The sequence below is a fragment of the Aplidium turbinatum genome, chromosome 4, assembly GCF_918807975.1.
Source record: "Aplidium turbinatum chromosome 4, kaAplTurb1.1, whole genome shotgun sequence".
Taxonomy (NCBI): Eukaryota; Metazoa; Chordata; class Ascidiacea; order Aplousobranchia; family Polyclinidae; genus Aplidium; species Aplidium turbinatum.
In genome coordinates, this window is record NC_137475.1 from 25,495,741 (window position 1) to 25,639,919 (window position 144,179).

At 39.2% G+C, this 144,179-nt stretch overlaps 1 protein-coding gene across 2 annotated transcripts; it reads right to left on the bottom strand.

Annotated features, from left to right (window-relative positions):
* Nucleotides 1-252: 252 nt before the first annotated feature.
* LOC145768519 (DCC-interacting protein 13-alpha-like) lies at nt 253-70,721 on the bottom strand. Of its 2 annotated transcripts, XM_082580028.1 has the most exons (17): nt 70,582-70,721; nt 68,737-68,835; nt 48,429-48,488; nt 39,971-40,042; nt 28,917-28,981; nt 27,371-27,494; nt 26,794-26,847; nt 26,381-26,473; nt 25,964-26,046; nt 19,410-19,580; nt 14,774-14,936; nt 11,658-11,850; nt 5,544-5,965; nt 4,915-5,046; nt 4,255-4,404; nt 976-1,167; nt 253-828 (listed from the first exon to the last, which is right to left on the bottom strand). In XM_082580028.1, exons 1-17 carry the CDS (start codon nt 70,630-70,632, stop codon nt 628-630), a joined length of 2,325 nt encoding a protein of 774 aa, XP_082436154.1. In that variant the 5' UTR covers nt 70,633-70,721; the 3' UTR covers nt 253-627. The 2 variants fall into 2 exon arrangements, with proteins under 2 accessions (XP_082436154.1, XP_082436155.1); XM_082580029.1 differs by lacking the exons at nt 28,917-28,981; nt 39,971-40,042; nt 48,429-48,488; nt 68,737-68,835; nt 70,582-70,721 and adding an exon at nt 28,758-28,870.
* Nucleotides 70,722-144,179: the final 73,458 nt, after the last annotated feature.

Sequence of the window (144,179 nt, forward strand, 5' to 3'; positions counted from 1 at the left end):
CATTTTTTCCCCAAAAGATTTTCACGGAGATTTTTTTTTGGTCAATATGCACACTGAACAGAACCAATGTGCAAAATTTCAGCTTTACACCAATTAAGTCAAGGTTCGGCCCATTTTTTCGCTTCAACGACTGGACTACACCTCTAACACAAATTAATAGACATCTAAGACGTTTTACAATACATACTGAAGATATATACTATAGCCTACTGTGTAATTCATAGCCGATCAAATGCACAGCAAACCTTTTCCATAGATCTAAGTTGAGTTGTATTTCAATGCATATTAAATATGAACAGATGCAATATACTATGCACATTGCACAGTATAACCAATAACCATGTTTCTTAGGCCTACACGGAAATAAAATTATAGGTGAGGTCTTACATCGTTAGCATGTAGGTGACTGATAGCCTAGGTTGGCTGTAGTGGTGACTAATGGAATATATAGTACATTACATAAGCGCAGGCTATTAAAGAGTACGAGAAACCCACACAAGAAAGTTTGCATTTGGAAAAGATACAACATTTCAATGGTTGAAGTCAATGTAACACTGTGCTTGTCAAATTAACAGGAAATGTTTCGTTTATTTCATGAAAACTAATCTTCAGTGTCCACACCAGTGACTACTCTGTCACATTTGCGTTATCCACTTCCCCATCCATAGTGGCTGGAGGATTGTCCGTCATAAGAGTATCCAAGGTAGCTGGTGGAGCTCCAGCATCTTCTTCCTGGAGAAGAACGGAGGAGGATGCAATTATCATCTTGCTCTGCTCTTCAAGGTTCATCTCCATCTCACGTTGTTTCCTATCTTCTTCATGTTCCACCTTGAAGAATTTGCAATTTAAAATCGCCTGATGGTAGTTTAAGGGATGTTGTCAATACCACTGAATTTTTATTAATGCGTGAGCGCGGTTTAGTTGCTTAAGTGGGCAACTACAGCATTGTAAATACTCACAAAAAGTGAATCCTACCTTGCTCTGTTCCATGACTCTGGCGGTATTAATAGAACAGCATACGTCATCGCCATCAGCGTTGCTTTCGAAGGTATAACATAGAAGCTGGCTGCTGTTCTTATGGTGTGCGACAAAGCCAAGCAGTCTCGGGTTGTCTATGTGAGTTTTGATTCGTAGAACTGCTGCCACGGAAAACGACTCACGGTTCAACTGCAATGAGCATGGTAAAAGACGTTACATTCCACAGGCTACAATGATCAAGTTGCCTGGAAGCACTGATTCATTAAGGCAGGGGTGTCCGAAGTCCGGCTCGCGATACGTTTTTGTGTGGCCGTGTGCAAAACAGGATTATCAAAGATTGGCTACTTTAGATTGGTACCCTTGGTTACTTCCGCATTATCAAATCTGACTCACCTGGGAAAAAGTTTGAACATCCTTGCTTTAAAGGCCTACTAAATGAAAATTTCAAACGGGAATTAAGCATTAAAATGCGTAAACTGAACATTCAAGAATCATGGCCACCTGGAAATGCGGCCTGATTTGTCACATTTTGCAGATTTTGATTTCAGCTACTGCTAGTGGTTGACTGACATTTTTTGAGATGATTTTACTTTTTGCGATTTCCTAATGACAAAAAACTTTTTTGTTGCTTTGGGGAAGCAGTAGCAAATGAGAAAAAGTAAGTTGAAAAACGCAAAATCAGACTGTTATTGAAAATTAACAGTCTGACTAAAATCTACAAAATAAAATTTTCTTTGTTTTTCAACATGTGAGGATGTTAAAACCTATTGTGTCATCTGGGGAAAAGAATAAAGAAAGCGTAAAAATCTAATTTTTAGAAAAATTTATTTAAACGTTCGCCCAAAGTTAGAAAAATCTGGGAATTTCTGCAAAATGTGACAAATCAGGCCGTGTCTTTAGGTGGCCATGCAAGAATACATTTCAAGCAAAATTACCGAAAAAACATTGTTTTCAATGACACTGGCAAGGCCCGAAGTCCAATGTTTCATTTATTTTCATTTTTTTTAAAATAACCAAAAGTGCAAACACTGCTCGAGAATACGTCACAAAAGACAGCAATAACAAAAGCCACGTTACCACATCTGATGTTTTGATGTACATACATACATAGCCTACAGTCAAATCGCTCGCAGTAACAATTATTGCGAGATCAGCTGATTGCTAGTCTCCAGTGACGCAGACTGTACAGTCGCACGCTTTGCTGCTGAAGTCCAATCTCGTTTTGAAAGCTCTGACAAAAGCACGCGCGCAATGGTGGTCAGACCGCAATGGGGCAAAATTTTATTGAAAATCGTTTTATGGTAGCATGTTAAACAGAAAGAACGTGGAAAATCGTCAAGCCAGGTTTTTCCTTTAGTATCCCTTTAAGGTAAACAAATTTAAAAATGAAAATCATATTAAAAATTATTCTTATTGGTTAGATTGCTACTAAGCAATGATCACAACATATCCTACATTGCCTCGCTTCTTTTACTACAGAAGGCATAAGTCCAATGTCAAATGTATAAGGATTTAGATAGCGTAAAAGTGTAATGACCATTCCCACAACTACTTTTATTGCTTTGTTTTACAGGACACCTATTCTATCAATTAGGGATTGACAAGTGACAGTATAAGAGTTGGGGATGAATTAATAAAGTTATAAAACTCTAGTAATGCTTTTGGGGTGAGAAAGTGTTTCAACTTTGAAAGTATACCAACAGATGGTGAAAGTTTAGACAAAATCGTGTTAATACGATTTCAAAATATTTGTTGCCAACAATAATTTCAAGATACTTAGCCGAATCAATTAGTTTAATCATGATGTTTTTGCAAACAACATCAATAACTCAAGATTGTCAACAACATCAATAACTTTTCCAAATCTCCAATCTCCATGTCTGTAAATATGCCCTATAAATTCCATCTGGCGCCTTCTAACTGTTGTTATTAATCTCCTTCCTGTTTTTGCCAATTCCAGGACTTTGTCAATGCTCTTCTTTTCAGTCCAAAAGATCTTCAACATTCTTCTGAGAAACCACATCTCAGCAGCCTCTAATCTTTTCCTCATTTCGTTACTTATCGTCTAGCTCTAGCCTTATGAATGAGTGATTAAAAATTCAATACAATGACTTAATAAATTGGGTGTCAATACAAGGGGAGTGGCAGCAAGATTGGCGAAGTGTTTTGTTTGTGGTAAATGTGATAAAGAGAAGGATTTAGTTGAGGATCACAATGAAGGTTTTTGGTCATGACATTGAAACAGCGACTGACTTCTGTTATCTGGATGATCCGATAAATGGAAGCGGTGGAAGGTAAGCAATGGTGAAGGGAAAAAAAATAGGGCAAAGATTATGGCACATGGAAAATGTTATAGGGAAGAAAATTTTTGTAAAATTAAATCAAAAAGTCTATCAGAGTTGTGTGCGGCCAGGAATACTGTATGGTACAGGAAAATTTACATGGAAAATACATGTATGATCCATGGAAAGTACACTAACAATTCTGAGAACGGACAGAGCAATGTATAAGATGGTATAGTCATATACTAAAGAGGAAATAAGTTTTCTTCAAAAAGCATTGACTTTGAAGATCATGGTAAGAGGACACGAGGGACCTCCGAAAAGAAAAAAAAATTAGACATACAAGGTTTGTCAGAAGAAGGAAGATGTGATGGACAAAATGAGATGGTGAAAAGTGGGAAAGACAATTACTGCAAGGAAAGAATCGGCCAACCCCACTAGGAGGGACAAAACCGAATTGGGATAACGATGATTTAGAGCAGTGGTTCTTTACCGCCCGTTCGCGGTCCAACACCGGTCTGAGGCAACTTTCGGGCTGGTTTGCCGAAAACTTGGCAGCAATAGGTCAGTTTTCTAGATGAATTACTTTTCGTTTCGTTGTTTTGGCATTTTTCTTATATACACATAAATTTATGCTATTCCTAATGTTCTCCTGTGAGGCTGGGTTTATTTCAATCTTATTTCTTCCAGTGGTGCTGTTCAAATTGATCGTAGGCTACAAACGGTAAAGGATCAAGGGAGGGCACCTGATCAAATGACGCAACTAAAATTGAGAAAAAAACATGTAATTTTTCTCCGTTTTTACAAAATTTTCTGAAGATTTTTACGTTAATACTCATGCTTTCAACAAAAATAATTGCACAGAGGAAAATATTCTCAGTGACATGGAAGAATCACGATTCCAACAGGGTGAGCGGAACACGATTAATGTTTGATATTAAAATGACACGACGTCATTATGAAGTGTTGACGGTGTTGTTGATGTGCTACTCGCCTGAGTAGTGGGATCCACTAGTCGTATGTCATGGTCGGATATTATCAGATGCAGCTCGTTCATCTTGAACATTTTATGGAAGGCACGAGCAGTCATCACCTGCCAGATGGTATCCGCAATCGAAGCATCCAGATCAGATCCTGGATGAATCTAAGATCAAAGAGGAGCATAAATCAAGAGTAACAGGACCTCAATAATGGCAGGAGAACTTGTATCTTATGTGTAGTAATTTTCTTAGACGAAACGAGGTCCAACTTTTCAAAATTACTAAAACAAAACAGGTTGGAGAATCCAAATAAAATCGAAAACACCACATCGTATGTAGAAAAACCTATAAATTATAACACTACGTCAACAAACAAAACGGTAGCAAACAAAACGTATGTGAACTTTTCTTAAGCAAACAAGGCTTAAAACATATGAAACAAACTACCGATAACACTACAGAGTTTAAGATAGTGAAATGTGAAACCCTATTGTTTGTGCTGCTTAGTTTTGTATATTTTTAGGACAACAACGTAAGCTCTCTACCGAAGCTCACCAACAGTTATATGTTGACGTCTGTGGTTAATTTTATCGTTTATCACGATGCTAACCGAAATGCAATGTCCAATTCCAAATGCGAATCAAATGACAAGCACTGATCGGTCTACTACCAACCTTCTTGCAGCCTAGGAAGCGAACTATGAACATCGCTTTAAATCCGAGCTCATCACTACCTGGTGACGAGAATGGGTTCTGCCTCTCCTGCAGGCTCGTGACATTTTCACTTGCAGTCAAGTCATCTTTGTTCTGGTGAAAGTGACAAGAAAAAACTTTATAGTGACGCAATGCAAAAATGCACCTAAAACAATTAGTAACATAGACTTTACTACGCTGATGTCAGAATTCAACAAGCTTACTTGGCAAAAAATTTGTATGAACGTATGAATTTTAGTGAAAATTGTTGATTTAAATGTTATCATGTCTTGTAGTTCATGCTAGGCAAATGGGTGATCAATGTAGTTTCAGAAAACCCTCACCTGGTCACTTCGCATTTCTTTCGTGCTTTACAGATTGTTGACAGCAAACGTCAAGTAATATTGTAATTTTACTCCGATTCAATAAACCATCTATATCCAATATCCGTATTGATAACAGTCAAAATACTGTGCGGTTGCTTTGTATCGTAATATAGAATAATATCAGAGACAATGCTTATATTCTTGTAAGTAAAACCCATTGAAAAAGCAAGATAAAAATCTTAAAAAGTTAGAGCTGGTTGAAATATGTCTAACAAGCATTCCCACCTGTGGAGTAGAATGTTGCTCTGGAACAGGAGAAGGTAAATCAAAAAGTATTGGCTCAGTAGAATCTAGGACCATGTTCAGATTGGTATCGCCACTGCCATTATCTGCTTGGTTGCCAGGGTTAAGGAGTAGTTCTCCAGCAGCTTGAGATGATGTTTTAATCAGTGGCTGAGCAGGCGATGACGTTGTACCTGAAGGAGGATTTTGAGATGGAGCTTTTGTTGGCTGTAATTTTTTGGGCTCTGGGTGTTGGGATGTTTCTTCCTTAGTATGTTTTTCTTCGGGAGTTATGAAATTGGTAGCAGCTTGCTTGAGGCGACTGAACATAGAAGAGGGTTTGTGTGTCTCAGACTTAGGTTCAAGTGAGGAAGAGCGAGACTTCTCAAGGACCCGATGGGGTGCCTCACTAGGTGAGGGCTTTTCTGAACAATAAAATTTACAGTTATTGCTTTGTGAGTTTGCCAAACCATAGCAATCTACATTCACAGGCCTTGCTAACGTGCAAACTGGAGGTTAATGTAACTTCGCTTTTCAACTTTAAGCTAAATTTACTTTATATCCTTTTGAAATAATAGTTTTGAGATTCCAAATTGCCTAAGTGTGATCACTGAATCTCAAATCACTGCAACACTTTCAATTTTACATTAAAACATTGACATATTTTTCCCATACCAGTGTTACCACATACGTCTCCAGGGCGGGATAAGATCTGCCCTAAACTTGTACTTCACGCGGGCCCTGCCCTCAAGTTCTGGATATTGTGGATTCCTTTCTTTCTGCTTGTACCACCTCACAATTCCAAAAATCTGGAGAAGAGCTTTAGTGGTTGCGATCCCTAAGTCTCACAACTCACAAGCCACCAGAGGACCCAAGGAGTTATCGCCCAATATCCCTCTTCTGTGTTCCTTTCAAAATCCTCGAAAAAATGATCTATGCTCGCATCAACCCAATCATTGACCCGCTTCTTCCAAAGGAGCAAGCTGGGTTTCGACGCGGAATGTCCACTGTAGATCAGGTCAGACTCTTGACCCAAAACATCAAGGCAAACAGAAGGCAGGCACTGTCTCTCTAGATCTTGCCATCATATGTTTCAGATGATAATCCTCATTTATTCCAACATTTCGTCAATCAGACAACACTGGCTTCTTTAGGGGCTTGGTCAGGTAATCACTACTTGTGTCTAGCATGGCAGAAAACAGAACCATGTTGCTGAAAAGAAATTTTGTCTTTTTAGTTGTTGAACTGCTCAATCATAACCTATGTTTGCGAGTGCCTTGAGAAAATTTTAGCCCTCATCATCATCATCATAATCCATCGTCGGTTTGTTCCCCACTAGTGGGGGTGGCCGATTGTTTCCGCGCAGCAATTGTCTTAATCCCTTTTCTCCATTTCACCCTGTCCCTTGCATCTTCCTCCTTCAGTCCAACGTTTTTTTTAAACTCATCCTTCACTTGTTGTTTCCACGTTCTTCTTGGACGACCGCGTTTCCTCTTCCCATCTACCTTTAGATCTAGTGCCTTTCTAAGAAAACTTCCTTCCTCCCTCCTTATCACATGTCCATACCATCTTACTCCATTTGCCCTTGCCAGTTGGTCTATGGCAGTGGTTCCCAACCTTTTTTTGGCTGTTACCCTAATCTCCACCCTGAAGTGAGTCAATTACCCCCACAATCAATTTTCAAAAACAAAGGTGTTTATTGCTATGTATTACAAAGGGCTAGCTATGACAATCAAAATGCAATACAATACTGAATACAAGATAACAATGCATGGTAAACATTCAATGTGAAGGTTGAGCCTGGATGTCAGCCGCCAGCTTTGTTATCCTGGGCTTTGTTTTACTGAGGGCGATTCTTGCATCGCTTTCGACATCCAGGCGATTGCGCTTCTTTGTCTTCATTCCCACGACAGTTGAAAACCTTTGTTCAGAGCGATACGTTGTTGAAAAGATGTCAGGATATTTAATGCCCGTGTCGCTGATGTTGGTTCGTCCTGGAGTCTGCCAATCCCGAACGGTTCCAAGCTTTTCCCCTTGAAATCAATTTTCAACGCTTCGTTCATTCGGAGAGTGATAAATTCTTCTTTGGCCGGAAAGTCGTCATCATGCAACTGGCTCTCATCACATGTGAAGGGCTCAGCGCACCATTGGAGATTAGCCGTGTCCAAATTCGGAAAGTAGTTGTCTATCTTCTTGAATGGCTGGCCTAAGTGGTCAGCTATGTCCTCCTTCAACGCTGCTGTCAACTCAAGTCCATTGCCTTCGAGGTACATGCCAAGCGTCTGAAACAGTGCCACTGTGCCTCTTCCAACTCTCTTGTTCTACAATTTAACCTTCGCGATAAATGCTGCTATGGCTACTTTGGTGTCGATCACAGTTACATTCGTGCCTTGAATTAAAAGATTGCCTTTCTTAATCCACTGTTGGTTGGAGAGTATTCAACCAAGTCGGACTTCTTTTCTATCAGAAGACCATGGACAGCCTCACGAAGTTCGACCAGACGGATTATCACTTTTCCACCAGACAGCCATCGTACTGTGTGGTACAGTAATGCTTCGTATCTTTCTCTCATCTCCTTGCACAGTTCCTTGAAAAGACGGCTGTTCAATTCATTCACTTTTATAAAGTTTACAACCTTTAGTTATTTCCAAATCGGGTGTCGTTACCCCCCAAAAATAGGCAAATTACCCCCGGGGGGTAATTTACCCCCAGGTTGGGAAACACTGGTCTATGGTCTCTCTCATCTCTAGCATATCCAACAATTCTTCAGTCCTTTTTTCCCTTCTCGTTTTCACCCCACACATTGCTCTCACCATTGACCTTTCCGTTCTTCTCAGGATTGCCAGTTCACTCTCTCTCAATACCCATGTCTCGCTACCATATAGCATTGCAGGCCGCACACAGCTCCGATATACTTTTCCTTTCATCCTTAGTGAAAATTTTCTGCCATGCAACATTTCCCCACATTCCCTGAACTTTGCCCAGCCCAATCTTGCCCTTGTTGTCACCGCTGCTTCACATCCACCACTTTCATTTATCCGATCACCCAGATAACAGAAGTCTGTCACTGTTTCGATGCCATGGAAGAACTCATCATCATGGCCTTCCACTTCATTCCTTCCTTTACTGCATTTCCCACAAACAAAACACTTCGCCAATCTTGTTGCGGCTCTCTTGACATTAGCACATCTTGCATGTACCCACTTTCCACATTCCTTGCATTGCATTGAATTTCTCATCACTCTCTTGCCACATATTCCACAGGAATCTACTTTGCTCTCAACAACTGTTCCTTCTGCTCCACTCACCATCACTTTTGTTTTTTCAAGATTCACCTTCATACCCTTGGTTTCAAATGCTTCTTTCCATTTCTCAAACTTTCTCTCCATTCCCTCCATACTATTACTTGTCAAGACCAGGTCGTCTGCATACAAAATTTCACTCAATAAGCCCTCCCTCACTCCTTCAGTTACAACGTCAACCACAATAGCAAATATCAGAGGTGACAAAACTGATCCCTGGTGTACACCAACCTTCACAGAAAACTTGTTTGAATAATTTGATCCAACTCTCACTTTTGTTCTTGCATCCTCATACATAGACATCACAGCTCTCACTAATACCTCCGGTATACCTCTTTTCCTCATTGCCCATTCCATCACTTTCCTTGGTACTCTGTCAAATGCCTTCTCTAAGTCGACGAAACACATATATAGTTTTCTCTGCTTCTCTCGGTATTCCTCCTGCATTCTTCTCAATATAAACAGAGCATCCACTGTACCTTTTCCTGGCATAAATCCAAACTGCATATCATTTAATTTCACCAATGTTCTTAACCTCTTTTCTAGTATTCGCTCCACAATTTTCATTCCATGCTCTAGTAGTTTTACACCTCTATATGCACTGCAACTTCTCACATCCCCTTTTCTCTTGAACAGTGGAACAACAATACTATGCTTCCACTCCTCCGGCATTCCCTCTCCATCTAATACCCTTTGGCTAAGTTGTAGCATTACTTCAATTCCCAACTCTCCACTTGCTTTTATCATCTCTACGCTCACTTCTGATGGACCAGCTGCTTCATGCAGTTTCATTAGTCCCATTGCCTCCTCCCATTGCCTCCAAGTAGCCAATTTATATCTACTGACTCTACTCCACTGTCTGATATAAAGTTGGCAGTGATGTACGCGCATACAAAAAATATTGACGCCGTCAGCGTAAACGTTTGAAAAACCATACGCCGTATGCGTCAACGTAACTTGTAAAAAAAAGTTGTCAGCGTCAGCGCATACACTAACGTAAACTCATTTTGTTTGCTAGGTGCCAAACATTCACACGGTATAAACCACTCGAAACAAACAAGTTTTATTTTGAATTTCCACGAAGAAACACAAGCATCTGAAAGTGTTCATCTGACATTTTGCTGCGTTTTGGTTTCACTATGTCTTTGCCCATTGAAAACATTCTTTCAACTGCAGCGCTGGAAGGTATCGGCGTGTTGTAGCAAAAAAACATTTCGCAGTTTGATAAAAAAAATGCAAACAACAGCTAAGACATTAAAAAGTATACGTTGACGCTATACGCTAAAAAATGCAAAAACTTTACGGCGCAGCCTCAAGCAACAACTTTCCAAAAAAAATGTGGCCGTAAGCGTTAGCGTAAACAAAAAGTCTATGCCGCAAGTCTACGGCGTAGAATTTGCGGCGTATACGTACATCTTGGGTTTGTTGGGTAATCTTGGAAAGTTGGGTAATCGATTCATGTGTTATTCTCATACAAGGCTATATCTTTTAGAAGTTTTCCATCCCAATGAACAATCAAGGACTTCTCAGTCGGAAAACATTTTTCAGGGGTGTAATCAGAAATCATTCATTCATCAGAAATCATTCATTAATCAGAAATCAGAAAACATTTTTCAGGGGTGTAATCGATTCATGTGTTATTCTCATACAAGGCTATATCTTTTAGAAGTTTTCCATCCCAATGAACAATCAAGGACTTCTCAGTCGGAAAACATTTTTCAGGGGTGTAATCAGAAAGATTTCGGTGTATCCAGAGTCAGAGTCATCAAAAAAGGCTGACTCTGACTCCGGCTTGATACAAAACGATGAACAATAGTTTTGTTTTTGCAATCTTATTTCAAAATACTGTTTTTTGTTCTCCGCTCTAAAACTTTACCAGAAATGAGAAATGTTTGTGCTTGTTAGTTTTTGTGATAGTTGCTGTTTCAATTTCGATCACAATTTCAGTGAAATTAAATTAAAAAAACATAAAAAGGACAAAAATTTAAAAAATCTGGCAACACTGAAGTCGGAGTTGACCAGTTATAAACCGAGGAGTCGGATATTTTTCGCCCAACGCAACAGCCCTTGTATTTTTCATAAATATGTCTGTAATAGAGGAAGAACATATAATATGATAGTTAGCCGATTTGGAATGGAATAAAGCAAGCATCAATGGTAGGTCCAGGAAAATTGTCACCACATTGTTACTCCACGCCACCTTTAAATACTATTTTTTACTCAAAAAGTTTTGTATGATGTTTTTATATCAAAACAATTATTTGAGATAATATCTCGATTGATTTTTGAATGTTAGTTTTTTTTGTATCACTCCAGCATTCTGCTGTTGTAAAAATAATATGACAAGCAGTTATTTCGTTCACTAAATGCATCATGTATCACAAAAACATTTTTTTTAAATTTCAGATGGCAACTTGCTTCACGCTAAAACCATTCTTTTTGTTTGTAATTGGAATGCTCTCTAATCTGTTTTTACTAAATGAAACTGTAACTCGTCAGTTGGCGCATGGGAAACTTCACGCTAACTCAGATGAACTATTTACACGATAAACCTAATAGATTACTAAAACGATCTGCTGTTGGTATATCCAGCCTTAAAACTATTTAAAACTGATGAATAGGAAGCATGACGTAACTTGACATGGTTTTTCCTATACATCAAAAAACGAGATACAGAAAATCTACGTTGAGTTCGCCATTGTTACAGCTAAGGGATAAACTTTCAAGCTGAAATGAAAACAAAGTATCAATTGTAAAACATAAACAGTGACCACAGTAAACATTACCAAACGCAAAATCAACTAATAAAACATACTGATCTCCGGTGGTGGGTCGGATGCAGTGTTTTCCACCTGCGAAGATTTCCTGGCCTGTTGGATGGCCTCTCGAGGATCGTCCTCCAAATAGAGGCCCGCTGATATATTCCTGATAGTCGATATCCACTCTTGGCACTGTTGCTTGCTCTCTCCCTGCAGCATCGATGCGTGCTTTCCATCGGCAGATATTACCTGAAGGAAGCAGATTGAGGTCAGCCTTCACATAAGTTTCCCAAACTCAAACAAAATAGCTTACTTCCAAAATCAGGTTTATGCAAATAACTGTGTTAATAAATGTTGGAGAATCTTATGTTCCATAGAATAAGTGTACAGTAGTGCGTTCAAAAAGCAGAAGACTTGCAGACTGTTATGGAAATTCACTACTTCAAGTTAGTTGTCAAATTTAAATAATTATGGTGCTATGTTTTTCATGTTGATTGTAGTAGTACCATTAACACAAGGAACGAAGTAAAGCTTCTCTCTTTCATAACTTACAAAATACTACTTTCAACTTGGTGGTTTGAGCCCACAAATCCTACAGGCAAATCCTGAAGAAGTCAGTCGTGTCTGACTGACGAAACGTCGGAATAAAAGCAGATTGTCACTTTATACATCGTGTGATAGTTTAGCTTAATTTGCACCAGTAGAACGCATCATGTTATTTAACTAAATGCCTGGTGAACAGCTTCATGCAATTTTAGTCGTTCAGCGGTTCGCCGTTAGCTGATTTTATTTCCAGTTTAGTAAATACTTTGTCCGTCTACCATTTTTCACTGTTACTTGAACATTCCAAATTTCCTAATTAATCGGCAGTGCGACTGTCGATGTGGGTTCATCTAATCATTAAATAAAGAAGTCAAAATGTCGAAATGGAGCTCATGTTCAGCAAACGTTTCTAAAACTAAACTGTTGTTACATTCAGTGCTAATCTGCATTAAATTATAGGGAATAATGAAATACTATTGAATTGGTCTCACACTGGTATGTCTATTAAAATATAACCAATATCTTTGGCACATCAGCACTGGCTTACTGTGCAATCGAACATTGAAAGATTAATTGAAGCCGTACAAGCACAATTTTTTAGCCAAGAATGCGTTCATTTTTGCCATTGTCTCGCCGGTACACCTTGTTATTTGTGTTGCATTAATGCTATATCTACTTAGTTATAGTCATATTGCATTGCCATTTTGCTGTGTTGCTTGACGTACGTAAATTAATAAAAAACATTTGCAGGTAACTCTGTGCTATGTTCAACATAATGCACACCTAAAAACTACACTGTGATGTTGTTTGTTCAGGTAATTGCTGTTTTAGTTGCATCGGTCCACTAACAATACAGATATTTTAAACGTACGGTACATGACCAGGCGTAAGCCTGGGTACGATCAAAATTAACTAACTAGTGCTAAATGTCGCTGTCTTTTAGAACATTTTTTATCCATGTCTGGATTGTGTGCGGCTTAAGTACAAACTCGCTATGGTCTACCAGTGAGCCATACCATGCCCCAAAGTTTGACAAAAGCAGTATAAAAAGTTGCATTTTTTTGGAATTTTAGACCATGTAAAGCAGGGGTTCTTAAACTTTTTGAGCCGCGCCCCCCTTTGACGTGCCATCCAAACTTGCGCCCCACCAAACTACAAATTAGCAAACATTAAAGTGTAATGACTACAGGAATTTATATTTAGCTTTCATCAATGTGAGGGATGTAATTGGTTTTCGGAAACCAAAAGTTTAATTCGAGGCTTTGTAGCTGATAATGCACACCTCAGATCGGCTTCACAATCAATAAGTTTGTTTCGATGTTTTGTTTTTATGTTCAAAAGTGTAGAAAAGCCACTTTCGCAGATAAGTGGACGAAAACGGAAGAAGTGTGCGTATCGCCACGCTACCCACTCCCTTGTATACGTGCAAAATATTTAACCCAAAAATCAGTTAGTGGCATTGCTTCATAATCGTCTTAGTTACACTTTATTTCCAAGAATTCCTCTTGCAAACCGTCGGGAAGAATGTCCTCGTTAACACGAAGAGGATTTCTTGTCATCTTCCATTCTGGAAGGTCGGTGTCACCCAAATCTGGGAAATAGCATTCGAATTCTTGTTTCAAAAGCTGAAGGTGAGCCTCCACTTCAGCCTTAAGCTCACCTTCCAGTTCAAGTTGCTTTTTGTCAAGTGCAGTATCTAGGTTGGGAAATGAAGCTGCATCTCCTATTTGTATTCGGCGGTGCCACAACCCCAGCTTTGCCACAAATGCTCGAATGGAATCATAGTTATTAATCCGGTTAGTATTTCTGCCCTGCAAGAGCAGCAAACTTAGTCTAGGTTCCTTCAGAAACTAGTTGCTAAGCTACTTTGAAATCATACTACGAGCGGTAAGGTTACTTTGGGTCAGCACGTTACAGCAATGATAGCGTAACAATGCATCAATTGTTACGATTGGTTATATTTTATCGTTCGACATTTCATACCGACGGTTGCGGTCAATTGACATCATGGCAAGACTACAACCTACCGGCACTAGACTAAATTAAACTATTTCATTACGACTCCAAAATTTCATTACGCGACGTTTAGTCACATGCGTTTAGTCACATAGTTTGACATCACTCGCGCCCCCCTTGTGAACCTTTCGCGCCCCCCAGTTTAAGAACCGCTGATGTAAGGATTTCAGGCCTCTAAACTCCTTTATTTTTCAGGCGACCAAGCATAGTTTAACATATGCTTCTTCCCGGCAGCCAAAACAATAAATTTCAACTGTTTATGGGGTGCATCTATCCCCCAAAAATTAAAGTTGGTGGGGGACCCACCAATCATAAAAATTGAAAAATAGTTTTGGATGTCTGGAAGCCATACAACATAAATAGGTAACCAAAATCCTTAGATAAGAAAAGTTAACAGCTTACCATGCATGGTACGGCGCAGTATATACCTTTCATGATTTAAAAAATTAATTGTTTTACATTTCTGAAAATCGTACATCACCAATTTATCATGCAGTGCAATAGGTGATGTGATTGATAAAGAACCATACACTTCTCATATAACATATCTAATACGGTACAAAAAATAATAAACCCAGCAAATAATATAAACTGACTAAGTGACTAAGCGAACCTGGAACACATTACGACGATCATCCACATCAACATTGCCGGCAGAGCATCCGTCAAGGTCCATGAACAGTCGGCCAGCCACTTCCTTCTTGGACTGCTGCATCAGATTGCCACCCTGTGTAAAGAAATAGGTCCGGTGCCATTGAGTGAGAAGTCCGCTTCGACTGCAAGACATGAAAAGGCCATGTTATTTTCTTAGGTTATGTTGCAGTATTTAAGCCTTCTTGATTAGTTTTGTTACAAAACATACCTCGAATTGCAAGCCATTTTGTTTCATTTTCCATTTGAAATGAAACAAAAGACAAACATTAATTGTCTTGACAAATTTTCTTTGTGAAAAATTTGTTTTGGCAAAAAAGGGTTTGTTTAAAACAGCCCTAGCTTACGGTGCATCATTTTCCTCTTATTTTGGAATTTCAACTTGTGCGATTGAGAAATGTTGACCATTTCAGGTCAGATTCAACCAAAAACATATATAGAAATCACTAGGCTTCTCTTACCACTACCTTCTCACCCCCTAAATTTGTTTAAGTAAAATCGCTAAAACGTAACAGCTAAACATCATAACCACATAATGTTTAGCACCGTCAACCAGGGCTACTTTGATACCCGGGGTAACTTTGATCATTGCTCAAAATCGCCTGATTTTTTTTGTACTTAGATAGATTCTTCATGGATATTATAATAACCACATAACGTTTGGTACTGAATTTATTGCAACTACTAGATTTAGTTTAAATATACAAAGATAATAATGTTTCATTTTTTTTACATACTTTATAGATAAACGGTATGAGGAAAGCTATAGAAAGCAGGGGCAAATAACAAAATTGAAACTTAGCCATACTAAAATAATAAGCGAAGATAACTGCAAAGTGCATTAACAACAAAGTACGTGAATTTTTTTAACTTGAGCAATGAGACATGTCACATTTGCTTTTTTTAATTACCTGAAAAGTATTTTTCAAGTCTTTCTGTGTATATTGATAGACTGATAGTTAATAGTCAAATTTATTCTTCGCTCAAAACAGATACAAACAATAATAAAAATTTTAGTTTTTCTTGTTTTATCTATATATTGTTAATTTAATTCTATATTTCTTTTTTGTTTTTACTAAATGTTTACATTCCTTGGTGGTGCTGGTCCTTTCCTTGCAGGGATTATTTTCAATCCTTTTACGTCGCATACTACCTTTGGCCTATCTTGACTGCCTCATTTTTCACCTGTTTTTCATGTTGTTTTTGGATGTCCAGTTTCCTCTTCCCATCCGCCTACAAATATCAAGCATTTCTGAGAAAATGGCAGAAACCTTAATCGTGAATCTCTACTAAATCAAGTTCTATATTACATTCCCACTAACAAAATACTTGTCAATCTTGTTGTAACTCTTCTTACATCTTCCATGTGTCCACTTTTTGCACTCCACATCACTGTTTTATCACATGTTTTCTGAACAAGTGTTTCTTGCGGAATGGCCCGTTTCGGCTAGTTTCCTATTCGGCTACAGTTTTGAATTGTATTTTGTATTTTATTCCACAATATCGTTTCTTTTGCATTCCGACAAAGAAAAATAAATTTAAATGAAATTTAGCGCAAAATGTTTGAACTATTAAATTGAAATGTTTGCTCACATAAAATCGACATGTATCCTACGTCACCGTCTGTATGCAAACTTAGAATATATTAGAATCCTCAACTATTACAAAATTCTAAATCCAACGACGCCTTCTGTTTATTTAGAGAATGTTGTATTTTATTCCACAATATCGTTGCTTTTATAGTTGAAATTATCGAAGCTTTAGATGAGTGGGGTTTAGACCTAACCACTGAGATCTTAAAACTAAAAAGCGAATTAAATTTATTTTTAAACTATTAATGTTTGCTCAGATAAAATTGACATGTAGCTATCCTGCGTCGCCGTCTGTTTCTTGTGCTCCCCTTTCTATCGCTTTTGGGTGGTTTTTCAAGAATTACTTCCATATCCTCGATCCCGTATGCTTCCTTCTATTTCCTACACTTGTTTCCAGTCCCTTCATTCTACACTTGTCAAGGCAAGATCATCTGCATATAAAATTTCACTCAGTATGCTATCCTATACTCCTTCAGTCAAAACATCACTAACTATAGAAAATATGAAAGATCACAGTTCTTATCCTTGGTACACTCCGGCTTGGATTTCACAAAAGTCTGAAGAATCTGATCCTACTCTCACTTTCATTCGTGCACCCTAATCCATCGACATCACCACTAGCTCTTACAAGCACTTCTGGTATGGGCGATCTCTTTTCTTTACTGCCCACTCTATCACTTTTCTTAAAACCCGGAAAAAAGATTTTCTAAATCCACAAAACAAACATACATAACTAAAATCTTGTTAGTAACGACTGTTCTTAGCGAGGAAAAAAGTTGGCTACAGACTATCATCATCAAGTTGTACACAGAAAAACGTGTAAAATACACTTCAATAGATGAAATAAAAAAAATGTAACATGCTCAATTGTGCAAGTTAAAAAAAAATTCACGTACTCAGTTGTTAATGCACTTTGCAGTCATCTTAGTTTATTATTTTGGTATGGCAAGGTTACAATTTCGTTATTTATCCTTGTTTTCTATAGCTTTTTTACATCGTTTGTCTATAAAATATGTAAATAATAATTTGAAACATTATTTTCTTTGCATATTTGAAGTAATTATAGCAGTGAAATAAATTTAGCATCAAACACTATGTGGTTATTTTGTTTACTTTTTAAGTCGAAGCAATTTAACTAAACCAAATTTGGTGGTGAGAAGGTGCCGATAGGAGGGGTCCTGTGACCCCCATATTTTTTTGGTTGCAACAGACCTGGAATGGTCACCGTTTCTCAATGGTACAAGTTAAAAGCACTACCTATGACTCTCCCAAATCCACTTTGATATTCATACAATCTCTGACATAGGCGCCGACTTTTCAAAAAACCTTGGGGGGCGAGAAAGGTGATGACGTCATAACCATAAACGCTATTTTACTCAATTAAAATAGTCTTTGATCAAGCTTGCTGTCTTGTTTAGGCTATATTGGCACCGAGGTTGCAAACCGAATTTATTAGAACCGCTGCTTGAAACGATTAGTTTTACGCATGCAGTACGCATAGGCGCCGACTTTTCAAAAACCTTGGGGGGCGAGAAAGGTGATGACGTCATAACCGTAACGCTATTTTACTCAATTAAAATAGTCTTTGATTAAGTTTAGTGTCTTGTTTATATTGACAAATAGGTCGCAAACCGAATTTATTAGAACCGCTGCTTGAAACGATTAGTTTTACGCATGCAGTACGCCTGGTCGTAAAAATTTTGATATTGTTAGCTCATAATTGGAACAGTTGGAAAACAAGACGATTCGTTTCCTTTTCGATTCGTTTCCTTTTTCGTTCCCTTTTGAATAACAACGATCAAGACAGTGAAGTTATCGAAATAAAACGTAAAAAATCATGATTTCAAGCAGAGTGAAAACCCGCTACCGTATCAGATTTATTAACCTCGTTTCGCTAATTACTTACTTTCAAAGCGTTGTCAACGGCGAAGTGTTTTCTCTTCTGTTTTTTTATCGAAAGTCTTTGTAATCTTTTATTGAATACAGTAGGCTATATACTCGAGTAAAGGTCGAGATGTTCGCAAGTGATTTTCACCTCAAAAAGGCAAGTTCAACTACGTGTTGTTGTCTCCAGCTCGGCAGTTTTTAAAATGAACGCACTAAAAATGATTGTCGACGTAGATTACGGAGTGTGAAATCGCGTCGGCCTAAGTAAAAGTTTTGAATACGTTTATTTGCAGTATTTCAAACTTAATTTTCAAATTCAATGATTTCTTGTCAATTCTAAACTTTATGCACTTGTTGAGCAATATGCAAAGCTCACAAGACAAAACAGAAAGAGCTGTTTTAAGAGATCATTTTTTTATTTTTGCGTGTAGGATATAATCGTTCTTATTATTACGTAACATTCCATGATCGTTAAAGTCGATGTCAAACCTTAGCGGCCGCATAAAACAATGATGTCAGATTAGCTAGGTGATAATAGCGGTAAGAGACGCCGTTAATGCAGGCAATATCTGCGACCAAGACCATTAAACACCTTTTCTTTTATCGGTTTTCGATTTAATTCTAAACACATAACGAAGAAAACAATGCGTTCTGTTGAATCATAATTGTCTCACAACTGGAAGACCTCGTTGAAAATAGCGCGTCTAATTTAGCTGATTTACTGAATATTGCCGTGAATAGTTACGTGACTATTCCAGCAGCGTAAGTTACTCTACCATCTACTTTGAAATTTCCATACCGTATGAGAAAGCCATGCGATCAGCTGCTGTTTCGCGGGCAAGAGCAACGTAGGCTTTTCTTGCTTTCGGCATTCTTTAAGTCCGTTTAAATTATCTAAATCTCTTTCGCAAAGTGTTTTATCTTTAAAACACCACTTGTAATCACCATTTTTGTTGCCCCTCAACCATAAATTTACGGGGGGCGCCGCCCCCCGGAAGTCGGCGCGTGTGATCTCTGATGTTGTTTAACAATGGTACATTTGGTCGGCATCACATTTTTTTCCAGCAGTTGTCAACATGAAAACAATGTACTACTAAAAATACTTAATAGAATGCATACTTCCTTGAGAACAGGTAGCCGCTAATTTGCGTTTTTCCAATATCTACAGGAAGATCAGGAAAATCCATAGAAGCTGGTGGATCAGGAATGTATGCTCTTGTGCTCTCAGCATCCAACCTGTCCATGCGTTCCACAGAAAGATCGCGATTCTCAGTCACTTCCTTTTCAATTCTTTAAAACCAAAAAGTTAATCAGAGAAGCCCATTCAGGATGCTGAAATTTGACAGGTTATACTTATCAAGGTTAAGAGATAAAAAGGTTATTCAGTGCAGCAGACTTCATTGGCCACCTTTTCAATTGACTTCTATAAGGTAAATATGAAAACAAAAACATAAATAAGACTTGAAAAAACGAGTCTTTTTGTTCATCAATGTGCTGCTCTATTTTGACCTTTTTCCGAATAGATTAATTACCCTTTTAAATAGACTAACAGCAAACTATAAGAAGTTGTTTTAAAAAGCCAGCTGCAGCCCTAACAAAGTGTGCATGATCAGCGCTCTTTAACGGAACCCCTGATTACTTTCGCGTTTTTCACGACACCTCCACAAACAAAAATTTAATAATCACAAATTGTACGAAAATCAAATCTTTTGTTATACAAGTGACCATTGTCAATGTTTCTTTTTCAGCTGTTAACTGCATTCAACGGCTTGTTTAACTTTGCTAACTGGTGTACTTAAGAGTGTGAATGCCGCATGGGCATGGTAATCTAAAAATTAATCACACATCAATAATTAATATACTAAAATAAGAAATCAATTCCCCTGAAAAAAAATAACCCTCAAGGAACCCCAGCGCATATTCCATGGAGCCCCTGTTGAAGAGCACTGATGCCGATTGAATAACAGCGAGAATTGAATCAAAGATTTCTTTTGAGGCTTTAGTGTTTCAAAACGTTGACTTTTCGTCTATTAATCGTAATTTAAATGCTGCTCTAATTTTCTGATAGCTTGTGGAAACAATTATGACATGACAAACACCCTCCCCTACATTTGCCAAGCTAAATACAATAATAATATCAGTAATCAAATGGACAATGCGCACTCGTCTCGCGTACTTGCATGTTTGTATAGTAATTTGTAATATGAATATACTTTTTGCTGAAGTTATAAAAAGTCACGACACACAGTTTGAGAAACACTGTCCTAGGCACTGTACAGTGTACAGCGTACATGGCAGCGATGAGAAAGCAATTTGTTTAATGACAATGTTCAGTAAAGATTTCAGGCGAGTTTTGAACACAACATTTTGAGTTCTATTAAATAGAGGTTCTATGATAGTCCATTTCAACAGTCACAGCTGGGCCATTCCGTGTCAATTCACACAGTCAAGAAAATCAACCTCTTCGATTTTCCTTAAAGTTTACACACCCTTTCGCTATCCTATATAATGAACAACTGCAAAAATTTGAGTGAAATTTATTGAGAAACACGAGAGTTATGAAGCATTTAGTTTGGGGGGGTCTGCCGAGGGGGCACATTTTTTTATTTTTGGCCATGTTTGAGGCCGTATTACTGCTAAACTAAATTAGGTAAGAACCCAAATTTTTTACATGTGATAATACTTCTGCCAAATATTGAAAAAACAACATCGCTCACATTGTCACTCTAAAAGGTCAAAGGTTATAGACATCCAAAGTTGACCGTTTCCAGCTCTCGGCTAAAATTTACCAAAACTTTAAAACCTTGCCAAGACCCTATTTTTGATTGGTTTTGGCTGAAATTTAGTAGAAATGTTGTTTATAGGATTCTCTATAAACAGATAAAATTTTAGTATAAAATATTAAAGGGGTTGGGAGGTATTTAATGTGAAACATGGGTCGAAATGAAAAAAAGAAAAAGTGGGGTCCTTTTAATACCCCGGTTACCCATGACCCCAGTGAGAATTTGCACTAAAATTTTTTTCACATATTCACTACAAGATATGACAAGTCTACCATGCAAAATTGATCCATGGTTCTCAATGTTTTCTTATAGAAACTATTCGTCAAAGTTTGGACAAAAACGCTAAAAATTAGAAATGAAAAATTCAAGGGGAGTAGGGGTGATCATTATTTCATCTTGCTATTGGCTATATAAAGTGTTCTTGATGACAGTAGCAATATTATGTGCTTGACAAATGACAATGTAGACCTATGAATAATTTTTGCAAGACGTTTTATGCATAAAGTTTAAGACATTATTATCTTTATATATGAGTTTTGGTTACACTGTCCGATATCGTTTTGTTCGATCTTTTGGTATTAAATTTTCTTTAATTGCATGAAGAAGAAGAAGAAGTATATAACATCAGAATGCCACGTTAATGCAAGCTGTAGTACCTGATAAGCTGACATACACAGACTATTCGGAAAATTGGTGTGTTCTATAATTCTAACAAAGAATGCATGATGAGTTTGTGCAATAATTGCTCTTGCAGAGAATGTTTGAAGAGCTATTTGATACATTCAGCAACGAATACGATCTTGATGATACTATAAGGGACAAGCAATGGGCTCATACTGATAGAACGACAATTAAACATTACAACTCCGAAGAGCTGAGTTGTAATGTACCTACAGCTTTGAAGACCCATCACTTCATTAGTAAATCACAATCAAGTTACTTGAAACAAAATTTAGCTGATGATGAAGTCGTAGTACTACTTGATTTTGCTGAGAACTACTCATTTATTGTCCAAGATGCCGTGCAAGGGTTCCATTGGGACAACACTCCGGCAACCCTTCACCCTTTTGTAATATACTACAAAAAAGATGGAGCTTTAACATTAAAAAGTTTGGTTGCAATATCAGATCACTTGGAACATTCAACAAGCACAGAGCATGCATTCATTAACCAAATAATTCCAATTATCAAATCACTTGGTAATGTGAAAAAAATACTTTATTTCAGCGATGGTGGAATTGATGATTTTGGAATTGATGGAATTGGAATTGATTTTGGAATTGATGCTGAGTGGCATTTCTTTGCTACATCTCATGGCAAAAGTCCATGTGATGGAGTTGGTAAAACCACCAAAAGATTAGCTGCACGTGCAGTCGTGCAAGTCTTCACGCAGCAACCAACAACCAAATTCTCACACCACAAGATCTTTTCCAATGGGAGCAAGATCACATTTCTGGGTTTGAATATATTTGGCTTTCTTAAATTGAAATTCAAGACCTCAACACAAAATTTGAATTGGAAAAGCGATATGCATTGTGTAAAACAATAACAGGCACGAGATCACATCATAGTTTTACTCCACAATCATTTCAGTCTTTGAAATGCGTCGACTGTCAAATGATATTTCACATACCCTTGTGGATGTGGCACGAGGTCAATCACAACTCCAAGAAGATGATGCAAGTATAGGCCAATGTGTAGCTTGCAGATATGATTCTGATTGGTACATTGGCATTATTAGTGAAAAAATCTATGAAAAGCAAGACTTCAATGTTCAGTTTATGATGCTTAACAAAAGCAACAAATGTTTAAACTGGCTCAGACATCAACAAACATGCTGGATTCCATTTCATGACATTATTTGTTCAATTGCTGTGCCGAGTATCCATGGTTCTTCTGGACAACAGTACAAACTGAGCAATGAAGATTATGACAAAATTTGCCATTTTGTCCACTGACAATGAGGACCACGTCCACATGGTACATTACAGTTGTCAAATGTATAACAATTGCTTTGTGAACAATTTTTATCTAAACACAATCAAAAATACACTTCAAATGTTTTCTAGTATATCATATATAGTTCAATATTGTTACATTTTTTTTTTTTTTTCATTTGTAACTTTTAACGTTTTTCTCCAAACTTTGACGCATACTTTCTGTAAGAAAACACTGAGAACCATGGATCAATTTTGCATGGTAGACTTGTCACATCTCAGTGAATTTGTGAACAAAGCTTTGGTTGCTGTGTATGTCAGCTTATCAGGTACTACAGCTTGCATTAACTTGGCATTCTGATATAATATACTTCTTCTTCATGCAATAAAATTTAATACCAAAAGATCGAACAAAACGATATCGGACAGTGTAACCAAAACACATATATAAAGATACTTATATCTTAAACTTTATGCATAAAACGTCTTGCAAAAATTAATCATAGGTCTACAATTGTCATTTGTCAAGCACATAATATTGCTACTGTCATCAAGAACATCTTATATAGCCAATAACAAGATGAAATAATGATCACTCCTACTCCCCTTGAATTTTTCATTTCTAATTTTTAGCGTTTTTGTCCAAACTTTGACGAATACTTTCTATAAGAAAACATTGAGAACCATGGATCAATTTTGCATGGTCGACTTGTCATATCTTAGTAAATATGTGAAAAAAATTTCAGTGCAAATTTTCACTGGGGTCATGGGTAACCGGGGTATTAAAAGGACCCCACTTTTTCTTTTTTTCATTTCGACCCATGTTTCACATTAAATACCTCTTAAACCCTTTAATATTTTATACTAAAATTTTTTCTGTTCATAGAGAATCCTGTAAACAACATTTCTACTAAATTTCAGCCAAAAACAATCAAAAATAGGGTCTTGGCAAGGTTTTAAAGTTTTGGTAAATTTTAGCCGAGAGCTGGAAACGGTCAACTTTGGATGTCTATAACCTTTGACCTTTTAGAGTGAAAATGTGAACGATGTTATTTTTTTCAATATTTGGCAGAAGTACTATCACATGTAAAAAATCTGGGTTCTTACCTAATTTAGTTTAGCAGAAATAGGGCCTCAAACATGGCCAAAAGTAAAAAAAGTGCCCCCTCGGCAGACTCCCCCAAACTAAATGCTTCATAACTCTCGTGTTTCTCAATAAATTTCACTCAAATTTCCCAGGTGTTCATCATATAGGATAGTGAAAGGGTGTGTAAACTTTAAGAAAAATCGAAGAGGTTGATTTTCTTGACTGTGTGAATTGACACGGAATGGCACCTGGAAAGCTGCGGTTGTCATCTTGCATTAAAGTGAAGCAATGCCACTTGCGAGTGAGCATGAAAAATTCAAAAGTCTTGTCACCAAAGTCATCTGCACTCTTTTGAGAGATGCAAAAGGCATGCACATCAAGCTGTGAACTGTGGTAAAATCGGTAACCATCGCAGTTGTAGTTGCATTAACGTACCTAATGAACCTACCAATAGCGGCAAAATAGCAATAAGCAAACAACTTTTTCTAACTGCTGCCACCTCTCAACTCCAGTCTCTAAATAAAGTAACATAAACAGTAGATGATTTAAATTTTTTAAATAATCTCTGGTTTAAGGATAATTGAAAACAAGGGCAAAAATTACTCATGCGCAGAGGTATCATTCCTTTTGTCCGAAACGAAAAGCAGCAGCAATGAGATTCCATGTGAAAAAAATATTTTTTAAGGCGTTTTAAAATTTTATTGCGGTCCTTTTTGTTTTGCCTCTCATGTAAACAAAGCCTAAAAACACGACTTGAAATAATCCATGCATCGCCTACCCACACTTCTATGTATTGTGTATGAATAATTAAATAGTTACACAGCCAATAGACTCACAACTTTCTGACACGATAATAATAATTTAAATATTATTACGGCTTTACAATTTAAGTTAATGAAGATGAGCCAATAATAGTTCAAAGTCTTTAGTCGGAACATTGGCGACACAGCTTTACACCAAACAAACTGAACCTTGTAAGACAGGTGTGGGCAACCTGCGGCCCGTGAGCCGAATCCGGCCAGCGTGCAGTTTTTGTGCGGCCGTTCCATGTATCCGGTCCATGACTGCATTGAAAATTGGTATTTTTTCCTGGTCGGCCAGATGAAATTTATGGTTTATATTTCTTATATGTACCAACATGTTTTCTAGGCTACGAAAACACTTTTTAAGCCAACCACTCATACAGATAGATCTACGGACGTAGCGGTTAGTTCTACAAACGTGTTATGTATATTATAAATCCATATTGTAAAATTATTGTGCGTGTATGTGTGTGCATTAGAAGTGTGTCATAGAGTTGTGCTGAGTGGGCAAAAGATCAGAAAAGATAACGTTTGTAGACTCTCAAAAACTTCGCAGCAACAGCCTTTATTCTTTGCAACGATTGGCACTGAAGGTGAAAGAAATATTCAAGCGAGTTACACAATGTCAATGGTGACAGTAGAATACATATGTGGATTGTGAAGGGAGAATTTATGAAGGTATGCTTGGATGGCAGTTGCAGAGATTGTTTGTCCAAAAATCAGATATTTTCAACCATCAGAATTTCCAAGGGCAGTTACAAGACGATTACAAAATATCTCTGTGAATGTGAGGGAACAAAGGACGCTGAAAGGACTCTCAAAGATGCTAAAAACACAATACGTACGAGAAGACGTTTCATATTGAAAAAATATGAGTTAAAAGACTTGAAGTAAAGTTTGTCTACCGTTGTGTTATTAAATGAGTATCATTGTGGCCTGCCTCCGCATCATCACTACTTCATTTGGTCTGCGCATGCAAAAAGGTTGCCCACCCCTGTTGTAAGGGGAAGAAATAAGTATAAAATAGCAGGGGGTGATTTCAAGTTACTCAGCCTGAACATACTTCGTAAAATCTTCGGAAAGTTTTATGAGTTTCTCTTCAAGACCACCTTTTCCAAGCTCTGTGCCCATTTTAAAAAATCCAATCTAAAGAGTAACATATGACAGTATATGATACTATGAATCACTGCGATGAGTCACAATGGAGTAATTGCTACATGAATCTGAAATGTTAAACAATTGAATCGGCAGCATTATAAGAAATGTTAAACAAAATGAGCAGCTGGACGTGAACGGGTCAATTATGCAAAATGATAAATTAGCTACACTCCATTATTTTAACTCATTTTAAGAAGACCAAACTAATCCATCACGACAGTCGTCGTGCTGCAAGTGTATCATCGACCAACCCGTCAGCGTAAATCATTCGGGTGGACTTACAAAACAGCATATTGTTTAAAACTTATTGTGAAACAATAACCTGGGATTGAAGAAAACTAATGATCGGCTTCAGTATCCCAACTTTCTTCTTTGCTTGCAAGTCGTTCAAGCAGCAGCAGTACAACATGGAGGTCTGAAACATGTCAGTTATTCTAAAATGTGTAGCAATAGTTTTAACAAAAAATGAATATCTCAACTTAAATGTAATAATCTTACTAGACGTTAAATCAGACAGAGAAATAAACAGAGTCTTATAAACAACCTTTTCTTTGAGCAAACTTTTCAAAAGGTTGCTCCATTTCGGTGTACGGTAAATGAAAGCACAGGCATAATTGCTATACAACAAGACAATAAATGCATATTTTTCTTATGAATTTCAATCAAAAAAGTTAAAAATCGCATCAAGTGTTGGTACAAAATAAGGTAAACTAACAAAGCACATGCGTGACGCACATTATGAAAGGCCTTTCTTGTGGCGTACAGTTGATCAGTGGCTTCTTGCCAGCCCTGGAAAAACAACAAATAGGTTTGCAGAAAAATATATATACATGGCGATTGGCAAAATAACATTTCTGAATAGTTCTGCATTTCTCTTTAATAAACTACAAATAAAGTGTAACCGGCCATGGGTGCAACATATGCCATCAGTGCCAGAGTAAGACTGAAAAGAGATTCGATGCACATTGCACAGCCCTGGCTTGGTCACGACAGTATAAGGAAAGATGAACCTGTTGGAACTTTAAATAAAAAACATTATCAAATATTTTGTTGTAAAACAAAAGTGCTTTGCCTAGTGATAATTTCTGGTTCGCACTCGTAATTTCGTAAACAAGTGTTCCCTTTAATTCGGCCATTTGGCTATAATATTATTGTGCAATGCAACGCTTGTTGAACGATAAACATACAGTACTTTGTATGCCTTCGATTTTTATATGAATAAAACAATAATATTACAACTTCAAGGAGTAACCGCCTGGATTGATCTTCGACGTTCTATTGACTGTAAACAAACCAGGATCCAGAAACCTACTCGTTCACTTTTATTTTTCTTAGAAATGCGAGCTAGCTTCAATGCAGCCTCCTCATGTGCCTTGTCGCTGTCCTGGAAGCTTGCCTTCAGACGCAGGTATTCAGTCATCTCTTTGTTCAAAAACCTTGGAAAAAGAAACAATTTGAACGGGAGTCTATGTCAGGTCGGTTATTCAATTGGAAAAATCCTTTACAAAACTCACAAACAATCATTCATGATTGATTTCTCAATTTCAACCTCTATGTGTTTTTACAGAACGCAAAAAATGTAAATTTCAAATTGCACAAGTGTAGGTACAAAGAACTTGCTTTAGCCTGACGCTGCGGGTTCGCTGTGGTGGTAGCGGTTTGTCGCTAGCTAGACATTTGCAGTGACAAGTAATAATAATGTTTTGGTTTTATTTATTGTCGCTCTACAACAGGAAAGGTCTTTTAGTGACGGGCTCATTGTTAATTTCATATCAGGTTTACATATGACGTTATCATATTATTACCCGACTTATTCTCACTGCGTTATGCAAGAAAGAACACAATCGGTACCGCTTTTAAAGTCTTCTATTTGATCTGAACTAGAATCGATCTCAGATCTATCAGCACTAGAGCCCCGAAGGAGAAACCTCTCGACCACTGAGCTAGTCGTGTGCAATGACGAGTGGTGCTGGAGTCAAAGTCTATTGTTTCATAAGGATCTTTTCTTTGGCTTGAGGCTGCTGTCGTGATAGCGGTATGTTTTCAGGAGAGATTACTGTAACTTGTCGAAGCAGTTGATTGATAGATTAGGTGTCGTAATTCCTCCCTCCCGGCACGGTTGTTGAATGTTGATTTTTGGTCCTTGTTTAGTTATGAGAACGACCACTTTGAAGCGTAACTGTACGACGTCGTTCTCTCTGGCAATGATTGTGGATACGAAGGCAACAGTGCCGCACCAACTTCGAATTCACAATCAATGCTAGAGATAAAGATAACAATATTTTATTTAAAAACGAGTTTTCATTGCAGAAACAAACTATGATGCCATGTCTGCCAAAACTCGATTTCTTTTCATTTTTTCACTAAATGGAGAGCATACACTCCAAGAGTTGAACATTGGTTGCTCAATCTTGCTATTTCTTTGATTCACAGTCACTCAGTCAGTTGCTTAACCGAATGAGCTACCTATCTAGGCGCACTTTTTCACTTCCTGGTGGACTTCATTTTTCCAAACATTTTTTACGCTTGTAATTGTATTTGTTGTGTATTATTGTGAAGCATAAACAAGTATGTGGCCATAGTCGCAACTCAAGTTTGCTAGACTATCAGACGACATATTGCCAAAAGTTGTAGCAGACAATCTCGTGACTCAACGTTAAATAGAAGAGCTAAAATTGCCAAAAATTTATCCAACTCACCATGTTTGCTACAAGACCTTGTCGAAGCCGACTGTTTGGACTTTAAACAAGGGTAGCTTGCACATTCGCGTAAACAGCACAAAATGTCTGTTTTCGGATAAAGTCGAAGCAAAATTTTATGTTGCAGCACTGTTACTGTGGTGAGTTATAAGTTCTTACTGTGAAGAATGATACTCCATGTTTTCGGACAGCTCTGAGTAGAGGACTGCATTGAAGCTAGAAATCTGAAAGTTCATAAAAAGTTTTTTTTTGATATTTCAAAAAGGCAGTCGCTAAACTAAGACAAACACATACTTTCACATAAGTTAGAACAATCTTATTCACCTCAACAAATGCATTTAATGAGCTACATGAGTGGTTCTCAACCAAGGTGACCTGCATAGGTGCCGACTCCTGGGGGGGGGGGGGGCGGAGGGGAGGCGCCCCCTCGTGAATTTAGCTCGGGGTGGCTGCCCCCCGCAAATTATTTTAAAAAAAAATCCTAAATCAAATGTTTGTAAGTTCAGATTTGCGTTAGTTTGACCTTCATTGCGAATCGATCTCAATTAAAAGTTCTACTTGTTGCAACAAGAGCGCTGCTCCTAAAATAACAAAAGAAACAGAAGTACGGTAGCTGATAAACGCCAGCATGGTGCCGTTGAAGCATAGTAACAATGATTGAAAAACGTTTTTCTTGATTTCTTCCGCTTTGTTTTTTCTTGGGAGTGTCAATAACGAGGTGCGGTTTGCTGTTTGCTCAGTTTAGTATCTACGCGTATTAAGCGCTAAAGTTCAAAGTGACCAGCATATAATTCGAAGTAGCCTACAGGCCTCGAAATTCGTTTTTGTTGACGGCGGACAAACGTGTCCGGTCTGAGCAGCTATCTTGGCGGACAAATTAAGTCTCACGGCGGACACACCAGCTTTAGCCGTCGATCGTCATGCTTAATCACTTTATCTTGATTATTCTTCGCCATTTCAGAACTACTGTATAACTACGGTTTTAGAAGGCTTTTTAAAAAATCAGTAGTCACTCTGAAAGGCTTTCATCAGACCAACGACTTGCGCTTGAAGAGTCAAAGCGCCGTGTAGCTGGTCAATACGTCACATAACTGATTAACTTCCACCGAACGAGGTCGTGTGGCTTGTTGCGTCACAATGCTCTGGGCAGGAGTCGGAAAATTTCTACACCAACGCTACTATTTTCTGCTGTGCAAAGTTTCACAGGCTTTTTTCTTTAAGTTTATTTTTGCGTGTCATGTAAGCAAAAGTGAATTTTCCTTGGTCTTTTCTTTCTTACTGTAATACCAAAACTTAACAAATTTTGTTGCATCTTGCTGTAATAGCCTACTCGTATAATCTTATTTAGTAACCAACCTTGCCTTATCATTATTACTCGGAGATCAAAGCCAGACATTGTGACGTAAAACGTGAACGAAATTGCGCGTGATTAGTGTACTGTAGAAGTACCTGTAGCCTACTCCAATCGATTCTTAGCAAAGAATTCACCTTTGTTACGCTGATTCAATGTCATCAATCGTTAAAGCAACGTAAAAATCGAAAGTTTTCCTCCTTGAATGGAAGCTAAGGCATGGACTTCTATATAGTAGAATCTGGACAGGACACGAAGCTGTAATTTTGAGCAACGCTGTACAAGATGAGGCCTGCATTGCTAAATGGCGTTTTCGTCACCTTCTATAAACAAAAGAGAAAAAAGCGAGTCGGCGAAAAACCTCGTGCAGATGTGTGTGCAATCAAATACGGCAATAACGCGTTGCAAAAATAAACAATTAAGTGCGCGTGTTTGCAACGCTTTTTTAAAGCCAGATTTTGAGAATCTGGCTGTTTTTCAACTCCCTAGGCTTATATTTTTTTAAATAAAAAAAAGCCAGAAAAGTTGGGCTATTTTTCATGTTTCATCAATTTTTTTGTCAAATTAATAAAAAGCCAACATAATTTTGGCGTTTTTTGGCTTAATTTTTTCTTTCCCGATTTAAATTCAGTCAGCGTCAATCGGAGCAGTAATTTCTACCTTATATTTGGTTGTAGTGTCCGACCGAATGTCGTTTTGAAGCCGAAACTAGAAAATTTTCTAGTTGTTTGTCTTTTCATTAACTATGTTTCTCCGTTGTCGCTGAAGTCAAAGTTTGGTGGGACACTATTTGGTTGTGCACTTTGTATATGTGTATGTTTAATGAATACTAATTGGCTTTTTCTTGGCTTTTTCAGGTACGGTATTTTCTTCTGGCTTTTTTTGTGGCTAGGTCTGGCTTTTTTTGGTGAAGTCAGGTTGGCAACCCTGTTGTACAGTTAGAATTAAAACAGCTAGATTAGTTACAATGACAGAACAAGTAACTGTAAGACTCAGTTGTTCGGTTTGAAGACAGTTAACCGTGAAAAAGCCTGCTTTTCAGCGCTTGATATTATTGAAATTTAATGCAACAAGCATAGACCGGAATGCAGCTGTAAGTAGGTTAACTTTGAAGTAACAACAGTCAACACTGAGCAGTTGAAGCAATGGAAATATTGCCAGCAGTCAGAGATGGGCAAGATCACCAGTATTGGTGATCTTGAAGATCAAGATCACTTTTTGTTTACTTGAAAAAAAATGAAGTTTTTGATCAATGATGTTGCAAAAAATAATTACTATAAGCAACCTGGGTAAAGGTATATAGTTGTTATTGCTAACTAGTCTTTTACTTTTAACTACTCGATCACTGGCCTAAGAATTGTAATAAGTTAGTGACTGTTGCTATTAGGCCTATCAATTGCTGATGTAGTTTGCGTAGAACCGCAACGTCACACCCAAGGCCGACGTTAATTACAGTAGTACGGTACTGAAAAAGTCGTAAAATTTGCAATTAGTTTTATACTTTTTATTTATAATAAATAAACTTTAAACTGCATCATTTTTTACCAAATTTTTGTCTGCTTCATGTGGGAGTTTTTATTCGTGTTACTAAGTAGTTTTAAGTTTCACTGCATTATGTCAATGTTTATTGCACTATTTACCCATCTGGCAACCTTGATACTGTTGTCTGCTTTTAAAAACGTTCAGAGGTTTGCGGTCAGACAAACCACTCCATACTCAGATCTTAAATAAGTCTTGGTCTTGTTGATTTGCTTTAAATCTTTAAATCGTCTTTTGTTGGACACATATTGTATTAACAGTGGCTTAATGTTAGCAGTTGCCACTAACTACTTTGTAGGCTACAGTATGAGTTCTAAAAAAAATGCCTCTATCTAGTAAGTAGCCTAAACTTCAATTTTAAAGTGATCTTGATCTTATTGTTTTTTAAGATCAAGATCACACAAAAAAAAGTGATCTTAGATCAAGATCACCAAAAAAAAGATGATCTTGAAGATCAAGATCACGCCCATCTCTGCCAGCAGTAAAGTAGCCTAGCTTGTTTAATCAACTTTTCGCATGGTTGCATTGATAAGTTTGGTCTAGTAGTGCAAAGACGTCCGTAAGAAATAATTTCTAATCCCTTTCTTTCCCAACTCAACAGCCTAAAATGCAAGGAAAAAGTGAACTGCCTCTTGGAGAAAACTTTCCCCTACATTTTAGGCTATTGCATTGGGCAGGAAAAGGATCAGGGAATAGAAATTATTGCTTACGGACGTCTCTGCACTAGACCCGATAAGTTTATCTATTAGAATTAGCCTATTGATTCACTCATAATCACAAGCTATGTTTGTGGTTGAAGAAACTTGGCTATTTGCATCAATGATCACCTTTATTATTTTTGCAGTCTTCTATTTTTGAGGTATATATCAACATTGCTATTTTTGTTCTTTTCTGTTTTGTTGTTTGATGCTTATAACCCCAATGGTCAACAAGTGCAGTGCAATTAACTGCAGGGCAGGTTACAAAGGAGAAAACAAGGATCCGAATGTTACTTTCCACTCGTTTCCTCTTGATAACAAACAGCTTCTTCAAGTTTGGTTAAAACGCATTGCTAAAAAAGATTTTCGTCCAACAAACTACTCCAGATTATGTTCGCTTCACTTTAAAGAAGAAGACTTCATCTTGTATTCGGCTGACCAAAACACAAAGCATAAACGAAAGAGAGCAGATGCAGTACTTTGCAAAAAACGACTGAGAACATGAGGACTGAGGACATGCTTGGAATATTTCCTGTAAAAAATCTCAAAGCAAATGTACAGAAACAATGCTTTGATAAAATCATGGGTATGCTCCATGAAGTTGGCTTTAACGTCATTGCCATTTCAGTAGACAATGCAGCTGCCAATCGGAAATTTTACGAAGACTTTCTTTGTGGTGGAGATTTGCAAGAGTGCATTGACAATAGGTTCACTGGTGGAAAACTTTTCCTACTTTTTGACCCTACCCATGTGATTAAGAATGTCTATAACAATTTTTTGTCACGGAAAATATTTAAAATGCCAAGCATGCTCCCACTTGTTCCTGACACCATTATTGCCCGCTTTTCTGATGTGGAAGCTGTGTACTCCAATGAGTGCCACAAACCTTTAAAACTGGCTCCCAAACTAATAGACACTGTGCTTAAGCCTAATTCTATTGAGAAAGTAAATGTCAAGCTTGCCATGTGGCTTTGCTGCATGAATCAACAATCAATGCTTTGAGAGCATATGGGTTTACTGAAACTGCCAAGGCACTACAGTTGTTTGCTAAATTGTGGTCAATTTTAAATGTTGGAACACCAAACATTGGCAAACATAAACGGGACATAACAAGACACCCAATCAGATCTACCGATGATTGGAAGTTGCAATTTCTCCTGAATTTTGAAAAATATGCCGGTTTTTGGAAAAACTCGATGGTAAGTGTTGATATACAATGAGTGAATAATTTGTGCTTAGCCTATGTTTCGACTACCGTTTCAAAATGGAAGCTTCATGTCCATAGCCAATCTTTGGAGCTATGGTACACTGCATGTTTTTTGCTGTGGTAACACATAAACTGTACATTGAAAATAATAAAGATTGAAAAAGTGTTAAACCTAAAAGAGAACTATGTTTAACTGTGTCTGAAATATTAAGCTTTATTAGTATTTGTTTATTGATCTTGTTAAGATCTCACTTGAATTATATCAAAGCTTTGATGTATATATGGTAAAGTCAATATGGGTTGGTAATGTATATGGGTTTTTAATGTATGTATGGGTTTGTAAATTTACTGTCAAAAGTGTATTTCCAATAAAAGTTGCTAATTTTTTTTTCATTACCGTAACTGATTCGTTGTTATATAGCCATGATAAGAAATGATTTCTTGACATTGTCAGTCATAAATACCAATTTTTTTTTGTTATTGTTGCAGTTACCTGGCTTGACGAAAGATACATTTTTGGCTCTCTGCCAATCTTACCGAGCAATGGTAGGACTAAGCAAATACTTGCTTAACAATTGCCAATTCAACTACGTCTTGCTCGGTAAAATACAATCCGACACCATTGAAGGAAGATTTGGCCATTTCCGGCAACTCAGTGGAGCGAACTATTTCATATCTATGAGACAGTTGTACGAAAGTGACAGAAAACTGCGTGCACTGTCACTTGTTAAATACTCGAAAGTATCACTTAAAGACATTGACAATGCTGCTAAGGCAGTAACGTCAGATCGAGCTGCACAAGAAGTGATTGCAAAAGCAGATTCGATTGCAGCTGATCTGCAGTTAACTATTTGCCCCGATGTAAACAATGCTTCTGTTATATTTTATGTATCGGGCTATTGCTGCCGTTCACTTGCGAAAGTGAACAAGTGTGAATCTTGTAAAGAGACAACAGTTGCTGATGTTAAAAGTGAAAATCATCCACACGCAGGAATTCCTGCAAACGCTCTCGATTTCTTTCAGGACATAAATCGTGGTGGGCTTTGGAAGCCAAACTTAGAAACCTTTAAGATTGGAACACTCTGCTGGCGTGTATTTGCTGAGGTTTCACAGCATGACGAGCTGCGAAAGCAGTTTTTAACTTGGTCTAACCAGCGCAATGTTTTCAAAGAAATTATAAACATTGTATTTTATGAAAATTGGGCTAATGAAGCTTGGTCAATTACTACCATGTGTGCCAAGGGCCATAACATTTTGGAAGGCATGGCTAGCCGGTTTTTCAATTGTATGGTCAAAAATTTTATGCGTGACTTACGTGAAGATGATGCCCACAAATCTTCTAGAAAAATTCGCAAGCTTACTAGTTGTTAAATTTTGAATAATTCTGTTTTAATTTGGCTTTGTTACTAGCGAAAACGCAGTAGCGATTTACGTGTTTTGGTTTAATTTCTATTCTCTGTACAGATCCGTTACCAAATCAGTCATTTCTCTTCTTGTTATTTCTTCACTTGGAATTTTTGTTTATTGCGTTACTCGCATGGTTACTCGCCATTTGCTTGCGTGTGCTTTTTAATTATTATTATTATTTTTTGCTGATGTAGGTATGTATCTTCATGGCCATGGTAGAATAAATAATTGAAAAGTGTTGTTTATAATATCATGATGATATTCTAACTAAAAAGGAGAATATTTCAGCTTAGTATAGTACAGTAGGTTAGTTTGGCACGGCTCAAGTTACGGTACGTAACTAGGATGAGATTCGAACTCTAGATTTCTGCATTAAATACAAAACTAGTCCGAAATTCATTTTAATTTAATCGTGTCAAGATCCTAGCGCAATTTTGTCATTTTGCGGTTTCGACATTATAGGCCTCATAGTGTACACAACTCATTAGTTGTGTCCTGTCTAGATTCTACTATTTAGAAGTCCATGGCTAAAGGATACAGTATTCACATTTTCTAGATGAGCGCTAGAATGCGCTGGAAAATATATTATAGCAACAATTGTTCATGCTATGCAATGACGATTTGTATCGCTAGTTCCTGTGTTATTTCTCAGCGGACAAATATGACCGATTTAGATGGTACTTCCCGCGGACATCACATGCTGTGACGGCGATGTCCGCCGCGAATTTCGAGGCCTGAGCCTACATTATAAAGCTTGGTGATATACAATGGCAGATAGACGCAAACAAACATCAATGCTGACAAACAAACATCAGCATTTTGAATGTAAGCAATCAGTCCACTAGAAAGTTTGCCTCACCGGCAATTTTCAAAACCCGGCGCCTATGGTGACCTGTACTCCTGTAGTGACAGGCAATGACATAATGCCAGCTTTTAAATGACCTTCGTACAATGTGTGTCGCCCAGTATCATCCTAATGAGTTGCGTTTATTCACCAATACCTAGCTTTGTTTTGTTTGTACAGCAGAATTCGCCTATAACGGCACCTCTAGGGGATTTGCAAAAACTGACGTTATAGCCGAATTGACGTTATAAACAAACTACCGCAAACTATTCCACAACTGTCTTTTGATTAAAGAAAGAGGTGTGTAATCCAGTCAGGTTTACTGTGTACAGGGTTGTCGGTATTTTACCCGACCCAAAAAAACCCGGGTGGTTTTTTTTTAAAAAACCCACTTAAAAAAACCTAAAAAAAACCCAAAGCATCATATTTGTCCAATTTTTATTAGAAAATCGAAAAAATGAGCGAAAACACAACAAGGCACTTAAAACAAACTTCAAATTGGGACTTAAAGATGTGATTTTGAAGTAAATTTCCAAGGATAAAGTGAAAACGCAGTGGATATTTCTGTACAGTACACAAAAATCAAGTAATGCCACTTTACAGTACACTAAAACTCATTATGCAAGAAGGCCTCATAGCTGAACAGCCCTAGTGTATTATTTTATTGAGTTATGCCAGCATGTACTGTGAGTGAGCAGTCTGAGCACTTCATTGATAAAAAGCAGTTTTGAGGTGAAATAAGCATGAATCTACCTTTTTTGCATGGTTTTTTTAAAAAACCCAAAAAAACCCGGGTTTTTTTTAAAAAAAAACGGGCGGGTTGGGCTTTTTTTAAAAAAAAACGGGTTTTTCTCAACCCTGACTGTGTACCACCAAACTGACAAAATACACGCAGAAAATACAGTGAACAAAGAAATTGTTTAAAAAAAAATAACCTACAGCGAAAGGTACAGGAAATTTGCGCAATACAGCTCGTTACATACAGCAGGGGTCCGCAAATACTGGGTCGCGACCCAAGTTTGGGTCGCGAGACCATTCACAGTGGGTCGCAAAACGGTTTAAAATTACTATAAATATAACTTGTATGGCAAAAATAAATACAATCATATAGTCTTTGATGTGCCGAGTTTCGTACAATTTGGTAGGCTACAAGAAAATTTATACTTTCGATTGTAGTACAGTAGTTAAGCTCACGGTTATATATATAGCCTGGAAGACAGCTTGAGCCAGGGCATGAAAACTCTCTCAGCTTATCTCCAGAACTGGCGACTGAAACTTAGCGAAAACAAAACTTTGGCGGCAGCTTTCCACCTATACAATCGGGAAGCTGATCGTGAGCTACATGTTCAGAACAATGGAAAACCTCTCACCTTCTGCCCCGAACCAGAATATCTTGGGGTGACACTAGACCAGTGATGAGCAACCTTTTTGTGACTGTGGACCATAAATTTTTTTTTGAAATCTCTGTGGACCATAGCCTTTTTTGTATATCACATTTATAATTGTTTATAACTATTTTTGCTTTTTTATGAACAGGAGGAGCCATTTTAAGAACAACTTAAAACCTAAAAAAAGCCAGGTAGCACACTGGTTAGCAACCTTACTCAGGCAATGCACACTGAATATACTTCAACGGCTGCTCTATTACTCAGTCAGTTAGTTTTACCAATATCGTTATGTTATCCGCTAACTGGTAACTATTCAGCACTTTCAGCTCATCTCAGTAGCGCGGAAAAAAAATAGCAAAACAGCTGATCGTGAACAAAGGCGAAACATAGGGATTACCCAAGAAATCGTAAACACATATTTATAATATTGTTCGGGGGCCAATGATATGTCAGAAGCACAGTGAATACGGAGTTAAATTGCTAATAACTTAGCATTGGTACAATACCATAACAATATGGAAATAACTTTACCCAAAGTGTGTGTGTCTTGAATTATTTTATCTGTGGACCACCGAAAATTCTCTGTGGACCACTTGTGGTCCACCTGGACCACGTTGCTCTTCACTGCACTAGACAGATCGTACACATACCGCCACCATTTGGTGTCACTGCGCAAGAAAATAACATCCCACGCTGCACTACTCAAGCGCCTGGCAGGCCACAGCTGGGGGGCGAGGGCTGACACTTTGCGTATAGCAGCCTTAGTCCTTGTTTACTCTTCAGCAGAGTACTGTGCACCTGTTTGGTGCTGCAATGCACACGTAACATCGGCACTGCCATAAACAGCGCCCTGCGCACAGTTACCGGATGCCTGCGTCCCACACCATTGGATAATTTTGCCATTCTCGCTGGCATCCAACCTTCTGAGCTTCGTCGCGAAGAAGCCACTCTGTTTCTTGGCCGACGGGCACTAAAGCTTAACCATCTTCTCCACCACAAGATCTCTGCTTCCCCAAACCAGCACTCCAGTCGAGTGAAGTCAAGACAACCATTCGTGCCAGCCACTCAACTTCTGATCAACGCAGCAGATGAACTTCATCTCTGCAGCTACTTAGGCAGACTATAAATGGAATTCTGAAAGGAAGTCAAGTACCACCGGACTTCATTCGTTCATCCCCAACGCCGACACATGCCCCATCGGCCTGACACTACAAAGACAAGCATGGGTGCGCCTCAACCGTCCTCGTACGGGCGTCGGGCTTTTCCGGTCAACCATGCGCCATTGGAGAATTGGCCTCTTCCTCCTCCTGTGAATGTGGTGCCGAGGAACTGCAGACCACATCATCAATAACTGTACCATCTTCAAGCCACCTAACGAGTGGAAGGTCTGCGTGTCATGGATGATGAAACTAAATACTGGCTGCTCTCTAGTAGCCTTCCAGTGTAGTCCGGGAACATCTTGAGTCTGGGCTGGTAAAAGGATAAAGTAGACCCTCGGCCGCAGAGGCTTGCACGACGACGAAGTGCACGGTTAATAGGTCCACCCGCTTATTAAGCCCAATTTGGTCCATTCCGGAATTACTGAAGGTATAGGAGTGGTAGAAAATTGTCTCCCGCAGCCAAAATTGTCCGGTCCCGATGTGGCCTTAATAAGTGGGGACGACCGTATTGGAATTGATATTAATTTGCAAAGTGTTTTGCGCAAAATTATATGCTTCCGAAACGTTTGGGTCGCGAAGACTTCGAACAATTGCTTTTTGGGTCGCACCAAAAAGTATTTGCGGACCCCTGACATACAGTAGGCCTAGTAGAGAAGTCTATTAGCAAAAAAGGCATTGATTTTGAGCTGTTTCGGTTTTGACACGGATTTGACACAGCTGTAGAGCTGCTTTTTATACGTGATAGTTTATCACGCGAGAAAAAAGTTAATTCAGTTAAAGTCCCTGCTGAGAACGACGTAGCAAAGTAAAGGGAAGACATTTTGCAAGCAGCAGCGCTAACTGGATTAAAAGACTGATCGTTCGTGGTGAAGGTGATGGCTTAAAGTGACGTTATAAACGAACAAAATACGTCTGGGGACCAATAAAGGGTGCTGTTACATGCGAATTGACGTTATAGGCGATGCTGTTGTAGCCGAACTACAATGTACGTAAAAGATAGGAAATTCTGCCGGGACCAAGCGAAATGTGACGTAATAGGCGAATTGACGTTATAAACGAAGCCGTTATAGGCGAATTCTACTGTATTCGTTTAATGTCTATGAGCTTCAGCAAAATAATTTATGCATTCAGTAGGTAACTAGTAGGCTACCGTACTTAATTAGTCTGGTACTGTTGAAATCAACGAGCAAATAAACGCACGTTCACTATTCTTCATCCTGCATCCTCAGATTAATTTCATACCATCTTTGGAGTGTTACTAGGCCAGTACACTGCTTGTTAGGTTGTAATCAAGTTGATAAGTAACAAATAGCTATGCCTGGGATAGCCTCCAGTTATGTTCATGTCATTAACAATATGACGTTTAGTCTATGGGCATTGGGCACTCGCAATTGCAAACAAAATAATTCTATTGTATGATATCTTAAAAACTAAAAACAATTCGAAAACAACAAGTGCAATTTCGAAATCAGGGGCCTCGAAATATACTAAACGACTCTCACATCCCATGTCTTAAAAAAATTGTTGACCAGTGTAATGAGTGCACAATCAAGGTAGTCTATTTTAAACATTACATACCGGTACATGAAAGATAAATGTTAAGTGGAAAAAACGTTTACCTCATCAAGACCCGTAGCTAATTGTTGGACGGCTGAACCAGGTAATCTCTCATCAGAACTTTCGCTTTCATCCTGTATTACAAATCATAATTGGGTAATTCCATGCCAAATGAACAAATTTTTTGGAAAAATTACACCACATGTCATAGATTTTATTGAAATTTGGCATTCTTGAAGATGTCAAAGAAATATGAAAAATGCAAAAAAAAATTTGAAAAACTTTAAACATTGGTGGAGTTATGGGCATTAGAAAAATCACCCTTTTTGCCTGTTCCGCTGCAGTGATTTTGGCCAATTTCTTGTCATATTTCTAATTTCTTAACCTACGATCATACATGGCTTAAAATTGCTAGACAGACATTTTTAGACCCAAGGAATCAAAAAATATAAATTAAAAAGTCACCAGAGAAATGCTTGATATGATTATAGAGGTTTCAATTTCATACATGCATTTTTCGGAGGCCAAACTTTAGGGGCCTATAAAAAAATGGGTATAAAAATTAAGAATTGAAATTCACATGTTTTATACTTATACCAATACTTTTTCATGTCAAATAAAAAATATGAATTAATTTTGATAACTACTATGATAAAAACTAAATTTTCTAACTTGCAAATTTTGCACTTTTTTACACTGACTGTTCAAGATTTTTGTCTGTGACATCACAATTTACATTATTGCTTGGTGATGATATCACAATTTACATATTGTTTGTCATGACAATTGTTATGTAGCTCATGAATGCATTGAATACTGGTAGTGATAACTTGTAGAGTTCGTTACTCTTTTAACTGTGATTTCAATTTTAGGTTGTCCTATTAGTAATGTATTATTCCTAACATGCTCGAGCTCGACAGATCTTGCAACAACGAAGAATACTTTTCCCACTGTTCAAGTGTTCTTGAAGCAGAGAGATGTCAATGTTCATAATAAACATGTTGTTCATCTGTTTCTGCAAGTCCACTAATGTCCACAAACCTAATGCCTCTAGCAAAGTGAATTTTATGGCACAATTCCTCCATTTTTTTCCAATGTTGCATTGCTGTGATGAATCCATAACAATTGTGTTATTGTAAAACTAATGTAGTACTAATAAGACAGTGCAGACAGTGACATATACTTAGACAGTGCAGACAGACCAATAACCAGTATTCAATTCATTCATGAGCTACATAACAATTGTCATGACAAACAATATGTCAATTGTGATGTGACTGATGTCATGACCAAGCAATAATGTAAATTGTGATGTCATAGACAAAAATCTTGAACAATGAGTGTAAAAAAGTACAAAATTTGCAAGTCAAAAAATCTAGCTTTTATCATAGTAGTTATCAAAATTAATTCATATTTCTTATTTGACATGAAAGAGTATTGGTATAAATATAAAACATGTGAATTTCAGTTCTTAATTTTGATATATATATATACTTATTTTTTTATAGGCCCCCAAAGTTTGTGAAAAAAATTTGAATGCAGTAATATTGACGACCTTTTAAAGTACATGTAGTTCAAACAGAAATAGAAAATGTTGGGTGGAAATTCCATGTTCATGACAAAGTCCAATTGATATTCATCTGTTGCAGATCGCAATTTCGGGTATTAAACCCTCTTCAGTACAACTTATTAGCTCATAGTATCAGTAAAATTTACAGCAGTTCACTTTAGAAAATTATTAAAAATGTTATGTGGTTGCTAAGGAACAAATTAGTCTGCGAGATTAGTCTGCGAGCAGTAATAATGACAATTTCTATGCAAATTATGAAGATTATTAGGTAATACAACCAACAGTTGCAACAATAAAAAGCACGGAAATATTAAACATTCAAGCGAAGTATTTAAATTCTAACAACAAACAAAGGGGTCAGTCAAGCTGACATACACCTAAGCCTGGGACCAGTCAAGCCGGCCTCCTGTAGAATGATCCATATGAAAGGATGCGAGATACTTCTAAAATAAACGAAAAAAAGAGAGAATTTCGACACTTTAAACCCTGATTAACGTAAAGTCAATAGAAGTTTACCCCAAAGTTTGGCCTCCGAAAAATACATGTAACAAATTGAAACCTTTATAATCATATCAAGAAGTTCTCTGTCAACTTTTTAATTTGCATTTTTGGATTCCTTGGGTCTTAAAATGTCTGTATTTTGTTTGATTATAGGTTAAGAAATTAGAAATATAATAAGAAATTGGACAAAATCACCGAAGCGGAACAGGCAAAAATGGAGATTTTTCTATTGACCATAACTCTACTAATATTTAAAATTTTCCAAAAATGTGTATTTGCGTTCTTCATATTTCTTTGACATCTACAAGTATGCCAAATTTCAATAAAATCTATGACATGTGGTGTAACCCATTTGCTCATTTGGCATGGAATGACCCAATTAGCAATTGTGAGTTTGTGAATAAACATGGTATCAACTAAATTGGGTCTGCTACTATTCGGTGAGTCCGATTCGAAGAGTTCCCTTTTCGGAGACAGCCTTTTTTGGAGAGTTCCCTATTCGGAGATTTTTGGAAATTTTTTTTGAAAATTTTTGGGTACCGTAGCCTAATTATCATTGCCGCTTTTACATCGCTTTAACGTCGCTAAACGTTGAAATCGTGCAGAAAAAATAGAAATAAAATGTTTGAACAATTAAATGAAAATTTGTCATGTCAGTTCGGTTGAATTGTTTTTATTTGTGACCATCATATCAAAAACAATACACGTCAACAACTCAACATAGCAAAGGTAGAAACGACAAAACGCAAACGTTAAAACGTGCTTGTGACCGAAGTAAGTTATTGAGTTGAAAGAAATTTGGCACGGCCGCAACACCTTCAGAAAAAATTAAGATATGAAAGGAAAATAAAAAAAAGAAGATGTTACAAAAAAAAATCATGCTTATGTCTATAAGTTAGTACTTTTGAATAGTTAAAATGATTACCGGTAGTTTGGATCAACAAATGTGTGGCCTACAGCTTGGATTGAAAGGAAATTATCGGGTATCGTAGCCTAGTTATCCCGACCAGCAAACTTTGTTCCAAGAACCCAGTTAGTCTAACAGTTCATTTTTACATTGTAGTAACAGATATCCAAATGCGTGGCCTATCGTTTTAACGTCGCTAAACGTTGAAATCGTGTATAAAAGAAAACTTTTGCTGACTAGGATACGTTGAAACTGGGAAACATTCACAGAAGCCCTTCGATTTGTTCCAAAAACCCAGTTAGCCTAACAGTTCATTTTTACGTTGTAGTAACAGATAACCAAATGCGTGGCCTATCGTTTTAACGTCGCTAAAAGTTAAAGTCGTGTATAAAAGAAAACTTTTGCTGACTAGGATACGTTGAAACTGGAAAACATTCACAGAAGCCCTTCGATTTGTTCCAAGAACCCAGTTAGCCTAACAGTTCATTTTTACATTGTAGTAACAACCAAATGTGTGGCCTATCGTTTTAACGTCGCTAAACGTTGAAATACCGTAGCCTAGTTATCCCAACCAGCAGAAATTGCCGTTTCTACATCGTTTTAACGTCGCTAAACGTTGAAATCGTGTAGAAAAGAGAACTTTTGCTGACTAGGATATTCCACAATATCGTTTCTTTTATAATATAGTTGAAATTATCGCTTATCGAAGCTTTAGATGAGTGGGGTTTAGACCTAACCACTGAGATCTTAAATCATATTTATGACACCGGAAACATCCTTGTGATATGGTATGTTCTATATTCATAACTTTACCAAAGAAAACTGGAGCAGCAGAATGCTCACTCCACAGAACAATTAGCCTTGTGAATCACCTAACAAACATCTTACTCCGAATCATGATGATGAGATTGAGACCCGCCACGGATTGAGACCAAAACTACAATCGGAAATTTCAACAGCACAGTTTTTATTTGTTCCAGACAATGGGACCACAAAAGCAATTTTTCCATTAAAAATGATAACAGAGAGATGTGTCCGATCTCCAGATCTTTTCAATGCTTACAGTGGGATGGTTTTGAGAGACATCGAACATATGAATGGAGTAAAGGTTGGGGGACAAAATGTAACAAACTTGAGATACGCTGATAAATGATGATACAGTCTTGATAGCAGAATCTGCAAACGATCTACAGGACTTATTAAATTGTGCTGTCAATAACAGTACACCAATAAGTTTGCATGCAGAAGGCGACGCAGGATACATGTCAATTTTATCTGAGCAAACATTAATAGTTCAAAAATAAATTTCATTCGCTTTTTGGTCTTAAGATCTCAATGGTTAGGTCTAAACCTCACTCATCTAAAGCTTCGATAATTTCAACCATAAAAGAAACGATATTGTGGAATATCCTAGGCAGCTAAAGTTTTCTTTTCTACACTATTTTAACGTTTAGCGACGTTAAAACGATGTAGAAACAACAATTTCTGCTGGTGCCACAGGCGCCCCTCAAAAATTAAAATTGCATCCAATACACCTGAACTTTTTTTTATATGTGACACTTGGTAAAAAAAGCATATGTGAAAAATTTCAATAAGTTTTGATAAAATTTGGACGTGCAGATTAAGTTTAAAGTTTTTAAAGGTAAATTTTCACAATTTCAATACTAAAATCCTCTCTAAATCATCAAAACTCAGACATTTCTTCTCAGTTACGGAGTATTTGAACTTCTAATACTTTCTGGTGAACTTACTCACTAATTTACAATCGTACAGACCATGTGTCAATTGTATATGTTCAACAATTTATGAAAAATGCCTAAAAATATGAGGTTTCATGCATTAGACAATTCTTCCCGTTTGCTGGCAAGCAGATCAATTTCCTCGTGCGATTTTGATGTATGAAAACAACCCGATGCGCTATCAGAAAGAGTTTGAAAATTGCTTTTAAAGCGTTGAAATATGGAAATGTTGGGTCCACTGCTGCTTTCTATTTTGAGTTCTTCCCAAACATGCGTCAGTATTATCTCCCCAATATGATGCCTGCATGCTGCCCAAAGTAGGTCTTTTCCAAGATGATCTTGTGTTTGGATACAGGCCGCAGTTTTGTGGCCCGTATTGCTACTTGTGGTGTCAAACACCATTGCAGCAAGACATGCAGTACAGTTCTAATTGTTTAACAATTCCATGCTTGCATTGGCTATTTGCTTTCCTTTTGGATCGGATGTTTGTGCAGGCAAATAAGGAACACCAAGCAGTTTTGAGCCTCCAATACCTGATAGTAATATCGGAAGCTTATCATCTTGCTTATTAGGGTTTGTTAGTGACTCCATCATTTTACCATCTCAATGAATGGTTCCAACTTCAGGAGGTATCCAACCTTTTTTAACCGCTTCAGAAATATTGAAAATCGTTTCAACTCTACCTTTGAGCCGTCATGTGGTTTAAGTTTACGCGAATAGTTTCACCAGAACAACTCTTGATTAACGAGTGTAGTGTTGCAGATAATGCAGTTGGTGTTATTCTGTTTAGTAAACTTGTGGCCACTAAACCAGGTAATCGTAAAATGCCGTGTGGTACAAATATTGCGGTACCGGTTTTACAACTCGACGGTGACTTCTTTTACTTCCTGTGGATGTAGAAGGCTCGGCTTCTGCTTCTTTTCCAGAATGTTTTCGTTTCAACATCTTACGCAAAGCATTGTCTCTCCCTGCCATTGACGCCTCTCTGGTAGTTTGCATGCTCCACAAAAATTCTTTATCTTCCTCAATTGACATCTTCTTCATTACATCGCGAGGCCAGAAAGGAAAGGTCAATTGAATTTCTTTTTAAATTCCTTAATCCTTTCCGATTGCTTTCCATCACTCCTATGGAAGCATTCGATCTGAATTTTGAAGATAAGACTCATTTCATCTCAAAAAGATTGAATTTTTTTGAGCCATTTTTTTTGGATGAATTGTTGGAATATTAGCTTTGTAGTAAAACGATGTCCTTCACTGTCTCGTTTGCTGCATCTACTGATATTTGGATTTTCCTTTTTGTGGGATTTTGAGATTCAAGCTCCTGCAGGCAAGAAAGCTTAAAATCACTTGATGATAAGTTGGCAGTTTACTTCCCTTGATTTTCTGATCATCTTTCGTTAGAATAGTAGAAAGAAAAAGATACTGTTTCTCAGCATTCTGAGACTGGCTGTTCATTATTGTAATACTAACCAGACCGATTTGTAAAAGCACTACCGTATCAATTATCATTAGTAGAATAACCTAAAAAACAATACAACCATAGGTTTTGCAACATTATTAGCCTTTCCTGCAAGAAGCGAAGGTAACATAACCCTTTCTTACAGTAGGCTACCTGCCTTATCTTTGCTGTCTGCTATATTCTCCCAGATTAAGTCACAACTTGCATGGGTTTAATACTAAGCTTTCCTGGGCACTGCAATACTGATTCAACAAAAGAAGAAATACTAAAGCCATTATTCCAAGACCCTGAGTGAGGTCAAGCCAGCTATGTTGATTCAATGTTGCAAGATGGTGAATCAATGTAACAGGCGCGGAGCTGTCATGCTTGACCTCAATTGAGATCTTGACATACTGGCACTGGTCTCTTAACCTAATTCTTGAATTTACCTTGTTTCAATGTTGAGAAAAAAATGAGAAATAGCAAAAAAACTGATGTTCAAACTAGGGAAATCCCCTAATTTTACTGTATTTCAGTTTAGACTTTCGTTTTCAATCTGCACATCCAATTTTTGTCCAATCTCAATCAAATTTTGCAAAGTGCCTTAATATGTGAAATGTCACATCAGAAAAACAGTTCAGGTGATTTCGGCCACATGAGGGCGCCTGTGGCACCCTACTGGTCAGGATAACTACGCTACGATATTTGAACGTTTAGCGACGTTAAAACGATAGGCCACACATTTGGTTATCTGTTACTACAATGTAAAAATAAACTGTTAGGCTAACTGGGTTCTTGGGACAAATTTTTACTGGTCGGGATAACTAGGCTACGGTACCCGATAATTTCCTTTCAATCCAAGCTGTAGGCCACACATTTGTTGATCCAAACTACCGGTAATCATTTTAACTATTCAAAAGTACTAACTTATAGACATAAACATGATTTTTTTTGTAACATCTTCTTTTTTTATTTTCCCTTTGTATCTTAAATTTTTCTGAAGGTGTTGGGGCCGTGCCAAATTTCTTTCAACTCAATCACTTACTTCGGTCACAAGCACGTTTTAACGTTTGCGTTTTGTCGCTTCTATACTTTTGCTATGTTGACGTGTATTGTTTTTGATGGCTCGGGTTCCAAATAGCGACTGTCAGAACAGCGACTGTCAATAGAGCGACCACACGACAGCAATTAATTAAAAACAGCGACTGTCAATAGAGCGACTACACGACAGCGATTCATCAAGAACTCGATTAATTAAAAACAGCGACCTCGAAATTTGGCCTCCAAGTCAAAACCTGCTGACTGGCATGATATAAATCCAAAAATTATGAAGTCGCTATTATGAAGTCGCTATTATGAAGTCGCCATTATGACAGTCGCTGTTTTGACAGTCGCTATCCGGCCTGGATGCCGTTTTTGATATGATGGTCACAAATAAAAACAATTCAATTGAACTGACATGACGAATTTTCATTTAATTGTTCAACCATTTTATTTCTATTTTTTTCTGCACGATTTGAACGTTTAGCGACATTAAAACGATGTAAAAGTGGCAATGATAATTAGGCTACGGTACCCGATAATTTTCAAAAAAAATTTCCAAAAATCTCCGAATAGGGAACTCTCCGAAAAAGGCTGTCTCCGAAAAGGGAACTCTCCGAATCGGACTCTCCGAATCGGACTCACCGAAACGGGCCATTCCGAACTAAATTACTAATCATTAGTTACAATACAATGTTCAGTTTTCCGCCGTTCACTTTATTGCTAATTTTCGCATACTATCCGCAAGTGGCAAAATATATGTCACCCAATCACTGAAGTAAAAGTAAGAGTCAACAATAATATAACAAATATTTACCACGTCTTATTCAATTAATGTGTCAGTGTTTTTTTAAATATTGATTTTCTCTAACTTTTTGATCAAATCTACCACGTTGAACAAATTATACACAATAGAAGCTGATTCAACAACAAAGAATTTTTCTGCTATTTGCAACTGGCAACTAAAACTAATAAACTATATCAACTAAAATGTGGATAAAAATTCAAATATGGTATAAAACAATGTATGGTCAGATTGGTAATGAGCCCCCACCCCATGGACTTCTTAATAGTAGAATTATTTCTACTATTTAGAAGTCCATGCCCCACCCCTACTTCCAACAGACAAAACATGGAATGTGCTGAAACCAAAACTTCCTTCTATATCACATAGTATAAATGTGAATCAAAGTGAAATTAAGTGTGACAGAAAAAACAAGTATATATGCAGTGCCCCCTAATAATGTTTGACTATGGTACTTAACAAACTTAAACAAAATTTTCATTAACGACATAGACCTAAAACATTGATAACCAAACTTACAGTCTCATGAAAATCCCTTAACTTTTGTGTGAATGCTTGAGTTGCTAATGCCAGCTCATTCTGCAAAGATATAATGTAGCTTTTAATTCAAATGTCATTAGCTGGATCAAGGCGGTTCAAACCCTGGCACATGGCACGCCGGATTTTCAAGTGCAAAATCCACAAATGTTATAATACACCTCAGGGATATCTAGAGAAGGGGATATGAAGGCTTTTAATACGTCTGACAATAGAAGAGCTTCTGTTTATCGTAAATAATCTCTGTTTACCGTAAACTGACAATCGGCACTGTTAGTAGTTTAATAACTCTTGTTATGATAACCTGCATTGCGCTATCAGTATCAAGCCTGGATACTCACTGCACGCTCATGGTTACTTGTTAATTCAACTACCCGTTTATTTGCTTTAAATCTGGCCTACTGCAAAGACTTTGTTAAAAAAAGCAGCTAACTTGTAACTTTTCAACTGTCTTTCCAAACAAGTATTCTTTAAATATGCTCTATGTAACATTTACTAACTGTCATCTGTAGCTGACTGTACCAGTTGCACAACAAAACTTTCTGCAATTGTGAAAAGAACTGCATGTTTTACGCACTACAAACTACCGCCCTGGTAGTGTCATAAGAATAAGGCAATCGCTGGGAGCCTTCGCATCCCCTTCTTTAGATATCCCTGATACACCTACTGTCACAATCAAGGTGCAAATGCCTCGCGATGGCTTGCTTTGTATCTTCAACAAGCGTGTTGTTTTCATTATGGAATTCTGGTGCGTTGTGTTATTGTCGGTTATGACCTGAAGTAACCTCTGATGACGAAATCTGTATTATGTAACGTGTTTTCTGGAATCATTTTCCCTACGTGACCTTCTATAGACTTCGGTTGTTTACATTTAAATGCTACGTGACCGAACGATGGTTCTTTATGATGTAACCTTCTCGAAGTTATTGGACTGAACAGCCAACTATAAATAGTGGTGTAGTTTGTGTAATGTTTATTCGGAGATTCTAAGATTATTATGAGTTGATTATGGGAGTTGTATTATGAAGAGTTGGTGATGAGAGTTCATTATTGTAGTAGTAGCAGTTGTTAATAGACGCAAAGATTATTGTTGATCGAGAGTGGAAGTATTGAATACGAGTACTGTAAAGCAAAGTTGATGCTAATATAATTTCTGATTGAAATTAGAATCGTATGAGAAGCTGTGAGTGGATCACGTTAAACTCGATCAATAGTCGCAAGCATTGGAATCTATTGCTGTTTACTATTACTTTGATTAATTGTTGGAAGTGGTGAACCATTCGTTGGAGTCCTTCAAGCGTTTTTATATATCATTTCACCAGTAGAACTATCCGTGAATTTAATTGACTGCTTTTCGGTTTGACCCATTAAACTACGTCATTGAATCTTTCCAAGTCTTTTTCCTGGTAAGAGATAGAAGGAAATCGTGACATTCTGGGGGCTCGTCCGGGAATAACCGAAAAGATTTAACCGAAAAGCCGAAGAATACCAAAGATTTATTGAAAGAATAATAAATTAATGTCAAGATGGCGGATACTGTCAAACATGAGATGATTGAAGACTTAGGGAGCATGGCTGAACGAATGGGGCTGACTGGTAATGAAAAGTCTCAGTTTGTGATGGAAGAGTATCACAAGATAATGGACCAAAAAGCTCAGCGAGAAGCTGACGAAAGAGAAGATAGAAGAGCTGCTCGTGAAATAAGGAAAGCAGAACTTGAAGCTGAAGCAGAGGAGAAGCGGGCGCAGCGCGAAGCTGAAGAAAAACAAGCTCAACGAGAAGCTGAAGAGAAACAAGCGCAGCGCGAAGCTGAAGAAAAACAAGCTCAACGAGAAGCTGAAGAGAAACAAGCGCAGCGCGAAGCTGAAGAAAAACGTGCTCAATGGCAGTACGAAACAGAAGCTGAAGAAAGAAGAGCGCAATATGAATTGGAAAAGTTAAAACTTGAATTAGAAAGACAAAAGCTGGACATTGGTGAGCGATCTAATTCTACTAATGATAATGCTCGAGATGTTATTGTGGCGCAAGTTAGACGTCCAGATTTGCCATCATTTGTTGAAGAAAAAGATGAGTTGGATAGTTATTTGTTAAGATTTGAAAGATATGCTACAATAGCCAAATTGGAGAAGTCGACGTGGGCTACCCAGCTAAGCATGTTATTATCGGGACAAGCTCTTGATGTATATTCAAGACTTTCGCAAGAAGAAGCCATGAACTACGACAGATTGAAGTTAGCTCTGTTAAAACGATACAATTTTACCGAGCATGGATACCGTCAAAGATTCCGTGAGGCAAAGCCTGAAAAACACGAAAGCCCAGGTCAATTTATTGAACGTTTAAGAAACCTTTTGTTAAAATGGTTTGAACTTTCGGGGGCCGAACAATCATTGGACGGATTGGCAAACCTTATAGTTAAGGAACAATTCACAGATTCATGTTCAAAAGATTTGTCTGTTTATCTAATGGAGAGAAGTCCAAAGAATCTAGAAGAAATAGCCAGTGTGGCAGAACAGTATTTAGTTGCTCATGATGAGAAGTTGTCGACTGAAGAAACGTTGTCATGCGATAATGACGAAGAGCAAACAAATAATTTTAAAGGAGGTGCGGTTTCAAGAGAAGTACGTTGTTTTAATTGTAATGGCTTAGGTCATAAATCTGTTAACTGCCGGAGGAAGACTAACAGAAATCACCAGGAATCGAGGAAGTGGTGCAATCGTTGCAATAGGCAAGGACACGAAGCGAAGGAATGCAAGGACAAGTCGTTTTCCTTACCTAATCAGTCTGGAAAAGATAAAGACACGGACGTTTATCGATGCGGTTGTGCGTTAATGATTCCTGAACCCACGCTTGACGAGGAGAATCCGGATGAAGATGTTTGCGGAAAAATAATACCTGAAGATCACCTGCCAGTAGTGGATGGGAAAGTTGGAGACAAAAAGGTAAAAGTTTTACGTGATTCTGGTTCTACTGGTATAATAGTGAGGAGAGATTTGGTTAAAGACAGTCAATTAACGGGAAAAACTGGCCATGTGACAAAAATAGATACCACTTCAATCCAAGGACCGTTAGCGATGATATCTATCGAAACTCCGTATTGTAGTGGGACTGTGAAAGCGTTATGTTTACAAAACTCTTTAGTTGATCTGATAATCGGAAATGTTTTTGAGAGAGATTCTGAAGTTACTTGTTATTCTTGTGGCAAGAATGGTCACTTTGCTCAAGATTGTTCTGCAGATAATCAGCAACGATCTCACGATGATGGATATTACGAGCGCGAAGAACCGAGGAGAAGAGGCAGGCGACGACCATTTGGAGTTTGCTATAGATGCGGTAGACGCGGACACTTCGCCAGGGAGTGCGTTGCTGACGGCGGACATTCGGAAAATAGACGTTGCCGTGACAACCACTGCTACCGATGTGGGGAGATTGGACACATAGCCAGGAGCTGCCCTTTTGATGAAAAGGCTTGCTATAATTGTCATAAAGAAGGTCATCTCGCCAAGGACTGTCCGGAGAGGAGATGTTTCCGATGTAGGAAGATGGGTCATCTCGCTCGCCGATGCACTGAAGATGTTGAGGACGTTGGAGACTTTCGCAGAAAACGTGACTATTGTTTTAAGAAAAGCTATCGTTGGTAGATCATGCAACGATAGACTTATGAGAACTGATTATTGAGTAATTAATTGTTTTATGGTGTGTTTTGTATTGATTGTGTTGTTATATTGTTTGCAACAATATTCTAAGGGGGGGCGTATGTCACAATCAAGGTGCAAATGCCTCGCGATGGCTTGCTTTGTATCTTCAACAAGCGTGTTGTTTTCATTATGGAATTCTGGTGCGTTGTGTTATTGTCGGTTATGACCTGAAGTAACCTCTGATGACGAAATCTGTATTATGTAACGTGTTTTCTGGAATCATTTTCCCTACGTGACCTTCTATAGACTTCGGTTGTTTACATTTAAATGCTACGTGACCGAACGATGGTTCTTTATGATGTAACCTTCTCGAAGTTATTGGACTGAACAGCCAACTATAAATAGTGGTGTAGTTTGTGTAATGTTTATTCGGAGATTCTAAGATTATTATGAGTTGATTATGGGAGTTGTATTATGAAGAGTTGGTGATGAGAGTTCATTATTGTAGTAGTAGCAGTTGTTAATAGACGCAAAGATTATTGTTGATCGAGAGTGGAAGTATTGAATACGAGTACTGTAAAGCAAAGTTGATGCTAATATAATTTCTGATTGAAATTAGAATCGTATGAGAAGCTGTGAGTGGATCACGTTAAACTCGATCAATAGTCGCAAGCATTGGAATCTATTGCTGTTTACTATTACTTTGATTAATTGTTGGAAGTGGTGAACCATTCGTTGGAGTCCTTCAAGCGTTTTTATATATCATTTCACCAGTAGAACTATCCGTGAATTTAATTGACTGCTTTTCGGTTTGACCCATTAAACTACGTCATTGAATCTTTCCAAGTCTTTTTCCTGGTAAGAGATAGAAAGAAATCGTGACACCTACCCATGTTTTACATAAATGTAGCATTACATTAGCAGTCAAAGGAAACAGTGAGTTCAATTCTATTTGGGGGAAAGGTCTTTTTTTGCAACTAGCAATGCTAAACCACAATTTAAAAAACTTTACACTGAAGAGTGAAGATGCGCCCCATGTTCAGTAGCACAATTTGTGGAAGCACTTTCTCAATTATGAAGCGATTGCGGAGTGACATATTGAACAAATGACTGAAACCCTGGATACCTGCTTACCTTAGTCGATCACCGAATTTAAAGAAGAAATTGACACAATAACTAAATGCAAGAAACGATAAATTGTTTTGGATCGCTATTATGTTGATGTGTTTTGTATTTCTTTACTAGCTGAAAATCACTTCTTTGAATCGCAGACAAGCTGAAAATGACTTTTGTGCGTGCTTCTGTGTGTAAGGTTTTCCTTAAAGCTTAATGTGGCTCTCTATGCTCGTAGTTTTTGACCATCCTAAGCTGGATCATGTACATGGGCATGTCATCCTCTTGCTCAATGCTAACATTTTGGTTAATTGACACTAATGTACCGGTACCTTGGCAACAGGCACAAGCTTAACAAGCACCTAAAGGTGCACGTTTAAACCAAAGATATCGTCACAATGTGCCATCTCCGAACCAAAGTTTGGCTGTCAACTGTCTCTTTGATACTCGACAAGTCAGCCCACTGTTGTCCATCAGCTCCAAAAGTTCTTCTCCTTCCCTGGAATCGCTTTCCATTCAACATGCCTTCACCAACCAATTAGTGTGGCTGGCACGTCAATCCTCTCAAAAAATTTTCTGCAAATTTTGTTGTTGCAAAACTGGGAAACTAAAAGTATAAAATTATATGGTGCAACTTCACCGTTTTTGTAGGGCGAAACAGGGCGTGTTGTCACAATTTTTACAAATCAGCATAAATATCTCGTTCTGCACCAATAGTATCGAGATGTTAAATGGTACAATTGAAAGAGGTATCACTCGACCTCTTTTAGCAACAGATAAAGTTTTTCCAGGTTATTTCGTTTTTTCATAAATGCATGTTTAATGCAGGTGGATGATGGGCTGTGACAATACGCCCCACACTTCTGTACCTGATTAATGATTAAAATATGACAGAAACCAACAAAAAATGGTTTAATACAAGCTTAACAGAAAAGAATATGCAAAACGCAAAAAAATTAATTTAGAACATATTGGTAAAGAGTTTATGCTCATTGTCAAACGCAACAAAAATGTCATCTTGAGAAGTAGGCTATGTGTCGCTATCGAATATAATATGTATGTGCCTATCGCTATTTAATACGAATTTTTATTTCTTAAAAAAGCGCTGTATATTAACAAATACACATATCACCTTGTTGTATCAGCATAAAAAAAAAATTATGTTTCTAAATAGTAAAAATGTATATCCTTGAAGACCAACTCCACTTCCTCGCAGTAAGGATCGGGAAACGCTGGGGCAAAGTCCTAGTAGGCCAACGGAGCTCTGGCACTAGCAATGGCCTGTGCTAGTCAAATCATGGCTCAACATACCTCATGAATATTACAAAGATAAAGTATAACAAGAACAGCGTAAAGGGAACAATCCCTTTGGGAGGTTCCTCGCTCGGTAGGACTCCAGTTTGTGGGCAGGCTGGACCAGATTGTCACAATGCTACTGCCCCACAAACAACACAGCAACAAATGAAAAAGAAACTCAGAAAAAAATGGAAAAACAAAACATTGAAAATTGGAACATGGAACGTTAGAACACTTTACCAAAAAGGAAAACTTGATAATATCATTGAAGAAATTGAGAGATTGAAGATCAGCATTCTTGGTTTGGCTGAAATGCGTTGGAACGATAGTGGGCAAATAAAGAAGAATGGTTACAATGTAATTTACTCAGGAAATCAAAAACACTCTAATGGAGTTGGAATAATACTACATCCCAAAGTTTGTGCTAATTTGTCTGGGTTCTGGGCAATTTCAGACCGCGTTCTTCTCGTAAAACTAAAGAACTTACAACAAGACATTAGTCTAATACAAGTATATGCGCCAACAAGTACTGCTTGTGATGAAGAAATTACCACATTTTACGGCGACATTGAAAGAGCTCTACAAAACTGTAAACACAACGAAATACCAATTATAATGGGTGACTTCAATGCTAAGGTCGGAAATATTGCTCATGGAAAAACAACTGGAAACAACGGTTTAAGATCCATGAATGAAAGAGGCACAACATTGATTGAATGGTGTCACGAACAAAACTTGTACATTGCCAACACCTGGTTTATGAAAAACCCTGAAAAACTTTGGACTTGGAAGAGTCCTGATAATCACACGAGAAATCAAATTGACTATATTCTGACATTTCAAAAATTTCGAAATACTATCACAGATGCTTCCACAATTCCTACAGCCGACTGCGACAGCGATCACAACCTATTGGTTGCCAAGTTTAGACTCAGACTACAAAAAGTTAAAAAACTTAAAAAGAAACAAAAAATTGATTGGAACTTCTGCAAGGATATTAGCCTAAGAAATGAATATCAACAAAAATTCCAAAATGAAATGATCAGCTCAAAAATCAACAACAAAAACGCAACATCAACAGAGGAAGACTTCAACGTGATTAAACATTCTCTAATCAAAGCAGCTGAAGTTTTTCCTACGGTTGAAGCTTCAAAGCATAAGAACTGGATGAAACCCGAAATTTTAGATATGATCAAAGAGAGAAGAAAATATAAAAACAAGAATGACTTGGAATATAAACGCTTAAACAACAAAATAAAGAAGGCTTGCAACGAATCAAAAGAAGACTTTCTCAATAACGAATGTGCTACTATTGAAAAAATCTACAATTTCACACCAGGTGAAGCACACCAAAAGATTAAAGCAATAACAAGAAAATTCCAATCAATACACAAATCTGGGTGTTTAAAGTCTAAATCAGGTGAAATACTTTTGGAAGAAGACAAGATCCTTAACAGATGGAAAGAATACATTGAAGAGTTATATGGGGACCCAGAAAGAACAACAAAACCGTTTAAATTCTCTGAGCCACTTTCAGGACCAACCATCTTAAAAAGTGAAATAACATTTGCTTTAAGTAAAACAAAAACAAACAAAGCATTAGGCCCAGATGAAATAAGCACAGAAATGATAAAAGTACTAGATGACATTGGCATTGACGTACTCCACGCACTCTTCAACAAAATATATGACACCAGTGAAATTCCAACTGATATGACAAAATCTATTTTCATTACAATCCCGAAGAAACCAGGCACAAGAGAATGCGAAGAACATCGCACAATTAGTCTGATGTCCCATATTATTAAACTACTGCTGAGAGTCATCATGAACAGAGTTAGAAACAAATTACACCCAGAAATAAATGAATGCCAATATGGGTTTATGCCTGATAAAGGAACAAGGAATGCGGTCTTCATTCTGAAAAACCTCGCTCAAAGATCAATCGAAATGCAAAAAGACCTGTACTTGTGCTTCATCGACTATAAAAAAGCTTTTGATAGAGTTCAACATAATGAAATGTTATGCATGCTCGACAGAATTGGAATAGACGACAAAGATCTAAGAATCATTCAAAATTTATATTACGAACAATCAGCTGCTATCAGGATAAATGATGACTGCAGTGACTACACGCCCATTCAGAAAGGAGTAAGACAAGGTTGTGTGCTATCACCTGACCTTTTCTCATTATACAGCGAAATAATTTTAAGACATATTGAAGATGAAAGAGGTATTAGTATTGGAGGAAACAACATTAACCACATACGATATGCTGACGACCTGGGTTTTTTTTTTCGGTCATTTATCGGTCATTGACCGATTTTTTAGAAAAATGTCCGAAAAAAATATAGTCAATTCGGTCAAAATGTCCGAAAAAATACGTACGCGCTCAAATCGATTTCAGTGATTGCAAAGAAGCTTCTTGCGCCACTGTACGATTTCTTGTCAATCGGAAATACAAGACGTAGACTTAGTGTTTAAACGTTGATCCAATGTCTTATTATATGAATATATGTGATAACTAGGGCAACCAAAAGTCAATAAAGTCAAAATTTTTCTGCCTTGTTCAAAGTTTATAAAACGTCCACAAACTAAATTTCAGGCTGAAACGAAGAGAGGTTTCAAAGTTATTAAGTAAAAAAAAAGTCAAAATTCATGGTTAGGTCAAAATTTTCTTTTAATGTAGTTTTTCTTCTCTCTATTGATATTTTATTAAAGCTACACAGATACTGATTTTTTGTTGCAGTTTCTGTTGCTATTCTGACGTAGCCTAATAATCGATTTGTTGCAATTTCTGAGGTAATAATCTTGTTTTGCCCACTACTGACGATTGAATATTAGCCAACTACCCTGCTGTTGATGAGTTGGTTGACAGGGTTAAAGCAGTGACCATTAAAAACAGGTCAAGAAGAGCTAGTTTTACTTCCTTTGGCCAACCTCCACAGCCAAATGTAACTAGATGGGCCCTTGGTTGAAAGCTGCTTTCTATTATTCAAGAAGTCTACCGGAAGTAAGAAATATTGTGGAAGGCTTCCATGATGGTGGTGTCTTGCTGCGGCGTGCTCAAGATGCTGTAAAAGCTCCCAATTTAGCTACTCACCTTGTAAAAATAGAGGAGCAGTACAGCGCACTGTTCGATTCAATTCAGAAGATGGAAGACAGCCGATACACCATTCAATAAGCTTACCAGAAAATGAGGTCCCTTAACTTTGGTGTTGATGGCTGCCGAATTGGAAAATATATTCAAGCAAGAATCTCAAGGAATGACATCAAGTGCATTGTGAAAATGGGACGAGATGATATTTCACCACATTTTTATAGCCTGCTGAGGAACTTCCAAGCAAGTTCTGTTTTTCTCTATTTTAGGAAAAAATTTGGCGAGAGACAGGAATTTCAAAGGCGATAATGTGAAACATTACTTGATGTTGAAGTATAACAGTGCAGAACCCTCTCAGTAATTTCGGGACATTTAAAAACTCTCCATATTTATCTTTTGCAGTTTTTCGAGTGACTTTCATTATACCTGTTCGCTGTTCGTTAGATGTGGTGTCCTTGAGTCTTCCACATTTTTCTCATATTTCATTAGAAAAGAAGATATCCTTACCTAACGGTTTGATTTCTAATATGCTTTGTATTTCGCACTTGGGTTGCAAACGCAGAAAGCTATTGGTCAAAATTAGGTCAAAATTTGTAACTTATAAAGTCAAAATTTCAAGTTTTTAGGTAAAAAAATTGGTTGCCCTAGTGATAACGCAAATACAGAAGTCAGTCTTCGAAATTAGCGTGGGCAATCGGCACTTGCCGAGGTGATTGCCGACGCAGATGCGTGAATGGCGCATTAGCGTTGGCAATAAAAATGCTGAGGCCACAGGAGCGCTTGTAAGGACCAAAAGATTACAAAAAAAAAATAATTTTCTTGGACTACACCAGACTCTTATTATTGCTGGACGTTTTATTTGGGTTACTTCCTACTTCGCCGGCGCTTAGACACTTGCCCAGCTGAGAGAATTGAATCTTTCATAAAAATATCATCCTATTTGCATTGATTCAACGATGGTAGACGTCAAATTAGTCTAAGCATCTACTCCTTATCTCGCCTCGCGACTTTGTGTTGCTCGCAGTATCTCAATTGTGCCGAAATTATGTTAGTGTAAACGTAAATCGAGGCAATCTTTTCGCAGGGAGCTATTAATTTGTTACTGGTACCTGGTTGAGCAATTAACGTTATTTTATGATAATTCAACGCCACTAGATGTCGAATTAATGTAAAACAAGCGTAAATTTCTTATTGGGTACTGTTGTTACGCAATATAACCCGCCGGGAAAATTAAATCGATTTGTGTTGCCTCGAACATTGAATCAACAAAAAATTAACTTACTTTCCCCCCCCCCCCCCCCCCCCGTCAGTTATATAACGTTTATTACTTAACAGCGTGCGTATCGCGTTGCTCGCTTTATCGCTAGTTTTTGGTATTATTACATCACAACAAATCAAACAGTGCGGTCGTGATAGACTACTCTAGTATATATTTTTCTTTTTGCTTTACATGTTTTGGTACAATTTTTTCGTAATAAACGTTCACATGCAATTGCCGAGGCAATTTCAACTTTTGCCGTTTGGCCTTGACAATGTTTTTGCAAAAATAAAAATATGTTAATTTCGAAGACTGAAAGTAACGTTTGTCTGTTCTAACTTTTCTCAAATAAAACACGACAACGTTTCTCAGCGAAACTCAATGTTGTAACTAGTCAGGAAGTGCAAATTTTCGTTTGTATTAGCTACTTCAAAGGAAATATTTTTATCAGAAAAAATGACCGAAATAAATAAAAAATGACCGAATTTTTTCAAGTCATTTCGGACAAATGACCGAAAAGTCTCAGCGAAAAAAAAAACCCAGCTGACGACACCGTTTTGATAGCCGACTCGGACGTAAAACTGCAGAACATATTAGATATTGTGTGTACGAAAAGCAAGATATTTGGCATGGAATTAAATAAAAAGAAAACAGAAACAATGGTCATAACAAAGAAAAAAGCAACCGAAACTCCTATTTGTAATTTATCAGTTAATGGAACAATTCTTAAACAGGTCCAAAAATTCAAATACCTCGGTACTATGGTGAATTGGGATGCAAGAGACGAAACAGAGCTCAACATAAGAACAGCCCAGGCAAAAGCAAGCTTTCAACAAATGAAACCAATTCTTTGCAATAAAAATATCTCTTTCAAAACAAGATCTAGAGTTTTAAAATGCTATATTTATCCTGTTTTTCATTACAACTCTGAAACCTGGAATATTTCAACAAAAATGGCAGAAAAGATTAATGCTTTTGAAATGTGGTGTTTCCGTAGAATGCAACGTATTTCATGGCTGGCAAAGAAAACAAATAAAGAAATTCTACACCAAGTGAACCAAACCAGAACTCTGTTAAAAAGTATGAAAACCAGACAATATAAATTTCTCGGCCATGTAATAAGAAAGCAAAAACTGGAGCATCTCTCTTTAACTGGTAAAATTTTTGGAAAGCGGGCACCTGGCAGACAAAGACAAACACATCTGGAACAATTTAACGACAAAACAGAAACAATTATCCATGCAACATATAATAGGAACATTTGGTCTAATTATTCATCTGAGGCCGTCGATGCCTGGTTCAGGCAAGGCAATTGAAGAAGAAGAAGAAGTATACCACGGGGCGTATTGTCACAGCTGTGGTATGAGGTATTACATGGTGTAAAACAGGGGCGTGCAACTGTTTATCGCAATGGGCCACAACGTACAATTATAATGATGCTGAGGGCCAGTCCACCGAATAACACATGAATTTATATGAACAATTTATTTAATGGAAAAGTACACACAATCAAGTTACACATTGAGTGAGTGATCAATGAGATGTCTGATATCTTCTTTGTCCAGAGATCTTGTCAATGTCAGCTAACAGCTTTGACGGGTCTGCTACTATTCGGTGAGTCCGATTCGGTGAGTCCGATTCGGTGAGTCTGATTCGGTGAGTTCCTAACCTCTAACCCCTAACCCTAACCCCAAACCCCTAACCCTAAAACGGCAATGATAATTAGGCTACAGCACCCAATAATTAAAAAAAAAAATTGAAAAAATCCCCCGTTAAGGGATCGGACTCACCGAATCGGACTCACCGAATCGGACTCACCGAATCGGACTCACCGAAACGGGCCATTCCGAGCTTTGACGGAAGAAGTGACAACTCGAAGTTGACTGGACAAGTGCTCATCTGTAAGCTGATTCCTGCATTTTGTCTTGAACAGCTTCATTTTTGAAAAGAACTGTTCACAGCAGTATGTGCTTCCGAAAAGACAGATCATTTTTCTCGCGTGATTTTCTAGATTTGTGTAATTTCTATACACGTAGCTTCAGTAAAAAGTAAGCAAATCATTTTCATTGTAGGCTCATTTGAGATCGACGTTTGCTTGCAAATCTAGTAATTCTATTTGAATGCTGGATGGAATATTCCCCACAACCAGGTCAAATAGATGAGCAAAAAGTTGAAAGTCGGCATTGTGTTTTCGAAAATCTTCAAAGTGAGTTTCAAATGCCGAAGTTAACTTTTCAACCATTCCAACATATTTTTCACAGTCTTGAATTTGAACGCTTCTACTTTCCAGACAAGGAAAGTGAGTCAGGGATGCTTTGCTCAACTGAGATCGAAAGAGTTGTACTTTTGCTTGAAATGAGGAAATATGTTAACAAATAACATCCTCCGATCTAACAGTGTAAAGTATTTCAAAATAATGGGCTACTTGATGAAGAATGTGCGGGCCATGTAAATGGGCACCGCGGGCCGTGCTCTGGCCCGCGGGCCGTATGTTGCACGCCTCTGGTGTAAAACCACGTAGTTTCAACAACCATGTATACATCTGTACTTGCATGTATGATCTGTTTGGTGGGATGAAAAGAGCAGGCTTAAGATAACAAATAGCATCTTTCCTGATCAGTTATGACCTTACCTTGTAGTTTGCCAGATCATATTTTAGTTTAGTTAGAAAACCTGATTTCGCCTAAAATTCAATGGTAGGCCTGTGACACCTCATAATTTCTGCTATGGTGACACATTTATTAACCTTCACTGTTTGTACGAAAGAGAACTGAAAAATATGCCTTCCACTGAAAACTAGTGGTTATACGTTTACGTTATCACGTGGAAATCATGCTGTGACAACACGCGCCGGTTTGTCGTATGTCACACATCCACATTAGGGTGTTGCAGGCGCCCCGACCCTCCGGACTTTGCTTACCTTTTTTGTGGTACTGTGTTTAGATCAGTAGACCACAAATATGAAGTTTCATAAATTTTCATCGACGTTTACCTCCACCGCCAAGGCCATTTTGAGGCCCACTTTTTGAATTTTTGCATGTTTTTTGCCACTAGAGGGCAATGTATAAATTTTGAAATATTGGGAGTATATTTAAAAGATGCTCTATGATGTTCTGAATTGTTAAAAAAAAAATTGTAGAAATGGGATAAGTATATTCAAAAATATTCAAGTTTTGTCACTAATTTTTTGCACAATACTGCCCCTAGTGGTGAAAAGAAAAATTAAAATATCTTAAAAACTACTTATCATATTGTTATGGAACTTGCATGCACCCCCCCCCATTTTTGTGGGTAAGGAATTTGATTTTAGCAATATTTTTGCATAATATTACCACTAGAGGGCGGTAATGCTAATTTTGAACTATTTTTCTGTAAAAAGACGATATTGTTGCATTTCTTGAGCTGTGCTATCTGAAGAATACAATTTCATGGCTTATGCACAACAAAATTTATTCTATTGTAAAGAAACTACATGCATGCATGTACTATAATACAGACAAAATCGGTTAATAGTATACTGCTTAAACGTATCAATCGTTTATTTGAATCAAAACCTGAAATCCCAAACCAAATCCAATCTGATGTTAAGTAAAAACATCGGTTAAGCGCATACCGCTTAAAAGAATAAGTCGGATAACAGCATCAGGATTTGCTTCTAGTTTGCATACTTCATTCATTTAATCGTATAATTATACCCGTTAGCGAAAAGAGAATGTCTCTTTTTTGCTTCGCATTATTGTCTGCAATGTTCAAAGGCGAAATGAAGCAAAGGTGAGACAGACGCATGCGCTCAAAACAAAGACAAGTGTCTGTAATCCCAGGCCATAATCTTATCTAGACATCGCACTACAAAGAACCAACTTTCGCACAGCTGGGCTTCATTAAAACAGAAGAGCACACAAAAGGAATAATCACACTAAAGAAGTTTAAATGCTTTGATGTCATCCGTCGGCGACTGGCCTTCCAAGGAATGGACATGGACAAATTATTTCGGCTTAAGAGGGAAGTGTTGGAAAGCATGTCCAAAAGTTTTTACCAGAAAACTTTGGAGAATTTTTTTTAAATAGCTGAAAAAAAGTAGCCTACTGTTGTGAAATGCAGTGCACAATTTCATTTGTGCAGTTTCGTTCAGTTGAAGAACATTGCAAATTAATTATTTTACCAGACAGCGCAAAAGACTTGAAAAAAAAACTTTGCAATTTCAAAACAATGTGTGTGAGCCGTGTTTTTCTACCATACGGTACCACTATTTTCGTAGGCCACGTTCCATACTCAAAACTACACAGCTGGTACAGAGCTAAAAATAGCACGCTTGAATCAAAAACGTCAACGTCACAGAGATCGGTGAGATTAAAAGAAGTCCGATTGCCACAGTTTGCAGAAAAATGCTTTGATCATACCTGCTCAGCCAAGTCAGCAAAGCTGTTCTTTTTTACATTGTTTCAACGTCTGCAGATGATAAATCAATGTAAAAAGGACCAGTTTTGCTGGCTGGAACATACAGCATAGTGTTATGTAACACAGAACTAGTAAACTCTTTAAAGTTTAACCAGAATTGTAAACAGTTGTAGGGAGCATCAGTTGTAATGTGCGTTGCAGCCTAGTCAGCACCGGAATGGCCCGTTTCGGCTAGTCCGATTCGGCTGGTCTGATTCGGCTGGTCCGATTCGGCTAGTCCGATTCGGCTGGTCCGATTCGGCGACTCCGATTAGGCTAGTTCCCTATTCGGGTACAGTCTTTCTCGGCTAGTTCCCTATTTGCCAAATTTTTGAAAATCCAACCATAATCCTTCTGTAATCCAACAAAATCCTTCCGTAATCTAACAAACCAGCCGAAAAAGACTGCAGCCGAATCGGACTAGCCGAATCGGACCAGCCGAATCGGACCAGCCGAATCGGACTAGCCGAATATTAGCAGACCCAGTCAGCACAGACATCTTCCCAACAATTACGCCCATTCACAATAAACCTTTTTTTTTAGTAAATTGGTTAAACGAATCAATCGTATAATCGTATCAAAACGTCTGGCAAATAGGTGATTCGATTAACCGATTTCGTCTGTATATCAATAAATCCAAACAGGCAATGTGAGTTTAAGTTAACACAATTTCCGCAAAGGCAGTTGTGCATCTTCATTGTGTTGATAAACAACGTTTTCTAAGATTTGGTATCTTTCTTTGATCCTCCGCCACCACTTGAATATAGTTTTGCAGATTTTTTTCTTGTTTTGCTAGATGAAGAAAGTCGGATACCAGTTTTATCCTTATCTCTGCTGAATCATTACAGACTCTGAGTGCACTTATGATATATACCATTAGCAGAAGCATAGCCATCATCTATTTCCCACTCTTTCGGATGTTAGATAAGAAAAGTTGTTGAAATGTGCAAAAGTTCAAAAAACATTTTGCTGCTGGCATTTGCATAGGAGCACAATAACAATGAGTTATCATTAACAATGTCTGGCAGCTCTGGCTTACTGTACCCATTGCCAAACCTGTTTGTAACCTGGCCATGGAAACTTGCATTTAAACGCAGCAGTGTTCCAGCCAAAGCTTCCTTTTCATCTATAGTGACTTGTTTGTCCCATAGAACTAAGGGGATCAGCTCCTCAGTTACGTACCATGTGTGCCTTCCTAAAGCTTTTAAAGCAGCAACACTGATAGTTTTGTCTACTGCAGCATAGCTTTTGATGTCACTTACCAGTTGCAAATCTTCTCAGGGTGCTGATACAGCAATTGGACAGTTGAACCACCATCCATTAAATTAATACAAAAGTGCAAAAGTCAACAAATCGCTCTATTTTTTTGTATTTGTGACTTGGAAATGATTCCTTGTGGTAGAAAGTCTCGCAGCATTACTATCTTGTAGCAAAATAGCTGCTTTCCTATCCACCTTGCTCGATGCACCACATTCTCCAATATGTTCTCTGCATGCTACGCAGAGAAGTGGTTTGTCTAGCTTTAATTGAAAAGAAATGCATGCAGCAGAGAGATGGCCTGAAAAAAAAAGAAAAATTTAAAACAACAACACCCAAAACTTTTTTCAAGCCATCTCTCTGCTGCATGTATATTTCTTCAAATAAAGCTAGACAAACCACTTTTCTGCCTAGCATGCAATAAACATATTGGAGAAGTTATACTTTCTCATGTGTGGGAAGCCCTGAAAGTCAAAACGTCAAGATCTCCAGGCATTGAACTAATCGAAAGATTCTGGAACAAAGGATTCGATGCAACCCCCCATGCTGCAGCTGTCCTGCACACCAAAGATTCTCAAGAGTTGGGAGAATTTGTAACAACTCAAAGCAGAAAAGTTAAAGCACTTATAAATTTTGAGAGAGATATTCAAAATTATCAGAGGGGTGATTACAAAGAACTTTTAGACCTGATGGTGGTGTACATTGGAATCAACAGTGAACAGTACAACTTCATGAAATGTGGTGCAGTCCATCGAGCAAGGTGGATGGGAAAGCAGCTCCATTGCTATTAGATGGTAATGCTGCAAGACTTTCTACCACAAGGAATCATTTCCAAGTCACAAATACAAAAATTAGAGCGATTTGTTGACTTTTGCACTTTTGTATTTAATGGATGATGGTTCAACTGTCTAATTGCTGCATCAGCAGTTCAGCACCCTGAGAAGATTTGTAACTGGTAAGTAATATCAAAAGCTATAATGCAGTAGACAAAACTATCAGTGTTGCTGCTTTAAAAGCTTTAGGTTGGCACACATGGTATGTAACTGAGGAGCTGATCCCCTTAGTTCTATGGGACAAACAAGTCACTATGGATGAAAAGGAAGCTTTGGCTGGAACTCTGCTGCGTTTAAATGCAAGTTTCCATGGCCAGGTTACAAACAGGTTTGGTAAGCCAGAGCTGCAAGACATTGTTAATGATAACTCATTGTTATTGTATTCCTACTGTATGCAAATGCCAGCAGCAAAATGATTTTTGAACTTTTGCACATTTCAACAACTTTTCTTGTCTAACATCCGAAAGAGTGGGAAATAGATGATGGCTCTGCAATGATTCAGCAGAGAGAAGGGTAAAACTGGTATCCGACTTTCTTCATCTAGCAAAACAAGAAAAAAATCTGCAAAACTATACTCGAGCGATGGAAAAGGATCAAAGAAAGATACCAAATCTTTGAAAGCGTCGTTTATCAACACAATGAAGATGCACAACTGCCTTTGCAGAATTGTGTTAACTAAGACTCACATTGCCTGTTTGGATTTATTAATATAATACATGCATGCGTGCAGTTTCTTTACGATTGAATCAATTTTGTTGTGCATAAGCAATGAAATTGTATTCTTTAAATAGCACAGTTCAAGAAATGCAACAATATCGTCTTTTTACAGAAAAATAGTTCAAAATTACAATTACCGCCCTCTAGTGGTAATATTATGCAAAAATATTGCTAAAATCAAATTCCTTACCCACATTCTTGAAAATTCTTGAAAATGGGGGGGTACATGCAAGTTCCATAACAATATGATGAGTAGTTTTTAAGATGTTTTAATTTTTCTTTTCACCACTGGGGGCAGTATTGTGCAAAAAATTAGTGACAAAACTTGAATATTTTTGGATATACTTATCCCATTTCTCCAATTTTTTTTTTTAACAATTCAGAACATCATAGAGCATCTTTTAAATATGCCCCCAATATTTCAAAACTTATATACTGCCCTCTAGTGGCAAAAAACATGCAAAAATTCAAAAAGTGGGCCTCAAAATGGCCTTGGCGGTGGAGGTAAACGTCGATGAAATTTATGAAACTTCATATTTGTGGTCTACTGATCTAAACACAGTACCACAAAAAAGGTAAGCATGATGAAACCAAGATTTAAATTTCATGGAGCGCCTGCAACACCCTAATCCACATTCAAGTTATTAATATTGCTTCATCAGCAAAACAGAAGCCTTTCCTTTTTCTTGCCAATCTAGTCGATCTTGCGTCTTTGTAAACCAGCTGGCAGCCTCTGATGGTCACCCTAGTAAACAGTGGTGTCATGAAGCATGGTGTGAAAAATGGTCAAGCAGCTCATCTCATTCTCAACTTTGTCAAGTATTCGGTTCTATATCTGGAAACCAGTTGGGTCACGGCCTCTCCAAACGTACCTCATCAAGGCGTAATCGTTTATTCACTGGTGTTGGATGTCATGGTATATATTAAAAACCTTGGCATTAAGTAGAATGTAAATTCATCTCTCCGGTAGCAATGAAAGATGAATACATAGGGGAATTAGGCAAAAAGTATGCACAATAAAGTGACCTAACAAATGAAAAGTAACCTAAAAACAGAAAAACTGACTTTTGGTAACTTTATATTCGTGACAGGAAGATTGCCCGTCGGATAATTGCCCGCCGCAAACTTGCCCGTGTGGGAAGATTGCTGTCGAGAAAATTGTCACCCGGAAAATTGCCCATCTTGGAGTAAGAAAATGCTGCGAAAAAAATCCAGCTGTGAGTCTGTATTGAACCATTGTTCCTGAAATAGTCTAAACTTAGCAACCAGATTGGTGCGACGAGATTTAATTATCACGTTTTGACACTGATCTTGTAATGCAAACTTGGAAATGTACATTAGGTAATTCGCAGTAATAAAGGCACATCACATCATAAATAAATCATTTAGACATTGAAAGTAGCAACAACTTTCATGTGGAAATGACAAGTATGGGGAAGGTTTAATTGATATCAGAAATTAACATGATTGCTATTGTTGCTCATGTGTTAACCAAAGCAATCATACAAACTAAGGCAAATAATGAGAATACATCCATCAAAACACCCGGACGATTCCATGATAATATACAAAGTGAAAAACAATTAAAAAGGGTGGCAACATAACAGTTCGTGTCATGTGTGTTGTGCATGTCAGATCAGCAAGTGTTTACTAATGTACTGCAAACGCGAAATTGTACACTCGGCAATGATGGGGCGACTTCCTGGTCAGAGGCACCGGGGGCGTCCACGTTTGGAAATCTTCAAAAATCTTTCAACATGGACAAACCAAAATTTTGAAAGCCTAACTAGAACTATGGATCGATCGTTGTGAAGACTCAGGGTAGTCGATGCCTTATTCGGGCATGGCCGATGATGATGAGTTAACAATAACAACATCAATTACAGGGATTTACAAAGGCATGTCGGATTGTCGGTGAAGCCTAATGGGGGCTACTTTAAAAATTTAAAATATATGCATATTACAGGCCACATTTCTTAAATATGACATTTTATGACATAGAGATGAAACACACTCAGAAACTAAGGCACGACATGATTGGTGAGAAGAAACTACCTCATCTTTCAAAGCTTGTTTTGCTTCCACAATATCTTTATCTGATGAATGTGTATGTTCATTTACTTTCTTTAAAATTTGAATATTGTCAATATGCGAATTTGTGTGAAATCTTGCTTTGCAACAAAGTTTGTAGATTTTCTTTCACTGCACTCCCAATAAATCGTAGTACCACTTTTATTCGTCTTATTCCGATGATACATAAATTGCAATTCATCTAAAAGAATGTCTTTTCCGCGCTCACTTTTTATGACGATCACCATTTTGGGGTGACAAAATTGGAGACAATAGCGAAAAACGTGATAATTAAACCTCGTCGCACCAATCTGGTTGCAAGGGTGCTAACTTTAAACTATTAGAGGAACAATGGTTCAATACAGACTCACAGCTGGACTTTTTTTCGCAGCTATTTCTTACTCAAAGATAGGCAATTTTCCAGGTGGCAATCTTCCCACACGGGCAATTTTCCTAGTGCCCTTTTATTATACAGTATTAATACTACAAAAAAATGCTCAATGCCAAGCAGAGCGAATAAGTATTACATATATGTTATACCCCACTCAAAGTTAGCAACTAAATTAGCCATTACCTGAGCTTGTGCCACTCTCCGGCATGCAGCATTGATGTCTTGAGAAAATGACAGTAATCGATCAGAATCACGTTCGTAAACTCCAAGCAAAGCTCTAGTCTATAATAATCACACCACAAAGTTCAAACATGGGGACTTCAATATAAAATTTGTTAAAATGTGATTCAATGCAAAAGCTCATGATGCTCTGCTGCTATGAAACATGAAAGTGCACATCAAATCAAGTTAAAAATTTTATCTAGTAAATTTGGTAAATTACTACATTATTGAACCATAGACAAACAAAAAAAAGGAACTTTAGCTGATTTACTGATATTACAAAGAAAAAAACATAGTTTAAAAAAATTAACTCGAATGTTTTCGACACGTACGTGTGTCCTCACCAGGAATTACTAAAATCTGCAATATACATAAAATGAAAACTCTTTGACTCTGCACTATAACTGTAATCATAGGCGCCTAACTATTTTTTTGGCAGTGGGGGGAAAGCGTGTTTCATCAGCAGCAACGTAAAATGTCACGTAAATTCAGCAACACGTCACGCAGATGGATGACGTAATTATGTCGTCACACTAGCATTGCTTTTATTGCCACACTTGGAGTTATCGCAACGTTTGACCGATCCTTAATTACATAGGCACCTAGTTTTGAAAATTGCCGGTGGGGCTAACTTTCTAGCCGACTGATTGCTTACATTCAAAATGCTAATGTTTGTTTGCGTCTATCTGCCATTGTATATCGCCAAGCTTTATAATGTAGGCTCAGGCCTCGAAATTCACGGCGGTCAGCGGACATGTCCGCCGTCACAGCATGTGATGTCCGCGGGAAGTACTATCTAGATCGGTCATATTTGTCCGTCGAGAAATAACACAGGAACTAGCGATACAAATTGTCATTGCATAGACGAACAATTGTTGCGAGAATATAATTTCCAGCGCATTCTAGCGCGCATCTAGAAAATGTGAATACTGTAACTGTATCCTTTAGCTTCCATTCAAGGAGGAAAACTTTCAATTTTTACATTGCTTCAACGATTGATGACGTTGAACAAAGGTGAATTTTTCGCTATAAACGATAGGAGTACAGGCACTTCTACACAAATCACGCGCAATTTAGTTCAACTCTTACGTCACAATGTCTGGCTTTGATCTGCGAGTAATAATGATACGGCAAGGTTGGTTACTAAATTAGATTATACGAGTAGGCTATTACAGCAAGATGCAACAAAATTTGTTAAGTTTTGGTATTACAGTAAGAAAGAAAAGACCCAAGGAAAATTCACTTTCGCTCACATGACACGCAAAAATAAACTTAAAGAAAAAGACCTGTGAAACTTTGCACAGCAGAAAATAGTAGCATTGGTGTAGAAATTTTCCGACTCCTGCCCAGAGCATTGTGACGCAATAATGATTTGATCATATAGGCCTATAGTCAATTGACTAATGCACATAATTAGCACAGATATAGTCAATTGACTATTAATTTTTTCGGACGTTTTGACCGAATTGACTATATTTTTTTTCGGACATTTTGCTAAAAAATTGGTCAATGACCAATAAATGACCAAAAAAAAAAACCAGTCTAGCAATAGTAAAATTGAATCAACATCCTCGTCTGGTGTAGTCTAAAAAAATTATTATTTTTTTGTAATCTTGTGGTCCTTACAAGCGCTCGTGTGGCGTTGGCATTTTTATTGACAACGCTGATGTGCCATTCATGCATCTGCGTCGGCGATCACCTCGGTAATTGCCGATTGCCGACGCTAATTTCGAAGACTGTATGTCACTGAAAAAATGTTACATTCAGACATTTGCAATACTGGCCTGCATATTGCATTTTACACACCTGTGGGCTGTCATCCAAGCAATCTTCCAAATGCAGCATATTCCTTCTCATGCTAGCAATCTTATTCAAGCAATATGTATATGCGTACGTAAAAATATTAAAAATCCATTAACGAAACATAAAAATTAATAAAACAAAATCTAACAACAGCAAACAGGTTATCCAAAGCTTACAAAGTTGCAGACAATCTGTCCAGTGTCCAATTGTAAAATAAACTACCGTCATTCTGGCAGAATAATTCTGCGCGATCCGCCTAAAAAAATGATCCGTAAAAATTTGCGCGATAAACAATGCGATGAAAGTAGCAACACTCGGAAGCTGATAAAATCACTTCTCGTTACCACATCAAAGCAAATCTTATATTTTTTCCATCAGAAAATGAACAGTGAACACAGAAATTTCAATAAAACAGTCGGCTTGTCAAAGATAAAGCAAGTGCAACTGCGAAAAGTAAAACAAAAACTTAAAAAAAAAAAAAAAACTTTTCTGTATTAGTGTGTGTTGTATCAGTATAAATCAATTTAATTAAACCAGCGCAAGAGTTTTTAATGATAAATTACTTAGTTTTTGACATAAAAATCGAACGTTGGCCAGCAATCAAGCCTAGTCAGTTTTTAAGCAGGGCTGCCAGACAAGTTTGGATCCATCGCACATAGCCTAAATCGACAAAAGTGCTTTTTTTTCTTGTTTTTATTTGAATGCAAAGTGTTTGATTTTTTTTTAATTGATTTTAAATTTTGTTGCTTTATGTCAGTGGAAAAGTGACAAAAATTGTCATAAATTGTTATTTTGGGCTCAAACTTTGTAATGATACGTCGCCTGGATTTGATGTGTTAAATTTCGTCTGAAGAAAACATTATTGACCTATTGTGTTGTTCGGTTACACTCAAATATTTCTCATTTACTAGTTTCAGGATTGTTCGCTAGTTTCATGCAGCCTAACAGGTCACTCTGAGAGTCACTCAGCCATTTCTTTTATGACAGAACAATAGGCCTATACCTTTTTTTTAAATTTTGATTATTTTTGTATTGTAATACTGTTACTAAAAATGTTTTTACTCGTATAGTCTTGTACTATTTATTGGCTTGAACTTTTCTCTGTTGCACTGAAGTTTAAACGCCCTTGCTACAAGAGTTTATTGATTTTAAAAGTTTTTCCTATTTTTAATCACCCGGAATAAAGTTTATATTTGAATAAAAAACCACAGGACTTCACTTGAGGATCGCAGCAGCACATGATTTTTTTTTTCTTTCATTAATATTACTCAACATCAGCCTATCTTGTTTCAACGTAATTTGCCGATGCTTGACATTTGTCACATTAAGAACTGGGAAGCAGCTGACTCGATGACTGATACAGTCTTTCGCTGCTTCCTGTCTGTTGTGCTATTTAGATAGCTATTTTATTCGTATTGTCGCAACAGACAAAAGAAAAGGTTTCTCTCTCTCTCTTGTAGGCTAAGCTTAGTTTAAATGGCAAAATCGTCATTTCCGTAGGGTGGCAATTGACTTGTAGACCGTATGGTCGTTTCGTTGTCTCAGGGCCTGATTAAGGCTCACGGGGGCCCGAGGCACAGCTAAGTTTAGGGGCCCCTGTTGGCAATCGCTTTCAAAGCAATGCCATGTAGTCTCAGCGAAGCTCAATTGGTTAGCGCGTCACTTCTGGAACAAAGAAGCTTCAAGATCAAGCGGCGCTGGTTCGACTCTCGGGGTGTGCGCTTGAGCAACGCACATTAAGGACTGCTCTCCATTCAGCGGCATTTAATGGATGGAATAGCTCCCCGGCAACAAGACTTCAACAATCGGAAACTTCACTCTGTCAATCTCGGTGACCGGGCCTGCGTCAGTGATCCAAAAGCCTCTACAAGTATGCGAAACTGCCAGGATTAAGCTCTGCAAGAAGCTTTCCCAGTCCGAGGATAAAGATTCAATCAATCAATCAGCGAATGATGAAGTATGGGCTAAAAAATAGTTCAAGCAAAACTATAACTTCATAAATATTAATTTAGCCAATTCACCTACAACTTTCTAACAGTATGAACACTTTCATACTGATTACAAAAATTATTGGATGAAAAATCTCTCTAACAGATTGGCAATTGAGCTCATTTCAATTTCATACAGGAAGCACTAGCAAAATATAGGCTACATTTGAATTTGAACTAGCAGAGTTTATTAATGGTCCTTGAAACCAGTGCTGTGTTAAACCCTTTGTGGGCCCCGGGGCCAGAATAATTTTGGGCCCTCCATCGTCAAGCAGACCTATAATATTGTGTATATTTTCACTGCATCGACATGGAAATGTGGTTCATTTCAATAGACTTTCTCACCAGTTTGGAAATTATAAAACAACACAAGTGTAAGAAACCGCAAACACAGGTCTATCATTTCTTAGCTACATCTTTGCTCGGAATGAAAGCCAAAAGTATTAACAATTTCTAATAAAAAAAAATACTGGGGAGCTGGTATACAAGTCCCCCCCCCACCCTTGGCAACTCATGATAAAGAGGAATTGACCAAAACATGTGAATTGAACTTGAAGTGTGTGAACAGTAAAGCAAAGGCAGGGATATCTAGCGAAGGGGATATGACGGCTCGCAGCGATTGCCTTATTCTCATGACACTACCAGGGCGGTAGTTTGTAGCGCGTGAAACATGTGGTTCTTTTTAAAATCGTAGAAAGTTTTGTAGTGCAGCTGGTACAATAAGCTACAGAAGACAGTTAGCAAATGTTACGTAGAGCATATTTAAAGAATACTTGTTTGGAAAGACAGTTGAAAAGTTACCAGTAGGCCTAAGCTGTTTTTCTTAACAAAGCCTTTGCAGTAGGCTAAATGTAAAGCAAGTATATGGGTAGTTGAATTAACAAGCAACCATGAGCATGCAGTGAATATCCAGGCCTGATGCTAATAGCGCAATGAGTTATCATAACAAGATTTATTAAACTATTATCGGTGCCAATTGTCATCTTGCGATAAACACAGATTATTTACAATAAACAAAAGCCCTTCTATTGTCAGACGTAATAAAAGCCTTCGTATCTCCTTCTTTAGATATCCCTGAGCAAAGGTAAAGTAGTTTCACCCTATATGTTTGGTTGAGTCCTGTCTTTGTCATGAGTTGCCAAGGGGGGTAGGGGGGACTTGTATACCAGCTCCAATACTGGCAATGGAACATTATCGGTCACGACGCGGTCATACCATCGTACCACACAAAATTTTGACTGTTTTAACTTTGCCCTGCTTTGCCGCCCGGTACCGCGCAGATAAAATCTGAGGATAAAACCAAAACTGTAGAAATTATTAATTTCCATTCAGATTTGGTCATCTGGTAACATTATTGTTTTTCACTATTTTTATGTTTTATCTGGCAACATTACTTGTTCTGTCAACCAAAGTGAAAACATTGTGATTGTACGTTAATTTGGAAACAAAAGCAGTGAAAAGCGTTTTGAGGATCAGGTGTTCAATTATTTTTATTCAACATTATTTCATTCCAAGGCAAAGCTTTCATAATTTTATGTAGGTATTCAAGTTAATTAAAGTGTTTAGGGTATGGTAGCCTAGGTTAGTGGCAAGAATAAACAGGTCCCTTGTGTTAAGAATGATTTTTGTTTTGTACCGTACAACATGTGATATGCCAGGCTTATAAGGTATTTGAAGATAAGAGCAATTTCATGTGCATATAGCCTATTCAGAAAAAGTAAATACAGAAGAACGTTTCTGCTAAAAGTACAGGACAGGTTTTTCCTGCTCGCAATATCACTAGTCAAGGATATTTATAATTATGGTAGGCTATAGGCTATATTGTAAATGTTAAAATTGAAATGATAATTAAACTATAAAATCCGAAATGCTATTTTGCTTACAGCTAACAATTTTTTAACACAAAACACTTTTATTGATGAAAATAAATTAAATATGTGAATTCACAAAGGGCCCAACCCCATTTTTTTATTTTACTTTTTGTGCTTTCCGATTTCTTTCAATGAAAAGAAATTGAATATGTGAATTCAAAAAGGGCCCTCCAGTTGTCTTTTTTTTATTTCACTATTTGTGCTTTCCAATTTCTTTCTATGTCTTCTAAATGATACTTAAAAAAAAACAGCCAGATTTTCCAAACATATCGGTAAACACATAAAAAATACCCTATCAATTTTTCCATTGATTTTGAAATGGGCCCAACTACAGCAATTGCACTTCAACTTCTCTATAGTTTCTCCACAGAATCCTCACTGAATGAACTTTGTAGGTATGATGCTTCTTACCAGTATGTTTAAGCATAGAATCATTATCGAAGTTTCACCACAAAAGTAAATGACCAAAATAATTAAAACAGTTGTGCCAAAAACACTTTGTGGCAATTGGGCCCTTTTTGAATTCATATATTCAATTGCATCCAACCTGTTATAATATATGTTAAATACATTTCTGCAGATCATGTTACTAACGTTATCGTATTTTAACTTTGTTTTTAGGTAGTAATGGTGTTTTTAGAGATGTTTCAGTGTAGTTAGGGCCCAAATTTGTATAATAGGCCCCAAATTTGAGAAGTTTTAGTATAATAAGGGCCTAAATCATATTCTTAATGGACAAGTACATGCAGTGAACTTTAGCAACTCAAAAAACACTTTTCTGAAATGCAAAAATGTATTATTTGTGGGCCCCTTGAGATGGTGGGCCTGGGATCTGGGCCCCCCTTGACACGGCACTGCTTGAAACCTATAAAAGTATTGACGCCTACGGTACTAATGTAAAAAAAATTGGGGGTCCCCAAAACCAGGGGGCCTGAGGCCTGTGCCTCGTGTGCCTCATGGTTAATCGGGCCCTGCGTTGTCTCCCTGTCGGTATGGGAACTTGTGTAACTTTGCATTGTGTACATTAATTGCATATTTCAAACATCTACCTATGTTCCTGTTACTGACAAATAAAACATTGATTGATTGATTGATTGATTGAACATAAAATCGTATATTAAGACTGCTAAATGAAATTTGGCAAGAAAAGTAAGCATCACAAAAACGTCTATAAAAGTACTTTCCCGAAATAATTTTCGGAATTTTATTTTTGAATTGTGTTTAGAATTAAATTTACTTTCCAGGGGTGGCTATCTCGTGGTGCGGCAGACGAAGGAAACGCGAGCAGAATGGTTTGAAAATGGGGTAAATATCTTATGTATTTAAAATTAATAGAGATTTTGACGTTGATGGACGCCTTCAATTAAGCGTCTATAAAAACATTTTCCCAAAATATTTTTCGGAATTTTATTTTTGAATCGTGTTCAGAATTAAATTTATTTTCCAGGGGTGGCTATCTCGCGGTGCAGCAGACTAGGGACAGTAGAATATCGGGATGCGCAACTACATCCGCTTTTGGCTTATCCGCAACACTAGAAGGGTTACGATTTTTTCTGATTTACAAAATAATATACATTTTATAGGTTATATAAGAAGAATGAAGTTGGTTTTAAAGTAATTTAAGGTTTTTAGTTGAAAACAAGCGAGCAACAAAGCGTAAAAAAATGTCAAATTGGCAATTGACCCTTCTAATGTTGGCGGAACAACGGAGTTGCGCGTCCCGTAATCTACCGTCCCTACAGCAGACGAAGGAAACGCGAGCAGAATGGTTTGAAAATGGGGTAAATATCTTATGTATTTAAAATTAAATAGAGATTTTGACGTTTATAGACGCCTTCAATTAAGCGTGTATAAAAATATTTTCCCGAAATATTTTTCGGAATTTTATTTTTAAATCGTATTCAGAATTAAATTTAATTTCCACGGATGTCAATTTCGTGGTGCGGCAGACGAAGGAAACGCGAGCAGAATGATTTAAAATGGGGTAAATATCTTATGTATTTAGGAATTGAGATTTTGACGTTTTGTAAGGTTTTCCCACCGCACCTTTGAGGCAACCGTGGCCGAGTGGTTAGCGCGTTGGGCTCGCAGTCGAGAGCCTGCATTTTCGACTCCAGCCACCCGCACTTGCTGTTGTTTCTCTGGGCAAGAAACTTATGTTCCAGACAATTGTTCACCTAATCAAACGTCATATAAAAACCGTTCAGGTCTACTGAATCTTAGCGTATTACGTCATGGAATTTTTCCTAAAAATGAGCCAAAATTGCACCATCGTTCGTAAGACTTGTATCAAACCTGTTTAAATATGAAACATGGCATCACCACCTTTGAACACCTGTTTGAATTGCGTGACAATGTCTTTCACTATTACGTCACAGTACTGCGTACGTGAGTTTGAGATATTGATATCTATTCTGGTCATTCATTTTAAAATTGTTGCTTGAAGAGGTTGGTCGCATGTTTAACTGTTTTGCTTAGTGCTTGTCAGCTGGACGAAAACTTCCGTCTTTTATCCAAGTAATCTGTTCTGTAGTGACAAGTTTTTAGTGGTGTATCGCGTTGCACCCCATTTTCGACAGCTTTGAGGCTATTTTTACAGAAATACAATTCTCGAATAGACGTTTCCTGAAGAGTGTTTCTTTTCGGTCATTACATACAGACGAACGGATCTGGGAATCTTATGTTACCATTTTCCCACGAAGAGATTATGGTTTACCGCTGTGACCATAAAAAATAAAAGACGTAACTTGTTAGCTGGTAGGCCAAGAAGCACTAGAAGCACATAAATAATAAAGACGTGGCTGGTTAGTTGGTAGGCCAAGAAGCACTTAGAAGCACATAAAGAATAAAAGACGTTACTCTGTCTAGTGTTTGGTGCAGAAGCAAAAGAAAATTAAAGACCTTTCTTCTCAGTTGGTACTGAAGAACTTCAAGCTAAAAATTAAAGGCGTTTCTTTGTTGGTTCTGAAGGAAAATAACTTTGACATTCATTGGCAAGAAAGAAGAGTAAAGACAATCCATCTGTGCTTGAAGATTCAAGTCGAAGAATCCAAGCAAGTTTTGTGGAACTTTAGGACTTCATATACCCGTACAACTACGGTATTGTGCATTTCAATTCTTTTTGTATTTTTACGGTCTTTGGAGTTAAGTTTTTTATAACTTAATTTTGTGTGTTTGTGTAACTTAATTTTTTAAATGTTAAATTTAGCCCTAACAATTAATATGTCCACATTCGGTGGCGACAGGGACTCGACCGCCGTAGTCTCGACTGAGTTTAAGCCTGATGATGTTCTTTGCGGTCAGGCAGGCCATTCTGGGGAGGGACCCGGTAACGATGAGGCTAAGTCAGTTCGAGAGGCCCGGCATCTTAGAAGGGATATTTTGACTCAAATTGGGGAACTTTTTGTAGCCCTAGGTTCTTTGAGTGATAAGCAGGAACTGTTAATTTTTCGATCTCACTTATCTACTTTGGAAGAGGATTTACGGCATTTTCAAGCTCTTTTGAGTAAAATTTTTAACTCTGCAATCTTGGCAGAACTTCGTGATAGGGTAGCCTAGATCCCGAATTTAACTCGTTGAAAAATAACTTCGAACAAAAAGTAAGTGAGTTCACAGATATGTTGGATGCTGACATACATCCTGAGGATAGCGCCTCAAATGTAAGCACTAGGATGTCTGAGAGCTCGTCACGGATAGTTGCACAAATTAACCTACAGCTCAGAAGAGAAGAGCTCCAGATACAAGCCGAGGCCGAAACGAGAGCTGAGGCCATACGAGCTGAGGCTCCCGCGAGAGCTGCTGAATCCGCCGCTAGAGCTGCTGAGTTCGCACTCAAAAACGCTCAGTTGAGGGATGAACAACGTAAAGAGGTAGTTTTAGCTGAATATCGATCAGAGGCGGGCTCCCGGCGTAGCTCTAAGAAGGGATCTTCTAGGCATTCCAGAAGTGAACATCAATCTCGGTTAAATTTAGATAACCTTTTCCAGACACCTGTTCAATCCGTAAGTGGTCCAGTCCAATCCACACGGTTTCCAGCTGTTTCAGGAGGTCTCGGGGCCGCGGCTAAGGGTCTTCCGAAGGATCTAAAGCCAAGACCTGCGAATTACAACAGAACTCCTCCCCCAGAGCGTACAGGTCACGGGGCCGCCATTAGCAGTAATGCTTTGCCCTCTTCACAGTTTTCTGCGCCGCTAGGTTTTAATCGCCCAGCTACACGTAATTTGGGTGGTTGTGAGAGGCGTGTCGTGTCTACTGATTTTAACGTTTGTGAGGATCTTGATCGTGCTGTGCACGTGACTAAGCCCCCTCAGCCCCTTAAGGGATATAGCTTGTCTTCTCCTGCTAAATCGAGTTCTCAACAGCAGGATTGCTTTTTTGAATACCAAAATAGTAGGACGTTTTTCGATAAGGCGGCCTTGATTGGTTACGATGGTAATAATATGCCATTTATCTTCTTTAAAAATCGTGTTACGGCCTTAATGGCAGCTTCGCCTTTTAAAAGAACTCGTTTGACTTTGTTACAAGCAGCTTGTGTTAGAACAGCTGTGCAAACGATTGCTAATTTGGTTTCCGACACTCCTGGCTTGTCAGAGGAAGACAGGATAGAAATGTCATTAGCTCGCTTGTCTCAACGTTTTGGAGTTTGTGGAGGTCTTTTCGCCGAACCGGAAATTAGAAAGTATCGCTATGGTAGCAAATTGACTTCGATCTCTTCCAGTGATTTGAAAGAGTTTAAAGATGAATTGTCGCAGTGTCTGCTTTACGCGCAAGCTTATGGTCAGCGTGATAAATTGGAAGGACGTTTTGTTTTGGATTTGGCTAAGCAGCTCCGTTTGACGCTAAGCAGCGTTAACTTGACTTTTTAGGTGATCAGTATGGTGGTACTGATGAGCCTACTTTTCAGAGTTTGTTTGAATTTGTAGTACGGGAGGAAACGCGCAAGTCGACTGAGTTTAGCATTATGCTAATAGGCGATTCTGGTGAGTCGCAGCATTTTAAAAAGTTTGGCAAAGGAAAATTGCCTTCTTGTCCGGTTAGGCAGATGTCGGTAAAACCCCATCATAATGTGATTTCAGGGAGTTTGCAGTACTCGACTGCTGTTGGCGCACCGCGTGGTGGTGTGGCCAGACGTAGTGACATACCGGCATGTTTTTATTGTTCGTCACGTGGTCAAGTTGAATATTATTTTTTGTCTAATTGTAAAGAATTGTTGAGCTTGACACCTAAAGATCGGAGAGATGTCATTGTGAAAGCTGGCAAATGCTTGAATTGTTTGCGCCAGCATATGGTTAGGGATTGCGTTCATGCTAATAACTGTCGTGAGTGTGGGCCTAACAACGATAGGAAACACTATTTTCTTCTGCATGATTTTTATGTGACGTCACGTGATTCTCTGGATTCGATCGGCAAAGGTGATGCTGGTGCCAGAGTTCCTGTGCGTAATATTAAGATTGGAAATGTTAAAGCAGCCTTTAATCGCGTTACTGCTGCTCGTGTTTTGAATCCAATGACTGGCAAATCGAAGTTGGTGTATTGTCAGCATGATCCTGGTTCGCAGTTGACTTTTGTTTCGAGTGATTTGGCGTGTGAACTTGGCCTTAAACCGTATGATAAAGCGTCGTTTAAAATGGATACTCTGGCTGGTCAGAAACCTACTTGTGCTAACCTTGTTTAACCTCAACATCCAGTCGTTAGAGACAGATGAACTGTTTTGTGATATAACTTCGGTGGTTAACCCAGCTTGGGCTGACGATGTTAAAACTTTACCGCATAAACAGGATTTAAGTGGTTTCCGTCATTTTCATGACGTGAATATGTTTCATTTGAATGATTGTAGTACGGTACTGTAGATGTACTGATTGGCAACGACAACGCTTATTTGATGTGGGCAAAAGAAGAACGTGTTGGTGAAAATCGTAGTGAACCGCATGTTTTACTCACTCCTCTCGGTTGGTTGGCTTGTGGTGGTAAGTCACCCTTAGTTGAAAGCGTTGCTAAAGTGTGCAGAGTGCAGACGTCTTCAGAGTCGGATGTCATCTCTGGCTTTCAGCGTAAAATTGAGTCTCGTGATATGGAAATAGCAGACCTGAACAAAGTCATTCAGGATTTGACATTGCAAAATGAAACCTGTGAATTGTCTCGCAATGATATTTTGGCTAGAGAACTTGTCGAACCGAATATTGAGTTGAAAGATGGTCGATTTGAGATACCTGTACCGTTGAAGGAAGATATTGATTTACCTAACAATTTTGTGTTGGCGTCAGACAGAGCTGCTGCTTTAAGGAAGAAGGCTTAATAACAACCTGAACTTTGTGATTTCCTTACTGACACCATGAAAGATCTTAAATCTAATGGCTATATTGAGCGTGCTGGTGAAGCAGAAAATGTAAAGGGATTTGAATGGTATTTACCATACTTTGTGACGTCACAATTAAAAAAGCGTATTGTTTACGATGGCAAGTCTGAATTTCGAGGAACTTGTGTTAATGATGTAATGTTTTCGGGTCCTGATTTGTTAAACTCTCTGGCAGATCTCTTGGCTAGATTGCGGCTTGGCAGATTTGGTTTCGTGGCCGATATGACCAAGTACTTTTTCACATTTTGGACTCTTCAATTCGTAAGCCCAATTTTATTGAACTGCTTACGTACACAGGCAGTGCCGTGCGGATCGTGAACGAACGCCCTTTGGTACCTTTGAGTGACGACCCTAGGGATTTTACTGTCATCACCCCTGCCTCACTTTTGATCCCATACTTAGACCCATACTGTGCTGTTGGGCAACCACATGATCGTGACCAATTAAGAAGGGATTATTGGTTCAATTTGTCACTTTCTCAGCAGTTTTGGAGTAAATGGATCGATTTTTACTTGCCAGGGCTTCAGGGCCGGAAAAAATGGTTAAAAATGGCCGAGAGTTTGGAGCCTGGTCAACTTGTAGTAGTGGGTTCTCTCCAAGACATTGGTAAACGTGGGAAGTATCAACTTGGGAGGGTGCATGAGGTGGTCCCACAAATTAGGAAAGGGAAGCCTGTTTTTCGGAGAGCTGAAGTTGCCGTCTACAACTATGATGAGAGTACGGGGAAAGTGAAAGTAGACTACGTGTTGAGGGATATTTCGTGCCTCGCCCCCGTAAAGAACACCTAAGTGTTATGGTTTGAGCCTGGTTTTGTCTTCGGTGGCCGATACTTGTGTGAGCCCAGAACAGTCGGTTGTTATCGCAACCATTGTACATAGCGTCATTTTAGCGTGTACCTATGGTACCAATTTCATGTATCGTCGTGTATTATTCGTATTGCTGTTCATTCTTTGCATGCTCTTTGTATTTGCGTGTTAACTTAAACGTGAGTGACTCAAACAATTTGTGTATCATGTGTTTTTATTCATTGGCTCACAATTGTCGTCAACTCTTTTTTAGTTATGCCATGTCAGACTGTCATAACTAGGGGGCGCTATGTTCCAGACAATTGTTCACCTAATCAAACGTCATGTAAAAACCGTTCAGGTCTACTGAATCTTAGCGTATTACGTCATGGAATTTTTCCTAAAAATGAGCCAAAATTGCTCCATCGTTCGTAAGACTTGTATCAAACCTGTTTAAATATGAAACATGGCATCACCACCTTTGAACACCTGTTTGAATTGCGTGACAATGTCTTTCACTATTACGTCACAGTACTGCGTACGTGAGTTTGAGATATTGATATCTATTCTGGTCATTCATTTTAAAATTGTTGCTTGAAGAGGTTGGTCGTATGTTTAACTGTTTTGCTTAGTGCTTGTCAGCTGGACGAAAATTTCCGTCTTTTATCCAAGTAATCTGTTCTGTAGTGACAAGTTTTTAGTGGTGTATCGCGTTGCACTCCATTTTCGACAACTTTGAGGCTATTTTTACAGAAATACAATTCTCGAATAGACGTTTCCTGAAGAGTGTTTCTTTTCGGTCATTACATACAGACGAACGGATCTGGGAATCTTATGTTACAATTTTCCCACGAAGAGATTATGGTTTACCGCTGTGACCAACTTACGATAATTGCCTCTACCCAGTGATCGATTTCAAGTAATGGGTAGTACCAAATTTAAGTCATAAGTAGAGTAGACAACCGGAAACAGACATTGCAGTCGGCTGCAGCGTGGGTCAGGTGTACGTCGGAAGGCGTACACCGATGCATAGCGCTCAAGTCCGCTTTCCCGCAATGCAGGATAAAGATAAACAAACAAACAACCTTATGCGGTCGTTAGGTCTTTTGTTAATGCTGTTAATGCAGGACCTGTCGCCAGTAGCCATATTACACCTGCCTATACAGCACATCTTGAGTAGGCCTAGTGCAAAAAAGTTGTACAGAACAGTTAATGCCTTATCAATGCTGAACTTTTCAGAATTTGACAAATTGATGCGTAAACTGAACAGATCTTAATTTGAAAACTTAAATTTCTCTAGAAAACGATTATATACGTTTCGAATGGGTATTTTTCAAGTTTTTATAGATTACTTAGGCTACATCTACAATGATTTGATTTAGAAATCAGAAGGTAACACAGGCCTCGAAACTGAAGGCGGCCATCGCGGCCATGGCCGCGATTAACCTACAAAAACCGACATTTTGTCCGCCGGGTCTCGCCCTTCCGTCGGCCGCATTTGTCCGCCATGAAGTTCCGAGAAAATTTACGCAAGCGGCCTTGTGAATAAAGTACTTTGCCACTTATAATCACAAAGGATTAAAAAGCAGTCAAAGTATCCGATAAATCACAATACACCCTGTCTATGCTTGAATTGTTAACATTATTGAGTGACCAAGCAGCTGATGTCTGACCTCCGCAGGATGCAAGTGACATCACAATACATTTTATTGATGCAATATATTCAGTCTTCGAAATTAGCGTCGGCAAATGGCGCATTAGCGTCGGCAATAAAAATGCCGAGGCTACACGGAGCGCTTGTAAGGTTAGGGTTAGACATTCCTCCCAGTCGTTATGGCACAGCCATAGATTTGTTCCTTAGTCAACACCCTGATGGATCTCTATGAAAAAGAAAGAGGCGTGTGGATTGGTATCAAAGCCTGAAAGCCGCAAAACGTGGACGCTTCATTGCGAACGGCAAAGGCGTGATGACGTGACAACCTCGTGCTCCGATACAGCATCTGATGATTCCGATTCTGACAGCTAGTTCTTTATCAAACAGACTTTGTGTTGTTCGCAGTATCCCAATTGTGCCGAAATTATGTTAGTGTATACGTAAGTCGATGCAAACTTCTCGCAGGGAGCTATTAATTTGTTACCGGTACCTGGTTGAGCAATTGACATTATTTTATGATAATTCAACGTTGCTAGATGTCGAATTAATGCAAAACAAACATAACTTTCTTATTGGGCATTGTTGTTACATTGTTAATATAACCCGCCGGGAAAATTAAATCGATTTGTGCTGACTCGAACGTTGAATCAATCCAAAATTAACTAACTTTCCCCCCGTGAGTTATTTAACGTGAATTACTATAACAGCATGCAACGTGCGTATCTTGTTGCTCGGTTTATCGCTACTTTTGGCATTATTACATCACAACAAATCAAACAGTGCGGTCGTGATAGACGACTCTAGTATATTTTTCGCTTCTGCCGAAGTAAAAATGTGCTAATTTCGAAGACTGTATGTTGATGCGTGGCGAAGTTCCGATGGCCGCCATGTGCTTGTGATTGGCCGCCGAACAGCTTGCTTCAGTCGGACACGTTTGGCCGCCAGAAAAAAAAAGTTGTTTCGAGGCCTGTAACAGCTAATGAAGAATAATTTTTATTCTCTGAGCACAACATAAACTTCTAAACATTTGTTCAGCAAATCGAGTAGGATGTTGTGGATTCTTTCTCTATTTAGGCTTTAGCTTTTATGTAGAAAAACAAGTAGGCTATCCGCGATCCTGTATTACATTTGTCATTTCGCAGAACGAAATACATCGAACTTTTTTGTCATTAAATTCCCAAACTACATTGGATTCTTCGAGACAATAACAAATGTAATGGCCGTTTTCCTTCCCTTCACCAAAATGTGCAATGGCACTTACGAATTTGTAATTACATTTAACGCCATTTGAAGCGTTTAGAACGAAAAGTGACTAAGTCACAAAATACTAGTAAGGAGATATTGACATGTACAGTTTTCAATTGCATTGTAAAATCAAGATTTAAAAGTTTTTTTGTTTTTACCATATGTCAGTGTCTACAACCCCAACCTAGTTCTGATTGCACTATTATTTGATTTTTTAGTTGAACTTGTCAAAAAATATTGATAATATTCTTTTTTGGACTTATGCACTTTTCTTCAAAATTGCTGGACTTAGGCACTTTTAGACACAAATGATGGACTTAAGCACTTTTAAGTGTTCTATAGGCCTAACAGAATTTGCCATCTCTTATTCCAGATACTACTGTAAAGTAAGCTATTTAAATATATTTCTTCAAACCTCGTACTAATATGACATTGGAATAATTTGCAAAGAGTTATTTTGGGTTAGAAATATCTTGAAAAAATTAGGCTGGTAGCACATAATAACTGTTACTGGTAATTAATGGGGTAAAAAACAGGTAAAGTACAGAGACTTCCCCACCTTCATTGGCAATGTACAATAGAATAATAATTGGGTTAGGCCTACTAGACTACATAATAATAATTGGGTACACTCTCAAAACCTTCTTCCCTTCATTAGTAGTGTAGTATAGAAGTAAAGAAAACTGGTAGATAGGCTAGGACCTTTGCAGAATACGGAATGGCCCGTTTCGGCGAGTCCGATTCGGCGAGTCCGATTCGACTAGTCCGATTCGGCGAGTTCCCTATTCGGCGAGAGCCTTTTTCGGCGAGTGCCCTATTCGGCGAGTTTTTGAAATTTTTAAAATGAAATTATCGGGTACCGTAGCCTAATTACAATTGCCGTTTTTACATCGTTTTAACGTCGCTAAACGTTGAAATCGTGCAGAAAGGAATCAAAATAAAATGTTTGAACTATTAAATTAAAATTCGTCATGTCAGTTCAGTTATTTTTATTTTTGACCATCATATCAAAAACAATACACGTCAACATAGCAAAGGTCGAGAAAAAGGTAGAAGCGACAAAACGCGAAGTTAAAACGTGCTTGTGACCGAAGTAAGTTATTGAGTTGAAAGAAATTTGGCACGGTCGCAACACCTTCAGAAAAATTTAAGATATGAAGCGAAAATAAAACAAAGACAATGTTACAAAAAAAATCATGTTTATGTCTATAAGTTAGTACTTTTGAATAGTTAAAATGATTAGTTTGGATCAACAAATGTGTGACCTACAGCTTAGATTGAAAGGAAATTATCGGGTACCGTAGCCTGGCTATCCCGACCAGCAAAAATTTGTTCCAAGAACCCAGTTAGCCTAACAGTTCATTTTTACATTGTAGTAACAGAATAAAAAGGCTAACCAAATGTGTGGCCTATCGTTATAACGTCGCTAAACGTTGAAATCGTGTAGAAAAGAGAACTTTGCTGACTAGGATACGTTGAAACTGAAAAACATTCACAGAAGCCCTACGATACGTTGCATTTTTAAGATAATGTATTCAGACGTTGAATCAATGTACAAATGAAATGTTATGCTAAATGGGTTCTTGGAACAATTCGAAAGGCTTCTGTGAATGTTTCTCAGCTTCAACGTATCCTAGTCAGCAAAGTTCTCTTTTCTACACGATTTCAACATTTAGCGACGTTAAAACGATGTAAAAACGGCAATTTTTGCTGGTCGGGATAACTGGGCTACGGCACCCGATAATTTCCTTTCAATCCAAGCTGTAGGCGGCCTACAGTAGGCCACACATTTGGTTAGCCTTTTTATTCTGTTACTACAATGTAAAAATGAACTGTTAGGCTAACTGGGTTCTTGGAACAAATCGAAAGGCTTCTGTGAATGTTTCTCAGTTTCAAAGTATCCTAGTCAGCAAAAGCTCCCTTTTCTACACGATTTCAACGTTTAGCGACGTTAACACGATAGGCCACACATTTGGTTAGCCTTTTCATTCTGTTACTACAATGTAAAAATGAACTGTGTTCTTGGAACAAATTTTTGCTGGTCGGGATAACTAGGCTACGGTACCCGATAATTTCCTTTCAATCCAAGCTGTAGGCCACACATTTGTTGATCCAAACTAATCAATTTTAACTATTCAAAAGTACTAACTTATAGACATAATCAAAATTTATTTTATTTTTTTGTTGTAACATTTTCTTTATTTTATTTTCCCTTCATATCTTAAATTTTTCTGAAGGTGTTGCGACCGTGCCAAATTTCTTTCCATAGGCGCCGACTTTTCAAAAAACCTTGGGGGGCGAGAAAGGTGATGACGTCATAACCATAACGCTATTTTACTCAATTAAAATAGTCTTTGATTAAGCTTAGTGTCTTGTTTATATTAACAAATAGGTCGCAAACCGAATTTATTAGAAGCGCTGCTTGAAAGGATTAGTTTTACGCATGCAGTACGCCTAGTCGTAAAAATTTTGATATTGTTAGCTCATAATTGGAACTGTTGGAAAACAAGCCGATTCATTTCCTTTTCGTGCGAGTGAATAACAACGATCAAGACAGTGAAGTTATCGAAATAAAACGCAAAAAATCATGATCTCAAGCAGAGTGAAAACCCGCTATCAGTTTTATTAACCTCGTTTCGCTAATTACTTTCAAAGCGTCAACAACGGCGAAGTGTTTTCTCTTCTGTTTTTTATCGAAAGTCTTTATAGTCTTTTATTGAATACAGTAGGCTATACCAGTGACGTTCGGTGGCTTAAACCATTGGGAAAGCAACTTGGAAATATGTTGCAGCAAGGTAGTAGGCACGAGGGGCGTAACCGTCGGGCGAAGCCCGAAGGCGTGTTGCCGAAGGCAACACTTCCAGCGGGGGGTCTGGGGGGCCTCCCCCAGAAAATTTTGAAAAACACTTCCAATTTGGTGCGCTCTGAGAGCATTTCCAAAACAAAATCTTCGGACTTTCCCAGCCCGAGGATAAAGATTCAATCAATCAATCAAACTGGGACTAGTCTAGAATGTTGGCTGCTTTTTTAGACTGAGCACAAAAACTTATTGTCAATGTCATCTGTAAGCATTTACAACATGCATTGGACTGGTGCACTAGTAAAGAGCAAATAATTAGCCTATAAATTAAGCTAGTCCATTCTTGAAGAACACAAGTATGTTTGCTCTGAACTTGTGATGTCAGTCTATTGACCCAAAGAATTTAAAAAACACTTGTGCTGTTTCAGTACTGGTTGGTTAATGTACCCTTTGGAATTGCATGTCTTATTGTAGAATCTATGTTTTTTTTGGTAAGAGAACCAGCTTTATTTTCAGCGTACTCAGTAGCCTATAGTTACAAGCCCGAAAATCACTCATGCGTAGAGGCTGTATTCCTTTCGCCTGAAACCAAAAACAGCCGCTATGAGATACGCATTGACGTCACTGGGAAAGCAAGTTTAACCAGAACACCAGATAACACATCTGATTGGCTAAGCAGCTGGTGTCGTTTTGCAAAACGATTGAGGATTGGATAAAACGAAGGCGTTTTTCAATGTAAGGTAAGCACTTTTGAAAGTTGATTTCCCTGGAGCTTCAGTGATGGTTTCTGACAAAAGCGTTTGCGTTAATTGGCATTTATAGGCAAGAAATGCGGTTTGGTGAGGACTTAGATACTCACAAGAGTTACGAGTAATTCTAGTCACGAACACAGTAATTTTCAAGTTAAAATAGACTTGATAAAAATAATAAGAAGTTAAACCTAGAATTCAGTCATTATATTTTGCATAGTTTTCGCTCAGGTAAGCACTGCTTTCCTTGCTTTCCCTCACCGATCGTCACTGGGCTATACTCGAGTAAAGGTCGAGATGTTCGCAAGTGATTTTCACCTCAAAAAGACAAGTTCAACTAACACGGGACAAGCTGTTGTCTCCAGCTCGGCAATTTTCAAAATGAACGCACTAAAAATCATTGTCGACGTAGATTACGGAGTGTGAAATCGCGTCGGCCTAAGTAAAACTTTTGAATACGTTTATTTGCAGTGATTCAAACTTAATTTTCAAATTCAATGATTTCTTGTCAATTCTAAACTTTATGCACTTGTTGAGCAATATGCAAAGCTCACGAGACAAAACAGAAAGAGATCATTTTTTTATTTTTGCGTGTAGGATATAATCGTTCTTTTATAACGTAACATTCCATGATCGTTGAAGTCGATGTCAAACCTTAGCGGTCGCATAAAACAATGAATGTCAGGTTAGCTAGGTGATAATAGCGGTAAGAGACGTCGTTAATGCAGGCAATATCTGCGACCAAGACCATTAAACACCTTTTCTTTTATCGGTTTTCGATTTAATTCTCACACATTGCGAAGAAAACAATGCGTTCTGTTGAATCATAATTGTCTCACAGCGGGAAGACCTCGTTGAAAATAGCGCGTCTAATTTAGCTGGTTTACTTAATATTGCAGTGAATAGTTACGTGACTATTCCAGCAGTGCAAGTTACTCTACCATCTACTTTGAAACTTCCATACCGTATGAGAAAGCCATGCGATCAGCTGCTGTTTTGCGGGCAAGAGCAACGTAGGCTTTTCTTGCTTTCAGCATTCTTTAAGTCCGTTTAAATTATCTAAATCTCTTTCACGAAGTGTTTTATCTTTGAAACACCACTTGTCATCACCATTTTTGTTGCCCTTCAACCATCAATTTACGGGGGGCGCCGCCCCCGGAAGTCGGCGTGTATGTTTCTTTCAACTCAATAACTTACTTCGGTCACAAGCACGTTTCAACGTTCGTGTTTTGTCGCTTCTACCTTTTTCTACACCTTTGCTATGTTGACGTGTATTGTTTTTCATATGATGGTCAGAAATAAAAACAACTGAACTGACATGACGAATTGTAATTTAATAGTTTAAACATTTTATTTTGATTCCTTTCTGCACGATTTCAACGTTTAGCGACGTTAAAACGATGTAAAAACGGCAATTGTAATTAGGCTACGGTATCCGATAATTTTCTTTCACAAATTTCAAAAACTCGCCGAATAGGGTACTCGCCGAAAAAGGCTCTCGCCGAATAGGGAACTCGCCGAATCGGACTAGTCGAATCGGACTCGCCGAATCGGACTCGCCGAATAGTAGCAGACCCTGCAGAATAAGTTATAAAAATAATAGTCCAATCTAATAGGCTACTTAATCTTAGGTTAAGTGTAGGCTACTTCATTTTGTTATCTGCTGGCACCAACACTCCATCGAATAGCCTAATCATGTCCAATGAATATTGAAGTCTGCAATGCTAAACTTCTTGCAAACTGGACATGTGGACTGCTGAATTTGATTCGAAAGCAGTAGGCCTATAAATACTAGCCTACTGGTATTTGGTTCTTATTTACAAAATATCTACAATTAAAAGCTGATAAAAACACTACCGTTTTTAACACTACCAATGATCCTAATCCTTCACCTACCCTACCTAAACCAGAGGCAGTGTCTCAGTCTAAATAACCGGTAACCAGCTAATGACTTTATATCCTCTAAAATAGAACCCGATCAAAAAGCAACATAAAAATCATGTCACGTGGTTAAATGACTCGACGCTATTGGTCAGAACGGACTTAGCTACTTTCAGAAGAAAAAATTACCTTTCCGCTCAAAACCTGTATTCGAAAATGATGGCTTAGCAACCTTTATACCAAAATATTTTTGTGTCTGGTGACAATGGACAATGAAAGCAATACGTTTTTGTACTTAACTCAATTCGAGTGAAAATGTGACTTAGGGCGGAATTCAGATTTGCGTCTCAAAATAAGTCAGTGTTATGCGTAAGTCAGACTTATATAGGCCAGGCTTATACGAGAAGCTTATTTGCGATGCAGAAACTCGACTTACGCACGACTTATATAAGACCGTATTAAGCCTCTTTGTTTTCGCGCGAAAGAGAAATTGCTATAGCAACTCTTTGGTTGAGGTAATGAAGCGTGAAACTGAAGGCTGTAAAGCTGAGCGACATTCCTGCTGAACCACCAAATAAGGCAATGTTGTGCTTTAAACTCACAACTAGAAAAAAGCACTTTTTTATGATGTTGAAATGGGTCAGATGCATCAATTTTGTACCTGTAGTCTCCAGAACGGAGAAAAAATTCAGAATGCTTGGTGCCATAAAATTTTGATTTAAAAGTCTTGAGATACTTCTCTACCAACTAAATCAAAAGACTGCCCCCAAAAAATATCATGTTTTTATACTGAAAATTAAATATCAGTGTGAGTATACCCATTTTATCAGTTTCTAGCAGGTTTACTGCAGTTGTGCGATAATGTACCTAAATATTCTGATACTTCAGCCAAAGTCATGTATTGTTTGACCTCAAGGTAGTAATAAATCATATGCTAGCAATAGTAATAGCAATACTTTTTTCATATGGAGCCATTGCCAATCAAATATGCGTAAAAAGCACCTCACAATCACAGCTAAATTAAAATTTAACAACTTTAACTGTATCTATGTTCTCTAAGATCAAAAATAGGTTACAGAATGCTTCAACAGGTATCATTTCTTATGAGCAACTTTTATAGTAACATTACATGTAAAAATAACTGTACAAAGGAGTGCTTACTGGTTTTACAAAAAAAAAAAAAAAAAAAAGTTCTGGAGACTACAGTGTTCTGGAGACTACAGACAAATTCAATAAGAAAGAAATTCCTAATCTTTTATTTATTCCGAGTCCTCTCTATGAAATCCTGCTAAGTGAGCATACTAGTCTATCACATACTGGAAGAATGTTTGCCATTTTAAACAGGGAAGCATACATTTTTTGTTAAAGTTTGTTCTGGAGACTACACAATTTTGGAGCCAGGCTAAATAGCTTCCATAGAAGAGTGAACTATTATCACACTTTTTAGTAAATCTGTTTTCTTGTTTTGTAGGTTTGTTTATATATAAATTTGCATCATTTTACACCCAAACAAGAGCACAGAGTAGGCATTGGTAGAGTAGTACCATGGGTCGTTCTGGAGACTACAACATAGTGGAGCCAAAATTGCAGATTCGTAAAATTGAGAAAAATACAAGGCCAAAATTGTAAAGCCAGTGTCATTTCAACATTAAAATGTAGCTAAAGCTGCACAGTGTTAAATAAAAGTCAGTTTAGCACTGCAGTATTTGCCTGTGAAAAATTACAAGGGAATTACAGAAGTAAAAACGTGAAAAATCCAAAAAAAGTGGGCAATTTTGTGATAAATCCAAAATTTTTGCTAAGAAGTTAACAATTTCCATTGAAAATTAGCATTACATAGGGGGAGCACATATCTAAACTGTAACTTAAAGCCTAAAAAAGTAGACTGAAACCTTAAGAAATACTAAAACTGCAAAAATGCGTTCTGGAGACTACAGGGTACAAAATTGATGCATCTGACCCAAATATGTTATAGTTGCATCAGTAAGTCGTTCGTTAACTAACGTAGATGCCAAGTAATCCATGACGCAACAGATCTAGCACAAAAAGTTCATTCACAAACAAGGAATACTCATTAGGGTGGCCAAAAAAAATGGAAATTTTTTATTTTTGTTTGCACACCCTCTCATTTGAGGAGGATTCATGAAAAAATGACACTGTGAAAATTTGAAGTGAATCCCACAAGAGGAAGTGCTCTCCCACCGACCTCTAAATTTGCTTTCTTGGGCATAATTCATCAAAATTCCTTGAATATGTGACGTAATTCTTTTTTGACTTATCTACATTGCAGTTGCAGCATTTTTGTGTTAACCATTGTTTTACTCTGAATTTATGATATAATAAGTGTTTCCACATGCAGAAAAACATAAATAATGCACAAAATAGATCACATTAACAAGCGTTTGGTATGAAATTAAATGCACTGAACTTTAGCGAAAACCGTATAAAAGTACGTTCACCAGTCACGATCGCAACGCTTCAGGTGACAACACATTGCCCAGAAAAAGCAAAAGAAATGTTTGTAAAGAGTCAAGCCATTGATTTTATTTAATGGAGCTGTTGGCATGTTGGCTTTTGCTTGCACTTGTTGGAAGCAGCTTTCTGTGGTGCTCGATCACCTGATAGAGGAGCTGGCGCTGTTGTTCATTTTCCGTAAGGACTTCATTGAAGTCAGTAGCTAATTTGACTGCCCAGTGCCCGCTCTGCACAATCATTGACGACTTTGAGATCATGGCATGCAAGAAATAGCAGCCTTCGATTAAATGCCTGCTGCATGACGGTGATAGCTCCAGTGTGGATTCCCGTATTGCTTGATGTCGTGTCAAAACAAAGTGCAGCTAAGTGCTCTGCTACAACTCGTGTATGAATTCCACTACTTTTTGGACCATTGGTGATCCCGTTCCAATAGGCAGCTTCGGAATGCCAAGCGGTATCTCAACATGCATACCAGAAACTACAATGGCCAAAGATTCGGACTTTGTGCCATTGGCATTAGTCAAATGTTTACCATGAAAATGAACAAGTGGAACTGTAGCTGTTAGTTTAAATTTTTGCAGCACTGCAGCTGCCAGGCTTTCACATGAGGTGTTTCGAGCATTCATGACAGAGGAATGTGACATTGTCAATTCATTTATATATATCAATTCCAGCTGCAGCAAGAGCAGGAGTGACGATCATCATTGCTTGACGACTTGATGTTATAGTTCTGTTCAGTGCTGCATTAAACAGTGGATTATCGATAATGCAGCGTTTTGGTAATGGCTGCTCCTACTGGGTTTTCTTTTGTTTTGGTGTTATTTGGATTTACGGTGCAAACAGTGGGTCACTGGAAGAATCTTCATCATCTGCTAATCATTTTCAGATGAGAAAGCAGCAGCACTTGATGGTACTGGATCAATGCGATTTCTGTTGCGTCTCTGTTCATCATCTTTGCGCTTTCTATACTTTGCAGCTGCTTTGCGATGCATTGGGTCCTCTGTTGTCATCAGTATCTGTCATGCACCACCTTGGTCTATCAGAAACTGGCAGTCTTTTGGTATTGTTATGCGGCATTCCCAGTTAGCATGTGCAATATCAAATAATGCACTTAAGCTCTGGGTGAAGTCAGCTTCTGAGGTCAGCTGGGAAGCTGAATTTCGCCTCCCATTGTGCTTTGATTCTCCTATATGCTCTTGATGGATGCGTTTTAGTTTGGTAACAACGTGAGTCTTTGCAGTGGTAGCGATATTAGCTTTCACTCACAAGAACTGTACTGCAAGCAAGTGGCAGTGTAACCTTATTGATCTTCATCTCGTAGAACCACACCCCATACAGGCAGCTGACATAGCCCCTCAAGGGAGTCAACACTAGAGAGTGGGTGTCCATTTGTTGACTCTCTTGAGGGCCATGCCAGCTGCCTGTATGGGGTGTGGTTCTTCGCCGTCTACTACGAGATGAAGGTCAATAAGATTACACTGCCACTTGCATGCAGCACAGTTGTAGATGAAGTAATATTAACTACTACCATCTATGCCACTTTTTGGTTTGCAGCACCATCAATATCTGCCCCTACAAATGACCTAGCAATGTTACAGCTCACAGAGGATTATAAAGAGGTTGACAATGCAATTTCTCAAGTGGCAGAAAAAAGTTGAGGTTGCGCTTGTGGTACATCAGTGAGGATCTTGCTGCACTGCCTTTATTCAGTGATAATAACACAGATGATGAAAAGAAGGCAATCGTTAATGCTCTTAAGAAAGACCCATTTCCCGAAGATGTTCGTCGTGTTGCCCCAAACAAAATTGTCAAGTTTTAACGTCTCTCTTTGGCACAGTTTGTAACACAGCGTTCACTTAACCTTTTCGAGTCACTGCTTCTGTTGACACATGGCGTGATCGTGATGATTATAAAGAAGCATGCAAAGTTTGGCGTCATCTCAAAGCCGTCAATGATTGTGCAGAGCGGGCAGTCAAATTAGCTACTGACTTCAATGAAGTCCATACAAAAAATGAACAACAGCGCCAGCTCCTCTAGCAAGTGGTCAAGCACCACAGAAAGCTGCTTCCAACAAGTGCAATAAAGTCAACCAATGGCTTGACTCTTTACAAACATTTCTTTTGCAATTTCTGGGCAATGTGTTGTCACCTGAAGCGTTGCGATCGTGACTGGTGAACGTACTTTTATGCGGTTTTAGCTAAAGTTTAGTGCATTTTATTTCATACCAAACGCTTGTTAATGTGATCTATTTTGTGTATTATTTCTGTTTTTCTGCATGTGGAAACACTTATTATATCATAAATTCAGAGTAAAACAATGGTTTACACAAAAATGCTGCAACTGCAATGTAGATAAGTCAAAAAAGAATTACGTCACATATTCAAGGAATTTTGACGAATTATGCCAAAGAAAGCAAACTTTGAGGTCGGTGGGAGAGCACTTCTTCTTGTCGGATTCACTTCAAATTTTCACAGTGTCATTTTTTTAAGAATCCTCCTCAAATGAGAGGGTGTGCAAACAAAAATAAAAAATTTCCATTTTTTTTGGCCACCCTAATACTCATTTAACAATGAAACAACGTTATGGCAATATGCACATGGCTATCGTTTAGTCAATAATTCATAAATTTGAAAGAATCAGGTTACTCAAGTTATTTTTGATGCCTAAATAGGAAAGTTTTGACTTTGCTTGCACAATCATGGCCATGATTGACACATGATGCGCGGATTTTTGACAACAGCATCATTCGAGATAAATTTGAGAATGGAGAAATTGATGGAATCCTATTGGGTGACAATGGGTATGCACCGAGAAATACGCGCTACAATTCTGCAAACAGAACTTTGACTAACCCCGGCCAAGTCGCCATCGCTTCTCTGGAAATGGCCACTTGCAAAAAATCGAAGGCTTACCAATAGCTGCAGTATGGGCGTATTGCATGCGATCGGGCTGTCAACGTTTCGTCATTTTTAAACAATTCAAAGAGTTCCATAGTTGCAGTTTTGCTAAGACGAAAACGTTGGCAAAACTGCTTGTCGTTAAGTTGATTAAAAGGATCTGCATGATCGCGAACAGGCCTTTCAATGCAAATATTTGCATACTCTTCATCGAAGAGTTGCCTTAAAGCAATGGTTTGAAAATTTGTGAGAAAACGAAAATACAATTATATGCAATAATATACTGTGACCTAAGTATCAAACCAAAATCTGTGTCAATAGCGGCATGTTTCAGATGGACTAACTAACCCTAACTTTTTCAGCTGATCTGTGCCCAGACAGCAAGATTCGTCATTTTTACATTGATTCAACGCCTGCAGACGTTGAATCAATGTAAATATAACGGGTTTTGCTCTCTGGGTGGTCCTTTCAGTAGAGCTGTTCGCGTTAAAAACTTTAGTTAAATCATTCCTCTCTTGATTATTTTGGAAAGGCTTTTTTATCATTTTTTTATTTATTTTTCACCACTGGAAAGTCTTTGATGAGGTCAATAAGCAGTTGGCGATCAGAATCGTTGTAATTAAATCCTCTTGGTATTTTTATTGAAATAAGAAATGATAATGCAATTTACATTAAAGGGTTACGGGAATTTGTATAAACTATCTTTATCTAAAAGCGCAGCAAACTCGCTCATCAAGTTGCTCACTGAATTTAAATCAGTAGTTCATATCTTAGCGATAGCTAACTGATGCGAAGAAGTGTTTGCGTATAGCTGAGCTATATTCATGATAAATAATGCAATGTTGCAAATAATGCAATGTTGTGCTATTTAAACCTACAACTAGAAAAAAAGTCGTTTTTTGTGACGTTGAAATAGTAACGTTGTAGTTGCATCAGTAAGTCGTTCGTTTACGTAGATGTCAAGTAATCCATGACGCAACAGATCTGGCACAAAAATTTCCTTTACAAGCAAGTAATACTCATTAAGCACTGAAACAACGTTAAGACAACGTTATGCCAATACGCATATGGTTTTCGTTTGCAATAATTCATCAATTTGAAAGAATCAGATAACTCAGGTTATTTTTGATGCCTTGAAAGTTAAAGATAGTACAATTGTAGGAATACTGTTGCCAGTTTATGACTAAAAGGGCGGGCGCATAGACTCCCTTTGGTCTGAAAACTGTCAAATGTAAGATAGTTAATAGACTTGCTTTTCCTGGCATTGCAGACAAAGGAAAAAGTATGACCAATCACAATTGTATGTTTGCAAAAGTGATGTTACAAGCAGTATTACTAAACTGCGAGTCAGCGTCTGGTTATTCAACAACACAAAATAGGCATTTCAAAATTTACACCACCAGCAATAACACTAGTAACCTACTATTGTCAGCGTCTGAAAGAAGTGTAGTTATTCAACAATCAAGCAAACTGTCAGACCGAAACTCTGCCTGCAACCAAGCTAAGATAACAGGCACACCTGTTTCACATTAAAAACTATCAAAAAAGTCTCGTGGCCTTTGCACCAGATGGTCTATTTTTTAAAAAAATGCTGTAACAAACCTCCTACTTTCAATACCTACAGTATTAGCCAAACACTTTTTCCTTCAACAGAGGCTTAAACTACCTCCGCAGTTGGCTTATATCTTTCGGCTTTTAAGCCGAGTATAAGCCTTGCTAAAGCGTAAGTCTGCTTTCTGAATCGCAAAATCGACGCTTAACGCAGACTTTTGTCCAGACAGACTTAAGCCGCCTTAAGTCTGGTTTCTGAATTCCGCCCTTAGTCACTTTTCGTTCTAAACGCTTCATTTGCATTCTTAAGAGTAAAAGTTTCATCTGCTGTGACACATCTTTTGGATTTGATTACACCAGCATTTCTACCTAAAGACAGAACCAAAACTTTCGCGAAACTAATTATTTTTTTACTCGTGGTACAGTTCACACTTTTACATTTACAACATGGTGACATTGCGTCGTCAACGAGCAAGTTCTTTAGATATAAGGATAAAAGATTATTTTCTGAAATCCAGTGGTACATTTGTAGAAATAATGCTTTTTCGTTATTTCTATGAAGCTCACTTTGTGAACCGCATTCAATACACTGGTGATACGTGACGTATTGCAGTGTCAATATCAGAGCGCTCTAATAACAATGGCAATGACGATTCGCTAAAAAACTCGGCAGGGTCATGTTGCAAGTCCAGTACTGGTCCGCACCACGGGATAGCCACCCCTGGAAATTAAATTTAATTCTGAACACGATTCAAAAATAAAATTCCGAAAAATATTTCGGGAAAATATTTTTATAGACGCTTAATTGAAGGCGTCTATAAACGTCAAAATCTCTATTTATTTTTAAATACATAAGATATTTACCCCATTTTCAAACCATTCTGCTCGCGTTTCCTTCGTCTGCCACACCACGAGATAGCCACCTCTGGAAAGTAAATTTAATTCTGAACACGATTCAAAAATAAAATTTCGAAAAATATTTCGGGAAAATATTTTTATAGGCTACACGCTTAATTGAAGGCGTCTATAAACGTCAAAATCTCTATTTATTTTTAAATACCTAAGATATTTACCCCATTTTCAAACCATTCTGCTCGCGTTTCCTTCGTCTGCCGCAACACGAGATAGCCACCTCTGGAAAATTAATTTAATTCTGAACACGATTCAAAAATGAAATTCCAAAAAATATTTTAGGAAATATTTTTATAGACGCTTAATTGAAGGCGTCTATAAACGTCAAAATCTTTATTTATTTTTAAATACATAAGATATTTACCCCATTTTCAAACCATTCTGCTCGCGTTTCCTTCGTCTGCCGCACCACGAGATACCCACCCCTCGAAAGTAAATTTAATTCTGAACACGATTCAAAAATAAAATTCCGAAAAATATTTTGGGAAAATGTTTTTATAGACGCTTAATTGAAGGCGTCCATAAACGTCAAAATCTCTATTTATTTTTAAATACGTAAGATATTTACCCCATTTTCAAACCATTTTGCTCGCGTTTTTTTTGTCTGCCGCACCACGAGATACCCACCCCTGGAAAGGAAATTTAATTCTGAACACGATTCAAAAAGAAAATTCCGAAAAATATTTCGAGAAGGTACTTTTGTAGACGTTTTTGTGATGCTTACTTTTCTTGCCAAATTACATAAAGCAGTCTTAATATACGATTTTATGTTTTACTTTTCGCAGTTGCACTTGCTTTATTTTTGACAAGCCGATTTTTTTATTGAAATTTCTGTGTTCACTGTTCATTTGCCTATGGAAAAAATATAAGATTTGCTTTGATGTGGTAACGAGAAGTGATTTTATCAGCTTCCGAGTGTTGCTACTTTCATCGAATTGTTTATCGTGCAAATTTTTACGGATCATTTTTTTAGGCGGATCGCGCAGAATTATTCTGCCAGAATGACGGTGGTGTAAAATAATAATGAATAATGAATCTACAACGAGAGTTGCCAAATAGGAATTTCAAATGAACTTAAAAACGATCAGATTAGAATAAAAAACAACAAATGTTATTTCAAGAGTTCCAAACAAATTCAGGTCCAAATCCAGTTTTCAAAATGTCTCAAATCCAAATCCGGCCGCTGATATCAAATCCTGCAAGATTTAGATCCAAGTCAATGTTAATAAATGTCATGTTCATCTCTGCTATCTTGGTGGAGGTGTAGCTGGCTCAGTGGAGTCCGTGCTATCCACTCATGCACTAGCTATCAATACGATGGTGACACGCCTGGGCCAAAACACTGTGGTGGCAATTGATAATCTGAGCACGAAGTCTTCATTAGCAGGTAACGTTTATTCTAGTGATGCCCAAAAACATTAAGTAGAAATGAAAAACATAGAACCGTCTTCTAGCAGAAACATAACTGGTTACAAGAGTAGGTGCTCACTGCCTACCTACAATCCTTCCTCGGTCTGCCTCAATCATACTTGCAATTGTTTCATGTTGTTTTTTGATTTATTGAGAGCGAGTTGGGATAAAAACCTGATTTTGTATAAACTTACAATGGCTTTAACACGACAACTTAAATCCGTGGTACACATTCATTTCTCTAGCTTGCTTTTTTCGATAATGAAATGAAACTCAACACAAAGGCAGGCAAATACTCTCCAGAAACCACGGCTCCCGGCACGCGGCAAATGCGACAATCAGAAATTAAACGTCTTGGTCAGAAGGCGGGCCACGTAACGTATAACAGTGAAAGAACGCAAATTCAACGTTGCTTAATTCAACCAACCAAGTTACAAAATTCATCACAATTTCAATTCTAATCAAGAGGGCAATCGACCCGCCGGAACATTGCGGCCCCTAATTATGGCACATAATTAAAACAAAAGTTGAAGTAGAAGGGTCGATTCCCGAAATGCAATACACAGAAAGTATGTACATCAAAGCTACACAGAAATGGTGACTATCCTTTTATAGCAGTGCAAGGCACTTGGACACCCTGGCCACAATGGCCTGGCGAATACTTACACGATTAACGATTAATATCTACGTTAGTTTCATGAGACACACATAGTAGCAAACAAGTCAAACGCACTACACAGTACACAGTAACTAACTAGCTACTTATAATGACGCAAATTACTGAGATCGCTTGCGAATACTTACACGATTAGTATTTACATCATTTGCATGAAACACACAATAGCAAACAAATCAAATGCATTACACAGTAGGCCTAACTAACTAGCTACTTATCACGAGGCCGATCACTGAGAGCGCTGTAGAGCATACGTTACTAGGACATGTTGTTGAGTTACGCATATTGGGGCCCTGCGGATGACACATAGAGATACGCAGGTTAAAAACAGATTTGCGCGGTACATATCTACAATCCACTACAAATTTAAATGAAAGGCAAGGGTGGTACAGATGCCTCCACGACACCCGCTAACAACAGACCAGGGCGGGGCCGGGTCCAGAACGCAGTCAAGCACCCCCCACAGGAGCAACGCACGATATATCCCTTAGGACCAGATCCACTTTAACCTCACCCGATGCCTCATCCACCACTGAGACTGCCACCCTGACGCGCCTGACAATCGGTTTTCCTTTCCTAATTTGGGGAATGATCTCATGGACTCTCCCCAGACGGTACCTCCCTCTCTTAGTTATATCTTCTGGAGAACCAACCACCACTAATTGGCCAGGCTGTAGGTTTTCCACCAAACTGGCCCACTTTTTTCTACCCTGCAGGGAAGGTAAATAGAAAGAGATCCATTTCTCCCAGAAACTGTGAGATAGAGCCAGGTTATACCTATAGTCTCTCCGTAACTCATCTCGGTCATGAGGATTTCCTACTGATGAAAAAGGGCTCAAGAAGGGGTTAAGGAGTGCGGCTGGGGTGATAACAGTAGAATCCTTAGGGTCATCACAGACAGGGACTAAAGGTCTTTCGTTGACTATTCTTGTGGCACTACCCGTAAATGTAAGAAGTTCAACAAAGTTGGGTTTCCGTGATGAGTTCCCAATAACGTGGGAAAAGGCAATTTTGAATTGCTTGACCATTGCTTCCCAGGCCCCTCCCTGGGCCGGGGCATACGGAGGAATGAACTCCCAGTTAATTCCCTTTTTTCGCAAAGAAGTTTGAATTTCAGAAGACTCCAGAATTTCTGGTAGTCTTTTAGATGCCGCTTGAAATGTGGTCCCGTTATCTGAGTACATGTTACGTATAGATCCACGCAAGTCTACAAATCTGGTAAATGCTAAAACAAATTCACTGTAAGATAGTGACGTCACAAGTTCCACATGGATTGCTCTACTCGCAAGGCAGGTAAATAACAATCCCCATGCTTTCTTTTGGCTTCTTCCCTCCACAAACGTCATTGGACCAAAATAATCTACGCCACTGTTCAAGAAGGGTTTGTTATAGGCCGTGGTTCGTGGTAATGGTAGATCCGACATAAGCTGCCTGATAGGCTTTGCTTTCTCTAAGGCACATGGAGCGCAGTCATGCAAATAATGTTTCACCGAGGAATTACCATTTGCAATCCAAAAACGTTGGCGAGTAGATAACAGTGTCTGTTGCACACCACAGTGATAGCTATCACAATGAGCGTCAAGGACAACTAGCCGTGTCAATGCGTGCCTCGAAGGCAAAATAAGAGGATGCTTTGCATCGACCGTTATTTCGGGAGACTTACTCAAACGACCTTCAATACGAAGTCTCCCTCGTGTGTCCACACAAGGACGATACTTTTTTAGCGAGCGCAACTCCTTCAGACACTGTTTATCAGCGCCAGCTTCGCTCGAAGCAAGACGTTTTGTTACCACATCGATCGACTCTGGCAGACCGTCACAACTTAACAAATCTCTATACACTACTTTCTGTACGTAGGAAACAACCCTATTTAAAGCGTCCTCTAGATAAGATGCATTTAACTTTGGTTTTACATATCCATGTTTCTTGCATTTGGATACAATGAACTCCGTGAAAGCTACAAGATGGGCGGCTCTCTTTTTCAACACGTACAACGTAGGTGCGGTTTCGATCATCTTGCTAATGGAGCCAGTTGCATTTTCTCTTACCGTCATCTCCGGTGACAGTTCCATTTTACGAATAGCAGCATCTGCTCCATTCACCGTTGGGACCTCGCCTTCCTGCATGAGAAAAGATGGACCGCTCAACCACATCTCTCTGGAACCTGTTTTGGTGATGGCGTTCGGTCTGGTTCCAACGTCTGCAGAGTTGAGATGTGTCGGACAGTAATGCCATTCGCTCACCTCTGACAAGAGTAAAATACGATTTAACCTACGAGTAACAAACTTGCATAATCGTAAATCAGGGTTTCTGATCCACTGAAGGACAGTATTCGAGTCACACCAGAAATGTTTTCTAAGATCAGGCAGGTGTAGTGCGTTAGCTGCCTGGTTTAACAGCTCCGTAGTATTAAGCGCGGCTACAAGCTCCTTTCTGGCAATCGGCCATGCACTTTGATGCTTGAGGACAACCCTACTTTTGCCAAAAACGAAGGATACACAAGGGACTCCCTTACACAGCCTACGTATATACACCACGGAAGCAAAGGAGTGATTGGAAGCATCACTGAATCCATGTAACTGATATACGATATCATCTGCGCAACACGGCTCGGTGTTTACAAAATACCATCTAGGTATGGAAAATTCTTTTAGTAAATCTAATGAATGAATCCACGACTTCCACTCTTTCATGTAGCTTTGTGGCACTTCGGTGTCCCAATCGAGGCCTTCAATAGCCAAACGCTGCAGAATTAACTTAGCTTTAAGGAAGAATGGAGCGCCGAACCCTAGTGGATCGAAATTTTGGCCAAGTTGGCTTAACATTGAGCGACGTGTGTACTTCTCTAAAGGTTGGAGAGAGCACTTAATGAAGAATGAATCTGACTCGGTTTGCCACACACAACCTAGAGTTTTTGCTACTGGTAAGTCTGTGTCGTCTTTTTCGAGGTCGACATCGCGAAAGGAGGAAGCCAGCATCTCTTTTTTAAAGTCCGACAAAACATCCAACGCCCCTTTGTTGGCACTCCATTTCACCAAACTAAAGCCTCGGCTATCGAACAAGTCAATGGCTTGTTTAGCAATCTCACTGACCTCATCAAGGCTATTTCCAGAGAATATCAGATCGTCCATATACATATTTTTTCGAATGGCACGCAGGGTCAGGTCACTGGCTCCAGTGGGGTTTTGTTCAATCATCTTTTGAATAGATAAGCAGGCGATGTATGGACTGCTTTTAATTCCCCAAGGGTGTACACAAAATCTAAACGGAATTACTTTGCCCTTTTCGATATCATTATTCTCAAACCATAGCAAACGGAACAAGTCGCGTTGTTCCATTGGTAATTGAATCTGGAAAAAGCACTTGGTTAGGTCTGCCATTAGGCCAAACTTTCCCAATCTAAAGCGAGCCAGAACTTGTGTTAAAGGGTTTAATATGTCTGGGCCCGACAAAATCACATCATTAACACACCTACCCTTAAACTCAGATTTGCCGTCATATACCACTCGCTTTTTTGCTTGGGATGTCACAAAGTATGGTAAGTACCACACACATGCTGATGAGTCATCGTCTTTTACCGGCTCAATGTACTCACTGGACTGCATTTCAGTCATCGTTTCTACTAAGAATATTCGAACATCAGATTGCTTTAAAGCCTTTCGTCGTAAGCTCAGAACACGGTCAAAAGCCAAAGAGTGGTTATCCGGTAATTCAAAGTCGGTTTTTAAAGGTACGGGCATTTCAAATCTCCCATCTTCAACTTTCATTTGCGTCTCAACAAATTTTTGTGCTATGACATCATTGCGGGACAGTTCTATCGTTTCATCTGTTAGGGTTAAATCCTTTATTACATGTTTTAAACGACTGATTTCAATCTCCTGCGCATCAAAACTGTCAAGACTAAGTGACTCCTCAGCGACGTTACCATTAATGGCAACACGACGTACTTTAGAATCACCAAAGATCATAGAACCTCGACCTCCACTAGCCAGCCAGCCCAGTGGGGTTAAAATAGCATGGGGCTCTTCCCGAGTCATGCCAACACGTTCTTCTATTACTCGCATCAAGTAAGCATGGTCATTCCCGATTAGAATATCGACCGACATTTTGTTAGGTAACGAAATCAATTCAACATTATCGAAATGTGAAAACCTATTTAAGTCTTGATGCTGCGGCAATGTTTCGATATGGTCACTCCAAGGTGCATTTACCACTGCTTCCACATCACCATACAGTTCGTCAGTAACTAAGGATTGGATATTAAATTTAACCAGATCAGAGTGTATTTCTTGTTTGCCTGCTAGAGTGTCCATGCGGAAGGATACATTATCCGTGGCTTTTAGATACAATTCTTTAGCCAATCGGCTTGAAACAAATGTGAGCTGAGAGCCTGGGTCGTGTTGACAGTAAACCAGAGTGGTCTCTCCATTAGATGGGTTTATGACCCGCGCAGCCGTGACACGATTAAACACTGCCCTCTTATGAGCGATGCTTACGCTACGATTAGTGACGGCAGGTGCCGTTCTAAGATCATTGCCATTGCCCGATGTTCCTTGAGGATTCACATAGGCGTCGTGCAGTAGATAATAGTGCTTAAATCGGAAATGTTCGCCGCAGCGCCTACAATTACATGATTGGGTGCAGTTTTTTGCTTCGTGTCCTAGACGTAGGCAGTTTAGACAACGACCAGTCGTGGCGATGACATCTCGGCGTCGCGACGGCGTCAAGTTTAGGAACTCAGGACAATTGGGTAGTCTGTGACGCTCTTGCTTATTCCTACTCTCACAATAGATACAAAGTATGTCCTTCCTCGTACCCTCAAAAGAGCGGCTACCAAACGTTTCTTCTCGGCTCCCAGAACTAAAGCCAGACCCGCGACTGCTACCTTGGGTGACATTTCTGACAGGCTGTGCTGAGGTTTGACGAATACGCATAATGTGATTATCACTTGCCGACCGTTTTGTATCTTTTCTAGCAACGACTTCCTCCATTAAGCGTATGGCGAAGTCCGTAGAGCGACACGTCTCTTCGCAATTTACGAAATCCATTAGGCTTTGGAAGCTTGGTTCCTCGGTGCTACCATATTGCTCTTTCAGATAGTACAAAAAGTCTTTCTTCGCATATCCAGGTAATCGACCTGCTAAGTCTAGTACAAAACGTCCTTCTAGCTGATGACGCTGGTTATACGCTCTAGCGAAGAGGGTACACTGAGCCAGCTCGTCTTTGAATTCCTTTATTGAGGATGATGACATCCCAGATAATTTATTGCCATGCCGTATCCGCCGAATCTCCGGCTCCGCGAGAAATCCGCCTCTAACACCAAAGCGCTGGGATAAGCGATCCAGCGACATATCGATCCTTTCCTTTTCGCTCCAACCAGAAGTATCCGATGCTAAGTTTGAGATGGTTTGCGCGGCGCTACGTACGCAGGCTGCCTGTAGCAAAGTCAGCCGATTTCCCTCAAATGGGCAACTCTCCATTAGTGATTCGATACGGTTTTTAAAAAATATAAATGGCATGTTGTTGCCGTCATAGTTGATCAATGCGGCCCTGTCATAGAAAGTGCGACAATTATGATATTTATAGAACCAGTTTTGTTGATCCTCAGCACCTCTGTTTGCATTAAGCCCTGGCGGGGATGTCATAACATGTCTAGTTTCACGGCCATCATCTTTAACTAGTGGTGAATTACATCTCTCACCTTTAAGATCTTTCCTTACAGTTAAGGGGCATGTTTGTGACGGTTTCACAACCTTCTCTCTATAAAAATCACGTTGATAATCATAATGAGGTTCTCTTTCAGCGGCCCCATGGGTCCCCCCGGGCGGTTTTGCCAAAAAATTATCTTTAGTCCACGTTCTATACTTGTTTGTGAGGGCGTTTCCTGGAAAGAGCTTTCTTAGGGGAGTTTCTCTATGTGGCGGTTCCATTAAATTCTCCTGCTTAGCCTGGCTCTGTTTAGGTTGGGCATCTATGCTAGCGGCCCCATGAATGTCATGGGATCTCCCAGGCGGATTGATAATGTCCGCGTCCCACCTCTGGACCTTTTCTATCGCTGTAGGGATGTAGTCGGTGACTCCGAGACTACTGGCCGTAGGCCGTCGTTGCCCGCGCTCCGACGCTTGATCCGATCCACATTGTGAAAACAAGTCAAGCTTACTTTGCCTTGCTCTCAGTTCGGCTGCCTTGATCTGCATTTCAATTTCGGCTCTGGCTTCGGCTTCCTCTGCTTCGGCTTTGGCTTTGGCTTCCTCTGCTTTGGCTTTGGCTCTGGCTTCCTCTGCTTTGGCTTTGTTCACCCGCATCTGTTTTTCCCACCGCAACTTCTCCATTTCGAGCCGGATTTCAATCTCTTCTTCTTTTGAACGGCGCGAGCGACTACTCGAGGCACTGGTGGTTGATTTTCCTTTTATTGTACCTAATTTTGTATCTACCTTGGAGGTTTGCTTCTGTTTTATAGTACGTCTCAATTCCTCAATCTCTAACCTGACCTGTTCTGTAGCTTCAGATATCATAGTGCTATCCTTTAGTTTATTCGCAAGTTCTAACAGTTCTCCAAAGTTGCCCTCTAACTCCGCCATATCAACCAAGGCCCGCTCTAGCAACGCTTCATCATGTACCATGGGGAGACCTCTCCTTAATTCTCCAACCCCCTGCAGCACCTCTCTTTTTTTGTGTCTGACGTCCCTGAGCACAGCTTCTGCACTGGAATCAGCATGGGTAAGGCTGCCATGAACCCCCTGAGGATACACCTGCCCAACGCCCGGGTGTTCCGCCGCACCGCCCCCAGACGCAGCGCCCCCTGTCCCACTGCCAACGGGAAGCGTACGAGACACCGGATGGCCACCGTCACCTTCCATTTATCAATTTAAGAAATTACACTACTGTATACTACAGCCTACACACAGTAATATCGACACACGTAACGTAATGGACAGCGTAACCAACATTAATTAGTAACTTACCGCTCTCTGAGTTACGGTGGAGCAAGCCTTTTGACAAACAATACAGTATTTTACACAAGTTATTATACACAATTAGGCTCCGGTACAATGGAGTTCCAGTTTACAACACAATTAAAGTACGGTTATATTAAAGTCCTTTCGTTGCAGGGATGTGCTGACCACCCCTTCAGAAGTCTTCCTTGGTTGAAATTTAAATTTGTTAGTCTTTAAGTTAGTCCTTTAGTTCTTGTTCTTTCAATTCTGTCAATTTTGTTAGTTCTTTTAATTCTTTTATTTCGTTATTTAGATACTTTATAGTTCTTTACTTCAGTTGTCCAATTATCAGGTTTTTATTTTTGGTTACAAGAGTAGGTGCTCACTGCCTACCTACAATCCTTCCTCGGTCTGCCTCAATCATACTTGCAATTGTTTCATGTTGTTTTTTGATTTATTGAGAGCGAGTTGGGATAAAAACCTGATTTTGTATAAACTTACAATGGCTTTAACACGACAACTTAAATCCGTGGTACACATTCATTTCTCTAGCTTGCTTTTTTCGATAATGAAATGAAACTCAACACAAAGGCAGGCAAATACTCTCCAGAAACCACGGCTCCCGGCACGCGGCAAATGCGACAATCAGAAATTAAACGTCTTGGTCAGAAGGCGGGCCACGTAACGTATAACAGTGAAAGAACGCAAATTCAACGTTGCTTAATTCAACCAACCAAGTTACAAAATTCATCACAATTTCAATTCTAATCAAGAGGGCAATCGACCCGCCGGAACAATAACTGATTCCAAAAGTTTGATACTGTAGTCTAACATTCTCACCAAACCAAGTCAAATTAATAGTGCGAGACCATACTATAGCTACAGCCATCCCGGACCAAGATTGTAGCCACATTAACATTAACAGCAGTGGCCGAGTGGTTAGCGCGTTGGGCTCGCAGTCGAGAGCCTGCATGTTCGACTCCAGCTACCCGCACTTGCTGTTGTTTCTCTGGGCAAGAAACTTTACGATAATTGCCTCTACTCAGTGATCAATTTCGAGTAATGGGTAGTACCAAATTTAAGTCATAAGCAGAGTAGACAACCGGAAACAGACATTGCCGTCGGCTGCAGCGTGGGTCAGGTGTACGTCGGAAGGCGTACACCGATGCATAACGCTCAAGTTCGCTTTCCCGCAATGCAGGATAAAGATAAACAAACAAACAAACATGTCAATTCTCAGTAAGACCCGATGATACAGTCAACCAATCAGTAGTCTACATGTTTTAGTGGCTACAATCTAATTGTGACCCTTCTAGCACTCAGCCAGAAAGTTAATCCTGGCTTTACCTTGCAACAGATAGGCCTATGACAGGAGTGAGAAACGAACCCACGTCATCGAAACGTCTTTCCTAGCCCTAGCCACCTAGGCTAGGCCACGCGGTAGAGCAATTTCCAAACTTGGAAGACTCTTGTAAGCTTATTTTAAATGGCAAAATCGTCATTTCCGTAGGGTGGCAATCAGAGATGTAGGCTACGTATGGTCACAACGGTAAACCATAATCTTTTTGTGGGAAGTTTGTAACATAAATTTTCCGGATCCGTTCGTCTGCATGCAATGACCGAAAGAAAACACTCTTCTGAAAACGTCTATTCAAGAATTGTATTTCTGTAAAAATAGCCTCAAGGCTGTCAAAGAATGAAGAAACACCGTACCCACGAAAACTTGTCACTACAATACAAATTACTGAGATAAAGACGGAAATTTCGTCTAGTCGGAAAAGCACAAGCAAAACCGTTTTAATATGCGACCAACTTTTCAAGCAACAATTTTAAGAATAAGAGAATAGATTGCAATCTTCCAAACGCACGTAACCATCTTCTGTGACGTAATATTGATAAGCATTGTGAATCTATTCAAGCACCTGTTCAATTTGGCTTAGGCCTACACCATATCTTGTAATTCAAGATTTAACGATGATGTAATGTTTCAACAAGTGTGACAAAGGTGATGCAATCTTTGCTTATTTCTAGCAAGTCCATGACGTAAGACGTCAGGTTCAGTAGTGGTCACAGCGGTAAACCATAATCTCTTCGTGGGAAAATTGTAACATAAAGTTCCCGGATCCGTTTGTCTGCATATAGTGACCGAAAAAGAAACACTTCTTGAAACGTCTATTCAATAAGTGTATTCCTGTAAAATTAGCCCGCGGCTATCGAAATGGAGATGCAATGCCTACACCTCTAAAACTGTCACTACGATACAGATTACTTGGATAAAAGACGGAGAATTTGTCCAGCTAGCAAGCACCAAATAAACCAGTTAAATGTGCGACCGACTTCCAACAAACAACTTCGAGAATGAATCAGAAAAATTTGTGATAACTCAAAGGCACGAGAGCAGTTCGTGTGACGCAATATTTCATGTTTAAACCGGTTTCAACAGGTTTGACACAGGTCTTACAATCGATGGTGCAATTTTGGCTCATGTTTTAGGAATTTCCATGACGTAATATTCAGTAGACCCGAACGGTTTCTACATGACGTTTGACCAGGCGAACAACCGTCTGGAACATAGCGGCCCCTAGTTATGACAGTCTGACATGGCATAACTAAAAAAGAATTGACGACAATTGTGAGCCAATGAATAAAAACACATGATACACAAATTGTTTGAATCACTCACGTTTAAGTTAATACGCAAATACAAAGGGCATGCAAAGAATGAACAGCAATAAGAATAAACACGACGATACATGAAATTGGTACCATAGGTAGTAGGTACACGCAAAAAATGACGCTATGTACAATGGTTGCGATAATAACCGACTGTTCTGGGCTCAGACAAGTGTCGGCCACCGCAGACAAAACCAGGCTCAAACCCTAACACTTAGGTGTTCTTTACAGGGGCGAGGCACGAAATATCCCTCAACACATAGTCTACTTTCACTTTCCCCGTACTCTCATCATAGTTGCAGACGGCAACTTTAGCTCTACGAACCACAGGCTTCCCTTTCCTAATTTGTGGAACCACCTCATGCACCCTCCCAAGTTGATACTTCCCACGTTTACCAATGTCCTGGAGAGAACTCACCACTACAAGTTGACCAGGCTCCAAATTCTCGGCCATTTTTAGCCATTTTTTCCGGCCCTGAAGACCTGGCAAGTAAAAATCGATCCATTTACTCCAAAACTGATGAGAAAGTGACAAATTGAACCGATAATCCCTTCTTAATTGGTCACGATCATGTGGTTGCCCAACAGCACAGTATGGGTCTAAGTATGGGGTCAAAAGTGAGGCAGGGGTGATGACAGTAAAATCCCTAGGGTCGTCACTCAAAGGTACCAAAGAGCGTTCGTTCACGATCCGAACGGCACTACTGGTGTACGTAAGCAGTTCAATAAAATTGGGCTTACGAATTGAAGAGTCCAAAATGTGAAAAAATGCAATTTTAAATTGTTTAACCATTGCCTCCCAGGCGCCACCTTGCGCCGGAGCATACGGAGGTATAAATTCCCAGTTTATCTCTCTCTGTCTCAGGGCGTTGTGAAATTCAGCTGATTCTATCAACTCGGGTAACTTCTTAGATGCTGCCTGAAAGGTACTTCCATTGTCGGAATAGATAGCATTAACCTGCCCACGTAAATCTGTAAACCTTGTAAAGGCAAGTAAGAAATCACTCAGCGACAATGACGTAACCAGCTCAACATGAATAGCGCGAGATGCCATACATGTGAACAAGAGTCCCCAAGCTTTTTTGTGACTTCTACCTTCAACAAAGGTTAAAGGTCCAAGATAGTCTAAGCCGCAATCAAAAAAGGGTTTCCTATGCGCAGTTGTGCGAGACAAAGGTAAATCAGACATGAGCTGCTTTATAGGTCGAGCTTTCTCAATCGCGCATACACCACAGTCATTAAGATACCTCTTCACGGAGGCATTACCATTAGCGATCCAAAACTTCTGTCGCGTAGACAACAAAGTGTGCTGTACTCCACAGTGCGCATTTCCATTATGATGCGACAGTACAACAAGCCTAGTGAAGGGGTGCTTCGAAGGCAAAACAATTGGATGCTTTGCTTCAAGAGAGATCTTGGGAGAATTACTTAAGCGCCCTTCAATGCGGATTACACCAGCGTCATCTACACAAGGTCTGTACTTTTTAAGTGAACGTAATTCTTTCAAGCTTTCCTTCTCACGTTGCGAAGCGCCAACACTACCTCGCTTTATCACTTCCTCAAGGGCATCCGGCGATCGTTTGGTCATTAAATGTACCACATCGCCATACACGCTCTTCTGAACAAACTTCACAGCCAACTCTGAAGCACTGTTAAGATAAGATGCATCCAGTTTTGGCTTCACAAAGCTACGCTTTCTCGTTTTACAGCACAAAAATTCAACAAAAGCAACCAAATAAGCGATTCTCTTTTTCATAACATACAAAGAAGGTGCGGCCTCGATCAATCTGTGAAGACCACCCTGTCCAACGTCAAGCGACTCCTCTTCGTCACGAAGATATAGGTTATGGACAGGTACTGAACTGGCATTTTCTACAGATGGAATTTCCTCACACTGGTAGAGAAGACTAGAACCATTTAACCACAACTCTCGAAATTCTTTCTTTGTAATAAGATTTGGCCTTGTGCCAACATCAGCTGGGTTCATATCGGTAGGGCAAAAACGCCAATCCTGGGCTCCAGACAACAATAAAATATGCTCAACTCGACGCGTAATAAACTTATTCAAACGTAAATCAGGGTTTTTAACCCACTGCAACACAGTACGAGAATCACACCAAAAATACTTAAGGCAGTCGGGCATCTTCAATGCCTCGTAGGCCTGCTTCACGAGTCTTGCTGTATTCAAAGCGGCAACAAGCTCTTTCCTAGCTATCGGCCAAGAAAACTGATTTTTTACAACAATGGTAGATTTACCCAGAACGAAAGACACACTCGGAACTCCGTTAACCAGTCTACGTAAGTAAACAACAGAAGAGAAAGCTTGATTCGAAGCATCACTAGACCCATGCAATGGATATGAAACAATATCATCCGGACTGCACACACCAGAGTTTGCAAAATACCATCTCGGTAACGAAAAATCCTTAAGCAGGTCCAAAGAGCGAAGCCACGACTCCCACTCTTTAACAAAGCTATCAGGGACCTCGGTGTCCCAATCAAACTTGTCTATCGCCAATTGCTGAAGTATAAGGCGTGCTTTTAGAAAAAATGGCGCTCCAAAGCCTAGCGGATCAAAATTTTGTCCAAGCTGACTGAGCATACTTCGGCGCGTGTGTTTAGCTAAGGGCTTTAAGGAACATGCGATACGCATCTCGTCAGACTCGGTTTGCCACACACAACCCAATGTCTTCGCTGATGGCAAAGTCATATTTTCAGTCTGAAAGTCAATGTCACGAATCAAAGGTGAAAGCATCTCATTATCCAAATTTGACAAGACAATCATAGCCTCCTTGTTAGCACTCCACTTACCAAGTTTAAACCCACGGCTATCAAACAAAGCAATTGATTCATGAGTGATTTGCTGAGCTTCCTCTAAGCCAGCGTTTCTTAACCTTTTCTGACTCTAGCACCCCCGTAAACAGGCCTGAACAGTCTAGCACCCCCTTAACTATCATTGACATACGACTACTACAGTGCCAACAAAAAATTTAGTAGAGGCCGAAATTTTGACATGCTTTCAGATCGTTGGCGATATATTTTGTCATGAAGTTAGTCTCTTGTTGTTTAACAAACTGTGCAGTTGTTTTAACAAACTTGATTCAAGATTTGGTATTTGACTTTCATTCACCAACAGAAATTCAATTATATCCATATGTAAGTGAATATGTAAACAACAGCACTGCACAGTTTGTTAGGCGACAAAAAAATACAAAATTTACCGTCAGCGATCAAAAAGCAAGTCAAAATTTCGGCGCCGCCATTAAACTTTGGCCTGCACTATTGAAAGGAAAGCGACGTACAAATTTATCATTTTGTTTATTCTTCAAAACTACTGTCGTCATTGGTGATAAAAGAAACACGAAAACCTGAGAATAGTAAAAGTACATGGACAAACTTAAGTTACGCGGGTGGGTAACTAGTTACACATGTATCAATGTGATTTCTGTTGTTGCTTATGTGTGACCAATTTGTCTATTCGAGGCTTCGTGTTGGTCAAAGCCACTCTCATATCGTGGAGCAACCCATGTTGAAGGCGGTTCCGGCCAATTGTCTTGATTTGGAGCATGGTGGAGAACGCCTTTTCAAACAGGTAGGTAGTCGGAAATGGAACGATCAATTCCAATGCTGCTCGTGCCAATGCAGGAAATGCTGTCAACTGATCACACCAGAAATCAGCAAGCGAAGGACGGAATTTTATCCGACAACTCTGATTCACCTGCATGTCAATCAGCTCCTCCTTTAGTCCATTATCATCACTCATGTCAGCTAAGAAGGGCTACTGTATCCACTCTGGATAATGTGGATATGAGTAATTTGTGGGAACGTATTTTGCCATGGTGGTTTCTAGAAGCGAGAGGTGAGCAACAGTATTACAACAAAGCACCCATCAGGTAAGTTCACACAATCTACTCAGGATCAATTTGCGTACTTGACTGGGAGATGACTACAATAACAGCAAATCATGTAGGCTACTTCGAAACAGCAATCATTGATATGACAACTGCTGATACTGGCAGAAAAAATGCAGAAAAGTAAAATGGCATTTTTTGATATTATACTGCATGCATTTAGCACCCCCTACAGTCTATTCCAGCACCCCCAAGGGGTGCTAGCACCCCCGGTTAAGAAACGCTGCTCTAAGCTATCAGCCGAAAATATAAAATCATCCATGTACAAATTATTTGCAATATTGCAGAGAGTCAATTCACCAGCACTGCTGGGATTCTGCTCGATCATTTTCTTTATAGCCAAGCAAGCGATATACGGGCTACTCTTTATTCCCCAAGGGTGTACACAAAAACGAAATGGTACCATCCTACCATTTTCAAGGTCATCATCTTCAAACCACAATATACGAAACAAATCCCTTTGCGACTCAGATAACTTTATTTGAAAGAAGCATTTAGTCACATCAGCCATGAGACCAAATCTACCAAGCCGAAATCTAGCCAAGACATCTACCAGAGGGTTTAACAAGTCAGGACCCGAAAACATTACATCATTAACACAAGTTCCTCGAAATTCAGACTTGCCATCGTAAACAATGCGCTTTTTTAATTGAGACGTAACAAAGTATGGTAAATACCATTCAAATCCCTTGACATTTCCTGCTTCACCAGTACGCTCAATATAGCCATTTGATTTAAGATCTTTCATGGTGTCAGTAAGGAAATCACGAAGTTCAGGTTGTTTTAAAGCCTTCTTCCTTAAAGCAGCAACTCTATCTGACGCCAACACAAAATTGTTAGGTAGATCAATATCTTCCTTCAACGGAACAGGTATCTCAAATCGACCATCTTTCAACTCAATATTCGGTTCAACAAGTTCTCTAGCCAACTTATCATTGCGAGACATTTCACAGGTTTCATTTTGCAACGTCAAATCCTGAATGACTTTATTCAGGTCTGCTATTTCCATATCACGAGACTCAATTTTACGCTGAAAGCCAGAGATGACATCCGACTCTGAAGACGTCTGCACTCTGCACACTTTAGCAACGCTTTCATCTAAGGGTGACTTACCACCACAAGCCAACCAACCGAGAGGAGTGAGCAAAGCATGTGGTTCACTACGATTTTCACCAAGACGCTCTTTTTTTGCACACATCAAATAAGCGTTGTCGTTACCAATCAGTACATCTACAGTACTACAATCATTCAAATGAAACATATTCACGTCATGAAAATGACGGAAACCATTTAAATCTTGTTTATGCGGTAAAGTTTTAACATCGTCAGCCCAAGCTGGGTTAACCACCGAAGTTATATCACAAAACAGTTCAACTGTCTCTAACGACTGGATGTTGAGTTTGACAAGGTCAGCACAAGTAGCTTTCTGACCAGCCAGGGTATCCATTTTAAACGACGCTTTATCGTACGGTTTAAGATCAAGTTCACACACCAAATCACTCGAAACAAACGTCAACTGCGAACCAGGATCATGCTGACAATACACCAACTTCGATTTGCCAGTCATTGGATTCAAAACACGAGCAGCAGTAACGCGATTAAAGGCTGCTTTAACATTTCCAATCTTAATATTACGCACAGGAACTCTGGCACGAGCATCATCTTTCCCAACCGAATCCAGAGAATCACGTGACGTCACATAAAAATCATGCAGAAGAAAATAGTGTTTCCTATCGTTGTTAGGCCCACACTTACGACAGTTATTTGCATGAACGCAATCCCTAACCATATGCTGGCGCAAACAATTCAAGCATTTGCCAGCTTTCACAATGACATCTCTCCGATCTTTAGGTGTCAAGCGCAACAATTCTTTACAATTAGACAAAAAATGATATTCAACTTGACCACGTGACGAACAACAAATACATGCCGGTAGGTTTTTACGTCTGGCTTCACCACCGCGCGGTGCGCCAACAACAGTCGAGTACTGCGAACTCCCTGACATCACATCATCATGGGGTTTTACGGACGTCTGCCTAACCGGACATGAAGGCAATTTTCCTTTGCCAAACTTTTTAAAATGCTGCGACTCACCAGAATCGCCCATTAGCATAATGCTAAAATCAGTCGACTTACGCGTTTCCTCCCGTACTACAAATTCAAACAAACTCTGAAAAGTAGGCTCATCAGTGCCACCATACTGATCACCTAAAAAGTCAAGATAACGCTGCTTAGCGTCAAACGGGAGTCGCTTAGCCAAATCCAAAACAAAACGTCCTTCTAATTTATCATGCTGACCATAAGCTTGCGCGTAAAGCAAACACTGCGATAATTCATCTTTAAACTCTTTCAGAGCACTGGAAGAGGTCGAAGTCAATTTGCTACCATAGCGATACTTTCTAATTTCCGGTTCTGCAAAAAGACCTCCACGAACCCCAAAACGCTGGGACAAGCGAGCTAACGACATTTCTATCCTGTCTTCCTCTGACAAGCCAGGGGTGTCAGAAACCAAATTAGCAATCGTTTGCGCAGCTGTCCTAACACAAGCTGCTTGTAACAAAGTCAAACGAGTCCCCTTAAAGGGCGAAGCTGCCATTAAGGCCGTAACACGATTTTTAAAGAAGATAAATGGCATATTATTACCATCGTAACCAATCAAGGCCGCCTTATCGAAAAACGTCCTACTATTTTGGTATTCAAAAAAGCAATCCTGCTGTTGAGAACTCGATTTAGCGGGAGAAGACAAGCTATATCCCTTAAGGGGCTGAGTGGGCTCAGTCACGTGCACAGCCCGATCACGATCCTCACACACGTTAAAATCAGGAGACGCGATACGCCTCTCACAACCACCCAAATTACGTGTAGCTGGGCGATCAAAACCTAGCGGCGCAGAAAACTGTGAAGGGGGCAAAGCATTACTACTAATGGCAGCCCCGTGACCTGTACGCTCTGGGGGAGGAGTTCGGTTGTAATTCGCAGACCTTGGCTCTACAGCATTCGGAAGACCCTTAGCCGCGGCCCCGAGACCTCCTGAAACAGCTGGAAAACGTGTGGATTGCACTGGTCCACTCACAGGTTGAACGGGCGTTTGGAAAAGGTTATGTAAATTAAACTGCGATTGATGTTCATTTCTGGAATGCCTAGAAGAGCCCTTCTTAGAGCTACGCCGAGAGCCCACCTCTGATCGATATTCAGCTAAAATTACCTCTTTACGTTGTTCAGCCCTCAACTGAGCGTTTTTGAGTGCGAACTCAGCAGCTCTCGCGGCTGCCTCAGCTCGAATGGCCTCAGCTCTCGCGGCAGCCTCAGCTCGTATGGCCTCAGCTCTCGCGGCAGCCTCAGCAGCTCTCGCTTCGGCCTCAGCTCTCGCGGCAGCCTCAGCTCGAATGGCCTCAGCTTGTATCTGGAGCTCCTCTCGTCTTAGCTGCAGGTTAATTTGTGCCACTATCCGAGACGAAGTCCTAGACATCCCAGTGCTTACATTTGAGGTGCTATCCTCAGGATGTATGTCAGCATCCAACATATCTGAGAACTCACTTTCTTTTTGTTCAAAGTTATTTTTTAACGAGTTAAATTCGGGATCTACCCTATCACGAAGTTCTGCCAAGATTGCAGAGTTAAAGATTTTAGTCAAAAGAGCATGGAAATGCCGTAATTCCTTTTCTAAAGTAGATAACTTAGATCTAAAAATTAACAGTTCCTGCTTATCACTCAAAGAACCTAGGGCTACAGAAAGTTTCCCAATTTGAGTCAAAATATCCCGTCTAAGATGCCGGGCCTCTCGAACTGACTTAGCCTCATCGTTAATGGGTCCCTCCCCAGAATGGCCTGCCCGACCGCAAAGAACATCATCAGGCTTAAACTCAGTCGAGTCTACGGCGGTCGAGTCTCTGTCGCCACCGAGTGTAGACATATTAAATGTTGGGGCTAAATTTAACAATTAAAAAAATTAAGTTACACAAACACACAAAATTATTAGGCTACAGTAGTTATAAAAAACTTAACTGCAAAGACCGTAAAAATACAAAAAGAATTTAAATGCACGATACCGTAGCTGTACGGGTATGAAGTCCTAAAGTCCACAAAACTTGCTTGGATTCTTCCACTTGAATCTACAAGCACAGATGGATTGTCTTTTAATCTTCTTTCTTGCCAATGAATGTCAAAGTTATTTTTCTTCTGTACCAAACTGAGAAGAAATGTCTTTACTTTTTATTGCTTCTGTAAGAGTGTAGACTACCAACCAACAAATCTTCTTTTACTATTTCTTGTACTTCTAAGTAGTTTTTCTGCACTAGCTGACAACAAACACGTCGTTTATTTTTATGCCTTCAAGTGCTTCTTGGCCTACCAGCTAACAAAAATCGTCGTTTATTTTTCTTGCTTTAATTTCTTCTTGACCTACCAACTGACAAGAACTCGTCTTTTATTTTTTTATGCTTTCAAGTGCTTCTTGGCCCACCAGCTAACAAGAACTCGTCTTTTATTTTTTATGGTCACAGCGGTAAACCATAATCTCTTCGTGGGAAAATTGTAACATAAAGTTCCCGGATCCGTTTGTCTGCATATAGTGACCGAAAAAGAAACACTTCTTGAAACGTCTATTCAATAAGTGTATTCCTGTAAAATTAGCCCGCGGCTATCGAAATGGAGATGCAATGCCTACACCTCTAAAACTGTCACTACGATACAGATTACTTGGATAAAAGACGGAGAATTTGTCCAGCTAGCAAGCATCAAATAAACCAGTTAAATGTGCGACCGACTTCCAACAAACAACTTCGAGAATGAATCAGAAAAATTTGTGATAACTCAAAGGCACGAGAGCAGTTCGTGTGACGCAATATTTCATGTTTAAACCGGTTTCAACAGGTTTGACACAGGTCTTACGATCGATGGTGCAATTTTGGCACATGTTTTAGGAATTTCCATGACGTAATATTCAGTAGACCCGAACGGTTTCTACATGACGTTTGACCAGGCGAACAACCGTCTGGAACAAGTAGATAACGGTTTTATGTGACGTTTGATTTGTACAGAGATTGTCCGTAACGTAGCGGCCTCTAGTTATGACAGTCTAACATGGCATAACTAAAAAAGAATTTAAGGACAATCGTGAGCCAATGAATAAAAAACACACGATACACAAATTGTTTGAATCACTCACGTTTAAGTTAATACGCAAATACAAAGAGCATGCAAAGAATGAACAACAATAAGAATAATACGCGACGATACAGTACATGAAATTGGTACCATACGTAGCCTACACGCAAAAATGACGCTAGATACAATTTGGTTGCGATAATAACCGACTGTTCTGGGCTCAGCCAAGTGTCGGCCACTGCAGACAGAACTAGGCTCAAACCCTAACTCTTTGGTGTTCTTTACCGGGGCGAGGCATGAGATATCCCTCAACACGTAGGCTACTTTCACTTTCTCGTTAGTCTCATCATAGTTGCAAACGGCAACTTGAGCTCTCCGAACCACAGGCTTCCTTTTCCTAATTTGTGGGACCACTTCATGCACCCTCTCAAGTTGATACTTCCCACGCTTGCCAATGTCTTGGAGAGAACTCACTACTACAAGTTGACCAGGCTCCAAATTCTCGGCCATTTTTTGCCATTTTTTCTGGCCCTGAAGCCCTGGCAAGTAAAAATCAATCTATTTACTCCAAAACTGCTGAGAAAGTGACAAATTGAGCCAATAATCCCTTCTTAGTTAGTCACTATCATGTGGTTGCCCAACAGCACAGTAGGCTATGGGGCTAAATATGGGGTCAACAGTGAGGCAGGGGTGATGACAATAAAATCCTTAGGGTCGTCACTCAAAGGTACCAAAGTGCGTTCGTTTACGATCCGCACGGCACTGCCTGTGTACGTAAGCAGTTCAATAAAATTGGGCTAGCGTATTGAAGTGTCCAAAATGTAAAAAAAGTAGGCTACTTAGTCATATCGGTCACGAAACCAAATCTACTAAGCCGAAATCTAGCCAAGACATCTGCCAGAAAGTTTAACAAATCAGGACCAGAAAATATTATATCATTAACACAAGTTCCTCGAATTCATACTTGCCATAGTAAACAATGCGTTTTTTTAATTGTGACGTCACAAAGTATGGTAAATACCACTTCTTCTTCTTCGTTTGAACCTTGTTCTTCGCCACTTCAAGGGTCGAGGAGCTTTGCCTTTTACCACCCTTGCGCAGTGGCGGCGACGCGGTCTAGATGTTTGGGCAGGTGTCGAGCAGCCATTGAATTTGATTCGTCATCCAATTCACGCAGACCACGCGCACCATTTGGCGCATGGTAGATGGCGCAGTTACAGATGGTGTGGTCTACGGTTTGTTCCTCCATGCCACACTCACAGCTCGCGGATGGAGCCATCCCCCATTTGTGCATGTTGAAGCGAAGTAGTCCGACGCCGGTACGCAGGCGGTTGAGCCGCACCCAGGCCTTCCTTGGCAAATGCATTCCGGTTGGGTGGTGGCTGGTGTCGGAGATGAAACTTTGTCGAGGAGTTCTTCTTCCACTCCGAGCTCCATTGGTGGTCCGCCCAGGTAGCCGCACTGATGGATTGGTCTTCAGCACTTTTCATCAGGAGTTGTGCGGCACGTACAAATGGGTGTCTCGATTTCAGTCGCCGAGGTTTCTCGTTCACAGAATCGTAGAGACTTGAGTAGAGCAAGTGGTTGGGGTTCGTAGCGCGACGAGAGAGAGACAGGATGGCTTTTTCGCGACGAAGCTCAGCTGGTTGGATGCCTGCAAGGACAGGGAGATTTTCCGATGGTGTAGGTCGCAGGCATCCTGTCACGATACGCAAGGCGTCGTTTATAGCAGTGTCGATTTGATGGCAGTGGGCACTGCGGCTCCAGACAGGTGCACAGTATTCTGCTGGAGCGTGAACTAGCGCGATGGTGGCAATGCGCAGGGTATCAACTCTGGCTCCCCAGCCAGAGCCGGCCAGACGCCTTAGCAAAGCTGTGCGTGTTGAGATCGTTTTGCGTAGTGACTCCAAATGTTGACGGTAAGTGAGCGACCTGTCCAGGACTATCCCTAGATATTTAGGGTTTGGGCAGAAGGGCAGGGTTTTTCCATTGGTGCTGATCTTGAGCTCACGCTTTGCTTCCCGGTTGTTTAAGTGGAAAGTTGTCGTCACTGTTTTGGTTTCGCTGAGCTTCAGTCTCCATCTCTGGAGGTATGCCGAAAGTGTCGACATGTCCTGGTTTAGAGTCTCTTCTAATGTTTGCCATTGATTCGACAAGTGTAGAATGGCCAAATCATCGGCATAGGCGTACTTTGCGGATACCGTGATTGGCAAGTTGTGGGTGTAGATGTTAAACAGAAGGGGGGCCAAGACAGATCCCTGAGGGACGCCATTCTTAAGGCGTCGTAACCTGCTTGGTTTACCACTTCCGGTGGTGAGAGTAAAGCTTCTGTTGTAAACGAGCTCCATGATCATACGGACCATGTGCCTGTCCGGGAGCAGGCGGAGCAGTTTGCAAGTGAGGCCTTGGTGCCATACGGTGTCGTATGCAGCTGTGAGGTCAAGAAACACAGCACGAGCCTTCTTCTTTGCCTCAAAGCAGTCTTCGATGTCTTGAGTCAAGAGAGTGACTTGGTTCACAGTAGATCTTCCACGTCGAAAACCAGCTTGCTCCCGGGGTAAGAGTGGGTCTATAATTGGTTCGACTCGAGTGTAGATAAGACGTTCGAAGATTTTAAAAGGGATGCAGAGAAGAGATATAGGTCGATAGCTCTTCGGATCCTCTTGTGGCTTATGAGGCTTAGGGATCGCGACCACTTTGGCTCGTCTCCAAATTTTGGGGATCTTGAGTTGGCATAAGCAGGAAGACAGGAATTTTTGCAACCACGACTTCATGGCGGTGCCAGCATGGAGTACAAGTTCGGGGCAGATGTTATCGGGACCAGGGGCATTACGGGTCTTAGTAGATTGTAGGGCAGCGGTGAACTCATCCGACGTAACCTCATCAAAGATGCTTTCCTCGTCTGGTGTTGGGATTTTCCAGAGATCAAACGTTTCCCTCTTTACAAGTTTGGAGAACTTGCGATCGCCTATTTTGTAGGTCCCATTTTTTACCAGTTCTGATGCGATGTTATTGGCAGTAACGGGGCAAGAAACTTTACGACAATTGCCTCTACCCAGTGATCGAATTCGAGTAATGGGTAGTACCAAATTTAAGTCATAAGTAGAGAAGACAACCGGAAACAGACATTGCCGTCGGCTGCAGCGTGGGTCAGGTGTACGTCGGAAGGCGTACACCGATGCATAGCGCTCAAGTCCGCTTTCCCGCAATGCAGGATAAAGATAAACAAACAAACATTGGCGGGAAAAGCGTGCTGAACGACCCGTGAGGTTGTTGACAATACTCCATGCTATCCGGCTAGAGTGTGTAAAGTCGATAGTGTTGACGGTGTTTTTCCATCGCTCTAGCCTCCGTGAGTCTAGCCGATCGAGCAGTTTTGTTGCGGCTGAGGTAGAGGCAGCACCTGGTGAGGCACGAACATAAGAGCGGTATAAATTTTCGCACTCTGAATCCCAGCATGGCGTGTAGTTCTTTCGGCGGCCGCGAGGAATAGCTTGTTTAGCTGCGGATTTGATAGCACGGCAGAAGTCTTGGTAGGCCTCATCCACGTTGGCGGTAGAAGGTGATGGTAGTTCCGCCACATTTTGATTGGTTATGAGGCTGTAGCGATTCCAATTGACCTTTCTAAAGTTCCATCGCTTCACTGGGGCACTTGGGATGGGAGAGACAAGCTTAGGGGCAGTGATGAACGAAGGTCGGTGTTGGAAACGTGGAAACTTCTCTAGCACACGTCTGTCAGGAAGAGAGCTGTCTGTGTCCATGCTTGCAAAGGCCAGGTCAGGGTTGGTACCCGTTCCTCAACGTCCGGACCAGAAGCTGGCTGGATCTTTTGGGTTGCAAAGGAGGGCGAGGTTGTTGTTCGCAGCCCAAGAAGCCAGGCATTCTCCGTCGCTGTTGATGTACTTGTAACCCCAGTCGGTGTGCTGGCAGTTAAAGTCACCAGCATAGATACTGGGTGAGGGGAATGCGGGTATAGATGATGGGTTCAGGCGTGAGGATGGTGGCTTGTATACATTGATGATATTGTAATTTTCAATGCTCACACAAACCCATTCTATTTCTTCATTGACGGAGGAGTTTGCAAGCGTCCAGTTCAAGCTCTCATGGACAAACGTGGCGAGGCCATGTTTCCTGCTTTGGGTTGACCCAGCTAGTGAATAGTGTGGAATTACTGACTTGTCTGCAGAAGTGCAGTGGGTCTCCTGGAAGAGGATGACAAGAGCTCGGTTCTTATGAGCGAGCTGCTCGATCACATCAATCTTGCTGGATGTGATGCCCTCAGCGTTCAGCTGTAAGATGGTGGGACGACGGTACTTGTCGACAGTGGGACTGCCGCGCTCTGAAAAAAGCGGTTCTCGTGGGGTCTTGTACTGAGCGCTCCGGGTCGAGGTTCGGTTTTGACAGTCTTCGTTTTGCATTTTTATAATGCTATTTACAGGGGGGGCCGCGTGAAGGTGACCGTTCTTCTCCCCAAATAACACTCAAATACCACTCAAATCAAATACCCCAAATCAAATAACACTCAAATACCCCCCAAATACCACTAAAATCCCTTTACATTTCCTGCTTCACCAGTACGCTCAATATAGCCATTAGATTTAAGATCTTTCATGGTGTCAGTAAGGAAATCACGAAGTTTAGGTTGTTTTAAAGCCTTTTTTCTTAAAGCAGTAGCTCTATCTGACGCCAACACAAAATTGTTAGGTAGATCAATATCTTCCTTCAACGGTACAGGTATCTCAAATCGACCATCTTTCAACTCAATATTCGGTTCAACAAGTTCTCTAGCCAAAATGTCATTGCGAGACAATTCACAGGTTTCATTTTGCAATGTCAAATCCTGAATGACTTTGTTCAGGTCTGCTATTTCCATATCACGAGACTCAATTTTATGCTGAAAGCTAGAAATGACATCCGACTCTGAAGACGTCTGCACTCTGCACACCTTAGCAACGTTTTCATCTAAGGGTGACTTACCACCACAAGCCAACCAACCGAGAGGAGTGAGTAAAGCATGTGGTTCACTGCAATTTTCACCAACACGCTCTTCTTTAGCACACATCAAATAAGCGTTGTCGTTACCAATCAGTACATCTACAGTACCGTACTACAATCATTCAAATGAAACATATTCACGTCATGAAAATGACGGAAACCACTTAAATCCTGCTTATGCGGTAAATTTTTGACATCGTCAGCCCAAGCTGGGTTAACCACCGAAGTTATATCACAAAACAGTTTATACGTCTCTAACGACTGGATGTTGAGTTTAACAAGGTCAGCACAAGTAGCTTTCTGACCAGCCAGGGTATCCATTTTAAACGACGCTTTATCGTACGGTTTAAGGCCAAGTTCGCACACCAAATCACTCGAAACAAACGTCAACTGCGAACCAGGATCATGCTGACAATACACCAACTTCGATTTGCCCGTCATTGGATTCAAAACACGAGCAACAGTAATGCTGTTAAAGGCTGCTTTAACATTTCCAATCTTAACATTACGCACAGGAACTCTGGCACAAGCATCATCTTTGGGAAGGCACGTTAACATGCAGATATCCAATCCATGGACTTCTGTCCAATCCAACCACAAACCAATGAGATGCTACGTTATCTGTCCAATTGTGACCATTCCAGCATTCAGCCAGAGAATTACATGTAATTATTACTTTGAACTTTGTTTGGTAATTACAGAAGAAAAAAGAGCTTTAGCAGAGGTGTGAATCAAACCCACGTTTATGTAATGACTACCACCGCCCTAACCCAATCCGCCAAGTCAACCGATGGCAAAACATTGATTTAATTTAGCTAGAATTTGCGTTTTTCCTTTATTCTTTCTAGACGCAACCTTGAAGACGTCATGAACAGCGTAGCTTCTGATTGGTTTGTGGTTTATTAGAAATCTGCTTGTTAAAGTGCCTACCTCATCTTTGCCGACCGAATCCAGAGAATCACGTGACGTCACATAAAAATGATGCAAGAGAAAAAAGTGTTTCCTATCGTTGTTAGGCCCACATTGGCGACAGTTGTTTGCATGATTACAGTCCCTAACCATATGCTGGCGCAAACAATTCAAGCATTTGCCAGCTTTCACAATAACATCTCTCCGATCTTTAGGTGTCAAGCGCAAAAATTCTTTACAATTAGACAAAAAATGATGTTCAACTTGACCCCGTGACGAACAATAAAGACATGCCGGTATGTCTCTACGTCTGGCCACACCACCGCGCGGTGCGCCAACCAGTAGCGGCGCCACGGGGTGGACTGGGGTGGACATGTCCACCCCACTCCTTTTTAGGGTCAATTTTGTAATTCGTCAAGATCCGATGAGAAAACTTGGGGGTGTATGCAGGGGGTTAGGAGGGCCTAGTGACTGCGTCATAAATTAATTTCAACTTCTTACATATGAATTACTTTTGCAGCATTGACTGAAGAAATAAAGAATCTTCATTGTTATCGCTCTGTTGTATTGATTGATTGTAGTCTAATTTTACCATTTTGAGGGGATGGCTTTTATCACAGCTGAGACACAAGCATTGTAAGGCCTAATAGGCAAAAGTTTTGATGGGGCCACCAACATGTCAGGCAAGGATGAAGGTGCACAGCAACACCTAGTTGCAGCGGGTGCCAAACTGTCGGTATATTTTCATTGTTTTGCACACCGATTAAATCTTGCGCTTGGGCACAGTGTTAAAAACGGAGCGACAGTGAAAACAATTTTTGTATAAAGAGCATTTGAAAAAGGAGGGAATCACGTCTGGAAAAATTGCATTACACTCGTTATCTGATAGGCTACTAAGATGGTCTGCACGTTCAGATGATCTGGATGTTGTTATTAATGTAACCTGTATCCAGCACTGCTGTCAATGTTCCAACAAATGTCAAACGAAGGTAATGATGTGTCTACTGGTTTTTTGTTCCGCATCAAGCAAACTGAATTTGTTACTGCTAGTCTTATTCCTCATAGGCTAAATGCTTTTCGTTAAGTAAACAGGCTTCAGATTATTTAAAAAGTGAAGAAATGGATCTCACCACTGGGGTTGCTGCTATCAACGACTTGACAAGAGCATTTGACTCACTGCGTTCAGAAGAACATTTTAACAAATTGGTTTTCAACTCATCGTTGTTTGAGGATAGAAATCAAATTACCAGTGAAACCACCACGCCGGCTAAGCGATGCCGCTACCCACCAAGCCATTTCCGAGATGGTCAGATATTATTGATAGGCTGCAACAGTCTTCCGTGGAGTGAATCTGAATCCAGTACAGAAAAGTTAAGAAAAGATTTTTCTTTATCCTTTGACAGCATACTAAATGAACTTAAAAAGCGTTAGCCTACTCAGATCAAGCATGTGAATTAATGTTAAATGCACCTGCATTTGATTTCACGCACATGTCTCCATCAAATTTGCCTAAAGTTGAATATTTAGTCAAATTTTATAATTTCCATGAAAATCAGGTTAGGCAGCAATAGGATTTTCTTTTTTTGAGGTCAGCTAATTGTCACAAGTGGAAACTAGAAATTGAAAAGCACCAAAGTGGACCGTGTGGTTGTGTTTGCCTTCACTTTTGAAATTGTGTGGACAAAACGATCTTAAATCGTTTGGACAGCGATTTGTTTCAAATTATTGCTACTGTTGCTACTTTGCCCATGACTGTGGCATCTTCCAAACGTGTTCACAGCAAAGTTAAGATAATAAACAATTATCTGCGACCTGCCATGTCATCACAAACACTTGAACATCTGGTGCAGGTCAGCAGTGAGCGAGACATTGCCGATAACACTGGTCCTCAAAAATTGGTGAAAGCTTTTAAACTGACCTGCGAGCGCAAAATGAAACTTTAGTGCAGCGATTCTTGACCTATGGCTATGGGTATTAGGCTATTGGGTGATAGCCAGGTTTTTTAAAATTGTGTTTAAGGGGCCACCCAATAAATTTTTATGAGGCCGCTTATCATTGCAGCAGCTCCATGACATGAAATAACAACAAGCTTGCTAACATCCATTCTAGATCGTAGTCGGCAATTCTATGGACCGCAGAGGAAATGTATGGGAGCGTTTGGCCCCATTCTATTCTTTTGTTCATAATTTAGAGTGCGCTCAATCGAAAACGAGCTTTTACCCCTTTCGATTTCCTTTGTTTATTTTTCAATAAATTTCACAACCGAACTGCAGTGAATCACATCGCAATCGGTAATATTAGTGACCATACTTTACGGTAGTATATTACCTCGAAATATTTTTTTCCACCCCACTCATTTTTGGCTGGCGCCGCCCCTGGCGCCAACAGCAGTCGAGTACTGCGAACTCCCTGACATCACATCATCATGGGGTTTTACGGACGTCTGCCTAACCGGACATGAAGGCAATTTTCCTTTGCCAAACTTTTTAAAATGCTGCGACTCACCAGAATCGCCCATTAGCATAATGCTAAAATCAGTCGACTTGCGCGTTTCCTCCCGTACTACAAATTCGAACAAACTCTGAAAAGTAGGCTCATCAGTGCTACCATAGGCCTACTGATCACTTAAAAAGTCAAGATAGCGTTGTTTAGCGTCAAACGGGAGTCGCTTAGCCCAGGGGTGTGCAACTTTTGTTACAGGAGGGCCAGATATAAATAATTGGATAAAACCGCGGGCCGCACGTTTATTTAACATATGATTTCTAGTAGTTGCAGGCACAAAAGAGTAGTTTTTCTTGTTATTCATGTTATTCTTATATTAGGGGTTATCTCCTTCCAGAAATAATAAGTTAGGACGCATAAATTTCTAAAGAAAACTGCTATTCAAATTTATTGTCACACTGTCTTTAAACGAGTTCAGTGAGAAGTTTGCAGCTGGCTTCTTTTCCTGACGGCTTTTTCCAAATTTACTTTAATGGAAGTGATCGCAATTCGAAGTCCATTTTCCAAGTGTTGGTCTGTCAGAACCGATCAATAGGGAGATTTCATGACGCCCGTTTTAGAAAAAAATGTTCGCACAAATACGTTGAGCCAAAAAGTGCCATTTTTGAAGCCATGGATTTTTGAAATGTGGAAAGTTATCTTAGTTGAAATGTTTTCGGTAAAAATCGCCAAGATTCATTTTTAAATACTTTGCTTTCAAATCCTTTTTCTCTTGAAGATCAATCAGTTCAAGTTGGATATCAGCTGGTGCTTTGTCAATGTCCGTGTTGAATGGCGAAAAGAATATATCAAACAAATGTTCATGAGATTTGAAGTCCTTGAAATGAGCCAAAAATTCATAGGCTACAACAATTTTTTAAATTTAGTTTTCTTCTCCGGATGCATTCCATAGTCTCTCAAAGTTGGAAAGTGGAAAAGATGTCCTGTCTGTATGTGAGCTTTCCAAAGTCGTACTTTGTTCATAATGCCTTTTATGTGACCATACATTTTTAGAAATAATTGATTAAACTACCATTCAACGTTTTATAGGCAGAGAAAACTTTTTCTCGAACCTTAGAAAATTTCATGATCAGATCACCGCTTCAATGCGTGATGGAAAGCTACAGATAAATCTGCATCTGGCATTACAGAGTGCAAAAAACAGTGTTGCAGAACGCGTTTTCGAATATTAAATTCTCATCAGTGCAACTACGCTTATGAACGCAATAACAACGGTTAACTTTAAACTCAATACAATACATTACAAACATTATAAGGACATATTCTCAGTGTTCAATTGAATATTAATAAATCCAGAGACATCAGAATAGAAAATTAAATACAGTGGATTGGCGGTGGCCGGTGGGAGACTTCTAAAATGGTTAACAGATGGTGCGAAATCTACAATATTCCACTCCACAATGAATTGTTCAAACGTACCAGACTAAACTATAAACATGTTTCGCGGGCCGCACACAATTCAAAATTGGCACATCTTTGCGGGCCACATAATTTTTCTTCGCGCGCCACATTTGGCCCGCGGGCCGCACGTTGCACACCCCTGGCTTAGCCAAATCCAAAACAAAACGTCCTTCTAATTTATCGCGCTGATCATATTAAGCTTGCGCGTAAAGCAGACATTGCGACAATTTATCTTTAAACTCTTTCAAATCACTAGAAGAGGTCGAAGTCAATTTGCTACCATAGCGATACTTTCTAATTTCCGGTTTGGCGAAAAGACCTCCACGAATTCCAAAACGTTGGGACAAGCGATCTAACGACATTTTTATCCTGTCTTCCTTCGACAAGCCAGGAGGGTCGGAAATCAAATTAGCAATCGTTTGAGCAGCTGTTTTAACACAAGCTGCTTGTAACAAAGTCAAACGAGTCCCTTTAAAAGGCGAAGCTGCCATCAAAGCCGTAATACGATTTAAAAAAAAGACAAATGGCATAATATTACCATCGTAACCAATCAAGGCCGCCTTATCGAAAAACGTCCTACTATTTTGGTATTCAAAAAAGCAATCCTGCTGTTGAGAACTCGATTTAGCGGGAGAAGACAAGCTATATCCCTTAAGGGGCTGAGTGAGCTCAGTCACATGCACAGCCCGATCACGTTCCTCACGCACGTTAAATTCAGGGGACGCGACATGCCTCCCACAACCACCCAAATTACGTGTGGCTGGGCGATCAAAAACTAGCGGCGCAGAAAACTGTGAAAGGGGCAAAGCATTACTGCTAATGGCGGCCCCGTGACCTGTACGCTCTGGGGGAGGAGTTCTGTTATAATTCGCAGACCTTGGCTCTAGATCCTTCGGAAGACCCTTAGCCGCGGCCCCGAGACTTCCTGAAACAGCTTGAAAACGTGTGGATTGCACTGGTCCACCCACGGATTGAACAGGCGTCTGAAAAAGGTTATGTAAATTAAACTGCGATTGATGTTCATTTCTGGACTGGCTGGAAGAGCCCTTCTTAGAACTACGCCGGGAGCCCAGCTCTGATCGATATTCAGCTAAAGCTACCTCTTTACGTTGTTCAGCCCTCAACTGAGCGCCTTTGAGTGCGAACTCAGCAGCTCTCGCCTTGGCTTTTACGGCAGCCTCAGCTGCTTGTACGGCCTCAGCTCTCGCGGCGGCCTCAGCTCGTATGGCCTCACTCAGCTCTCGCGGTGGCCTCAGCAGCTCTTGCTTTAGCTTCGGCTTGTATCTGGAGCTCCTCTCGTTTTAGCTGGAGGTTAATTTGTGCAACTATCCGTGACGAGCTTCAAGACATCCTAGTGCTTACATTAGAGGCGCTATCCTCAGGATGTATATCAGCATCCAACCTATCTGAGTACTCACTTTCTTTTTGTTCGAAGTTATTTTTCAACAAGTTAAATTCGGGATCTACCCTATCACGAAGTTCTGCCAAAATCGCAGAGTTGAAAATTTTACTCAAAAGTGCATGGAAATGCCGTAAATCCTCTTCCAAAGTAGAGAACTTAGATCTAAAAATTAACAATTCCGGCTTATCACTCAAAGAACCTAGGGCTACAGAAAGTTCCCCAATTTGAGTCAAAATATCCCTTCTAAGATGCCGGGCCTCCCTAACTAACTTAGCTTTATCATTACTGGGTCCCTCCCCAGAATGGCCTGCCCGACCGCAAAGAACATCATTAGGTTTAAACTCAGTCGAGTCGACGGCGGTCGAGTTTCTGTCGCCACCGAGTGTAGAGTTGTAGACATATTAAATGTTGGGGCTAAGTTTAACAATTAAAAAATTAAGTTACACAAACACACAAAATTTTACAGTAGTTATAAAAAACTTAACTGCAAAGACCGTAAAAATACAAAAAGAATTTAAATGCACAATACCGTAGTTGTACGGGGTATATGAAGTCTTACCACTTCTGGAGACTTCCAATCTAGGCTATTGAAAGTTCCACAAAACTTGCTTGGTTTCGTCCACTTGAATCTTCAAGCACAGATCGATTGTGCTTTAATCTTTATTCTTGCCAATGCATGTCAATGTTGTTTTTCTTCAAAACCAACAAAGAAACGTCTTTAATTTTTAGCTTGAAGTTCTTCCCCCATAAACATTGGTCGTGAAAAACACGTGAAATTCTGAGGAAACTCGTGTAATACACGTGTATTTCTCGTGTTTTACGAGCCAATGTTTATGGGGTCAGTACCAACTGAGAAGAGATGTCTTTAAATTTCTTTTGTGCTTCTGGAACTGACAACAACACGTCTTTATTTTTTCTTGTGCTTTAAGTTTTTCTGTAGCCTACCAACCAACAAGAACGTCTTTATTATTTGTTGTGCTTCTGTAGGCTACCAACCAACAACAAACCGTCTTTATTATTTCATTGTGCTTTAAGTTCTTCTGTAGCCTACCAACCAACAAGATCGTCTTTATTTTTTTTTGTGCTTCTGTAGCCTACCAACCAACAACAAACCGTCTGTATTATTTATGTGCTTCTGTAGCCTACCAACCAACAACAATCCGTCTTTATTATTTATTTGTAACATAAATTTCCGGATCCGTTCGTCTGCATGCAATGACCGAAAGAAAACACTCTTCTGAAAACGTCTATTCAAGAATTGTATTTCTGTAAAAATAGCCTCAAGGCTGTCGAAGAATGAGGAAAACACCGTACCCACGAAAACTTGTCACTACAATACAAATTACTGAGATAAAGACGGAAATTTTGTCTAGTTGGTAAAACCCAAACAAAACCGTTTTAATATGCGACCAACTTTTCAAGCAACAATTTTAAGAATGAGAGAATAAATTGCAATATTCCAAACGCACGTAACCATCTTCTGTGACGTAATAATGGTAAGCATTATGAAGCTATTCAAGCACCTGTTCAATTTGGCTTACACCATATCTCGTAATTCAAGATTTAACGATGATGTAATGTTTCAACAAGTGTGACAAAGGTGATGCAATCTTTGCTTATTTCTAGCAAGTCCATGACGTAAGACGTCAGGTTCAGTAGACAACGGTTTTATGTGACGTTTGATTTGTACAGAGATTGTCCGTAACAACGTATACGCCGCAAATTCTACGCCCCATACTTGCGGCGTAGACTTTTTGTTTACGCTAACGCTTGCGGCCACATTTTTTGGATAGTTTGCGCTTGAGGCTACGCCGTAAAGTTTTTGCAGTCTTTTAGCGCACAGCGTCAACGCATACTTTTTAATGTATTTTTTTCTTATTTTTTATACTACAACATGCCAGTACCATCCAGCGCTGCAGTTGAAAGAATGTTTTCAATGGGCAAAGATATATTGGAACCAAAACACAGCAAAATGTCAGATGAACACTTTCAGATGCTTGTGTATGTTCGTGGAAATTCAAAATAAAACTTGTTTGTTTCGAGTGGTTTATACCGTGTGAATGTTTGGCACCTAGCCAACAAAATTAGTTTACGCTAGTGTATGCGCTGACGCTGACGCCGCCAACTTTTTTTGCAAGTTACGTTAACGCATACGGTGTATGGTTTTTCGAACGTTTACGTTTACGCTGACGGCGTCAATATTTTTTGTATGCGCATACATCACTGGTGGCAATTGACTAGTACTGTAGACCGTATGGTCGTCTCGTTGTCTCCCTGTCGGTATGGGAAGTTGTGTAACTTTTGCATTGTGTAGATTGCTTGCATATTTCAAACATGTACCTATGTTCCTGTTACTGACAAATAAAACATTGATTGATTGATTGGACCTAAGCTACATGGCAGCGACATGAAGAGATCGCACTTGTCTTTTAATATCCGCGTCATCACTGATGGTATCATCAATCAGTAGACTATACCGGTACCTAAATATTTCACTCGTCTAACAAACTCAATTTGCGTAGGCCTATTGTACAGCCGCATGCATGGAGAAGTCAAAACTTTAAATTTGCGACATTGATGGACCAATCCAACAGTTTTGTTACAATTGAAAATAATGTCATGTCTAGAAGCATAGGATTCACAGACATCAATGAGTTTTTGGGTACCTTTAGCACTTGGACTAAATACACACTGGCAGAGATGTACGTATACGCCGCAGTCTACGGCGTAGACTTTTTGTTCACGTTAACGCTTACGGCCACATTTTTTTGAATTGTTGTCGCTTGAGGCTACGCCGTAAAGTTTTCGCAGTTTTTAGCTCATAACGCCAACGCATACTTTTTAATGTCTTAGCTGTTGTTTGCATTTTTTTTTTATCAAACTTCCAAATTTTGAATAAGTTGAAAGAATGTTTTCAATGGGCAAAGACATATTGAAACCAAAACGCAACAAAATGTCAGATGAACACTTTCAGATGCTTGTGCTTCTTCGTGGAAATTCAAAATAAAACTTGTTTGTTTCGAGTGGTTTATACAGTGTGAATGTTTGGCACCTAGCAAACAAAATGAGTTTACGCTAGTGTATGCGCTGACGCTGACGCCGCCAACTTTTTTTACAAGTTACGTTGACGCATACGACGTATATTTTTTTCAACGTTTGCGTTTACGCTGACGGCGTCAATATTTTTCGTATGCGTGTACATCACTGCACACAGGTCATCTGCAAACATTAGGTGATTCAAATGAGATGAACCAGTAGCCTAGCTATTACATCCGACATCTAGGAAATTCAATTCTGTCGATAAGTCATCTATATACAAAGAAAACAGGTACGGTAAGAATTTAAAACCCCTCCCTCCCTATGTTTGTCATATAGTTTTTTCGTTGTTGTTTTTTTCGTTGTTTTTTTCGTTGTGATGGTCAGATGCAGTGTACATTTGTTATTTTTCTTTGTTTCAATTGTGTTCGTTAAGCGTGCTGCATCATTTAATGATTTTACTGTTATAACATTGCACAACAAAATAAACCAATTAATCAATCAATCAATCAATCAATCAATCAATCAATGTAGTGGTACTGTTGATAGCAATCCACCAATACATAGCTGCGGTTAGTGCAGCAATATCCCGAGTTCGATGGTGGTGAGGATGATCTGAGAACAATGTCTCTACTCTTGCGAGTAGTTTATTAGGCCTACAAATCAACTAGAAACTATCAGAACAAAGAGAGAAGACCGGTGTGACGAAATTAAACCAACAACAGAGTGGAGAACTGATTGAAATCAAACTTGCCACTGAAGTTCATAACAAAGCTTTGCGATAGCCTACATGCGATAGGCTACATATGGCAACGTATTGAAATCGATATTAAGCAACAAGTAGCCTACATATCTTTCGCAACCAGGTACAGAGTGGGCTATTGAAGTGTTACATTTATCCAATAAGAAGCAACCAAACTGTTTAAATCAAGTCAAACAAACAAAGAATCTACTAACAGGGTTGGAAGTAACGACGAGTTGTCACTATTCGATAGCGTTATTTGTTGCTTTTTGAATATCGAATGCTTATACCCATTCCTTTTCAAAATAAATATCGAATGCGCGTTATTCACTGCTTTTTTATGCAAGCAACGAAATCATTATTTGTTTTTTAATAATCGATATTTAAGAAAACGGCTGAATCATTTTTTGTTGTTTACTTAGCCTACTTCGTCGTCAAAACGAATTTACGAGATTTAGTTTTCGGATTACTATGCGACCTAGTCCCCTTCCGGCTTTCGAACTTTAAAGGATTAAGGAAAATTTTGCAACAAAGCTAAAAAAAAACTTTTTTGTTTATCTCGTGTTAAAATTTGTCGGTCTTGGCCGATTTCATTAGATTACATCATTGTGTTTTTGTACTCTTTGAATGAATAATAATTTCCGTCATTGGATTCAAAACACGAGCAACAGTAATGCTGTTAAAGGCTGCTTTAACATTTCCAATCTTAACATTACGCACAGGAACTCTGGCACAAGCATCATCTTTGGGAAGGCACGTTAACATGCAGATATCCAATCCATGGACTTCTGTCCAATCCAACCACAAACCAATGAGATGCTACGTTATCTGTCCAATTGTGACCATTCCAGCATTCAGCCAGAGAATTACATGTAATTATTACTTTGAACTTTGTTTGGTAATTACAGAAGAAAAAAGAGCTTTAGCAGAGGTGTGAATCAAACCCACGTTTATGTAATGACTACCACCGCCCTAACCCAATCCGCCAAGTCAACCGATGGCAAAACATTGATTTAATTTAGCTAGAATTTGCGTTTTTCCTTTATTCTTTCTAGACGCAACCTTGAAGACGTCATGAACAGCGTAGCTTCTGATTGGTTTGTGGTTTATTAGAAATCTGCTTGTTAAAGTGCCTACCTCATCTTTGCCGACCGAATCCAGAGAATCACGTGACGTCACATAAAAATGATGCAAGAGAAAAAAGTGTTTCCTATCGTTGTTAGGCCCACATTGGCGACAGTTGTTTGCATGATTACAGTCCCTAACCATATGCTGGCGCAAACAATTCAAGCATTTGCCAGCTTTCACAATAACATCTCTCCGATCTTTAGGTGTCAAGCGCAAAAATTCTTTACAATTAGACAAAAAATGATGTTCAACTTGACCCCGTGACGAACAATAAAGACATGCCGGTATGTCTCTACGTCTGGCCACACCACCGCGCGGTGCGCCAACCAGTAGCGGCGCCACGGGGTGGACTGGGGTGGACATGTCCACCCCACTCCTTTTTAGGGTCAATTTTGTAATTCGTCAAGATCCGATGAGAAAACTTGGGGGTGTATGCAGGGGGTTAGGAGGGCCTAGTGACTGCGTCATAAATTAATTTCAACTTCTTACATATGAATTACTTTTGCAGCATTGACTGAAGAAATAAAGAATCTTCATTGTTATCGCTCTGTTGTATTGATTGATTGTAGTCTAATTTTACCATTTTGAGGGGATGGCTTTTATCACAGCTGAGACACAAGCATTGTAAGGCCTAATAGGCAAAAGTTTTGATGGGGCCACCAACATGTCAGGCAAGGATGAAGGTGCACAGCAACACCTAGTTGCAGCGGGTGCCAAACTGTCGGTATATTTTCATTGTTTTGCACACCGATTAAATCTTGCGCTTGGGCACAGTGTTAAAAACGGAGCGACAGTGAAAACAATTTTTGTATAAAGAGCATTTGAAAAAGGAGGGAATCACGTCTGGAAAAATTGCATTACACTCGTTATCTGATAGGCTACTAAGATGGTCTGCACGTTCAGATGATCTGGATGTTGTTATTAATGTAACCTGTATCCAGCACTGCTGTCAATGTTCCAACAAATGTCAAACGAAGGTAATGATGTGTCTACTGGTTTTTTGTTCCGCATCAAGCAAACTGAATTTGTTACTGCTAGTCTTATTCCTCATAGGCTAAATGCTTTTCGTTAAGTAAACAGGCTTCAGATTATTTAAAAAGTGAAGAAATGGATCTCACCACTGGGGTTGCTGCTATCAACGACTTGACAAGAGCATTTGACTCACTGCGTTCAGAAGAACATTTTAACAAATTGGTTTTCAACTCATCGTTGTTTGAGGATAGAAATCAAATTACCAGTGAAACCACCACGCCGGCTAAGCGATGCCGCTACCCACCAAGCCATTTCCGAGATGGTCAGATATTATTGATAGGCTGCAACAGTCTTCCGTGGAGTGAATCTGAATCCAGTACAGAAAAGTTAAGAAAAGATTTTTCTTTATCCTTTGACAGCATACTAAATGAACTTAAAAAGCGTTAGCCTACTCAGATCAAGCATGTGAATTAATGTTAAATGCACCTGCATTTGATTTCACGCACATGTCTCCATCAAATTTGCCTAAAGTTGAATATTTAGTCAAATTTTATAATTTCCATGAAAATCAGGTTAGGCAGCAATAGGATTTTCTTTTTTTGAGGTCAGCTAATTGTCACAAGTGGAAACTAGAAATTGAAAAGCACCAAAGTGGACCGTGTGGTTGTGTTTGCCTTCACTTTTGAAATTGTGTGGACAAAACGATCTTAAATCGTTTGGACAGCGATTTGTTTCAAATTATTGCTACTGTTGCTACTTTGCCCATGACTGTGGCATCTTCCAAACGTGTTCACAGCAAAGTTAAGATAATAAACAATTATCTGCGACCTGCCATGTCATCACAAACACTTGAACATCTGGTGCAGGTCAGCAGTGAGCGAGACATTGCCGATAACACTGGTCCTCAAAAATTGGTGAAAGCTTTTAAACTGACCTGCGAGCGCAAAATGAAACTTTAGTGCAGCGATTCTTGACCTATGGCTATGGGTATTAGGCTATTGGGTGATAGCCAGGTTTTTTAAAATTGTGTTTAAGGGGCCACCCAATAAATTTTTATGAGGCCGCTTATCATTGCAGCAGCTCCATGACATGAAATAACAACAAGCTTGCTAACATCCATTCTAGATCGTAGTCGGCAATTCTATGGACCGCAGAGGAAATGTATGGGAGCGTTTGGCCCCATTCTATTCTTTTGTTCATAATTTAGAGTGCGCTCAATCGAAAACGAGCTTTTACCCCTTTCGATTTCCTTTGTTTATTTTTCAATAAATTTCACAACCGAACTGCAGTGAATCACATCGCAATCGGTAATATTAGTGACCATACTTTACGGTAGTATATTACCTCGAAATATTTTTTTCCACCCCACTCATTTTTGGCTGGCGCCGCCCCTGGCGCCAACAGCAGTCGAGTACTGCGAACTCCCTGACATCACATCATCATGGGGTTTTACGGACGTCTGCCTAACCGGACATGAAGGCAATTTTCCTTTGCCAAACTTTTTAAAATGCTGCGACTCACCAGAATCGCCCATTAGCATAATGCTAAAATCAGTCGACTTGCGCGTTTCCTCCCGTACTACAAATTCGAACAAACTCTGAAAAGTAGGCTCATCAGTGCTACCATAGGCCTACTGATCACTTAAAAAGTCAAGATAGCGTTGTTTAGCGTCAAACGGGAGTCGCTTAGCCCAGGGGTGTGCAACTTTTGTTACAGGAGGGCCAGATATAAATAATTGGATAAAACCGCGGGCCGCACGTTTATTTAACATATGATTTCTAGTAGTTGCAGGCACAAAAGAGTAGTTTTTCTTGTTATTCATGTTATTCTTATATTAGGGGTTATCTCCTTCCAGAAATAATAAGTTAGGACGCATAAATTTCTAAAGAAAACTGCTATTCAAATTTATTGTCACACTGTCTTTAAACGAGTTCAGTGAGAAGTTTGCAGCTGGCTTCTTTTCCTGACGGCTTTTTCCAAATTTACTTTAATGGAAGTGATCGCAATTCGAAGTCCATTTTCCAAGTGTTGGTCTGTCAGAACCGATCAATAGGGAGATTTCATGACGCCCGTTTTAGAAAAAAATGTTCGCACAAATACGTTGAGCCAAAAAGTGCCATTTTTGAAGCCATGGATTTTTGAAATGTGGAAAGTTATCTTAGTTGAAATGTTTTCGGTAAAAATCGCCAAGATTCATTTTTAAATACTTTGCTTTCAAATCCTTTTTCTCTTGAAGATCAATCAGTTCAAGTTGGATATCAGCTGGTGCTTTGTCAATGTCCGTGTTGAATGGCGAAAAGAATATATCAAACAAATGTTCATGAGATTTGAAGTCCTTGAAATGAGCCAAAAATTCATAGGCTACAACAATTTTTTAAATTTAGTTTTCTTCTCCGGATGCATTCCATAGTCTCTCAAAGTTGGAAAGTGGAAAAGATGTCCTGTCTGTATGTGAGCTTTCCAAAGTCGTACTTTGTTCATAATGCCTTTTATGTGACCATACATTTTTAGAAATAATTGATTAAACTACCATTCAACGTTTTATAGGCAGAGAAAACTTTTTCTCGAACCTTAGAAAATTTCATGATCAGATCACCGCTTCAATGCGTGATGGAAAGCTACAGATAAATCTGCATCTGGCATTACAGAGTGCAAAAAACAGTGTTGCAGAACGCGTTTTCGAATATTAAATTCTCATCAGTGCAACTACGCTTATGAACGCAATAACAACGGTTAACTTTAAACTCAATACAATACATTACAAACATTATAAGGACATATTCTCAGTGTTCAATTGAATATTAATAAATCCAGAGACATCAGAATAGAAAATTAAATACAGTGGATTGGCGGTGGCCGGTGGGAGACTTCTAAAATGGTTAACAGATGGTGCGAAATCTACAATATTCCACTCCACAATGAATTGTTCAAACGTACCAGACTAAACTATAAACATGTTTCGCGGGCCGCACACAATTCAAAATTGGCACATCTTTGCGGGCCACATAATTTTTCTTCGCGCGCCACATTTGGCCCGCGGGCCGCACGTTGCACACCCCTGGCTTAGCCAAATCCAAAACAAAACGTCCTTCTAATTTATCGCGCTGATCATATTAAGCTTGCGCGTAAAGCAGACATTGCGACAATTTATCTTTAAACTCTTTCAAATCACTAGAAGAGGTCGAAGTCAATTTGCTACCATAGCGATACTTTCTAATTTCCGGTTTGGCGAAAAGACCTCCACGAATTCCAAAACGTTGGGACAAGCGATCTAACGACATTTTTATCCTGTCTTCCTTCGACAAGCCAGGAGGGTCGGAAATCAAATTAGCAATCGTTTGAGCAGCTGTTTTAACACAAGCTGCTTGTAACAAAGTCAAACGAGTCCCTTTAAAAGGCGAAGCTGCCATCAAAGCCGTAATACGATTTAAAAAAAAGACAAATGGCATAATATTACCATCGTAACCAATCAAGGCCGCCTTATCGAAAAACGTCCTACTATTTTGGTATTCAAAAAAGCAATCCTGCTGTTGAGAACTCGATTTAGCGGGAGAAGACAAGCTATATCCCTTAAGGGGCTGAGTGAGCTCAGTCACATGCACAGCCCGATCACGTTCCTCACGCACGTTAAATTCAGGGGACGCGACATGCCTCCCACAACCACCCAAATTACGTGTGGCTGGGCGATCAAAAACTAGCGGCGCAGAAAACTGTGAAAGGGGCAAAGCATTACTGCTAATGGCAGCCCCGTGACCTGTACGCTCTGGGGGAGGAGTTCTGTTATAATTCGCAGACCTTGGCTCTAGATCCTTCGGAAGACCCTTAGCCGCGGCCCCGAGACTTCCTGAAACAGCTTGAAAACGTGTGGATTGCACTGGTCCACCCACGGATTGAACAGGCGTCTGAAAAAGGTTATGTAAATTAAACTGCGATTGATGTTCATTTCTGGACTGGCTGGAAGAGCCCTTCTTAGAACTACGCCGGGAGCCCAGCTCTGATCGATATTCAGCTAAAGCTACCTCTTTACGTTGTTCAGCCCTCAACTGAGCGCCTTTGAGTGCGAACTCAGCAGCTCTCGCCTTGGCTTTTACGGCAGCCTCAGCTGCTTGTACGGCCTCAGCTCTCGCGGCGGCCTCAGCTCGTATGGCCTCACTCAGCTCTCGCGGTGGCCTCAGCAGCTCTTGCTTTAGCTTCGGCTTGTATCTGGAGCTCCTCTCGTTTTAGCTGGAGGTTAATTTGTGCAACTATCCGTGACGAGCTTCAAGACATCCTAGTGCTTACATTAGAGGCGCTATCCTCAGGATGTATATCAGCATCCAACCTATCTGAGTACTCACTTTCTTTTTGTTCGAAGTTATTTTTCAACAAGTTAAATTCGGGATCTACCCTATCACGAAGTTCTGCCAAAATCGCAGAGTTGAAAATTTTACTCAAAAGTGCATGGAAATGCCGTAAATCCTCTTCCAAAGTAGAGAACTTAGATCTAAAAATTAACAATTCCGGCTTATCACTCAAAGAACCTAGGGCTACAGAAAGTTCCCCAATTTGAGTCAAAATATCCCTTCTAAGATGCCGGGCCTCCCTAACTAACTTAGCTTTATCATTACTGGGTCCCTCCCCAGAATGGCCTGCCCGACCGCAAAGAACATCATTAGGTTTAAACTCAGTCGAGTCGACGGCGGTCGAGTTTCTGTCGCCACCGAGTGTAGAGTTGTAGACATATTAAATGTTGGGGCTAAGTTTAACAATTAAAAAATTAAGTTACACAAACACACAAAATTTTACAGTAGTTATAAAAAACTTAACTGCAAAGACCGTAAAAATACAAAAAGAATTTAAATGCACAATACCGTAGTTGTACGGGGTATATGAAGTCTTACCACTTCTGGAGACTTCCAATCTAGGCTATTGAAAGTTCCACAAAACTTGCTTGGTTTCGTCCACTTGAATCTTCAAGCACAGATCGATTGTGCTTTAATCTTTATTCTTGCCAATGCATGTCAATGTTGTTTTTCTTCAAAACCAACAAAGAAACGTCTTTAATTTTTAGCTTGAAGTTCTTCCCCCATAAACATTGGTCGTGAAAAACACGTGAAATTCTGAGGAAACTCGTGTAATACACGTGTATTTCTCGTGTTTTACGAGCCAATGTTTATGGGGTCAGTACCAACTGAGAAGAGATGTCTTTAAATTTCTTTTGTGCTTCTGGAACTGACAACAACACGTCTTTATTTTTTCTTGTGCTTTAAGTTTTTCTGTAGCCTACCAACCAACAAGAACGTCTTTATTATTTGTTGTGCTTCTGTAGGCTACCAACCAACAACAAACCGTCTTTATTATTTCATTGTGCTTTAAGTTCTTCTGTAGCCTACCAACCAACAAGATCGTCTTTATTTTTTTTTGTGCTTCTGTAGCCTACCAACCAACAACAAACCGTCTGTATTATTTATGTGCTTCTGTAGCCTACCAACCAACAACAATCCGTCTTTATTATTTATTTGTAACATAAATTTCCGGATCCGTTCGTCTGCATGCAATGACCGAAAGAAAACACTCTTCTGAAAACGTCTATTCAAGAATTGTATTTCTGTAAAAATAGCCTCAAGGCTGTCGAAGAATGAGGAAAACACCGTACCCACGAAAACTTGTCACTACAATACAAATTACTGAGATAAAGACGGAAATTTTGTCTAGTTGGTAAAACCCAAACAAAACCGTTTTAATATGCGACCAACTTTTCAAGCAACAATTTTAAGAATGAGAGAATAAATTGCAATATTCCAAACGCACGTAACCATCTTCTGTGACGTAATAATGGTAAGCATTATGAAGCTATTCAAGCACCTGTTCAATTTGGCTTACACCATATCTCGTAATTCAAGATTTAACGATGATGTAATGTTTCAACAAGTGTGACAAAGGTGATGCAATCTTTGCTTATTTCTAGCAAGTCCATGACGTAAGACGTCAGGTTCAGTAGACAACGGTTTTATGTGACGTTTGATTTGTACAGAGATTGTCCGTAACAACGTATACGCCGCAAATTCTACGCCCCATACTTGCGGCGTAGACTTTTTGTTTACGCTAACGCTTGCGGCCACATTTTTTGGATAGTTTGCGCTTGAGGCTACGCCGTAAAGTTTTTGCAGTCTTTTAGCGCACAGCGTCAACGCATACTTTTTAATGTATTTTTTTCTTATTTTTTATACTACAACATGCCAGTACCATCCAGCGCTGCAGTTGAAAGAATGTTTTCAATGGGCAAAGATATATTGGAACCAAAACACAGCAAAATGTCAGATGAACACTTTCAGATGCTTGTGTATGTTCGTGGAAATTCAAAATAAAACTTGTTTGTTTCGAGTGGTTTATACCGTGTGAATGTTTGGCACCTAGCCAACAAAATTAGTTTACGCTAGTGTATGCGCTGACGCTGACGCCGCCAACTTTTTTTGCAAGTTACGTTAACGCATACGGTGTATGGTTTTTCGAACGTTTACGTTTACGCTGACGGCGTCAATATTTTTTGTATGCGCATACATCACTGGTGGCAATTGACTAGTACTGTAGACCGTATGGTCGTCTCGTTGTCTCCCTGTCGGTATGGGAAGTTGTGTAACTTTTGCATTGTGTAGATTGCTTGCATATTTCAAACATGTACCTATGTTCCTGTTACTGACAAATAAAACATTGATTGATTGATTGGACCTAAGCTACATGGCAGCGACATGAAGAGATCGCACTTGTCTTTTAATATCCGCGTCATCACTGATGGTATCATCAATCAGTAGACTATACCGGTACCTAAATATTTCACTCGTCTAACAAACTCAATTTGCGTAGGCCTATTGTACAGCCGCATGCATGGAGAAGTCAAAACTTTAAATTTGCGACATTGATGGACCAATCCAACAGTTTTGTTACAATTGAAAATAATGTCATGTCTAGAAGCATAGGATTCACAGACATCAATGAGTTTTTGGGTACCTTTAGCACTTGGACTAAATACACACTGGCAGAGATGTACGTATACGCCGCAGTCTACGGCGTAGACTTTTTGTTCACGTTAACGCTTACGGCCACATTTTTTTGAATTGTTGTCGCTTGAGGCTACGCCGTAAAGTTTTCGCAGTTTTTAGCTCATAACGCCAACGCATACTTTTTAATGTCTTAGCTGTTGTTTGCATTTTTTTTTTATCAAACTTCCAAATTTTGAATAAGTTGAAAGAATGTTTTCAATGGGCAAAGACATATTGAAACCAAAACGCAACAAAATGTCAGATGAACACTTTCAGATGCTTGTGCTTCTTCGTGGAAATTCAAAATAAAACTTGTTTGTTTCGAGTGGTTTATACAGTGTGAATGTTTGGCACCTAGCAAACAAAATGAGTTTACGCTAGTGTATGCGCTGACGCTGACGCCGCCAACTTTTTTTACAAGTTACGTTGACGCATACGACGTATATTTTTTTCAACGTTTGCGTTTACGCTGACGGCGTCAATATTTTTCGTATGCGTGTACATCACTGCACACAGGTCATCTGCAAACATTAGGTGATTCAAATGAGATGAACCAGTAGCCTAGCTATTACATCCGACATCTAGGAAATTCAATTCTGTCGATAAGTCATCTATATACAAAGAAAACAGGTACGGTAAGAATTTAAAACCCCTCCCTCCCTATGTTTGTCATATAGTTTTTTCGTTGTTGTTTTTTTCGTTGTTTTTTTCGTTGTGATGGTCAGATGCAGTGTACATTTGTTATTTTTCTTTGTTTCAATTGTGTTCGTTAAGCGTGCTGCATCATTTAATGATTTTACTGTTATAACATTGCACAACAAAATAAACCAATTAATCAATCAATCAATCAATCAATCAATCAATCAATGTAGTGGTACTGTTGATAGCAATCCACCAATACATAGCTGCGGTTAGTGCAGCAATATCCCGAGTTCGATGGTGGTGAGGATGATCTGAGAACAATGTCTCTACTCTTGCGAGTAGTTTATTAGGCCTACAAATCAACTAGAAACTATCAGAACAAAGAGAGAAGACCGGTGTGACGAAATTAAACCAACAACAGAGTGGAGAACTGATTGAAATCAAACTTGCCACTGAAGTTCATAACAAAGCTTTGCGATAGCCTACATGCGATAGGCTACATATGGCAACGTATTGAAATCGATATTAAGCAACAAGTAGCCTACATATCTTTCGCAACCAGGTACAGAGTGGGCTATTGAAGTGTTACATTTATCCAATAAGAAGCAACCAAACTGTTTAAATCAAGTCAAACAAACAAAGAATCTACTAACAGGGTTGGAAGTAACGACGAGTTGTCACTATTCGATAGCGTTATTTGTTGCTTTTTGAATATCGAATGCTTATACCCATTCCTTTTCAAAATAAATATCGAATGCGCGTTATTCACTGCTTTTTTATGCAAGCAACGAAATCATTATTTGTTTTTTAATAATCGATATTTAAGAAAACGGCTGAATCATTTTTTGTTGTTTACTTAGCCTACTTCGTCGTCAAAACGAATTTACGAGATTTAGTTTTCGGATTACTATGCGACCTAGTCCCCTTCCGGCTTTCGAACTTTAAAGGATTAAGGAAAATTTTGCAACAAAGCTAA

Coding starts and splice junctions, on each gene's coding strand:
- LOC145768519 (XM_082580028.1), bottom strand. CDS start 70,632: ATGAGAAGGAATATGCTGCATTTGGAAGATTGCTTGGATGACAGCCCA. Junction 26,047..26,380: donor TTAGTTTTCTTCAATCCCAG/GTTATTGTTTCA, acceptor GTTACTCTTTAG/ATTGGATTTTTTAAAATGGG. Junction 11,851..14,773: donor ATCGTCGTAATGTGTTCCAG/GTTCGCTTAGTC, acceptor TGCTTCCTTCAG/GTAATATCTGCCGATGGAAA.